The 144,179-nt window shown below is 42.4% G+C and overlaps 1 protein-coding gene across 1 annotated transcript; it reads left to right on the top strand.

Moving 5' to 3' along the window:
- Nucleotides 1-54,224: 54,224 nt before the first annotated feature.
- On the top strand, nt 54,225-116,332 carry LOC124796218 (dehydrogenase/reductase SDR family member 11-like). The gene is made up of 7 exons (XM_047260308.1): nt 54,225-54,356; nt 56,320-56,325; nt 76,867-77,029; nt 88,011-88,140; nt 93,296-93,425; nt 101,952-102,104; nt 116,288-116,332. Exons 1-7 carry the CDS (start codon nt 54,225-54,227, stop codon nt 116,330-116,332), a joined length of 759 nt encoding a protein of 252 aa, XP_047116264.1.
- The last annotated feature ends 27,847 nt before the right edge of the window (nt 116,333-144,179 follow it).

Here is a 144,179-nt window from a genome sequence, read left to right as displayed (position 1 = left end):
CTCGGCTGCGCACAAGAGGACCAGGAGGAGAAGGTGCTCTGCCTCTCCACTTCGAGGGCATGGAATGATGTGGCCGTGAGTCGCGACGCCTGTAAGCTAGACTTCCATCAAACAGCGCGAGCTGCGCAGTACGACTGAGTCGCCAGGCGAAACGGGTTTGCCAGAAAACTCTCGCGGAACTACCTTCCGATTTGAATCACGTTGAAGAAGTATTTCCGAGCTCAGTATGCCTGCAGGCCACGATATAAGTCGTGAACTGCTGCTTACCCAGCTGCGTACTCCAGAATACGTTTGAGATCGCGCTCCTGCCAGAGTTCCAGTGAGAGCTCACCTGAGCTGCTGTTCCAGCTGGCGCCGCCGCCACTACCGCTCCATTTCATCGAAGCTCGCGTGTCTGGAGGAGGATCTGCTGCTCTTCGACGAAGTACGACACCGGCACAGCGCTGTATGCACCGCATGGAAGAATGTACTGCGCAGCACTTGGAGGTAATTTCAGAGCAGCACTATCATAGGCTGGAAATATTTTACGACGATCTCTTGAAGTGGATATTGGTGTGACACTGACTAAATGAGCATTTTGGAAATAGGATTACAGTCGGTTCAATAGTTGTGTTTCTACGTTTCCATGCCTGATGCTCGGATGGGCGTGGCGCCCCTGCTTTCAGTGACTTACGTGGCACATCGGTGTTTAGTTGCCAATATTCACGTTGTTTGGTTGATTTGGAGGTCATCCATCCCACCGGATAAGGGGAGGATGGGAAGAAAATCGGCCGTGCCCTTTCAAAGGAACCATCCCAGCATTTGCCTGTAGCGATTTAGAGAAATCACGGATGGCCAGACGCTGGTTTGAACCGTGATACTCCCGAATGCGAGTCCAATGTTCTAACCACTGCGCCACCTCGCTGGATCATTCACGTTTGTCACAACATGTAGGTATAACAGTATCTGTATCACAAACCAAAAAGATGTCCCAAAAACGTCGGCCCTGCTGCATTTGATGTTAGGCACGGCATGACTCGGATATTGTTCATGTGTTTACTATTGTGACTTTCAAATCAAGTGTTCAAAGTGTGACTTTAAACAGCAATATATGCTTTAAAGAGACTCGGACAGACAATGCTGCTTGTTTAATTGCATCTGGACCTTTCGCAGCATAAGTCCATATTACATGACTTTTCATGTCCTTGAAGTCAGTTTTTCCTTGTATATGTATTATTTTATTTTTTTCCTTGGATAAAGTCTACAAGTGTTAAATCTGATGATCATGTAGGTCATTTGTGCTTGTCAAACGACCAATCCAACAATCTCTAAATATTTGCCCACAGCTTGGAAACTGTGGTCCATCGACAAAACAAAGTCTCCTGTAAAAACGGTGCATCACTTTGTAGTTTTCTTGCATACTGTTCGTGGAATTGTAACAGATTTTCAAAGTTATAGCCATGAAAGTGTTAACGAAGCGTATTGGGAAAAGGAAGAGAGGTATTTATAAGCAGTATTAGCAGAACACTCCTTCGGCAGATGGCACTTGCACATTCATGTTGCCTCACAGTGACATGTGGACGCTGGGCCGTTGCTGCGAAAATTTTGGTTGTTTTCCACTCACCAACTGTTGTTCTTTCTGGTTTGGCGTGTTCCATTCTCCACATTTCGTAGTTCACAGCCACAGCTGAGATCAAGTGAGCGTGGCTCTATCAGGATGGCTTTGAGAGTATAACAGTGCCACTTCTGCAACAGTTTGGAGACACTCTTCGGAAACGAAATTTATATCCGCTTTTCCGACTATTGTATACCCTGTGAAGGTATGGGTAGCTTCACGACAAGATGTCCGATTCGCACAGACTGCTGAGGTTCAAGCGCACAGGCGAAGATACGAACTGTATGTAAGTTACCTGTTTCCTTACTTTTGGTACAGGTTGGAAGACATTTCTACCACCCCTTCTCGTAACAGAGGAGCAGTAGTTTGAACCGATGTTGCCTTGTTACTATTTGATGAAAGACAAGTTCCACTGACACAGGAAACAACAATGAGGACATAGAAAAAAAAGTTCACCCTTCGGCAGTTATAAACGTTAAAAATAACTTGTGCAAGCCAAAAATTTGCCACATTGTCACCATAACTTAGAAAAAAACGAGAAAACCTCAATATGTTGTGACATCGCTTTGGCGCCATTCGTTGCAGCTTCTGTGACTTCAGTACGCTGTAAGGTGTCGGGATTTTGAACATCTTACATGTCGGGTGCCTCAGTTTTACGTGTGGTTTATAGTGTTGCAAGACACTGGTTTTGCAACTTGGGCCGGCTCTTTGTGTGTATATTTCACTTGTTTGAGATACAGTATACGTGGCATCGAGAGTGACGAGAATAACTCTCTTATGCAAATTTGCATGCTCAAGATATGTTCAAATGTGTCTGAAATCTCTTGGGACTTAACTGCTAACGTCATCAGTCCCTAAGCTTACACACTACTTAACCTAAACTATCCTAAGGACAAACACACACACACACCCATGCCCGAGGGAGGTCTCGAACGTCCGCGGGACCAGCCGCACAGTCTATGACTGTACCGCCTCAGACCGCTCGGCTAATCAGGCGCGGCTTGCATGTTTAAGTTAGGTAGACAGAGCGTGGAATCATCACAGGAGGAGAAGCCAGTTTTAGTCACTCACGCTGTGACACAATGGCCTGCAGAGCCGCAGCCTAGTCAAGGTCAATGGCAGGTAATGGGCTCGGCAGAGAACTGGGGGAAGAACAGTATAACAAGTGAGCGGCGCGTGAGGACGTAACTTACCACTCTTGTGGATGATGGATTGTTAATAAAGGGTAACAGACGTGACTGTTCACTTGAAAGCCAGCCAGTTATTCTACACTGTACTTATTAAGCCATCTGGTGATTGGGCAGCCGTGGCTACTAGAAGCGAAAGAGCGACTGCCATTGGCTGTTGCACCCAGTATCCAACACGACCGTAGAGGGAGAGGAAGCGAGGCTGAGGAGACGCGCAACTGCCCAGTGCAACAGGCACTTTCCCTTGAGACGTCGCCGAGTGTAGTGCAGGACATCCCTCTCTAACATGACGACAGGGAAAGGACTGGTGTCAACACTTTGTTCCCCCGGCTCCTAAATTAAGTCAACAGCCGGCTCAATTATTTTCGTAAATCGCCTGAGAGGGGAACGGATACAGCCAATTTAGCTAAACTCTTGAGAGAACAGCGAGGGCAGAGTAACAAACGGCGCACCAACCTTGCGCGTGTGCTTAGCCATTAAAATCAGACTAGGGGAAAGTTAGCCTTTTTCGGTTTAGCGTTTTTCGGTTCGCGGAAACGTAGGGCAAGTATTCTAATACAGAACCAGCCAGGCTCAGTGTATGATTTTGATAGATTTACAGATCCTATGACACGCGACAGCAGCCAATCCGACGACGCTGTGCAACACAAGGTTAGAACGCAGCACGCTATTTAATGTAAATGTCGTGTCACATGCCAATTTTTACTCCAGTGATACTAAGCTCAAAGTAGGAAGACCTTTCCTCCTTGTGGTATTTCGAGAGGTTAACGCATTTTCTTCGTGACCTCGACGACCACGTTTGGTTAACATTTGTGGGGAAAGAATAAAATTTCTTAAAACTGATTACATTGTTCGACTGGACATTAGGATAGTCTTCCACCAGAGCGTCTTCCTCTCAGTTTAAATAATTAACTACCCTGAATTTTGTGATAGTATTGATCTTTTATATTTCATGTTATTTTAGAAATTTGATACCAGGATCGCCTTGTCTGAACAGGCGACTTCTGAGATTGCTCTTGTGCGTTGTAATGACCCAACATGTGCACATGTGATTCCAGTAAAATACAATTACAGGGAATAGTTGTTGTCTGTTCTCAGATAGAGATCTTCTTTCTACTCCACTGGAATATTTTAGGAACATTTGGGGCAGCTATACTTTTGAAGTCCAAACAATTGGTGAATAATAGCACATTTCCTTACAGGTCGGGTTCAAACTGCGTTATGCGTGATAAGTGGAATCTTGCACGCAATGCATACATAGCATTCACTTATTACCGAACAGAGGCACGTTTAGAACGTTGACACCAATCTAAGAGTTGCTTATGACACATCTGTACGAACAGGGATGCTTCTCGCAACAAACAGTGTCAGGTACGCATGCACAGACGTATTAGAACTACTGAACTAAGTACAAATGTCTGTGTCCAAAAGATTGATTTATTCAGTAGCACAGATATTTAACTTCCATGTAATTCTTGTAGAAATAGTCCTAGCCTGTGGCCACGTCCTGTTTAGAGATTAACCTCCAATTGGTGAATACAACTGTCTTCTTCCCGACACACACACTGCTCTGCGGCGCCTTTTTGCGTTGTCGTGGCATACATACTGATTTGTTTGGCAAGCAAGTAGAGGCTCCTCAGCAGGTGAGCCGCTATAGAACTGCTTGTTGAGACGTGGAATGCGCAGTCGTGTGAAACCGTGCACTGCTGGTCCCTGATGTGCAGCACGGTTCTTTTCATACTGGCGACCTCTGCTGCAGGCTGCCCGAACAGCTGGCAGTCTCACTGCGATTAGCGTGTAAGCTGCCCCGCTCAACTCGCGTTGGTAGAGGGAAGGCTAAATCTGCATGGGATTGCGATCAGGCAACTCGGAATCACAACACTGGATATATTTGGAGTGGCCTAATTCAGCTGGCCCATTTTGCAAGGCAAATTGTGATTCGGTACAGATGTCCTCGTCGATGCACCGTCATCGTGCGTGATCAGAGTTTTCTTGGCTATTATGTATGCCGGGAGTAAAATCAAGAAAGGTGTAAGGCAGGGCTGCTCATTATCAGCGGTGATATTTAATTTATATTCAGAAGAGACAATAAGGGATATAAAGGAGTATCGTAGTGTGGGAACTCCTTGTGATGGATGGTAAATTGGCGTGATGTGTGTCGCTAATCAAATAACCTTAGTCGCCTAAAGAGGACATCAATGAAGCCAAGTGCTCAATGAAATGAAACGTGTGCTACTTGATTACTGCGATATGCACAAAAATAATGAAGGCAGTAGTGAGTGCAACGTGTGGCCCAGCTGAATAACTTGGTTCAGAGTCTTGAAGATGATGAATTTCGCTACACAGGGTATAGAAAATTGTGTCATGAAATTTTAAACCTGGATATCTGATGCCAGTAGGAAACAAAATTACTAATGTTGTGTAGGTCAACAATGCACAATTCTTAAACTACGGAAACTTGTCGCCACGCGTTCTGATTGGCCACGGAATTGTCCTGTTCCCGGATGCTCTGGACAACGCATGGCAGTGAATGCTTTGCCTGCCGGAGATCGCGACGTATCCGTGGTAGCGCACCAGCCCTCCACTCCGGGGGCCTTGGGTCGAATCCGCCAGGGTTTCGACACATCCATTGTATTTTTATGGTGAGACGTGCAGGGAACAAACCGGTCAACAGTTATTAGTTCACGTACAGAAAGTCTTTTACAAATTGTGTTGGTCCTGATAAGAGCCTTCTTTGTAGCTGGAACATTGTTTACTTAAATCAGGTGCTCGAACTGGCGACCCTCTGACGCGACACAAGCTTGGAAACGCCGAACGGTGTTTTGCCGAACTCTTTCAAAGATTCCTGGCATTGCCCTGATGTGATTGGGGGCTTGTTGAAAGCGATCCATTAATTCCTCCTCGTTTCAAGGTGTTTCGCATTCTGGTGGGTGAACTACAACCTTGAAGTATCCTCACAGGAAAAAGTCCGGTGACGTTAGATCTGGTGATCGCGGAGGCCAACTCCTATGAGCATCTCCGCCAATTACACGGCCGTTAATCAGTTCATTTAAATACCTGAGCACAGCACGACTGTTATGTGCGGGCGCTCCATCACGCTGCAACCACATGCGTAGCCGTATAAACAGGGGAACATCTTCCAGGAGGCCGGGTAGAGTTTCTTGGAAAAACTGAAGGTAATTTTTCCCGGTATGTCTAGGAGGTAGACGGACCAGCCCAATCAGATGGTTACACGCAATTCCTGCCCAAATGTTGAGCGAAAATCGTTTCTGGTGTCCGTGGACGTACGTGACGTGAGGATTTCCCCATGCCCAGCATTGAACGTTGCGAGCGATGTAATGGCCATCCCAATGGAAGGTGCTCCCGTCGGTAAACAACACCATGGCAGCGAAGTTGGAATCTCGTGGAACATGTCGCAGAAACCACCGGTAAAACCCTAGCCTGTGTTCATAGTCAGCCACAGGACTTAGGTCTTGGAGAGGGTGGAAACTAGATGAATTCTCGCCGTCATCCCTCAAAACATCCCAGATTAATCGATGAGTGAACCTCACGTCATGTCCAAGCGCTCGAGTACTTGTCATAGGTGATTCCTCGAAGCACTTGAAAACAGTCTCTTCAAATGCAGCATAGCACCCTGTTCGAGGTCTTACAGCATCACCATTATATGCCGCCAACGAGCTGTTTCGCGGAGTCGCCGGTGAATTGCTGTAAACGTTTGCTTGTGTGGGTGGCGTCTTGCTGGGTACCATTCCTCGTACAACCGTCGAGCTTCATGCGCATTAACGTCGGCTAGTCAGTAAGCTAAAACCATATCTCGTTGCTCTTCAAACGAATACTGTGCCGCCATGCTTACTGTGTGATTAAATCGCACGTGACGTGTGTGCTCTGAAGCGAAGCTTACATGTGAATGATTCTGATGTGAGGTGGAGACAAACAGCAAGACCTATTCGACACGTGTGCTTATTACGTTGGGGCAGTGACGGGGCGAGGGATGTTTGTATGTGTGAACCGACAACAATAGCGGTGCCCATCAACTGACGAACGGCAACAGGGCAATCGCATGGCCAAACAGAGCACGTGGCGCCTAGTTTCCGTAGTTTAAAAATGGTTCGTTGTCGACCTACACAACACTAGTAATTGTGGATCCTACTGGCATCGGCTATTCAGAGTTAAAATTTCGTGACACAATTTTTCTCCGAGTCTTTACTCTTTATGGCATACATGAAGGGCATATTTCAATAGTGGTAAAAGTCAAATTTTGTTCATTTTGAGATACAGAATCCTAAAGTTAAATGAGCGCTGAAACATCTGCAGTTGAGGTATCAGAATTATTCAAACATATGGCTTCTTGCTAGAGATGAACCTTTCTTTGTTTGTTTGGATCATTAATTTCAGAAGCTTTATAGACAGAAAAGTGGAGGTAATGGACTTGTACCACACAAGAAAAGAAATGTTGAAATGTGTGTGAAACATTATGGAACTTAAGTTCGAAGTTCATCAGTCCCTAAGCTTACATACTACCTAACCTAAATTATACACACACACACACACACACACACCCCCATGGCCGAGGGAGGACTCGAACCTTCGCCGGGAGCAGCCGCACAGTCCATGACTGCAGCGCCTTTAGCGCCCTTTTTTTATCGAACGCGGAACACTGTTATCCAGAGGCAGCAACACTACTCACTTTTTTTAACAGGATCGAACCCTCGCCCTCCTGCAGACTAACTCAAAACTCCATTTTTTTTATAAATATATATACCACGAAACAGAGAAAATTTTTAATAAAGTGAAAAAAGAGAAATAATATTGGCACCAGAGAGGGTTTTTTTATTTTATTTTATTCTTTTTTTTTATGAACCAGCCAACCATGAAATGCAATAATTTATCAATCTATCACGCTACCGATTCCGCTTTTTTCTTTTCTTTTTTTTTTTCACACACAGGAAACATACCGTAATATACACTCAAATGGCAGTATATTCCTTCACAAAACGAAAACATTATCTTTTCCTCCAAAACAGTTATTGAAGGCAATCAATTAAAATAAAACAAAAGAAGCCATTTCGACAAATACAAAAGGGTGAAATCAGAAAAACGTATAGGAAGGAATGGGCGTCAGTTTTAACGTTCCCACACATTCTTTCTTCCGCCACTTCTACATTGTGGAACATCTAAATCTATAGAAGTCTCCACAAAAAATAAAAAAATAAAAATAAAAAAGGGGGCCATGGCAACTCATCCAACGCCTTGGCGATGAAAAACAAGATACAAAATATTAGAAAAAAATTCACGATTATGGGGCATCCAGAGTCACGTCCGATGTGCGGTTGCCATATAGTGGGAAAAGGCACACGGATCTGCGTCATATTCACCATCACGTAGTGGACATGATGGCCAACAAGCCACATGACGGTATTGTTCTCCGATCGAGGAAAGAGAGTGGAATCGGGATGCACGAGAATCTCCCTCGAGATAGCCGCCTCCGACGTCCTGAGGAGAAAAGACAGTTGTCGGCGAAGCCATCTCCAATGGTCATGACCGCAGGAAATCAGCCGATGAGATAATGTATCAGTTTCATGGCAACGATTGCAGCGATCCGTTACACTGGGGCCAATACGAAAAAGTCGCACGTTGGTAGGTACAATATCATGAACAACTTGGTACCACGAGGACGCCACTTCCATCGGCAAAGTCGGGAGGCTGATGTTAGACCAAACAATCTTCCAGTTCGCGTCTGGAGACAGGGCTTCCACAGAGGGAAGACTATAAGGAGCTGGCCAGCGGCTTAACAGCATTTTTAGGGAGAGATTCGCTTGGGAAAGGATATTTACTCCTAAACAACTGACCTCAAGAAAAAATTTCCTGACGTGCCGTAATTTATAACTAATCGTACCAATATCTACTGGAGGTGTTAAACTCTCCGGTCGGATGCAGTCATATAGGCGAGCTTTAAGTGACTGGGGGAGGGGGGGGGGCGTTGACACGTTAACACGGTGCGACGGATGAATGAGGCAGACGCCTTAACCCGAATGTCAGGTGTTGTGAATTGGCAGGAGCCGGAAGCTGAAAGGCTCGCGTTTAACTCACGCAGGCTGGCGTGAGGTCTGGAACAAAAGTAATTATACTATCAAGAAAAGTACGTAGCTGCTGGAAAACTTAACTTTAATCCATAATTGGTGAACATCGGTCTGACGGTACATGCATCACAAGATTAATAGCTAATGATAATGGCGCCTTACTAGGTAGTAGCAAATGACGTAGCTGAAGGCTATGCTAACTATTGTCTCGGCAAATGAGAGCGTAATTTGTCAGTGAACCATCTCTAGCAAAGTCGGCTGTACAACTGGGGCGAGTGCTAGGAAGTCTCTCTAGACCTGCCGTGTGGCGGCGCTCGGTCTGCAATCACTGATAGTGGCGACACGCGCGTCCGACGTATACTAACGGACCGCGGCCGATTTAAAGGCTACCACCTAGCAAGTGTGGTGTCTGGCGGTGACACCACATCAGGGATGACCAAACCTCCCTGCAAACGGGGCCGCGATATGGCCACATAACGCACGCGAAATACAGAGTGGCGCCAGATAAACCTGCCAGTTAAACTTTGTAACTTGCGGGACACCATCGCAGGAAGTGGAAATATTTGTGCAATAAACATACCTTTCCATGACCCGAACCTTATGAAGAAGTGAGAGGGAGCGACGCTCGTGTTCAATGATTGCACCCTGAATCTTATCCGTGACAAACTTGTAGTTTATCGTAGCCATCTTTAGCGGACAGCTGTCAATTACAACACCCAACGATCGATATGGGGTGACCTTCGAAGCCCATGGAATTTCAACAGCGTTAAATCCTCGCTAACTGAGTAAACGACATTTCTGGTCATTAACCCGCGCTCCCGTAAGACGACAAAAGGCATCCAAAACTTCCTTCAGCGGTGGTATATCATCATGGGTACGGAGAAGAACCATAACATCATCAGCATATGCATGAACGGTAAACCTTTCTCCCAGCAGCGACCATCCACTCAAACGAGCAGCTATAGTTCGCAATAATGGTTCCAGATACAGCACGTAGAGCGACATTGATAATGGACTCCCTTGAAGGACGCCCTGACACACTGCGATGGTGGAAATAAGACGGCCATTTACGTCAATGGATGCCCGAATACCAGTGATTAGAGAGCTAAACAGCCGTCGTGCATCATTGTTAAAACCAACAGTCGTCAATACTCGCATAAGGAATCCATGATTCACGCGGTCTAACGCGTGAAAATCTATGAAAATCAATGAAAAGCAAAGCGCTTGGCACAGGAACGGTGGAAGCAATCGAAATTAAGTCTCGACATTCAGCAACGGGAGTCAAGAGAGTACGACCCGGAAGACAACTTTGATGACTCGCGATGATGGTAGTCAACAATACAGATATTCGGCTATTGACCGCTCGCGCCACTATTTTATAATCATAGTTGAAGAGGATTATTGGGCGGACCTGATCCACATGCGAACGTCCCGGCTTTTTGGGAATCAGGACGATTTTAGCAAACTTAAACCTGGGCGGGAGAAGGCCTCCCTGAAACACTTCATCCTCCGTGGAAGTTATCGTATTTCCTATTAAGGGCCAAAATCGAATATGATATTCTTTGGGAAGGACATCGGGGCGTGGTGATTTGTGGGATGGAGAACGAGCCACAATATCAAGTATATCATCGAGATGGAAAACAGAGAAAAACTCTTCCAGGAGAGCTGGTGTAACAACACGATCAAGGAGGGAGGTGAAATCAACAGACGCTGGACCATCTGAATCCACTTCAGCATAAAGCTCGGAATAGTACTGGTAAAGTTCACGCATGATATCAGATTGGGAGGACCTCTCACGCCCATCTGGAGAACGAATGGTAGAAAGACACGTCCTTTGAGATCGCTTGTGAAGCCGGAGAAGATGATAGAGAGAGGTCAACTCATCCTGTACGATTGAGCGAGGCTGGGAACGCAGTCGCACCCCGTCCACTTGCCTGCGTTTGAGTTGGAGAAGTTTTGCCTTCACACGGTGGACGTCGACGACTCTCAAGGGGGCATCACGAGCATTATCGTAAAGATCACGAAGGACTGCATAATAAAATTCCCTAGTGCGCCTTATTTCAGCCGGCTTTTCAGCGCTAAAATACTTGAGTGTATTTCGAATCCGGGGTTTAGCAAAGGTAACCCACCATTCGAGAAGTGAGGAATGACGCGTCTTGGACTGGGTTGTCCACTGCCATATGCCTGCGATGATGTCTTCCAGTAGTAGTAGTAGGAGAGGGGTTTTTGGGCGCACGACAGCAAGGTCTTCAGCGCCCGTTCAGTAACATAGGGAGACGGGTGTCAAGAAAAATCCCCGAACAGGAATATAATACGGAACATAAAAGACGGGTAACAATCGTTGAAAAATATGTGCTCATCCACACCGAAGCGTGGGATGAAGCAAGGTGTCAACAGTAAAACATGGACAACACAGGAAGAAAATGGTAGAGGGACCGAAAACAATGTAGCAGATGGAAGTGGCTGGCTGACCGCAAGGAAAAAGGAGAGGAGTCAGCCACTCTGCAACACACTAAAACCTCCAGCCTAAAAGTTTAGGCCAGAGTCCAGACACATCACAAAATTTAAAAACCCTAGACACACACGTCTCATCGTTAGCTAAAACACAAGGCAGATCCCATTCAACTTGTGCTTCCGGCCTTGCGTCACGGTATAAAATGCAGTCTGTTAAAATGTGCCGGACAGAGGTGTGCACACCACAAGCATCACAAAACGGAGGATCCTCCCGCCGTAATAAATAGCTATGCGTCAGAGGACAGTGCCCAATCCGAAGACGTGTGAGGGCCACCTCTTCCCGCCTGAGCAACCGGCAGGAGGAACGCCACGGCTGCGTGGTTGACTTGACCGACCGCAGTTTATTGGTCGTCACCGCCAGCCATTCGTCCTCCCACAACTCCATGCACTTCCTGTGGAGTGCAGCGATGACCGACTGCAAGGGGATAGGACACTGGACCACATCCTGCTCCCTGCAGGCCTCCTTGACAGCCCGATCAGCCTGTACATTGCCCCATATGCCGACATGACCAGGCACCCAGCAGAAGGATACCTCTTTACCCCGCTGTTGGAGCAAGTACAGTTGGTCATGTGTCAGCTGGACCATCTCGTCAGCCGGGTATAGGTTCTGCAGTGATTGTAAGGCACTAAGAGAATCGGAGCAGAGAAGAAATTGATCGCCCCGAACACGATGCATCTGCTCCAGTGCCTTCAGGATCGCGTGGAGCTCCGCTGCGAAAACAGTATATTCAGCAGGGAGGCGAATCCGGGTAACATGATCAGGGAACACCACAGAACAGCCAAGGAAAGTCTCCTGTTTGGAGCCATCAGTATAAACGACAGTGAAACCGTGATGCACATCTAAAATGTTAAAAAACAGGGATTGGAACGTAAAATATGGTGTGCCATCATTCTTAAAATTAGTCAAATCTAAAATAAGTTTGGGTCTCCGGAGGAGCCAAGGTGGAGATCTGCTCCAACCGCGACGTAAAACACGAAGACCAGCCATAGGCATCGCACCGAGGCAACCATGTGTGCGAATCCCATAGGGCTGCGTCGCACGTTGCCGGTTATGAAACAATCGTGCCAGAGGAGGCTGAGCAACGGTATGGTATGCAGGGGTGTATGATGTGGACAAGGTTTTGTACGCCTGGCGCACTGTAAGTAGCCGTCGCCGCATATGAAGTGGCGGTTCACCAGCCTCTGCACAGAAGCTTGGTATGGGTCTAGTTCGGAATGCCCAGTGGCCAACCGAAGCCCTTCATGGTGGACAACGTCCAAAATCTTTAAGTAAGAAGGCCTCGCAGACCCATACACCGTGCACCCATAATCGAGCCGAGATCGCACAAACGCCCTGTAAAACTGGAGCAGACAAGTCCTGTCAGCTCCCCATGTACTGTGGCTAAGACATTTTAAAATACTTAAAGCCTGAAGCGACCGCCGTTTCAAGTCTTTAAGATGAGGTAACCACGTGAGCCTCGAGTCAAAAATGAGCCCCAGAAATCTCACCGTGTCTTTAAAAGTAAGAATAGTGTCCCTCAACCGCAACTCAGGAAAGGTTAAAATCAAACGAGAACGGTTAAAAAGAACACATACAGACTTCTCGGTGGAAAACTTAAAACCACTCTTCCGCGCCCATTCATCCAAACGCCTAATCGTAAGTTGCAACTGACGAGTTGTTTCAAGGCTTGAAGAAGAGCAGAACAAAGAGAAATCATCCACAAACAAAGAACACTGGACGGGACTTTTCACTATGGACGTAATGCTATTAACAGCGATGGCAAAGAGAGTCACACTTAAAACGCTACCCTGAGGGACACCATTCTCCTGCTCAAAGCGATCAGACAGGACGTCACCAATTCGGTATCTAAAATATCGTGGCGAGAGGAAAGACTGAATAAAAAGAGGAAGACAACAACGAAAACCCCATTCGTGAAGCTGCTCCTGGATGAGGCGCCTCCAAGTGGTATCGTAGGCCTTCTCGATGTCGAAAAATACACCTAGAAGGTGATGACGGCGGAGGAAAGTTTGTTGTATAGCCGCCTCCAGGAGGGCAAGGTTATCGAAAGTGGAACGAAACCTCCTGAACCCACACTGAAAGCGACTAAGGAGTTGCCGGGATTCTAACATCCAGACAAGGCGGCGGTTGACCATCCGCTCCAAGGTCTTCCCTATGTAACTAGTGAGGGCAATACTACGGTAGCTACTTGGGCTCGTGCGGTCTTTCCCAGGTTTCAAAAAAGGGATTAAAACTGCCTCACGCCACGCGTCAGGAAAGTGACCCGACGCCCAAATTGCATTAAAAAGTGCGAGGTGGAGTTCTCTGTTGCGCATTGTGAGGCGCCATAGCATACTGTAATGGATCCGGTCGGGACCAGGGGATGTGTCACGAGCTCCAGACAATGCAGAATCCAGCTCCCACATAGAGGATGGGCAGTTGTAAACTTCATGAGAGAGGGACTGGAAGTTCAGACTACATCTCTCAGCAACCGCTCTATGGCGCTGGAAACCTGGATCCTGACTGGTTGTTGCAGTAACTGTGGCAAAATATGCTGCCATAGTCAGGGCAATGTCTCGCGGATCCGTGTGGAGAGTGCCGTTAGTCATTACAGCAGCTATGGGGCACCTCCCTCCTCTGCCAGAAATTCTCCTGATGGTCTCCCACACAATAGAACTTTTGTTGGAACGATTAATGGTGTTCAGGAACGTTTGCCACGACCTCTTCTTGCTCTCACGAATAATGCGGCGACATCTTGCCCTCGCCACCCGAAAGGCTGCAAGATTCTCAGCAGCTGGCCGACACTTGAACCGACGCAGAGCTGCACGCCTGGTCCTGATTGCAGAGCGGCATTCGGCACTCCACCAAGGCACAGGTGGCCTCTTCCGGTGGCCTGTGGTCTGTGAAATGGATGCTGCAGTGGCGTGGTGGACCGTTTTGGTAATATGAGCCGCCCACACCTCAACATTCGCACAGTGTTCGAATTGGACCAACTGGCTATAAAGTGTCCAGTCAGCTCCACTGAGCACCCATCGTGGTGGTCTCCTTTCGGGCCCCACGCCATCTGGAAGGTAAATCCAGATTGGGAAATGATCACTGCCATGCAAGTCAGCAACCACTTCCCAGTGAGCACTGGCGGCAAGAGCTGGAGAGCAAAGCGAGACATCAGTGGCAGAGAACGACCCAGTCGCCGTGCAGAAATGAGTACTCTGTCCTCCATCGAGCAAGTAGGCACAGGATGACAGGAGAAGCCTCTCAATCGCTCTACCCCTGGGGCAGGTAATTGCAGAGCCCCAAAGCACATTGTGGCCATTAAAATCACCACAAATAATGAAGGCTGGGGGAGCTGTGTAAGAAGGTCAGTGAGGGCCGCTTCATCAAGAGCATCATGTGGGGGCAAGTAAAGTGAACAGACAGTCAATGGATGACGCACGTGCACGGACACAGCGACGGCCTGTAAAGTCGTCGTAAGTGAGAGAGGCGAGGAGTGGTAGTCCGTCCTGACGAAAATACCTACGCCTCCTCTAGCTCTCTCTCCACGCAGGTCGTCCTTTTTGTGGAGTGTATAGCCTCGTATCTCAGGGGAATATGATGGATGGAAATACGTCTCCTGGAGACAGAGACACAGTGGTCTACCCTGAGAGAGTAGACGAAGTTACTCCACATGCGTCCTGAACCCTTGCAAGTTCCACTGGAGTGTGGGAGCCATCTATGATGGGGGTAGCACCTTCATCCTGTCTCTCCGACGGGGCGGGGAGACTGCAGCAGGTGGAGGGGCAGGCGTGGGGCGAGATGATTGCCCCACACATACATCGGAGTCCATCAACTCTGGGGAAGAGTCAGAGGAAGCCTCACGGAAAACCACATCTGCATGGTCAGACGGTTTACTACGGGATTTGACCCGCTGTTGCTGCTGTATGGGAGCTTTCTGCGGTTTGGTGGGCTTTGGGGGAGCCGATGTGGGAGTGGTAATGGCTGTACTGGGCTTCGGAACATCCTCAGCTGTTGGAGGCGTCAGGGGCTGGCCCAAGTTCGCCACTGTACCTTTGTCTGCCATTCGAATAGGGGCTACTGGCTCTGAAACACTGGCTGGGTTGCAAGTGCACTGACAGCTGCATGTATTAGTGCCAACACTCACCACCTCTGTCTGCGTGGAGGCATCGACTTTTGGAGTAGGCTTCTGAACCAGGGCGGCAAAAGATGTAGCAAATGTGGGAGGTTGCATCGACTGAAAGATCTTCTTGGCCTCACCATAGGGGATACGCTTAGTTGTTTTGATTTCCTGGACTTTGCGTTCCTCTAGAAATATTCGGCAGTCCCTACTCCAAACGGGGTGGTTCCCAGAGCAATTGATACATTTGGCTGGAGAGGAGCAACCAACTCCGTCATGAGGAGCTTTACCATAGTTGCCACAAGTCGCATCGCCTTTGCATCCTACGGTGATATGCCCAAAACGCTGGCATTTGAAACAGCTCATTGGGGTCGGGAAATAAGGCCTCACACTAAGGCGAAGAAAGCCAGCTTTCACATGTTCAGGAAGTTTCGTGCTACTGAAGGTTAGAATAAAGGAGTCGGATTTGACAAGATTGCCATCAACCCTCCTCATGATATGTTGAACATCAACAATACCTGCTGGAGCCCACTCACGTTGCAGTTCTTCCTTGGGAATGTCAACTAGATCATGGCACGTCACAACACCTTTGCTGTAGTTCAAGGTGCTGTGCAGTTCAGTGTCTATGGCATACTCTCCAAGGCATTTAGCAGACTGAAGTTTAGTCGCTTGCTGGGAAGTGGAAGTTTCAACTAGCAAGGTCCCATTACGTAAGCGCTTCACCGATTTTAAGGAGCCACAGATTCCCTCCAATCCCTTTTGTATATAGAAGGGCGAAACCTTCTCGAAACTACCCTCCTTCCGTTTCACAATGAGAAACACATTCGGATCACCAGAATGCATTCTGTTACCTAAGACTGGACTTGTCAAAGAAGGGCCGGAGTCAGGGGGACTGACTGCACGAGCCCTCTTAAGAGACTGGGTGTTAGAACCTTCCAGCGGCCCACCCTTTCCGCTGGGAGAAGAAAAGAGGATTTCGAAGGATCCATCTCGGTCCCACGAGCAGCTAGGGAACTAAAAGTCCACCTAGACAGAGCCCCGCGTGCCTAGGTAAGCCTTATACAACTGAGGTGTGGCAGGTTCCCCAGAGGTTACCCGCTGTCGACTGTTCCACCTCAACAGCCATGCATCTCATCAGCGCGCAGCACACCTTGAGATTGAGGGGTTGTTTATAGAGGTTTATTCCATCCTCGCGATCCGGGCGGTTAAGCCAAGATCCCCACTCCCTGAGACAGACAACATTCCACCGCCGCGCCGCACGGTGGTCGTTGAAGTATGCCCAGTGCTTACGGTGACAGAGGACAGGCGGCGCTTACCAGTCCCCAGCTCAGGAACCCCGGGGTCGCCAAGCCCGTACCCAGCAAATGAATGCTGAGCCCCTGGGGGCGATGCCTTCCAGAGAGAGGTCCGTGAGATGTAGAGTGTTTAGCTTCCATAAAGGGCGAGAGAGATGGACCCGCTGCGGGACTTGGTTAAAAGTCATTTAAACAGCACAGTGATCGGTGAAACTGGCAGGAATTACATCAATCCATAGAAGCTGACCACATATGGGGGCAGATAAATAAGAACGGTCCAATCGGCTACGTGAAGTAGCTGTAAGAAATGTAAACCGCACCAGTGTAGGATATCTGCAAACCCAAGCATCCTGGGGATGCAAGGACGTCACCATATCATTACTTTCACGACAAAATGTATAATTGGGGGTCTGATCAACACGGCGTAAGAAGCAGTTAAAATCGCCCCCTAACAAAACCTTGCGCAGGTTCCGTCGGAGTAAATATACAACTTCTTCCTTATAGAACCGCGTGCTATCGGATGAAAGACCAGATCCAGACAGAGCGTAAAGAAAAATTAAGGCGAGGTCATAAAAACTACAGCCTATACCTTGACCATCGTCTAGCGTTTCGAAGTCCGTCAGCGGGATTCCATCTCGATAAAGTAAAGCCATAAAAACATCGAATATCCAGGAAGACAAAACACATCAATTAATACCTCTTGTAAACACACGATATCAGCTTGGGAATCGTAAATAAACTGGCGTAACGCAGCAAGCCGTAATTGGGAACGTAACCTATTAACATTGAGAATTAAAAATTTATACGCCTCCATCCGTTAACACATGCAAGGTCAATAAAACAACATTAAGGAAAAAGCACTATCACGTCCATCTCTCCCCAACGTCCGGAGGCGGGGAAAAGAAGGTATAATGCTAGTCCTCCCCACCTGACGCCGAGGAATCCTCGCTTTCCTTTTTACGACGCGCCGCGGCACGGGCAGGTTGAAAACGCTGTTTCACACCACTCCGTGAAAATATACACTCTTTATGTGGAGAGGTTGGGGGCACGTCAAGCTCCGATTTGACAGAGGAGCCATCGTCACCGCACTTATCGGAAATCGGGAAACACAACTCAGAACGACCAACAGCAACATGAGGTACAGAAGAGACAGGTAATGCAGTGCCGGTGTCGGGTGGCATCTCCTGAACATCAGAAAGTGAACCCGTAGAATCTTGTTGCTCAAACGTCTCAGCGTGAAGGAGGGGTGGTACTGCACTAGAACACTGTAAAGGCTGGCCAGCAAGCGACGTCTCTGCGGGAACAACGGAACCCACGAGAACCGTCACGTCGACGGGTGAAGTGGGGGACGCAGATTGAACGCTCATTTCAACATCAACAGAAGCAGCCACATCCTCTCGTGTAATAATGGAACCACAATTAACATCAGTAGACAACGCATTGCCGCCAGATCACCAGAGGTTGTTCAACAGTGCATTCCACTCCACTTCGCTTACATTGCTTTACGGGGAGAAACATGCCGATAACAGGGTGAATAATACAAAACGTAATTTTATCTGTGCTACTGGTATCTGCAGTCTTATATTAGGGGAACTGATCTTTCGTTCCGAAAAAGTGTCTTCTTAACACAGCAGGACAGGGACACCGCCTTTGGTTTAAATGGCTCTGAGCACTACGGGACCTAACTGCTGAGGTCATCAATACCCCAGAACTTAGAACTACTTAAACCGAACATCACACACAACCATGCCCGAGGCAGGATTCGAACCTGCGACCGTAGCGGTCGCGCGGTTCCAGACTGTAGCGCCTAGAACCGCTCGGCCATTGCGGCCGGCGACACCGTCTTTCCAGTCTGGTCTGCTCGACCTGATAATACAGAACTCTCTAGAAATGATACGTCTGTCTTGTGCCAAAAAGGTTTCGGAATTGCAAGCTGCAGATATAATTGGATATGAAATCTCTCGGAAGACTTTCTTAACTTTCTTTGGCTGACCGAACGCTCCACTGAACGACCCCGAAAACCGTGATAGGTGATAGCACATACAATTCCATTTCTTAAATGTCTCATGTGTACCTCTACTTTGGTGGGGAAGAGTACCTCGGTTGTTAATGTGATACTGCTGGTGTTACGCGTGTACTGATAGTGGCTGCCATTCTTCGTGAACGTCGTGATGCTTACTTGCGTGCCTGCCTCGTGACATGTCGTTCATTCCTGGGATAGAGGAGGCAGGGGGATAGTCTGTGAGTTTCCGGCACTCTTCATAGATATTTTGTAGTCTTAGGGTATTTTTCAAACAAATTAAGGAAAGGGTCAAGTCCATGTGAAAGGTAGTCCACAAATATTCGTAACTTACTGACTGCTCTACAGCAAGAGTATGAGGCGGTGTCATTTTGCTGTCTGAATACATAAACTCTGAATCACATGTGTTCTAATGTTCTTTTGTCTTCGCAGGTGCTTTACAGCATTTTGTGCTGTCTGTGTCTTCCCTGCAGGAAGAAGACACGTGATTTGGGGCAGAAATCAAAGAAAGCACGTTCGACGGAAGTCTATGATTACAGTAAAGTGGACATGGAGATGGTGAGCACTGAGTAACTCCAAGGTGTATGAACAATCCCACAATGAAGCCAACGACCAGTTACATTACAGTTAATATAATCACTGGTACAGCACCATACAGAATCTCACTGTATCAGCTTCTGGACTCGGCTGAACTCTCTCAACTACTCGTCATAAACAAGCCATCACCAAACGACATCTCCTCCTACAGTGCACACTGACCCCATCGTTTTATAAGTGCATTTACAGCGATAGTGAAATAAGTGTGGATCGAGCCACGTAACCCAATTGCAGCCTCACGTCTTCGTATCCATCACCCCCGTAACACAAGCAGCTCACTTTCCTATGATCTTCGGATCAGCGTAATAGCTATACCTGCTTACAAAAGGACTCATAATAACTCAAATGGCTCTGAGCACTATGAGACTTAACATCTATGGTCATCAGTCCCCTAGAACTTAGAACTACTTAAACCTAACTAACCAAAGAACAGCACACAACACCCAGTCATCACGAGGCAGAGAAAATCCCTGGCCACGCCGGGAATCGAACCCGGCCACCCGGACGTGGGAAGCGAGAACGCTACCGCACGACCACGAGATGCGGACTCGTAATAACTGGTGACTACGGTAACAACTCTAATGGTTGGAATTAAGCTAGTAAACTGAACTGAAGAAAACATTTCGGCTATACACGTACGCATCCCGGACCGACCAAAACTTCTATATGTCACATATTGCCCATAATTTCTATGTTTGCATTTTGTTGTGCATGCGGAGGAAGAGACTAATTATTACAACCATCACACAGTCTGTGTTTATACAATATCTGTATATTACATTACAATTTCATTCAGTCAAGGATGCAGTCATTAACGGTTTGAGAAAAGAAGACCGCGTACCTATGTTCTTCCTACTAGGAGGCAATTTCTGTACATAATGTGGCAATCAGTCGCAACGCTGCGAACAGCAGCATTCTGTCTTTAGTAAATAGTAAAGTGAAGTACGCATGAAGGCAACCGAAAATTACATTCTGTCGATATTGTTACAGATTTGTGGGTCAAACCGTAAAAACATGCCTGGTAGGATTAAACATCGTTCCGTTTGAGAATATTCAGGAGTAGCAATTGATGAATGGTTCAAACATTTAGGAAAACTTTATATCTTTTAATGGATAAGTTCATTTCCCTTTGTAGATGTAACCCAGACATGTGACACCATGGCAGACCACGCGGTATTAAAATAGGTGCACAGTAGATTGTAATACGTCTACAATTATTTACGTTATCAATGCTCTTCTCAGCAGCATCGGTGAGGAATGTCTGACATCATGACCTTAACCAGAGCTATATGACATAGCATTATTTTCATGACGCCATCAATAAGGATATGCGTTTAGTGTACGCAGATGTGTGTTGCTTAAGTGATATTTAATGTAGCAGGCTTTCTGAAACCTAGAGTGGCTTGCAATGCTTATGTTCCGAGTCTTCAGATGACATGTCATTCGTCAGTAGTATAGAGATCACAGTGGGACGATGGCAGCAGAATGAATTTGCCTTTTGCGGGCACGCGCTCCATCGACTATACTAACCAAGAACGACACACGACCTGTCCTCACAAGTGTACTTCCACCAGTGCCTCATTTCCCGACTTCCAAACTTCACAGAAAGGCAAAGGTCTTGTACTCGAGCTTCAGTCCTGCATATTCCGGCCGTCATATTTCACTACGTGTTTACTGAATATATCTATCCACATTTGCTTCACATATTCTAAACCATTATACATACAATTTTTCTCCTTTCAAGCGCCAGGTTAACTATTACAGGATGCCTTAGCAGTAGCCATATTACCGTGCCACAGTTTTGTCTAGTGTTTTCCGTTAAAATCTTACCTCACGTTTTCATTCTTGTAGCTCTTCGTTCTCTGCCTTATTTGATTTCTTAATTTATAACCGCCGTCTCTAGCACCGTACTTCATATCTCTTAAACGATACAGTTATGGACTGCATATGTTGTATAAAATCTGTTTCAGTATTGTAAGTCAAGTGTTTAGAATGTTCGCATCTGTTAGAAAAATATGCAACCCACTCTTCCAGGTTTATGGCCGCTTGAAAAAGAGGAGTGTGTCACAAGTGCCTTCTGTCTTTGAGATATTTCCCTGCCAATGGAGCCCAGAATCAGCTAGTCGCATCAAGTATAGAGATAACGGTGTGGACTGTACGCTGAAGGACGGCTATGCAGAGGTAAGTCAATTTCAATACAACCATGTGAAGTAATCCCGAAGAAAGGGTAAGAAAGAACGAGAGAGAAGAATGACCAAATAAAGGAGCAAACTGTACGCTTTGCAGAATCTGTTACTCTGTCGGATCACTCTTTCATTTGTACATGAAGAACTAAATAAGAATTGCATTTTATTACAATCCAGTAATAGTATCGTGCACTGGTTACAAGAACCTAAGGTAAACCAAAGGTGAAAAGCAGCAGTAGTACTCGTGCACTAAGCTTCCTCTGTAAAACTGCCGGGGGTTCGGAATATATCACTCGTTTCATACGCAATAGTGTTCTTCGGCGGTCCACCTTCACGAAATGAAAAACGATGGTTAACAGTGACTTAGTGCACCAAAACTGTCAAAAGCTTTCGACGTGCTACCTCAGTCTCCAGTAGACAGGTTACGGCCATAGGGAGTGTTAGTTCGGATATCCTTGCATAAAGCTAAGCACTTCCATAAACTGGTAAAAGCGTATGCCTTCAGTTTAAAAGGAAGACGAAAGATGACTTTAATTTGAGTGCAATAATTTGAGGAAGTAGTACGAATCCACCGTATAAAAATGCACACAATGGCAGAACGATATAACGTGTGTTTCAGTTCCAGTCCATGTGACGCTTACCTAGAGCCGATGCAGGAGGAAGTTTAGAAACTTTAAGAATAGTTGATAAGAAAATAAATAACCGGAACAGAGACCACAGAGGTGTTAGAGAGGGTATTAGAGGGCGGGGATGCTTAAACAAAAGATAACAGTGCTGCCGTAGAGACCCAATGTAATGTTCCAGAATCGGAATTCGAGGTTGATTAGGCGGTGAGAAGGAAGAGAAAACATAAATTGAAATGACGATGGGAAGAATAAGCTAAGAGAAATTAGTGTGATAACAAAGACAATTATAAACATAAATTTACATTTTCGTTAGTAAGCACTGTCACTTGCAATTCCCTACGTATTTAATTGTGTACTGGCACTTCAAATTTATTTGCTGTAGTGACGTAAGTTAACTGTTTGTTGATGCCTTAGCACTAGTAGTGACGGTCTGGGGCGCCATTCTTTTTCACAACTGGAACCACTTGGATTCCATTCGCGGCACCTTTACAGCACAGCTGTATGTCGACGATATTCCACGCAACGCTTTGTTGCTATCCAGGGCTTATATTTGAGCAAGACGAGAGTTTATACTGCCTCCCTTCTTGCTTGGCAGATTCTACCATGACCGTCAAGTTCGTCGGATCTCTCCCCAATTCAGAACGTTCGTAGTGTTATCCGTGTTGTCCTCCGTCCAGTTCGAGATTTTGATGCAGTAGACACTGATATTGGCAGAATATGCCACGATGCCGGGAGCACATCCAGTAACAGCAGTAATCTGTGCCGCGTCGAAAAACTGCTGGTATAAAGCCCAGAGGAGGAACAGCGCATTGTTGACTCCCTCAATTTGTGAAGCCCTTTCTCTTACATAAATAATTCAGTTTAACTGAAACTGTAGTAATTTGTTAGTCTATATATGTACATCACTTGGTTATTTAGAGTGTACTCACGTCCTTCAATTACTAGACACTAAACTGAATCCAAGGTCTAACGCGATGCTATCACTAGAGATTATAAGCTTCCACTGCAAAATTGTCTCGGGTTCGGTATGGTTACGTGGCACGCTCCAACGACTTGAGTCGTGCCAGTTGTAGACCATAGTTCTTGCGAGTCACAAGTGACAGTATGTCACTGCTGGTTGGAGTCACATCCTTCCGTCTACACGGCAGGTTCGAGGTAGTGGTGTAAGATAAGAAGTTGACTTTTATTTCGCGACAAAGACGTTATTTACGTAGCGTGATTTCTGATTGGGAAATGACGAATACTCAAATCGATTGACTCTCTTTCAACGCATCTATGACGATCAATGTTTTACGTAATTTATGGAAATGTGAACAATCTAAATCTGGATTGTCGGTGAACATTTAAAAGGGCACGTACTGATTTCGAGTACTGTGTCTTAGCCAACTCAAAACTTCTCGACGTTGTAGTTCTCTTTGGAATATCGTCTCTATCTGGCTTGTTTCTTCCGGAGATGTAAGACTTCGCCGAAGTCGACTCCTTCAGAGATGAACTGTTCTATTAGTTTCTAGTGATCTCAGGTACCTCTTGCTTCAACGAGATTGCATCCTTAGCTACTTGCTGGAAAGAACAGAGGAAATTACCAACCTGCTGGACAGTAATGTAAACATTGACCGCAGTAGCATCGGTTCATCTGCTCGATTACGCACCAAACAGAAATATTAAAGCGAAGGCGTATCTTTATCAAAGGAAAAGATTGCGATGTACTCACATGTCTAAGCGACGTAAGAAAACCTATTACCTGAACTGGACGCCATAGTAGGGTGTGTTAGTGTAATAGGATATGAAACCGGGAGGCAGAATGAGATGTCGCCTGAATACCACAGATGACCATGTTATGAAGTAGAATAAAGCAGTCAAAAACAATTACATCACTACAGTGACTGATACCCATGAGAATTTGACGTCCCATGTAACGCAGATTTTCGAAACCGACGGAATTATGACATTAACGCAGTAAGCTTGGTAACGAGGACTTTCGTTTCATCCAAAGTTACACCTAGGGACATGTCGGGAACAGATGGAAGATTCATTGAAATATTTATGACGAACAATGATACTGAGCCTTTCTGCTGTGACGGAGTGATAATTCACTGAATGTTACACCAAAGAATGCGGATAACCTAACACACAAAATAACGGTGAACGTTTTATCATGTGATATGACAATAAGAATTAACAGCGACGAGTTTAAAGGAGAATGGTATGATGAAGTGTGTTGAATGTCAGAAGATTAATAAAGCTACTGCATGCGAGGGTACAAGGACATCTCCTATGTTACATAAGTTCAGTCGCCACTGCTACCAGAATATACCATGACAGAATATTTTTCGTGTAAGGATCCGTCTGTTTAGCCTCATCCACTATTTTGCTGTGAATAGCATCAGTACAGCTATAACGCTTGGTACGCACGGAACAGGCAACTGTTAGAATATCAACCCGAGGCACAACCGTTGCTCTTGTTGTCTCCGGTCTGAAGAATGGCATTATGCAGCTCGCCACAGTAGACCATCGAGTGAGAGCCTCTTGGTTTCTTCATAACTATGGCAAGCGTCATTCATGTGAGTCCACTTTACATGTTCAAGTCTTCATCTATCAGCAGAATTGTACAAACATCCCACGTTCCACGATCACACACACTCCCTCAGTCCTTTTTCACCAACTTGATAACCCCCTGAGGCTTCATGATGCATTCTATCAACAGATTCCACCTTTTATTCACTTTCTGTCATAAAAGTATTTTTCTCCCCAGCTCGATTGAGTTGCCCCATGTAAGCCACGCCCTAGGTCGACTTCGTCTTCAGCGCTCTCCTGGAACACTTCCCTTCAAAACCATCTGCTCTTTTCTGACCTGAGCTGCTTACAGTTCACGTTTCATTCATGTACAAGGCTAGACTGCAGACAAATACCTTCAGAAAAGACCATGTGACATTGAATTTAGCTATTGGCGTTCTCAGTTTTACATCTGCTACACTTCAGCATCCATCTGAAATTTTCCACCCAAGTAGCGAAACTCTTTTGATACTTTCAATGTCATTTCCTAATCCATTTCCCTCCGTAGCTCACAATTTCGATTTTATTCTACTGCATTTTACTACCTTACTTTCGCTTTTCTAACATTCAGCTAACAACATATTTTCAATAGGTTACCCATTTCTTTCAGCTGATAATTCAAGTAAAGTACCGTCTCTGATATAATTGCATTGTCATCGACTAAACAAAAGTTTTATTTTTTTTTCTTCCAGAACTAAAATATTCATTCCAAGTTTCGGTTTCCTTTCCGTATTGCTTGCTGAATGTCGACACTGAATAGCATGTGGAATAGGCTAAAAGCCTGTCTAATTCATGACTCGCATTTCATCCTTGTTACCTTCAGAAATGCAGCAGGTATGAATGTCCGTTTGCTTTGCTTCAGTGGATCTCCCAAGTTGTAGAGTTGAGACAGTAATGGTTCGTGCATCTCTACATCCCTCTTGAACCTAACCTCATCTTTTGCCAGTATAATCATAATTTCGTGTTTCCAACCATTCCATTAACATTCACACTCCTTTGGAATTTTTCCACTTTCGAAGTGGGATCATTACATATTTTTGAAGACTGAGAGTATGTATCCAACCTTGCTCGTGTTACATGTCTGGTGAACTCTTTTTTTTTTTCTTGCTTCTCACAATGATCCCAATAACAGTAAAGAAGTTTTGTCTACTCTAGGTGCAATTCTTCGACATATGTCTTTCAGTGGTCTGTGAAATTCCTTTCACAGTATAATGTTTTCCTTCATACCCTCGTCTAATTCTTCTTTCCTTTCGATAATAATTACTTCAAGCTGGTACTCTTTGTTGAATCTGTCCGTACACTGTATCCCAGTTTCAGTAATTCCTTTCTTGCTTCATACTGTCTTGCTATCTGAGCCCTAGGTATTGATTTATGTGGTTGAGTTTTCTCCAAAGTTTTCTTAAATAATTCCTGTGTGGGGCGTCTATTATTCCCCCAGTAAAGTTAAGAGTTTCTTCTCCATTATTTTTAAACCTGTGTATTCACATCTGCTGGCTTAATTTTCTGTATTTAGGTATTTTCTTCTTTCGTGAATAAAATTCTTTGCTGATGAGTTATCTTTTCCTCCATTTGATCCTATGCAGCTCTCATGATCACATCTCTCGAAACCAACCGTTCGTCATCTTTTGCAATACATCTCCCTTTCTGAATCAGTGGTTGCCTAAAGCTCCCTTTGAGACACTCGATAGTCTTCTGAAGTCTTCTGGTATCTCCAGGTTTCTAAAAGATACATAGCTTCCTTTCACTTAAAAAAAAAACAAAAACAAATTAAATTGATTTTTGTGCACATTTCTCCAGGCTCCTTTCTTTATTATTACTTGCCCATAGCTCATGGTGCTCTGTTACATTTTATATTGTCCTGCTCTCGAATTCCTGCCTTGCATCACAATTACTTGTTTTCTCCTTACATGCAATGAATATGTTTTTCTATTTAAACTTTATTTATTTCCACCTTATAATGATGTACAAGCTAGCAGCCTATCGTACTAACATCATGTGGGTGTAGGACTGATGTTTATCTGGCTACTCATGTTCATCTGGCTACTAAGTTGTTCGGCCGCATTCCTATTTTCTTGTTCATAAATAAATCATCTCCTGAGAAATTTCCCTTTGATTTCAGCTGTAGGAAGTACCCAAACAACAAACCCCACCACACTAACCAAATTAGCTCCCATTAGCAGGAATACGTGTTTCAGAGGGAAGTGCCTAATCAGGACGCCAACGAGCACCTTACTTCGTCCCGCTGGCTGGAATGAGGCACGCCTCAGCCAGGTAGCAGGCTTCACCAGTGAGGCAGCTGCATACAGTGGCACTTTACACTATACGCCGGCAGGCAGTGAGTTGTCTTTTCGCTCGCTATTCCATCAGTTCATTGCAACAGATTCCCTCATACCCTGACGCCCAGTGCAATATCACATATTTCCGTATTTACTTTAAGTTATGCTGGGTGTCCAGAAAACGCAAAATGCACTGAATAAGCAAATGTGCACTAGGGAAGGAGAGGAAATGGGTAATTTTGGAGGACTCGTAACAGCTGAAATCAAACGATGCTTATAACTGACACACAGTTCTTCATTGAATAAAAGTAAACCACCGAGTTGGGTAATTCCCAGTTACAAGACTGCTCGCAAGCAGTGGAACTATCCGTTTTAGATTAACATGAATAAATTCAGAACAGATAATTCGATAACAGTAACAACACCCACATCAGACTGACTTACAAGCAAAAAATTACATTGAAAGGGCAACTTAATTAATAACCAGCCAGAAATCGTATCAGTGTGTATCTAGTTAAAGTCCCGTTGTTAATAGAGAGATCTTCAGCGGTATCCCATTGCACATTGTGCGATAGACGAAGACTCTTGTTTGTAAACAATTTACTTCTCTTTTATATTTTTTAACGGTTAGTAGCCGTACGGTATTCTCTGAAGGCTGGACTTCTTAGTATCATTTTAGCACTTCTCTGACGTTAACAGGACGTTGTGCTCCTGTCCTGGATTTGATTATACTCTGCTGCTACAACTCGAAATCTTCTATCATTGCTCGTGGAACTCGTACATGAGGCCATCTTTGGCAATTGACTGTGCTCGTATATTACAAATGTTGTGAGGCTGGTCTAAGATTTTCAATTTTCTCAAGCAGTTTAATGCTGTTTTGTTCAACCAACTAACCTATCATGACTTCATTAAGTTCAATATGTAGGTCTCTGGCTCTAGACCATCGGAGTTATTTGAAAATGTGTCTTAAGCATCTCTTTCATATGACTTGAGTATATTTGTCAGGAGTACTGTGCCCCAAAACGAACTTCTGTATGTCTTGGCCTTAATCGTGAGTGCCTTATAACGTCTTATTTTTTATTTGACTTTCAGGTTTTCGCTGTCTAGTAAGGGATGTAGGGCATCAATTAGTCTGATCGTCTTCTCTTTCTTAACTTGTGTGTGTAAGTTGAATATAAATTTATTGTCTAATAATACACCTAGGTATTTGACGTGGTTGGTCCCCTGTATCTGTCTGTTACTGATTTGTTGTCTGCCCCTCAGGTCTGGTCTTCTTGTGGAGAACAGGACTAAGCGTTTCTTACCAGCACTTAGACGCACCATGTTATATTTTGTCCGGTGCTCTGTGACAGTTAGATTGCCTCTAAAGGCTGCCTATGGCTCCATTCACTCTGCCACAACATCGTTTGCTAAATACCCCAGCTTACTAGTTTATAAATTGTGACAGACCGGAGGCGACATGTAAAAGTGTATCATTTATTTGCTATCAGCTGTTATAGATATCGTTAAATCTTCTTTTTGTCTCTTCTCTTCTTTGCACTACACGCGTAATAACAAGAATGGTATTCCGTATTAACTGTTTGTTCGTCACAGTGTCTGGATATACAATGCTACTATTATTTTATTATGTAAGTCCTAGGTGAAGACTGATTTTGTCACAACTGTAGCTATGCTGTTTGCCTAGGTAGACGCTGCTGATAATGAAAAAGCTCGTAAAGAAGTGGAGGAGGGGGCAACCGAGGATCTCAGCAGCCATGCTTCGGTTGCTGCATCCAGAAACTGAGGAAAAGATTTATTTGTTCCAATAGTTCTTGTTTGTTTCGAGTTTTTTCTTCTCTTCGAGTTATTTGCACAGTTTTGTTCTTTGTTCTTGTGTTCGAGTTTATTTTTGTTCAGTTTTGAACTTTCATTACCAATCTTTTTCTCATTTATATACAAAAAATAAATCTTTTGTTTTTCGTCAACTGTTGTCTAGTTCTTTAAGTGTGTTATTGTAAAATGATAGTTCACGAACACACTTTCTAAGAAGTTCATTTTCCTGTATTTAATAGCAATCAATAATATACGCTTTGCATTGTGGAAACTAATCAAAGATAGCTATTTAAAATAAAACAACACAGCCTGCTGTCAACCGAATGCCAAACACGTAAGCCCCTCGTCCACAGCACCAAATACATTGTCACCTCACGGCTGGGCCATTTTATGTAGTCTTATAGACGTGGGTATAGTACACTTCTCATTTCGTAGACAGCCTCAGTGAAATTATATTCAGAGAAAGAATATACAACATCGATTCGATTTGTACTTCAGGCGATTGTGAAGATGGGACTAGTACCCCAAAAATCGATCATGGAAAGGTGTATATATATATATATATATATATATATATCCTTGCTGCCACAGGATACATTATTTGTAATTGATCACCATATGCAGCTGTATTACCACCAACCACTACGATGTTCGTTCAAGATACTCTGAGGCACTTGAAAAACTCAGTACAGTGCCATAAATAGGATAAACACGTACCTCCGACAGTGGCGCATATTTTAGCTTAGTTTACTATACCACGTTCACTTCACAATGACAGACTTCATAAGATGATGAGAAGCTCAATTTAATTTTATATTTTTTAGAGTGTGTTCGATAAATGTGTGTAATGAGGTGTAACACCATATCTCCAATGACTATGGGTAAAATCATGGGCTGGAAATTTGTCCACACTTGTGAACAACTTATATGGGGGTATATATCAGCCATAAGATGTTTGGGACTCCATTGGATAAAACATTGATGGAAGTTTGCGAAGAACTCTCATAATCCACTTTCTCATACGAAGCTTACTTCCATGTAGCAGATGAGTACATATCTGAAGATTTCGCGTTCGTACCGATATAAATCTGCGCCTTCAGTCTGATGATTGGGAGATTTGTAATATATTCTCTGTGATTCTCCTTACGCCTTCCAAGAGTACCCTACCTTTCTACTCGTAGTTTCTTTAGGAATATATTAGCTTTTAAATAGTTTTTCTGGGAAAACCTAGCGTAGTTTTCGCGACTCGTATTTCAGTGAGTGTTTCTTGATTATCAGAGTAGCTCATAAGAAGATTATCTTGGGAATTTGTCACCGTATAGAGTAGGGTAAACATAGTCATGTGTAGGGACTGTGGTTGTTGTGAGCGGACGCAAGGAGAATTGGCCACTCTTCGGGGGCAGGTGGAGGCTTTGTCTGTTAGGCTCATCGAGCTCGAGGCGCAGGCGTCGGCTCGTAGTGGCGTTGGGGCAACTGTGGTGAGACCTATGCCTACTTCGGTGGCCTTGGAGTCACATGGAACCCCTGATGTCGCTGCGTCTTCCGGCAGTGAGCATCTTACCGGTCAGCCATCACTCCAGGGTGAATGGCGGACAGTGGTGGGCTCGCGCGTGCCTGGCCGAAAGGCGAAGGTGGGATCTGGCCGCGTGGCAGCTGCCTTACCCCTTTCCAACAGGTACGGGGTGCTTCCTAGTGGTGATGACATCGTTTCCGAGCCACCACAGGATGCCTCGCCTGTTGGGCCAGTGGCCGATTCTCCGGCAAGGTCCCGACAGTCACAGAGGGCGGGCCTATTAGTTATAGGGAGCTCCAACGTTAGGCGGGTTATGGAGCCCCTTAGGAAAATAGCGGGTAGGTCGGGGAAGAATGCCAGTGTGCACTCGGTGTGCTTGCCGGGGGGTCTCGTCCGTAATGTGGAGGAGGCCCTTCCGGCAGCTATTGAACGCACTGGGTGTGACCGGCTGCAGATAGTAGCACATGTCGGAACGAATGACGCCTGCCGCTTGGGTTCTGAGGCCATCCTTGGTTCCTTCCGGCGGCTGGCTGATTTGGTGAAGACAACCAGCATCGCACGCGGAGTGCAAGCTGAGCTTAATATCTGCAGCATAGTGCCCAGAGTCGATCGCGGTCCTCTGGTTTGGAGCCGTGTGGAGGGTCTAAACCAGAGGCTCAGACGACTCTGCGACTATAATGGTTGCAAATTCATCGACCTCCGTTATTGGGTGGAGAACTGTAGGGCCCCCCTAGACAGGTCAGGCGTGCACTACACACCGGAAGCAGCTACTAGGGTAGCAGAGTACGTGTGGCGTGCACACGGGGGTTTTTTAGGTTAGAGGGACCCCCCTTTGGCGAAACGATAAAATACCTGACGGCTTACCAGAGAGGACATTATCATCGTTGATAAAGAACGTCCGTCCTCAGAGACCAAAAACAGGAAAAGTTAACGTAATATTGGTAAACTGCAGGAGTATCCAGGGCAAGGTTCCTGAATTAGTATCTCTTATTGAAGGAAATAGTGCGCATATAGTATTAGGAACGGAAAGTTGGTTAAAACCGGAAGTGAACAGTAACGAAATCCTAGACACAGAATGGAATATATACCGCAAGGATAGGATAAACGCCAATGGTGGAGGAGTATTTATAGCAGTAAAGAATTCAATAATATCCAGTGAAGTTATTAGCGAATGCAAATGTGAAATAATCTGGGTTAAGTTAAGTATCAAAGGTGGGTCAGATATGAGAGTCGGATGCTTCTATAGACCACCTGCATCAGCAACCGTAGTAGTTGAGCGCCTCAGAGAGAACCTGCAGAACGTCGTGAAGAAGTTTCGTGATCATACTATTGTAATAGGGGGTGACTTCAATCTACCAGGTATAGAATGGGATAGTCACACAATCAGAACTGGAGCCAGGGACAGAGACTCTTGTGACATTATCCTGACTGCCTTGTCCGAGAATTGCTTCGAGCAGATAGTTAGAGAACCAATTCGTGAAGCTAACGTTTTAGACCTCGTAGCAACAAATAGACCGGAACTTTTCGACTCCGTGAATGTAGAAGAGGGTATCAGTGATCATAAGTCAGTGGTTGCATCAATGACTACAAGTGTAATAAGAAATGCCAAGAAAGGAAGGAAAATATATTTGCTTAACAAGAGTGATAGGGCACAAATCGCAGAATATCTGAGTGACCACCATCAAACGTTCATTTCTGAGGAAGAGGATGTGGAACAAAAATGGAAAAAATTCAGGAACATCGTCCAGTACGCCTTAGATAAGTTCGTACCGACTAAGGTCCAAAGCGAGGGGAAAGATCCACCGTGGTATAACAATCATGTACGAAAGGTACTACGGAAACAAAGAAAGCTTCATCATAGGTTTAAGAGTAGTCGAATCATAGCTGATAAGGAAAAGCTGAACGAAGCGAAAAAGAGCGTAAAGAGAGCAATGAGAGAAGCATTCAACGAATTCGAACATAAAACATTGTAAAACAATCTAAACAAGAACCCTAAAAAGTTTTGGTCATATGTAAAATCGGTAAGCGGATCTAAATCCCCTATTCAGTCACTCGTTGACCACGATGGCACCGAAACAGAGGACGACCGAAGAAAGGCAGAAATACTGAATTCAGTGTTCCGAAACTGTTTCACTGCGGAAAATCGTAACACGGTCCCTGACTTCAGCCGTCGCACGGACGCCAAAATGGAAAATATTGAAATAAACGATATCGGAATTGAAAAACAACTATCACTTAGTAGCGGAAAAGCATCCGGACCAGACGAGATACCCTTAAGATTCTACAGTGATTATGCTAATGAACTTGCCCCCTTTCTATCAGCAATTTATCGTAGATCGCTGGAAGAACGTAAAGTACCTAGCGACTGGAAGAAAGCGCAGGTCGTTCCCATTTTCAAGAAGGGTCATAAATCAGATGCGAATAATTATAGGCCTATTTCGCTTACGTCAATCTGTTGTAGAATAATGGAACATGTTTTGTGTTCTCGTATTATGACGTTCTTAGATAATACAAATCTCCTTCATCATAACCAACATGGATTCCGCAAACAGAGATCATGTGAAACTCAGCTCGCCCTATTTGCCCAAGAAATTCACAGTGCCGTAGACACTGGCGAGCAGATTGATGCCGTATTCCTGGACTTCAGGAAGGCATTTGATACGGTTCCGCACTTACGTTTAGTGAAAAAAATACGAGCTTACGGAATATCGGACCAGGTTTGTGATTGGATTCAGGATTTCCTAGAAGAAAGAACACAACATGTCATTCTTAACGGTTCAAAATCTGCAGATGTAGAGGTAATTTCGGGAGTACCGCAGGGAAGCGTGATAGGACCTTTATTGTTTACAATATACATAAATGACTTAGTTGACAACATCGGTAGCTCCGTGAGGCTATTTGCAGATGACACGGCTGTCTACAAGAAAGTAGCAACATCAGAAGACTCGTACGTACTCCAGGAGGACCTGCAGAGGATTAATGCATGGTGCGACAGCTGGCAGCTTTCCCTAAACGTAGATAAATGTAATATAATGCGCATACATAGGGGCAGAAATCCATTCCAGTACGATTATGCCATAGGTGGTAAATCATTGGAAGCGGTAACGACCGTAAAATACTTAGGAGTTACTATCCGGAGCGATCTGAAGTGGAATGATCACATAAAACAAATAGTGGGAAAAGCAGGCGCCAGGTTGAGATTCATAGGAAGAATTCTAAGAAAATGTGACTCATCGACGAAAGAAGTCGCTTACAAAACGCTTGTTCGTCCGATTCTTGAGTATTGCTCATCAGTATGGGACCCTTACCAGGTTGGATTAATAGAAGAGATAGACATGATCCAGCGAAAAGCAGCGCGATTCGTCATGGGGACATTTAGTCAGCGCGAGAGCGTTACGGAGATGCTGAACAAGCTCCAGTGGCGGACACTTCAAGAAAGGCGTTACGCAATTCGGAGAGGTTTATTATCGAAATTACGAGAGAGCACATTCCGGGAAGAGATGGGCAACATATTACTACCGCCCACATATATCTCGCGTAATGATTACAACGAAAAGATCCGAGAAATTAGAGCAAATACGGAGACTTACAAGCAGTCGTTCTTCCCACGCACAATTCGTGAATGGAACAGGGAAGGGGGGATCAGATAGTGGTACAATAAGTACCCTCCGCCACACACCGTAAGGTGGCTCGCGGAGTATAGATGTAGATGTATACATGCTCTATACGAATTTCTCACTTCCATCTTCCGTTGATACACGGGGTAGCTACTTCAAGAAAGGCAGTTATAACACTTTAAACTGTCAGTAAATGGCAAGCTCTCAGGGAAGAGGTTTGTCTCCCATTATTTTCAGGTATGGATTGCTGTATGGTTCAGTGTGCATAATACGTACGCGTTAATGTAAGAGTACAAATTTTATTCCCTATAGACATGGAAAGTGTTGGCTCTTTAACGTCAGTTTAATTAATTGTACTGCATCTTGCCAAGATCATACCAAAATGGCGATTTTATCCTGTGTATGCAGCCATGAATATCCCCTAGTGCAGAACTGGGTCATAGGTCGGCACAAAATGATTTTAGCTCTGTTAATTCTGGCTCTGCTTGATCTTTGTTATTCGTTGTGTACGCCAGCTGCACTGATCTCACCATATTCATAACTTTGAGTGAGGTCATTTTCGTAAACCTGTTCTGCTATCCTCACCCTACAGATACAGCATCAATTGAATGCGATCAGAACCTTCGGAGGAGAGGTAATGTAGCTTTTCATATATGACTTCCGAACTGGCAACCTAATAGAGAGATGAAAAGGTCAACGCCTCTTGAGCCGATATGTTGCGTCCGAACAGCGGTGGAACGTATGAATGGACCATAGCACGGCGTAAAGTTCACAAAAGTGTCTCTGTCGCTGAAATAAAAATAGAAAAAATTTGGAGGAAGACTGCGATGAACGTTCTTTGAACTATTGGTTTGTTGGTACACACGTCTCACTTGTGCTACTCGAAATACACGGAATGCATACAGTGAATGTAAAAACTATTTCGGTACCAACATATTCCTGATGCGAAACTAATCCAGCAGACAAACTACTAAGCTATCAAAACACAGACTACATAGCTATGTGGTGTAAGAATAATTTTCCTGGTGGAATAGAAGACAGAAACAAATACGCTACATAAGATAAAATTGTAACGAGTCGTCCGTTTCGTCGGTCCGCAAGTGTTTGAAAGCACAAGAAAAAGTACGGTAGTTAAATGCTTTCTTAAACTATTCGTCGATTCAATTTGAATGCCATTCACGAGTAACTCAACGAATAACAAGCGCTTCTGACACTTCGCAATGTATAAGTAACCGCAGTAAATAAAAAAAAGAAGAAATATCACAAGAAATCAGTCTCTATCTCACAGTAAATATTAATGCCCTACTTCAGAAAAAAAACCAATAGCTCCAATTATGTCATGAGACTGACTATATGTCTTACAGTGAAATGTGCTTCAGCAACCAACTAAAGAAAAAGTGCCTGCAATTAGCCAATATATTGGAACCGAAATAAAGGCTTCTGTTATGGATCATAATAAAACAGCCTATGTTCAGACAACCACGCAAAGAGAATGACATACATTACAAGCAAATCATGGTTGCTGTATGTGCGAAATTTTAATGAAACGCAATGCATCAAAAAATCAATAGATTCCAATACTTGGTGATGGGTATGATGTTTACAGGAACAAACTGAAACAGGCATTTGAAACTCTGGCAGTGAATGTGAGTATAGTGAGGTAGCAAACAGTTATCGTGTCAGTCATCCCTTACAGAAATCATCAAATAGATTCTTCTTGTGTAAAAGGCATTCAAGAAGCAAGGCAGTGCGTAAAGAAATATTTGCGAGTCAGTTGGGTATGTATGTTTCTTCTGTTTGCTTTATATCTCCTCTGTTAAGTACAAATGCCTGCTGATCGCTTCTTTCCTCATTCCATGGTGATACTGTAATGGACATTTTCTCCGCCAACAAACGAAGTGCATTTTCAGTGGTTCATTAAATATGTAACGAAAATGTGATATAAGTTATACCACTAGTTCTTTTGTTATTCTGTATTTAAGTGTAAATTAAATTGAAGTATTTTAGATATTCTAATGTTACAAGCCCTTTGGACTGTATGTAGTTTACAAAGTATAGAGATCGCCTTCGTCTAGCAGGAAAATTATCTGTGCAAAATTTTGATAAGGAGGAATCGAAAAATGGTTGGGGTCAGTCGCTGATGGGGCTCGGTAACCTAATGACGAACAGACAGGACAAGAAATTCAACCAGTGAGAAATAGTGATAGTTTCGAGGAAAGTGAGGGAGTTTCTTTGTGACGAAAGTCACAAGATTTTATGTAGAGCATAGAATTATCGTAACGAGTAGAAGAATGCTGTTTGAACATGCAGAGACGAACAGAGTTTTAAGAATAGACACCGATGTTAACGTTATAAACGAAGAAGAGGATATGCAAGACAAGAAGATTTCAAGCAAAAAGATAGAAAGAAAAAATATCAAAATAGGCGATTCAAGACTGTAAAATTTGACAGTGAATAAATGCATGAGAAATGAAAAATCAAGCCATCAGAAGTATGAGAAGAACTAGCAGTCATCACAGAATGCTAGCGTACAGTGAATTTGCAGAGGCTGAGTACACTGAATAGTTATCAGCTTTATTTTGATTGAGGGAAAACTATGAACGTCAATAGTAATGTGGATGGTGTTGTGAAAAGTGAATGTTTAGCAGGGTACCATGTTTATAGAATTTGGTCTGAGAATTGACTGTCTATTAAAAAATTACCTGTAATGAGGACCAAAGCAAACATTATTTGAAAAGTGTTCCTCAACACAAATTTTGTGCAGACGTTAATTATAGTTAGAGACATTTAAAAGACTTTGAAGCTTAGGGAATGTTATCCAAAAGAACAATTGTTGAGCTGATATATTTTTATATTCACTGAAACAAAGATCTGTCTTGCAATTAAATGTTTTCATGTTATTAGAGACTGTATGATTTCTGTATAGCCAATATTTCTCTTGTACTTTAAATTGCAACAGTTGGTGTTGGTTAAGTCCTGCATAAATTTTGCCCTCATGCGAAAATGAATATTTCTCAATTATTATACTGAGGTCGGGCTACTCTCAATGGCGATTCTCAGACCCCGACACTAAAAACGAACAGTGTACTTTATATTTGATGTTTGAAATAGTCAGTTTGTCAGAAAAGCTTCAGGACAGGGTTTTTAAAGAATAGAAAACTGCGCTTGGCAAGTCATGATCCTAGCTCCGAACTAAGTAGTCCCCGTGGCTACCTACCAGCGGTTACTAACGTTGCTGGAGGTCTTGGAAGCAAGCGGGGAAATTTTCAGTTGTGGTGCTTCTAAGTTCATTTCTCAAAGCTTATAGGATGTCTGCGATATCTTGATGCAACTTTCCATTCAGTCACCTCTTCATTCGCGGAAACAAGGAAAAAATTTGAAGGCGAGAGATCGGGCGAATATGTTGGATGTTGGATGTCAATAATAGAATGACAGAACAGATACTCGATAACAGATGAAGCAGTGAGGTGTCTTGCGTTGTCATGCAGTAAGAAGTAATGTTGTGAATGCCGCAAATTACGGCAGCGATGTCGAATTGCTTGTCGCAAACCTTTCAAGACTTCGATGTAACCAGTTTTGTTCACTGTTTGACCTGGAGGAACATACTAGAGGCGAACTAATCCTTTAGTATCAAAGAATGTGTTCAACATTGTCTTTGTTCTCGAAGATTGTCGTTTGCTACCGGTATCACCAAACTTAATCACTAACAATAATTTTTGACAGAAATGTGGAATGACTCCATCCAGTACTTCAGCAGAATCTCTTCGTCTTCCCTCTTTCTGTTCGTCTGTTAGTGTTTGAGTTACGAGTTTGCAGTAATTTTCCGTTTGCCTAAATCTTCGCATAAAATCTCAAGACACATCAAGATTCAAATTGAGTTCTCCTGATGTCCCACGCACAGCTGCAAGTCGCTTGGAATAAAAGCCTTACACGCTCCTCGTTTGCATCGCTATGTGCTGTAGACGGGCGACCAGATCGTGTTCGTCTTGATTCGAAACTCTGTCTTCACGAAACCCTTTATGTTCTTGAAAGTGCCTCGCCTGCATTTATTGCCCAGTTTCACTAGAGGTTTTCCAGAGCTTGATGCAGAACTTTACACTCACTCTTTGCTCATGATCAGTATCCATTGTGTTAGCGTAAATAATGCGCCAAAAACCCAAACAGTGTGTTGCTAAGCACACCACTGTCACATCGTTAGTTTGTACGGTAGCATGGCCGAGATCATTTCAGGAATGGACACATGCCAGGTAACATAAAAACAACATTTGTCCTTTTTAGTATTGCAAACTCAGAAACAAAAAACCTTGCCCTAGAATTTTTCTGACAAAGGGAGCGATTTAAAATATTTACTGCTGTTTAACTTTTCCTTTTACTGAAACAGATTGAATGTTTCTAGGATCTAGCTTTCCTCTGATTAGTAAGATATGAGTAGTAGTTGTGCGTTAATAGATAATATGATTAACTAACTGTGGCGAGCTTGTAATACCACAAAACGTGTAATCAGATTGATGCAGCTGCCCTCTCAATAAAGTAGCTTAATAAAACAGAAAGTATTGTATTTCTGAATATTCATAATGGGCAACTAGTTCTGAATGAAATATAAATTGAATTGACCACGAGAGTATTTAACTTGTTACTTCCACTCAAGGCTTCGAAGAAAGCTTGTTTAGCAACACATGTTGACTCACAAAAACTGTGCTTTATTTAACATTGGTATGGATTTGAAATAAAACGTATAAGATTTATTACTTTGAATATTATCGTGCATCATATACACAAAATTCCCCATAGTGACGTCACCTAAAGTAACATGTATCACATGTTGTCCTTAGCACACCCCTACAAAAATCAGATTTTCGACGGATATTTGAAGTGATGTCAGGTACAGCTTATACGGTGAATGAAATACCGACTTGCTGAAGCCAACCGCAAGATAAAGCCGTTTCATAAACAGAACGCAAGCTATTTCAAAGAATCGTATTCATTGAGAGTCACTCTGCCCTGAGGCAGACAAATTTGCACCAACCAACATGGCCTGCACACTGCCAGCATTTTGTAGTGCATAATGGTTAGATATGGCCAGGAGAGATTTGTTCTTAATAAAATGTCTGACACCTACCAACTATTGCTGATTCACACACACACACACACACACACACACACACACAAATATATATACTATTGACCATTAAAATTTCTACACCACAAAGATGACGTGCTACAGACGTGAAAGTTAGCCGACAGGAAGAAGATGCTGTGATATGCAAATGACTAGCTTTTCAGAGCATTCTCACAAGAGTGGCGCCGGTGGCGATACCTACAACGTGCTGACATGAGGAAAGTTTCCAACCGATTTCTCATACACAAACAGCAGTTGACAGTCGTTGCCTGGTGAAACGTTGTTGTGATGCCTCGTGTTAGGACGAAGAATGCGTACCATCATGTCTCCGACTTTGATAAAGGTCGGATTGTAGTATATCGCGATTGCGGTTTATGGTATCGCGACATTGCTGCTCGCATTGGTCGAGATCCAATGTCTGTTAGCAGAATATGGAATCGGTGGGTTCAGGGAGGTAATACGGAACGCCGTGCTGGATCCCTACGGCCTCGAATCATTAGCAGTCGAGATGACAGGCATCTTATCCACATGGCTGTACCGGATTGGGCAGGCACGTCTCGATCTATGAGTCAACAGATGGGGGCGTTTGAAAAACAACAACCATCTGCACGAACAGTTCGACGACGTTTGCAGCAGCATGGACTATCAGCTCGGAGACCATGGCTGCGGTTACCCTTGACGCTGCATCACAGACAAGAGCGCCGGCGATGGTGTACTCAACGACGAATGGCAAAACGTCATTTTTTTCGGATTAATCCAGGTTCTGTTTACAGCATCATGATGGTCTCATCAGTGCTTGGCGACATCGCGGTGAACGCACATTGGAAGAGTGTATTCGTCATCGCCAAACTGGCGGATCACCCGGCGTGATGATATGGGGTGCCATTGGTTACACGTCTCTGTCACCTCTTGTTCGCATTGACGGCACTTTGAACAGTGGACGTTACATTTCAGATGTGTTACGACCCGTGGCTCTACTCTTCATTCGATCCCTGCGGTACCCTACATTTCAGCAGGATAATACACGACCGCATGTTGCAGGTCCTGTACGGGCCTTTCTGTATACAGAGAATGTTCGACTGCTGCCCTAGCCAGCCCATTCTCCAGATCTCTTACCAATTGGAAACGTCTGGTCAATGGTGGCCGAGCAGCTGGCCCGTCACAATACGCCAGTCACTACTCTTGATGAATTGTGGTATCGTGTTGAAGCTGCATGGGCAGCTGTACCTCTACACGCCATCCAAGCTCTGTTTGACTCAATGCCAAGGCGTATCAAGGTTGTTATTACGGGCAGAGGTGGCTATTCTGGGTACTGATTTCTCAGGATCTATGCACCCACATTGCGTGTAAATGTAATCACATGTCAGTTCTAGTATAATATATTTGTCCAATGAATACCCGATTATCATAGGGGGTGTGTGTGTGTGTGTGTAAAGACACACACCTGTTTGTGTGTGGATGTGAAAGCAGCAATAGTTTCAATGTGTCATATATATTCTCAGCATGTGTAAATGCAGGCACTTTCAACAACACATTATTTCACGCTATAAGACAGAACATCCTATCCCTACCATAGTCATGGGAAGATGAATAAGAAGACTTCATTGATGTTCTGCTTTTATATGTCCAATGACTTTGGACCTGATTACCTCGTTGGCTGTTGCTTTCTTGCTCTTATTAACCTTATCATGGACACTATTACAGCAGATCACATAACGAAAGACAATCAGTGGGTCCAAAGGTGAGAGAAATAATCCCTTGCAGATAACTGAGATGAAACAAACCTAATCTATAGAATTTGGCAAATATCCAAGTATAATGGACAACTTTCATCAGACACTCTTAAAAAGGGAGAGCAGGCTTCAAACTTTTTTATGAACTAAACAGAAGATCACATTCCAAGCTGATCGCTTTTCGCAACCTCTACTGCTAGGAAGTCGTACTTATTCGCAAGTACAATCAGAATTAAAATATTTCGCTATCCACTAAATAGCAGAAAATTTCTTTAATAAATAGTCTTGATAAATTTCAACATGTTCCTCCTGAAATTATCAGTGTCTGTGAGGGTAATTGTATTCTATGGTATTGATTAACAACATTAGTAATACGTTTAACACTGATCTAGTAAAATGTAAGATGTTCCCAGGAATGATACTTGAAAGATGTTACCCATTCGAAGTCATGATTGTAATATGATTTAAATTATGTACAATTAACAGCAGAAGTTGTGGAAAATACTTAGGCTGAAAAAGCTCTTGCATAATAGGCAAATGTAAATCCTCACAAGGATGAAAATGCACATGACTTAGTCAAAGCTATGGCCTCACTGTTGTCGTGATGTAAGTGAACGTCAACAGCTAATATGTGAAAGTAATACAAAATACAAAAACGTGATATTAAATGGTGTGTGGATGCGATGTAAATGAAACACACACAGCTAACATTTCAATAGAATTACTCTAAGAAGGTGAAGCTTAAGGATACTCTCAATAGCTAACTTACAGGTATGTACTTTACGTGTACTATCTTAACTATTTTATAAATCTGAGCACCCATCTCATGCTCTTCTTTGGGGTAGAATTGTATATACCAAAAAACAGAAGATTATTCTTTTGGCAACTTCATCATGGTCGCATGAAGGACGCATTAAACGTGTAAAATCACTAAGTCGATGGAGATAATCTATATAGACAAGATCAAACAAATCTTAATACTCGAGATCCGATTATTTATCACACCAACGATATTATTGCAAAGGATTATGAAGTGGTTTCCAGTATAGCCTAGTGATCCACAAAAATTTTCTCCAGGTGGCATGTGCAGTTACTTAGCTAATGTTGTAATTACCAAGGCTCAGTACGTGACAGCATTAATGAATCAAGATGGTCCACAATGATAGAGAATTGGTCGTTGTCCTGTTTAATTAACGTAGATGAAGTTACAAGTGTCATGCAACACACAACATTTCGCCATCTGTGAAACATAGAATGATAAGAAATGAGCTTGTATTTATAAACTACAAGAAGCCGACACACACATTATTCGTTCGTGTAACAAGGAATGGCTGATCTTTTAGTGGCAGCGGAAATACCTTCCATGCCGTTTTGTGGCTTGAGGAGTATGATGTAGATGTATGACGCGTGCTCAAAGACAGGACGCTAATCGTTATCTTTGGTGCATCAAGTATACGAAAAAAGTATATACTACAATGACAATATTTTGTTTCATTACTATCGGGAGTGTTCACTTCTGCTTAACTACAAAATTTGTACTTAATTTAATTGATGAAAGGTGCGTATCAGAGATAACCATTTTAGATTTCCCTTGACCTTTATAATTATTGTTGTATCTCGGGAAGACAAATGTTTTACGTAAGAAGGGTGCAGTAACTTTGTTATGTTCTGCAGACTGTCTCTTTTCTGCTTGCATTTTCTTAGATTTTTTTATCATACCAGGAGAAGAATTCACACTGGGGACGGATATGACTTTTATTCTCTGTTTTATTACGCTCGAAATTCAACATATTTCGTACCCTTACCCACCTTTCCTAAACATGGATGATTGCTTCGTTGTGAGAATGTCTGTGTAAATACGAACGTACGCACATCGATAAATTTAGATTGTCCTCTTCGGTCCCGTCTTGGACCTTGGAATGGCCGTAGGATCTTTTCCCGGAGGCTACGTCGTGTCGGCAGTCTAGCGGGTGCGAGCAGAGGGGGGAAGCTCGGTCTGCTTGTTCATTCTTAACGATTGGCTTCACGGTTGGTTTCTTAAAGATCGCTGTGCAAGAAAAACGATTGCTTCAATTTTTTATGCTTAGGAAATACTGAAATGAGAAACCAGGTGCTGTGTCTGCTGTCTCCTGATTGGAGGAGACGCTCGGCACCACTGCAGAGTCGCTTTGTCGACTGGTCAGTTCGCCACCTCCCAGGTTTTATCTGTCTCTATCCTCGGAGTTGCTACAGGCTGAAAGTTGTTCAGAGTCAGCAGACGCTGTTCGGGGTCTGTTTAGTGTGACTGCCACTACTGTGCTCACTAGAAATGTGATTTTACTTGTGAGATAGTAAGTATTTCCACGTTAGGAAGTATCTGAGATTTTTAATTCATTTGTCGGAAGCACTTTTTGGACACTTCGTGAGTGATAAATATCTGGTCCTTTAACTAGATTCAGTAAGGGAAGGCCTTGTTCCTCATCCAGTCATGATTTACTTCTTGCATCGCGATCCTTATTAAGTTTCTAGATGTCTTTCCATTGTCGGCTTCAAGCCAGTTTTCGCAGATCGTCTGCCCTAGAGATGGTGAACTTGTCGTCTGCTCTCTTTAAGTGTCTGGATTTTTGTTTCATTTGAGTGTCCAGTTTGAATTTTTCACTTGACCTAATCCTTCTGGAATACTGTTGACTAAAATAGTTAAAGCAGACACCCCTCACTGATCGATAGTGAAAGGACTTTCTACATTATAAGTGTTTACAGGAGTAGAGTATTTCATTCTGTTTCATGAATAAATGTAGCCTGGAGTCAACTACTAAGCTAAACTTCTCCCTAACGTGCATTCCAGCACACCATCCAATAGTCCTCCGCTCATTAACCCCAACTACCCTGTAATTAAAATCTATGAGAAGACATATATTTAAAATTTATCCCTCATCGGCCATTCTCAAGTTTGCGTTAGAATTTCCTTTGCACACAAAAAAGAAATTACGACCAAATTAAATTAAGATATCGTGTGACTTCAGCCAGTTTGGCGCAGTGGGTGTCCGAGAATGATAGACATTTGTGGGGTCCTGCCCATTCGTCTCGCATAGAATGCCTAAAGGATGGTGCGTTCTCGGAATGTTGTACAACAATTCAAGCAAAATCACATTAATAGTTATTATTACAAATAAGAAGAATGACAAAACTTAACTTGTATTTACAATAAGTGGTCGCAAGCGAGGGGCGATATGCAAATAAGTGACCTTTGCTATATACAGTGTTAATGCGAGCAGTTGATATGGATCACACTTCACTGGTATCATAACAGTCTCTGCTGGGCCGTGCTGATGCTGTCCGAATACTGAGCGGCCAAGGTTGGCAGGAACGGCGCTTATGGTCTCCTCCTGTAGAGGCCGCTGCTGTCGTGGTGCGGTCCTAATCAGCGCACCACTGGCTGACGTTGTTTCACCGCCTTCTCTTCTCTTGCGTTCTTCAGCTCCGTTCTGGCGCTTGTGATTACGCCAGAACAACATTGTGCAGAAGGAAACATGGAACTTCGAAAATGTTCACGTTACATGCCGAAAGCTCGGCCCGCAGAATACTCAGTTATGAAAATTTAGACAATATCAGTATTTTTTTTTTTCAGCAATGGGCACGTTTTAACCTAGAAGATTCTAATTAAGGTTAGTTGAAACAATTCCTCGTCTCAGCACAGCATAGAAAGACCAGTTATTTCACAAAGTTTTGAAAGGAATAGACGATGCAGAACGTATGTGGTGGATGAAATACCGACTTGCTTATCCTGATGGCCAATTAAACGCAGTTTATAAACGAAAAGTGGAAAAGTGAACTATAACCGCAGAAAGGCACTCTCCCATGGCATTCTGTAGAATGCGATCCTTTGTACCTGATCAGAAAACTTAACATTTATATATGATGAGAATTAAAATGAAATAAAATTCCAACCAAAGAAGATTTATTCTGGTGACACTTAAACTCTATTTATCACGTCGACAGCCCAACATTTCTCGCCAAATAGTTAGTAAAGAAAACAATGGTCATCTCTGATGCAGAATAGTCGTATAAGAGGATCTCTAATATCACACAAGGGCTTCACACACACAAACCCACTGCTGCTTTCATATATTGCTTACTCTGTGATTTGACTGCGTGTTGTACAATTTCAGCAAGATTGCAATAAAACTAGTTACTTATTATTAATGTAACATGAGGTTTTATTCAATAACTGCTTTTCTCGGTTAGTGATGGTTATTTTGTTAAGCAAATCTCCACCTGGGAATGTGTAGCAATGTTGTCTGCCAAGCATTGTAAATGGCACTAAGTTCACGCACAAAAGTAATCATATACATTCCAGCAAACAAGCCAAATGTATGATGTGTAATCTGAACTAAACAAGAGTAATGATTTTTAGTAATTTTGAGTGCTATTGCGTAATACTCTTTTTACTAGTTACAGATCGTTTATCGAATTTAACGCTACTGTTATTCGAGGCGGCAACACTTTCCCTAAGCAAAATGATCAGTTTTGTCGCACAAAACCTCACGCACACAACACTAATGTGTTTTTTCGTGTAAAAATATTTCATTAAAGTTTTTAAGAAATAATCAAGCTTCATACATCAGCTTATACGAATTTGTATCACATAAGATGCTGTTTCCTTTCATGGAAGTTCACTATATTTAGAGATTATTCACAGTCTAATTGGAATTTATTACCTCAGATTAGGTTCTGGGCCACCAATATAGATATATTATCGCTATTATGAGCAACAACATTTATGTCTGTATATAAAGTCAATTAAAAACTATCGCTGCAGTATGGCGGCTGACGTAAGGCAATGAGTTATCAATTCTGCTCCAACCCCTGTTTTAATACTAAAAAATAATATATATTAAACCTTTTTGTACCTTCACTATATGCATTAACATTTGAAAATATTTCTTACAAGGGAACCTCCCCATCGCACCCCCCTCAGATTTAGTTATAAGTTGGCACAGTGGATAGGCCTTGAAAAACTGAACACAGATCAATCGAGAAAACAGGAAGAAGTTGTGTAGAACTCTGAAAAATTAAACAAATTATACAAACTGAGTAATCCATGCGCATGATATGCAACATCTGGGACAGACTGAAGTCAGGAGCGCCGTGGTCCCGTGGTTAGCGTGAGCAGCTGGGGGGCTTGAGATCCTTGGTTCAAGGCTTCCTTCGAGCGAAAATTTTAATTTTTTATTTTCAGACAATTATCAAAGTTCAGGCACTCACACATAATCAACTTCGCTCTCCAAAATTCCAGGACATGTTCAGATTTGCTTGGACATATGCAGTATTTGTCAGTCTACACACGGAAAAATTTGAAAACGTTAAAAACATATGTTTTGACAGAGCACAAGGAAATGAGCGACTGTGAAACTGTTGGATTCATTTGTTGCAGTTTATGTGACAAACTCTTATGTTTTCATCACTATTTTGGGAGTAATTATCATATCCACAAGAAAACCTAAATCGGGCAACGTAAGAGAATGTTTTTACCCATTCGCCAAGTGTACAAGTTATGTGGGTGGACAACATATTACTGTCATGTGACGCACATGCCGTGACCTGTGTCGTATAGAATATATCAGACGTGTTTTCCTGTGGAGGAATCGGTTGACCTATGACCTTGCGATCAAATGTTTTCGGTTCTCATTGAAGAGTCACGTCCTTTCGTCTACTAATCGCACGGTTTTGCGGTGCGGTCGAAAAACACAAACACTAAACTTATTACAGTGAACAGAGACGTCAATGAACAAATGGATAGATCATAACTTTGCGAAAATAAAGAAAAATTTTTCGCTCTAGGGAGATTTGAACCAAGAACCTCTCCTTCCGCTGTTGCTCATGCTAACCACGGGACCACGGCGCTCCTGAGGTCAGAACTGTGCTTGTTGTTGGCTATCTTCGCTTGGACTACTCAGTTTGTATATTTTGCTTATTTTTTCATAGTTCCACACAACTTCTTCCTGTTTTCTCGATTGATCTGTGTTCAGTTTTTCAAGGCCTATCCACTGTGCCAACATATAACGAAATCTGAGGGGGGGGGGGGGGGGGGATGCGATGGGGAGGTTCCCTTGTTAGTGTTAATCGCTTATTATTCAGCGTTTACCAATAAACCACGCAGTAGATCAATAGCTCCAATGGTTGCGCTGCTTTGTAGATGATCAGAAAACTTAACATTTGCATATGACGAGAATCAAACTGAAGTAAAACTCTAATCACAGAAGATTTATTTCAGTGACACATAAACTGTTTTTACCAAATATTGAATTAGCAGCATAATCCGGTTTTTACAGACCTCTGTGTTACCAGACATCAGTCACATCCTATCAGTACAACACTTCGGACAAGAAGAAGGATTATTCTAGAAGAGTCATAGATAACAAAGAGTTTTCCTTTATGTTTTTCTATAAGTATTGTCTAAGATAAAGTTTTTACAAAATATTAAATTATGCTATTGACAATAATTATTTATTATTTTATTAACGACGAAGTCCTTTTTATTAATATCACGAGCATGTTCATTCACTTTCTACACACAGTGTTGTCGTGAATGTTATTCTGCATAAAATATAGGCGTGGATATTACAACTCTCACAGTCTTCTCGTCATATACGAGGGGCAGTCAATAAGTAATGAAAAGCATTTTTTGTTTTTTTTTGCTCCACCATTTTTGTTAAAAGATGCATATTTTATTGTGAGGCATCGTGATATATTCCTGCTTCACGCCCTCCAGTTTCATGGAATTCCGACAGGCGGCGGTGCTATACGTAACCTTCGAAATGGCGCCTGTAACGGATGACAAGCAGTGAGCTGTCACTGAGTTTCTTCTGGCGGAAAACTGGAGTATCACAGATATTCAGGCCGCTTGCAGAATGTCTACGGAGATCTTGCAGTGAACAAAATCACGGTGGGTCACTGGGCGATGTGTCTGTCATCGTCGCAACGAGGTCGCGTAAATCTGCCTGACAGCCAGCCTGCCGGCCGGCCGCACACAGTTGTCACTCCTGCAGTGTTGCAATGTGTGGACTCTCTGTTTCTAAGTGACCGATGAGTCACAATCAGACGCCAGGCTGCACAGCTGTGTGTCTCTTTTGGTAGTGCTGACTTACTCAAAGTCATGTGCTAACATTTCGCACCTTCAGCCTTCCATCTGTTTGTCCAGTGAAGGATGCAGTCTCCGGGAAGCTGTACGTGGGTGATGGTGAGCTTACTGTTACAGCTAGACGGTGGCTCAGACGTTGGCCAGTAGAATGGTACCATGCGAGACTACAGGCCCTCCCAGTAGGGTGGCATAAGGCTGTCACACTGAACGGAGGTAATGTTGAAAAATAGGATATTTTAGGCAATGGCTGTGGGGAATAGTATGGCGTATTTGAATCCATAATACGCTCTAAGGAAAAAAAAATGGTTGCTTTACATACTGAACGCCCCTCACGTATATACAGTCGGCCTCAAATGTTCAAATGTGTGTGTAATCTTATGGGACTTAACTGCTAAGGTCATCAGTTCCAAAGCTTACACACTACTTAACCTAAATTATCTTAAGGACAAACACACACACACCCATGCCCGAGGGAGGACTCGAACCTCGGCCGGGACCAGCCGCACAGTTGTCGGTCTCAACGGTACACCATTTTACACCGTAAGAAAGGACATCTTTCTCTGTCACAGCCTCGAACAGAAAAGAAGGAAAACGCAGGCTCTGTTTTCCTTCGGAATTTGTAAAAGAATGCCTAACGTCTCAGCTTTCTTTCCCTTGGTTGGCTTAGGTTATTCACGTCCTAAATAACTCAAGCAGAGAAACTACCGTAACAGACGCTGCAGTGAAAGTTTGTCAGTGGGTTCTGCGATAACAACAAAAGTTCGTCGCGAATAAGCGACACGTAAGTAACTGAAGGTTGGCAATGTGCAAATATAACAAGCAAATTTCATTTTGATAAGACACGCCAAAAGGAATCGAGGAATGACAGTTTCGAAATGGAGGAAGTGTGGAGAGTTAAAAGTACAGTAGAAGACCAGGGCTAGAGTACAGTAATCAGGTTCAAATTTATGTAAATTTCGGTAGTTACGTTGAGCTGAAGAGCTTTACACAGAACAGACTAGTGCAGAGGACTGCACGAAGCAGTCTTCGACTGATCTCCACAACGACACACACATGTGTAACGCTAAATTATTTACAGATGGTACTCAGCTAGGAAAGCCGATAATTGAGAAAAGTATTCTTCGCAAAATCTAGCAAAACAAAGGCTGAGTTCTTTGTTTTCTCTGTTGTCCTCAGTACTTGATGCAAATTTTTTGATAACCGTCACACCCAATTTGATATTTTGGTTTACTTCCTGTTGCACTGAATTTCAATGCAAGACCATCCACGAATGTGGATCTCAACCTCATCTGATCTGTACGACCTAAAATTTCTTGGCATATCTTTCGATATGTTCTCTAATTGAAAGATGTTGTATTATTTTCGTCACCGATACATGAAATGTGATAGTTTTCATCTTTCTCCATAGATTGTGTTATGTTGTGAGGATGTAACTTCGCAGGTCTTTCTTGAGACAGGATGACAGTGACTGTTTTCTATTTTGGACAAATACGAATACTCTCGATGGTTTTTTAACGAGTTTCTGTCTTTTTGATCAGTTTGTGGATGTGGCTTCCATAGCCGAAAACATCACACTTGTTAAAATATTCTGGGTTATTACTGGGATTGTTAGCTGAATTTTTGTGAAGCAACCCAACTTTAAAGTGGAGAAACAGGCATATATGAGCTGTTCCGAAACATTTTCTGTGATCAGGAGAGCATCACATTCTGTTTGGTGAAACTCTTGGCCTGGAAGTCACGCGCCTGTATTATCATACGATATTCAGGCACACGATAGAGGTTATTAAACATACTTATAGTTTAATGGGATGAAGCTGATTGTGAAACTGAAGGGCATCTTTATTCCGCTGCTATAGAAGATGAGTACTGTTCTGCTATCATGGGGCGATATCATAGCGAATGCAGTAATCGACAATGGCCAATAACGCTTGAACTTTGCAATAAAAGTTCGTTTCTGCGTGCTCTCCTGCAGAGATGTGCTGCCACATGTTTTCAGTCAGTAATGAGCCAGCAGCTTGCATGCTGGAACGCATGTCGATTTCTTCGAACTGTACACAGAAGAGATAATTAATGTAGAAGTATCTTGAAGGACGTCTGCAGCGACTGGATACAATGTTGTGGAATTGATCGGTCCGCGTAACTGCTACAATCACCAGTGAGTATTCGACGAGTATAACCAAAAGAAATGTGTACAACTGACACACACAGTCTGTTAGATATACTATTACGCGCAACAGCCGCGGAAAACGCTTAAGTCCGACATAATGCTGTCACAACCAAGCAGAAAACTCTTTTGTCTACAACTGACATTTTCAACGTAATGTGATCGTTGCACAGATGGCGTTCGTGGCGAAATAGAACGGCGCACACTGCCGCCTTCGCTAGGATCTGAATTTATGTTCACGCCTGCATTTTTTGCGGTGTTTCCTTGTTTTTACTCAACTCCCATACAACAGCACACACACACACTAATATCCCTCCCGTATTGAGATAGGTTTCAAAGACTTGCAGTTAAGGCAAATGCAAATTGCACTTGAAGATGACAGTCTCCATTTTACTGGAGTGTGTAAAACATAAAAAAGAGAAAACAAAAGGAAAAAAGGAAGATTGGATTTAACGCCCCGTCCATATCGAGGTCATTAGAGATGGAGCAAAAGCTCGTATTCTGTTAAGGGTGGGGAACGAAATCGGCCGTGCCCTTTCGAAGGAACTACCCCGACATTTCTCTGGAGCGATTTCGGGAAATCACTGAAACCTAAATCTCGATGGAATGTATTACTTCTCACTCCATTAAGTTCTAATTTCTCTGAATCATCGAATCTGTAAGTTAGTTATCGCCAAAGGTATCTTTCACGATAATATATGTTTATACTTATCACCTTTTTCTTTCATTTTATAACTTTATTGTAAAGCCTAACTCTGAATGACACAAATATCATACTGTTCACTATATACGATCCAGTCACATTTATGTGAACACGTGTCAGAAGGCTCAACAACCACCATCTGTAACGCAGACTTGCAGGTAGCCAGTCGGTGAGCTCTGGAAGGTACGGACAAGGACGTGGAGCCGTGTCTAGTCCAGTGGCGTGGCCAGCTGTCCTGTGTACTTTCCATGAGGATCAACGGCGCGAACAGCCCGATCGAGGTGGCCCCACAGAACTTGACTGATCTCAAATAGGAAGAGACCATGGGAGAAAGAAAACCTCATGCAGGTGCTCCTCGAATTTCACGTGTACACTCCGAGCTGTGTGATGCTTTGCATTGTCTTGCTGGTAGATGCAGTCGTGCCGAGTAAAATCCAGACTGCATATAGGAGTGGTCATTGGCTCAGCGATAGATGCATACTTGTGTTGATCTATTTTACGTTCGCGAATAATGTCATCCACGGAATGCCACGAAAACGTTGCCCAGACCATGACGCTCGCACATCCAGCTTCGAAGCTGCTGGCGAACGTTGCAGGGCCGTACGCGTCAACGGCAATCTGTACGATGAAGCAGAAAACGTGATTCACCTGGGAAGGCCACCTGTCGGCGCTCAGCGGACGTTCAGTTGCGATTCTGGCGTGCGAATCCCATCCTCCGTCGCCTATGAACGGCAGTCAGCATGGGTGCAGGAAGGAGGCGCCTGTTGCGGAGGCGCATAGAGCAGCGACATCCGCTGAACGGCCGTTGAGGAGACACACGTTTATAGGCTAACGAAGGAGACGTGGGTAAGTTTTCTGCAAACGTGAACACTAAAAACAGTGTGCATATGATTTGAAAGTTGAAAATGTGCCGAGTAAGAATCAGTAGCAGAGGTTCTAGCTTCATCAGCTATCGACGCAAATACAGTAAAGGAGGATTTAATTAGCTTACAAAAGCATATTTTTATATCATAGGCATCTATTCTTGGGTTGGGGTTGATTTGTTTGGGAGAAGAGACCAAACAGCAAGGTCATTGGTCTCATCGGATTAGGGAAGGCGGGGAAGGAAGTCGGCCGTTCCCTTTCAAAGGAACCATCCCGGCATTTGCCTGGAGCGATTTAGGGAAATCACGGAAAACCTAAATCAGCATCTACTCTACGTAATCTTAAATGAAGAAACAAAGGGAAAGTTATATTTAAGACGGCAAATCAAGTGCGCATTTAAGGAAAACGAAAGGTTTGAAAATGCCTCCCTGACGCGATGTTCCTAGCGTAAGAACTATAATATTTACTATTTAAAACAACTGTCACGAGTACGTGACAGGAATGACGAACAAAAAGCAACGTTGCCTAAACCTGCATTACAGAGAAATAGGAAACGACTAAGATGAAGAAGAAGTAGAAGACGAAACAGAAGAAGTAAAGTACGTACAGATTAGTTTTACAAGAACCACTTTTTAGTGTCCCATAGGAAATGGTAAAGATTCAAGTATATTGGGAATTGTCTTTGTTTATGGTGTTAGATGAAATGTGGGGTGTAGAAACGAAACGTGAATACGACAGATGAACTGCTTGGTGTAATCACTGAAGCTGCTGCTCTCATTAGGGAACGTACAGAAGCACTCGCACAACCAACAGTACATGTCCTCCAAAGATTCCGCATACGCAATGAAGCTGCGGTGGGATACTCTAGAATTTATTGGCAACTATAAAACACTTGTAATGTGACATGCATAAGGGGGCTTAAAGTGAATCTGTTACAAAAAATGATATTTTTCAATTGACACTTTGTAAAATATGTTGTAACATTTACTACCTGTTATATATCTGTACATGTGTAAACCCGATATTTTACTGAACAGCACTGAAGCTGAATATGAAACTATACTATCTCGGAAACTATTCGAGAATATGTCCATATGAATATTTCGCCTTCAAATGATCGTTCTTCTGATATCCCTGAAAAGTCAACATACCTGTCGAGAAAACCTGTACCCAAGGGGTTTGCAGTTTAATTTTTTTCGTGTTTACACATTTAGTACTTGGTTGTGTGGACCAATGCCTGAAGCTATTTGAAGAAATAATAATATGAGGGACGTTCAGTGTGTAATGCAACAGATATTTCTGAAGGCAGTTTGGTTTGATTTGCCATTCCAGTGCAGGATATTGTTTCCCTCTCTTTTGGATACGGAACTCTATTTTTCAGCATAATCTCCGTCCGATGAGAGGGCCTTACGCCTCCCTACCACGCTGACTTGTATGCCCGCATGGTACCACCTGCTGGTCCACGTCGGAGCCAACGTCTTGTAGCATCATCCACGTACTGATTCCTGCGGAGTCTATTCTTCTTTCGACCAGAGACATGGAACTCGGAAAGGGCGAGATCCAGGCTGTAGGGTGAAAGAGGAAGCCCATTCCAGCGAAGTGTTGTGAGATCCTCTTGGATACGCAGACATGTGTGGGGTGTTGTGTTGTTATGGAGAAGGAGACAGTCGTTCACATTTTCGTGGCAACGAACACGCTGAAGTCGATCATTCAGTTTCATGATGGCAGCAGGGAGAACTTCAGAGTGTCCACACTACGAACAGAGATGTCCAGCTCTGGAGCGAGGTGTCTGTTTGTGATCCGTCAGTCACCTCGAATGAAAGTGTTCACACGTTCCAACACTGCAAGATTCACAGCCCTGTGCAACGAACCGGCACGAGGGAGATCGGTCAGGTTAGCGCGACTCTGTTGCAGTGATGACACACGCCCTCCCAGCCCTCGGTAGACATTCTGCAAGCACTTATGAATATCTGCGATACTCTGGATTTCCACCAAATGAAACTTAATGACAGCGCTGTGCTTTGAACGCACCTGCATTACAGATGTCATTTGGAAGGCGACATTTAGCGCCGGCACATATCGAAACTTTTTATAACTACAGAAGCTGAAGCGTGATATTCCAGATTCTTGATGTTTTCGACAGAAAGGGACAGAGAAAAAACTATGTTACATTACTTGTTGAACGCCCCTCGTAGAACGTTGCCTTCATTTCGAATGTGTACTTTACTCCGTCGACGTTGTGTAGCTTTACAGACCTGTCGTCAGCAAAGAAATTGTTTGGAACAAATGCTGCTACGTATTTATTTATTTACATACATTTGCGGTCAAACCGAATGTCGATTTGAATAAGGCAGAAACTGCTCTTGTACCTGTTACAGGTTCTAGAAGCTACTCGTTGAAGCGTTCCACTGAAGTCGTCCATCGGACAGACAGATCTGTTTGCGCGCCGGCAGAGAGGGATATGGACTGCGATCGGGCGATAACGAGCTGCCCTGCCGGACCTACGCGGGCCGCCTGTCCTCTGGAGGCGAACAGCCGCTGAGGCGCGCCACTTGCTGTCAGGATGGAGCGGTACGCAGGTCGCGTCGCCCTGGTGACGGGCGCCAACTCCGGCATCGGCGCCGCCACCGCACTATCGCTGCTCAGGAGAGGGCTCAAGGTCGTCGGCCTCGACAAGAGGATCGACAGGGTCCAGGTAATTAATTAACCAGCAGCCTCGGTACAGCATCTCAAAACTGGACAGGTTCAAAATCTGTCCCAGAAATTCTGAAACAGAAATAGCGTTGGTTTCAGTGCCATATAGAAATGAATGTGATGTATTAAGAGTAAGGTATTACTTTTTTCTATTTTTAACTCCATCACTTTTTTATGACACCATCGTAACTGGTTTTCAGCCTTCATAGGTCATCCTCAAACGCTACTTTTTATGAGTCATCAGTCTTCTGACTGGTTTGATGCCGAGTGCCACGAATTCCTCTCCTGTGCCAAACTCATCATCTCAGAGTAGCACTTGCAACCGACGTCCTCAGTTATTTCCTGAATGTATTCCAATCTCTGTCCTCCTCTGCAGTTTGTCTCCTCTACATCTCCATCTAGTATTATGGAAGTCATTCCCTGATGTTTTAGATGTCCTATCGTCCTGTCCCTTCACCATGTGAATGTTTTCCACATATCCATTTGCTCTCCGATTCTGTGCAGAAATTCGTCTTCATTGCCTTATCATTTAACTTAATTTTCAACATTCGTCCGCAGCTCCACATCTCAAATGTTTCGATTCTCTTCGTTTCCGTTTTTCCCACAGCCCATGCTTCACAACCACACGATGTTGCGCACGAAATGTACCCTCTCAGAAATTCCTTCCACAAATTGAGCTGAGGCCCTTATTGCCAGTGATAGTCTGCTTTTGATGTCCATCTTGCCCCGTCCGACACTGGATATATTGTTGCCCAGGAAGCAGAATCCATTAACTTCATCTACTTCATGACCATCGGTCCTGATTTTAGGTTGCTCGCTGTTCTCATTTCTGCTTCTTCTCATTACTTTCGTCTTTCTTAGATTTACTATCAATCCATATTCTGTACTCACTAGACTATTAATTCAGTTCAGCAGATCAAGTAGTTCTTCTTCACTTCCACTCAAGATAGCAATGTCATCAGCAAATCTTATCATTGATATCCCTTCACCTTGAATTTTAATCCATCTCCTGAACATTTCTTTTATTTCCATCATTGCTTCTTCGATGGTACAGTAGAGGCGAAAGGCTGCATCCCTGACTTACACCCTTCTTATTCCGAGCACTTCGTTCTTGGTCGTCCAGTCTTATTATTCCCTCCTGGCTCTTGTACGCATTGTATATTAACCATCCCTCCCTATAGCTTACCCCTATTTTTCTCAGAATTTCGAACATCTTGCACCATTTTACATTCTCTAAAGCTTCTTCCAGGTCTACAAATCCTATGAATGTAGCTTGATTTTTCTTTAGTCTTGGTTCCATTTTCAAGCAACATGTCAGCATTGCCTCTCTGGTGACTTTATCTTTTCTTAAGCCATGAGCTGTTAAGCTGAATGTGCGATAATTCTAGCGCTTGTCAGCTCTTGCAGTCTTCGGAACCATGTGGACGATATTCTTCCGAAAGTAAGATGGTATATCACCAGACTACTCATAAATCCTACACACCAACCTGAATAGTCGTTTTGTTCCCACTTCCGCCAAGGATTTTGGAAATTCTCCTGGAATGTTATCTATCCGTTCCTCCAAAGCTGTCTTGAATTCTGACTTCAATACTGGATTTCTTATCTCTTCTAAATCCACTACTGTTTCTTTTTCTATCACAACAGATACATCTTCCCCTTCATAGTGGCCTTCAATGTACTCTTTCCAACTATCTGCTCTCTCCTCTGCATTTGGCAGTGGAACTCCTGTTGCACTCTTAATGTTACCACCCTTGCCATTTATTTCACCGTAGGCTGTTACGATTTTCCTATATGTTGAGTCAGTCCTACCGACCTTCATTTTTTTTCGATTTCTTCACATTTTTCATCCGGCCATTTTGTCTTAGCTTCCCTGCGCTTCCTATTTATTTCATTCCTCATCAACTTGTATTTCTGTATTCCTGAATTTCCCTGAACCCTGGACTTTCTATTATTTCATTCCTCAGCAACTTGTATTTCTGTATTCCTGAATTTCCCTGAACACTTCTATACTTCCTTCTTTCACCGATCAACAGAAGTATGGTTACTTCGGAGCTATTTTCTTTGTACCAATGTTTCCTTTCCAACTTCTCTGATGCCCCTTTTTGGAAATGTCCATACCTCTTCAACTGTACTGCCTACTGAGCTATTCCTTATTGCTATATCTACAGCCTTAGAGAACTTCGAGCGTATCTTGTCGTTCCTTAGTACTTGCGTATCCCACTTCTTTGCGTATTGGTTCTTCGTGACTAAAATCTTACACGTCAGCCTACTCTTCATCACTACTACATTCTGATCTGACTTTATATCTGCTCCTGGTTACGCCTCACAAACGAGTATCTGATTTCGGAATCTCTGTATGTGTATGACGTTATCTAACTGAAATATTCCCTTATCACACAGACTTTTGCAAGTATACCTCGTCCTCTTGCGATTCTTGTACAGAATATTCACTATTACTAGCTTAAATTTGTTACAGAACTGAATCAGTCTGTCCCCTCCCTCATTCCTTTTCTCAAGCCCATATTCTCCTTCCCTTAAAACTGTATTCTAGTCCCTGATTACTGTTACATGTTTATCTCCCTATTCGTACTGTATTACCCGCTCAATATCCTCATTTACTTCCTCCATCTCATAATACTCAGTTTGCGAAGTCGGCGTTTACACATGAACTATCGTTGGTGTTGGTTTGCTGCCGATTCGGATAGAAACAACCCTGTCAGAGAACTGTTCACAGTAACACATTCTCCGTCCTACCTTCTATTCGTAATGAATCCTACTCCCGCTAAGCCATTTGATGCCGTGCGATGTTACCCTATACTCATCTGACAATAAATCCGTTTCTTCTATCCATTTCACTTCACTGGCCTCTACTATGTCTATAACGAGCCTTAGAATTTATCTTTTTAGATTTTCTAGTTCGCCGACCACGTTCAAGCTCCTGACAGACCCATGTCCCGACTCGTAGAACGTTATCCTTTCGTTGGTTATCTAACCGCCTTCTCATGGTCACCTCCCCTTTGGCCGTCCCCTCCCAGAGATCCGAATGGTGGACTATTCCGGAATCTTTTTCCAATGGAGAGATCATCATGAAACTTTTTCAGTTACAGGCTATATATCTTGTGGATACACGTTATGTGTGTTTATTGCAGTGATTTCCGTTGCCTTCTGCATTGTTGATTGCGTTTACGTAAGCTTAAGGACTGACTTTTTTCTGGTTCATAAACATTTGATCTTTATCTGTTATTACTTTTCTGTTGTAGTTTCATCTACTGGCACGTTCCATGAACTTGGATATTTGATATTGTTGATTCTTTCGCCCTTAGGAGCAGTTTCCTAACCCGAGGTCAAGGGAGTGCCCTGAAGCTCCGTCCGCTGCACCGCCCTCTTTGACAATACCGTTGCCAGAATGAGGGTGATTCTTATGCCGGAAGTCCTCGGCCGCCAATGCTGGTTATTAATCAATATTTAAACAGTTTCGTGTTTAGTAACGAAAACGTCTTCGGTCCCAAGTTCGAATCAAAGACGATACCCCTCGACCACTTGTGCATCACCAGTCCTGCTATGGACAATACTAACGGTTATAGTAAAACCTGAAACAAGTGCTATATTTTCACTTGGTTTACTTGTGTGCTTAGTAATGTTGGTTTCATACCTATGAGCGGTATTTGATGAACAAGTGCTCATCACCGTTTCCACAAACGGTACGTTGTTTTTTGCAAAATGTATTAACAGTTCTTGCTGCTAACAAGTGACTCCGACTGTAGGACTGTAATACTGTAAACGCTATTGTCTGAACTTGTCATGTTCACAGAGATTCAAAACACGTTATCTAATGTCGGCAAGCAAACAGAATAAGACTTTACTGAAGGATTTCACTAATGTGAATATAGAAGCCAAACGCAACATTAAGGTAAGTCCAGGTTTTCTCAGTAGTGTTTACGGAAATGAAAGCGTCATCCCTCCGCGGATTCCCATTTATTTTCACGAAGCATCTTTGCTATATTTGAGTGTTTCTCGAGTCTATAGTAACAAATCAAACAGACCGTCTCTGAGTTGCTTCGATATCTTCCTTTAATCCGAACTTCTGGAGATCCAAAGCACTGGAGTACTACTCAAGAATGGGTCGCACAATTGTTCTATTCGCGGTCTCCTTCATATCTGAGCAAACTTTTCATCAGAATTCTTCCAATAAATTTAAATCGATAAATCGCCTTCGCTACTGCCGACACTACTTGCTCGTTTCATTTCATATAGCTTTGCAATGTTACACGTAGACTTACAGAGCGTAACGGGTGAAATTTATTTTATATTTATTTACACATCAAGTTCCGTAGGACCAAACTGAGGAGCTAATGTCCAAGGTCATGGAATATGTCAGTATATGAAATTACAACATAAAGGTAATAACAGACAAAAATCAAACGTTTATGAATCAGAAAAGTCGGTCCATAAGTTTAAGTAAACGCGATCAACAAAACAACAAGAATCACCTTAATTTTTCAAGGAATTCCTCGACAGAATGGAAGGAGTGACCCATGAGGAAACTCTTCAGTTTCGATTTGAATGCGCGTGTATTACTGCTAAGATGTTTTAATTCGAGTGGTAGCTTATTGAAAATGGATGCAGCAGTGTACTGCACACCTATCTGCACAAGAGTCAGGCAAGTCCGATCCAAACGCAGGTTTGATTTCTGCCGAGTATTAACTGAGTGAATGCTGCTTATTCCTTGGAATAAGCTAATACTGTTAACAAGAAATGACAGTAAGGAATATATAAGCCCGACCGGTTGGCCGTGCGGTCTAACGCATGGCTTTCCGGGTGGGAAGGAGCGCCGGTGTGTGTGTGTGTGTGTGTGTGTGTGTGTGTGTGTGTGTGTGTGAAATCTTATGAGACATAACTGCTAAGGTCATCAGTCCCTAAGCTTACACACTACTTAACCTAAATTATCCTTAGGACAAACACACACATCCATGCCGGAGGGAGGACTCGAACCTCCGCCAGGACCAGCCGCACAGTCCATGACTGCAGCGCCTGAGACCGCTCGGCTAATCAGGCGCGGTGGAGCTCCGGTCCCCGGCACGAATCCGCCCAGCGGATTTGTCTCGAGGTCCGGTGAGCCGGCCAGTCTGTGGATGGTTTTTAGGCAGTTTTCCATCTGCCTCGGCAAATGCGTTCTGGTTCCCCTTATTCCGCCTCAGCTACACCGTCGGCGACTGCTGCTCAAACAAGTTCTCTACGTACGTGTACACCACCATTACTCTACCACGCAAACGTAAGGGCTACACTCGTCTGGTGTGAGACGTTCCCTGGGGGGTCCACCAGGGTCCGACCCGCACAATAACCCTGGGTTCGGTGTGGGGCGGCGGAGGGGTGAAGTGGATTGCGGTAGTCGTCGTGGGGTTGTGGACCACTGCGGCTGCGGTGGGGACGGAGCCTCTCCGTCGTTTCTAGGTCCTCGATTAACATAACAGAGAGAGAGAAAGAGAGAGAGAGAGAGAGAGAGAGAGAGAGAGAGGCCAATTTTAAAATACCCAGACTCGTGAACAGGGGTCGACAAGAAGTTCGTGAACTTACACCACTTACTGCCCGAACCACTCGTTTCAGAGCCAAAAATATCCTTTTAAGATGGGAAGAGTTACACCAAAATGTAATACCATACGACATAAGCGAATGAATATAAGCAAAGTACACTAATTTTCGTGTCGAACGATCACTCACTTCAGATATCGTTCGAATGGTAAAAATGGCAGCTTTAAGTCTCTGAACAAGATCTTGAACGTGGGGTTTCCATCACAGTTTACTAACTATCTGAACACCTAGCAATTTGAAGTGCTCCGTTTCAGTAATCATATGCCCATTTTGTAAAATTAAAACGTCGGGTTTTGTTGAATTGTGTGTCAGAAACATTAAAAACTGGGTCTTCCTGTGATTTAGCATTAGTTTATTTTCTACAAACCATGAACTTAGGTCATAAACTGCACTATGTGAAACCGTTCCAGTGTTGCACACAACATCCTTTACTACCAAGCTAGAGTCATCAGCAAACAGAAATGTTTTGAGCTACCCGTTTTACTAGATGGCATGTCATTTATATAAATAAGGAACAGGAGTTGCCCCAACACTCATAAGTGGGGCACCCCCCCACCTGAGCGTACCCCGCTAAAACCCCACATCACAGCCATTCTCAACATTGTGAATAATAACCTTTTCCTGTTTGTTGCTAAAGAAAGAGGTGAACCAAGTGTGAGCTTCTCCCCATATTCCGTAATGGTCCAAATTCTGCAGCAATATTTTGTGATCAACACAATCAAACGCCTTAGTTAAATAAAATAATGTGCCTAGCGTTCGAAAGCTTGTGTTGAACCCATCCAGTACGTCACAGAGAAATGAGAATTAGCATTTTCAGTTGTTAAACGACTTCTAAAGCCTAACTGTACATTTGATAGCAAATCAATAACTTTTACAAACACTGATGGCATAGAAATAAGTCTAAAATTATCTACATTATCCCTTCCTCCCTTTATCTAAAGTGGCTTTACTACTCAGTGCTTTTGTGACTCAGGAAACTATCCATTCCTAAAGGAAAAATTACAAATATGGCTAAATACAGGGCTAACATGTACAGCACGGTTCTGTAATATTCTGCTAGACACTCCATCATAACCATGAAAGACCTTAGTCTTCAGCGATTCAATTATTGACTCAATATCCCTCTTGTCTATATCACATAGGAGTGTTTCAGACACCAATCTCGGAAAGACATTTGTCAAGAAAATTACATGATTTTTATTTAATTCATCAGCAATTCTCAGAAAATGATTGTTAAATGCTGTACATATATCTGATTTATCAGTAACAGAAATATTTTTACTACGAAATGACTTTACATCGTCGACCTTGTGCTGCTGACCAGGCACTTGCTTCATAACCGACCATATGGTTTTAATTTTATCCTGTGAATTAGCTATTCTATTTGCATACCACATAGTTTTTGCCTTCCTAATGACATTTTTAACCACTGTTTGTACTGTTTGTAATGGGCTACTGAAGCTTGATAGTGACTGCTTCTATCATTTTGATACGAATCCCGCTTTGTTCTACATGATATCCTTATCATACCAGTCAGCCACCCGGGCAGCCTTTTACTGCTAGTACCACGTTTAGGACGTTCCAATGGAAAACAGCTCTCAAAGAGCATGAGAAATCTGTTAAGGAAAGCATCACATTTGTGATCTATTTTATCGGCACAATAAACATCCTGCCTCTCTTGTTCCTTAACGAGGTTTAAGAAACTGTCTATTGCTGTTGGATTATCTTTCCCACATTGTTTGTAAGTATACGTGACTTTTGTTTGAGTACAAAAGCCCTTTAGTGTTAAAATTTGTGCATCATCGTCTGAAAGGCCATTCACCCTTTTACTAACAGAATGCCCATCTAGTTATGAAGAATGAATAAAAATATTGCCTATGGCTGTGCTACTGTTCCCCTGCAACGTAGTTGAAAAAAAAAACACCGCCTGCATCAGAATATACGAATTTAGGAGACTATCAACATCCTTTTTCTTGCACCATCATACACAAAATTTATATTGAAGTCACCACATGTAATTAATTTCTGGTACTTCCTACAAAGTTAACCAAAAACCCTGTCTAGCTTGAGCAGAAATAATCTGAAGCCAGAGTTAGGGGACCTAAAAACAACCACAATTTGCAGTATATTGTCACTAAATTCAACTGCCCCTGCACAACATTCAAATATGTGTTCAGTGTAGTGCTGTGATACGTCTATGGACTCACATGGAATACTGTTTTTTACATACATAGCCACTCCTCTACCCCGCAGGGAACTCCTTGAAAAACATCCAGCCAATCTGTGTCCTGGTAAATGAAGCCTCTGAAGTGTTAAATTATTTAAGTGGTGCTCCGATATACCAATAATCTACAAGCAGTTCTCTAATTTTGTCTCTAATACCTCTTATATTTTGAAGAAATATTCTAATTCCTTCTCTACTTGGAAAAATGACATCCTTTGAACGTAAGCCCTTAGTTAGAGGGACTTGCTTTTTGTAAGTGCAGGTATTTCTACTGGTGGCTGAGGACAGCGTACGGAAGAATGTTACATCTTTATTTATGTCACTGCAGTCTAAAAGTCGTAGTCATTACAAGTCATATCTTTTAGTTGGTTAGTATCTCTAAGTAGATGTTGCAAGAGAAAACAGTGAATGACCGTCTTCCTCCTGGGCAATAAGTCGGGTGTGAAGTGCGGACGTGTGGTCGCAAAACGCTTAGTGTATACTGACAGGCATAATCCTCCTAGTGGTGCAGTATGATCATGCAGAAAGCCTCAGGTCCTAAAGTTTCTGATGTGTTTGTAGGAAGACCGTTCCACGCAGACAAACAACAACCAGCACGCTGATGTGTGTACACATAAAGGTCTCATGTATAAGAATGTCCGCACTTACAGATGTTACAGCCTGGATAATCGCCATGTCTTTGTCCTTCAGCACAACACTACTAATGTATCCATCAATACAGGAGTGTTTTTCGTACTCATCCGAATTAACAGACACTTTTTGACATTTGTAGGAAGCTGTCATTCATCATACCAAATTGAAATGATCTCCGACTCATCCTGTAGCCTCCAACACACTCTACGAAAACACTGTCCCTTACACTGCAGTGTAGTTAGCAAACAGTTGCCTTATCCATCACATCGTTTAGCCATATATATAGAATAAGACAGGTCCCATCACTCGTCCCTGGCATACTCCATATAATAACCTCGTCACATTTGCCCTCTGGAGCAACGTACTAGGTACTGGTCCATACCGTCGGACCTTCATTAAATCACAACACAGCGCTGTGTGGCAATGTTTGGAATGCATTCTGGAAATATAAAAAAATTGAATTTGCCTGTTGCCTTTCATCAATGGTTCGCAGGTTATCATACAAGAAAAGGACAAGTTGAATTTTTCACGAGCGGTGCATTCTACATATGCGCTGATTTGCGGACAGGAACTTTTCTGTCCAAAGGAGATTTATTATTTCGCTCGATAGCGTTACGGATCCGTTCTTTCACTCTTCTTATACACAGGGGTCACCTGCCCTTTTTTCCTCTCAGTTGAGACTTCGCTCTGGGCGACAGATTATGCAAGCTAGGTAACGGACCAGTGACAAAGAATACTCTCCGTAACACCAAATACTGCATTCCAATCCCTAAGTTGGTTCTCTCAGCTACACCGGCACGAAGAAGTAGGAGACACGGTCTACCACTGGACGTTACTGAGGAGCAGTATATATCACATAGTTGAACCACGTTCCACTTCATAGTGGCAGTTGTCACGGTTAGATGTCGGAGATCGCTGAAACAAGCGTTAAGCCGGCGCGCCCTCATGTTCGGATGTCCACACGCAGTGCCCCAGCAGGCCAGAGACTCAACGCAGCACTGGCTACCGCCGTGTACGCGCGTCTCAGCGATCGCTCCAGGTCTGCAGCCAGACTTGGCATACCAGACAGGAATGTTCAGGTGTGGAGGCGTCTAGGGACGACTGAAATGGCAGGAATTTGGACTTTATCAATGTCTCTAGTGGCCACACTTGTCTTTGATTGATACTGAATTTTCTCAAATATGATCACGAAGGCTGCCCAGCACATACTGAGTATTAGTTCGCTGTTCACCCTCCGAGAGTGCGGCATGATTTTATCTCGCTGGACTGGCTTGTGAGGCTTAGCGACGGCTTGCGCCTTAAACCAGAAATGTCAGTTAGTTCCTGTCACTGGCTACCTCTGCCAAACAACTGGACAGCTAGCAGACTCGTCCTAGCCACATATTTATCAGTGTAATTACAATTAAATATTACGATCATCGTACCAGTCTGATAATATTTGCCAATGAACAAAGTATTGGGAATGGCTCCTGTTGACGGCTTCGGCTCTGGAAATTTCAATATCTATACGGTGGTGTCACCGTCAGACACCACACTTGCTAGGTGGTAGCCTTTAAATCGGCCCCGGTCCGTTAGTATACATCGGACCCGCGTGTCGCCACTATAAGTGACTGCAGACCGAGCGCCGCCACACGGCAGGTCTAGAGAGACTTCCTAGCACTCGCCCCAGCTGTACAGCCGACTTTGCTAGCGATGGTTCACTGACAAATTACGCTCTCATTTGCCGAGACGATAGTTAGCATAGCCTTCAGCTACGTCATTTGCTACGACCTAGCAAGGCGCCATTATCAATTGCTATTTATCTTGTGATGCATGTACCGTCAGGCCGATGTTCACCAATTATGGATTAAAGTTAAGTATTCCAGAAGCTACGTACCGTTTTTGCTAGTCTCAATTCCTTATCATTTTTCAGACCTCACGCCAGCCTGCGTGAGTTTAAACGCGTGCCCTTCGGCCTCCCGTCCTAGTGGATTGGCTGTCTTGCCAGTCCACAAAATATACCACTGTCATGAGTGGACATAATTTTCCTCATAAAACCTTTCCTGTCCCTTACAGCAATCGGTGAAATGAAACATTTTGTCCACACACACACACACACAGACTAGGTGTCCCGATTCTCCTCATTTCTAAAAAATTATTTGATTTGAAGTCTCCTAGCCAGTCAGATTCGGGAATAGATTGTAGGTATTTTGAGTCAGCGTTTCTGGGAAGTGCTGCATCCCCTCCAAGACTCTCTCAAACAGGTGTTGTAAAACACAGGCCTCCGGCAATATGTGATGATCAACAGTGCTCCCAGTGATGAAATGATTAGAAAGTCATCACCGATATGTGTTGGTGTACTGTAATATACGACGCTGTCGATAGTGCCACAAAGAACATGCCAGAATCTGCTTAGGGGAGCCAATGAGAGGACGTTCTGTGATCCATTTTGTTGCAGCCTTATTGCCCGCCCTGTTTGTACACTATATCAGATCCAGTTGAACCCCTGCATTTGCTGTATTATGTAACTGTTTACGAGTTGAGTCTATCACCTCCCTATGTCGGCTATACTCTCTTCCGTGAATTGAAATTACAATTACCGATGTCAAATCAATCATGCCTTTACAATTGCACATATGTAATTTTCTTACGTGCATAGTAGTCTGAGCACTTCCCACTAAAGTCTGGTGACATGTTGAAATATAAGCCACAGTAACTTTACGTTCAAGCAGCAGCACTATCATTTATAGTTGTATAGCGACAGAAAAAATTATATGTCCACGCTCGCACCAGTTGGGCGTCGTTGTGCCAAATAGCAGACTCCCTCTCCCCTCCCCCCATCCCACGCCACATTGTCATTATCACATCTTTGTTGAGGAATAAAGGATGTAATTACAATTAAAAAGCTTCCGCAACTTTTTTATTTTCTAGATTTCGCCACTTCCACGAAATCCTTTCGTATTTTTTATACTTGTATATCCAGCTATCACAGTGGCGTCTTACACGTTCGGACCCCCATGTTGGAGTTTGTGTTAGCGGATTTCAGCGTTATATCATGTTTACACGCATAACTATCGTACACCTAACACCCAGATCATACAAATTTCTTGCCCAAGACATCATTGTGAGTCCAATATACTATAGTACCTCTATTCGGCGTTAATTTCCAAGAGCCGAGTAAACGGGTAGAGACACGTTTGCACACCATAATGTTATCGTGAAACTGTTCGATATTTAATTTTCTATTGCAAAAAACTGCACCAGTTTAACACTTTCGAGGCGGAACACCTCGAGACGGAACTGATTTTGCTGGCAAAAATAAGTTTTGGTTCAAATGGCTCTGAGAACTACGGGACTTAAAATCTTAGGTCATCAGTCGCCTAGAATTTAGAACTACTTAAACCTAACTAACTTAAGGACATCACACACATCCATGCCCGAGGCAGGATTCGAACCTGCGACCGCAGCAGTCGCGCGGATCCGGACTGAAGCGCCTAGAACCGCTCGGCCACCACGGGCAGCAATAAGTTTTGTTTCGGAAAAAGAAGAACCTGTTACAGCGTCATATAAAGATTTTGTTTGTTACATGTGCGAGAATACAATTACTTCGATCAATATTGAAATTATACGAAGCATACTGTACGCTGGGTTCTTTTTTTTTTTTCATAACAAACTAATTTTTGCCAGCTGCATCAGATCTGTCTCGGCGTGTATCTCCTCCAAAGTGTTAAACAGGTGCAGTGTTTTGCAAGGGAAAGTGTGCTTAGAGCCGATACCAAACACTTTTGCGATAACATTATTGTATGCAAACATCTTTCTACCGGTTTACTTGGCCCTTGAAAATTAACCCCGATTGGACGCACTGTAGTATACAGCACTTGCAATGATGTCTTAGTCGAGAAATTTGTGTGATCTGGGTGTTGGGTCTACGATTGTTATGCGTTTAAACATGATATAAGGTTCAAATGCACTAACACGAACTTCAGCATGGCGGTCCGAATACATAACACGCCACTGTGTTGGTTTGATTTACAAGTATCAAAAGTACGAAACGGTTTCATGGAAGTGGCGAAGACGAGGAAATATGAGGTTTATTCAAATGAAACCTGGTCAGTGCGTCTGCCTTTCTCTTACACGTGATGTGGCACCGTATAACTGCGGGTATGGTGGTGCCATCTATTGGTAGAGAGACTGACGCGTGGTCACCGTTTGATGTTGCATAGTGCCAGCGTGGGTACTCGCCAAAGAGAAGGGGGTCACAAACATTATCGTCCACTACCGAAATGTATCGACAAATGGAGGTTGTGTAAGATGAGTCGTTCAAGTGTCGTGGAACGGCGCAAACGATTCGTTGAGTGGCGCGAGTCACTGGAAGACGACGTTCGTCTTGGACAGGCTCACCGTGTCATCACACCGGAAACGGTTACGGAAGTGAATGCTTTGTTGTTGGACAACTGCAGAATCACCGTGGACGAGCTCTATCGGTCACTGGGTATTAGCGTGGGCACCGCCCACAGCGTAATGCATCAACACTTGAACTTTCCAAAAATCTGTGCGCAATGGGTTCCCCACCAAGAGACCGCCGAACAGCGCAGTACTGGAATGGCGCTGTCTTTGAGTCATCTGTAACGTTATCAATATACGAAATACGGCTTTCTTTCGCGTGTTGTCACAGGTGACGAAACATGGTGTCACCATTTTGAACCGGAAAGCGTCAGAGCAAGCACCTCCAAGGAAATCAAAGGCCGTGAACAACAGTTCTGGTAAGGTCATGATGTCCTTATGTGACCACAAGGGCTTACTGCTTGTCTAGTTCCTGGAACAGCGAATCACCATCAATGCCCAGCATTATCAAGCCACGTTATAGAACCTTAGACGAAACATTTAGTCGAAATGCCGAGGCATGTTTTCCAATGGCGTTTATCCTCCAGTATGATAATGCCCGCCCACACACGGCCAATGCGGTGAAGACGACATTGCAGCAGTTTCGGTGGGAAACGCTGGATCCTCCTCCTTACAGTCCCGACCTTTCACGGTGTGGCTTTCATGTGTCTGGACCTCTAAAAAAAGCTATTCGCGGACATCGATTCGCAACGGACGACGAAATACGTGACTGGGTCCAGGCCTGGATCCGACAGCTTCTTCAAGGATGTAATCGAATGGGATAAATGTGCCAATAGTTTGGCGACTATTTTTGAGTGTGTTTGCTGTGTATAACTACATTTTTGAGTTAATAAAATCGTTACCGTTTCTTTACACAAGTAACCGGGTTTCATTTGAATGCCCTTTATAAAAAAGGTACGAGGACTTATTTAATTGTAACTAGACCCTTTATTCCACAAAAGGTATGTGATAACGATGATGTGGCGAAGGGATGGGGAGGGGGGGAAGAGGTGGGGAAGGGGGGGCGCTTGCTACTCTGCAGTGCGAAATGACAGCCGACTGGTGCGAGTGTGTACATCAAATAATTTTTTCTGCTGTCCACATTCGCACCACACATGTACACATGTAAACTACAATCACAGATGTGTATGTTTTACGGTGTAAGATTACTGTGGTCAGTGTTCCGACATGTCCAACGAAAGAAACTAAGTCTGGTTTTAAGGGAGGTATAGAACTGATTCGGAAAATTTCAATTTAAAGGCTTTGATTGCCATAAGGGGATGAAACGTTTTATGTGGAAAATCATTTCGACTCATAAGAATTGTATAGACACTGATATTTCCAGAGCCAAAGCCGACAACAGCAGCCATTTCCAATACTTTGTTCATTGTCAAATGTCATTGTAATATTTAATTGTAATTACACTGATAAATATGTGACTGGTCTCTTAGGACGACTCTGCCTGAATTCTGGGTGTTTGGCAGAGGTAGCCAGTGGTCAAAATGAATTGACATTTCTGGATTCAGCTGCAAATCATCGCTAAGCCTCATGAACCAGTCATCTGGGGTAAACCGTGTCACCCTCTAGGTGGGTGGATAACCAACTAGTACTCAGTATGTGTTGGGCAGCCTTCATGATCGTATTCATTCTATTATCCCATTTTTATGTTCATATTTGAGAAGATTCAATATCAATCACTAACAAGTGGCGCTGGAGGTATTGATAAATTCCAAATTACTGCCTTTCCAATCCTCGCCAGACGCCTCCACAGCTGGGCATTCCTGTCTGGTGGGCCGAGTCAGGCTGCTGACATGGCGCGGTAGCTGAGATGTACGTACACAGCGGCAACAAGTGCTGCGCGGTTTCTGGCCTGGGGCGCTGCGTGTGGACTTCCCGACGTGAGAGCGTCGGATTTGCTACTGTTCCAGCGATCTCCGAGACCTAACTGTGGTAACTGCTACTGCAGATAGGAACACGGTTTAACTATGTGATATATATACTGCTCCTCAGTAGCGTCCAGTGGACTCTGTCTTGCAGCGGAAAGATGGTATTCGTTGTTGTTACTGTCCTGCCACATGGTAGACCATTCCTTCTCCTTCTTCATTTCGCTGTGGGCTGAGAAAACCAACTTAGGGATTATATAGTGCACCAAAAACCCAACCACATTATCAAATTCCCGACTGAAAAATTTATTGTTCCTGATAGTGGTATTATGCGCATACATACCGATTGAACTCCTCCACACATTGTTTAAGGTCGTAGCACGCAATTCAGCAGAAATTTGAAATTTTCAGCTACCTCCAGAGTAGTGGATTTCCTACCAAATGACCCAACTGTCCCAGTATCCACCAACAGGAGGTAAGGGAAGAAAACTCCAGGAGAGTTTGGAAACCGGGCACTTATGTGGTCGAATCGCACCAAATGTAGCATTCCTAGTATCCACCAATCCGGTACAAGGTAAAACTGGCAGCACATGAATGGTATTGATTTAATTAATTAGTAAATCAATCCCGTAGAGTAAGGGAATACTTCCAAGAAATCCACAGCTGGGTGTTTTCCGGGTATCCACTAGTCTTTTCAGGAGAAAGAAGGGATTAGTGTGGCACACAACACACACTAACAACTCCGTCTCAAATGCTTTTGTTCCATCTGTTACCGGTTTCCCTAGCTATGGAAGTGTCAGGACAAGTAGATATAGCGGCCACCAGCGCCAGGTAGGTGTGGGGGCCATCGAGGGATGGATGAGATGGGGTCGGGGGAGGACATCTTGGTCTGCGTGTGCTTGCATATTTTAGTTCACATAAACAGAAAGTAATACTTGAAACAAACGCTGTGGGAGAGAGGGGGGGGGGGAGGAGGGAGAGAGAGGCAAGAAATGAGTCTGGTATCAATTTTGAAAGGGATGCCACTGTCTGATCCTTTGTTTGCAGAGGATTAGTGCGGTCTCACAGTTGCGACGGTTCCTGACTTGTGGCACGCACTGTGCAGTGAGATTGGTCCCACATTCAGTGACGTGTTCGAGAGCTTTTTCGCCATAAATCTTCAGGACAATCTGCCCCTATGTGTGATGAGTGTTTCATGACAGTATTCAATGTATGACCACAATAAAATAGCGCCATAAATGTTTAAAAATTCCATACTGCCTTGTCATCCAGAAACTGTTTAAAGAACCAGTATTACATACACTACAGTAAATTTCCCGACAGATTCTTTAAAGGAATAAATAACTATGTCACACATACTCCCTTGCCTGCCATAAATTATTTAAAAATATTCGATACGCCCCAATCGATTCCTGTCAAGTGGACAATCAACTAAGTCTATTTCTCCTAATTCCAGATGGGGAGGCGAAGGGATCTGGGGGAGGGAAAGGCAGCTGGTAGTTTTCCCAGAGGAGGAGAGGTTAATTAATTGTTCAATTTAATTTATTAATCCCTTAGTTAGATATCGAAAGTGTTTGTATCCTGAGGGGATTTCCTGGAGGGGTGGAGGACGAGGATGGGGAGGTGTGAGAGATTTCTCAGAAGGATGAATTACCCTCAGGGAGTCATAAATCAGCCCCCATAAAGCAATTAACAGAACAATAGGGAGAGGGTGGGGAAGGGGGAGAGATTACATGAAAAACCACCTAGCAGAACAATAGGCTTATATCATAAATAAGTGAACTGTCACGACTTAATTTGCATATCAATTTGATATCAGTTAATGTGCTCCAGAACGAAGGTTGTCCTACCACTGAAGTTCTATACTGAATTCCCCCAAGAATGTGGAGCCGAGGAGATGCCGGCACACACACTGGAAGATGTAGTATGCATTACTAAAAGTATAATGGAAAAAATAAGAGGAATAATTAAAATCTTCGAATCTTCTCGCCTAGAGGAACTGCAGAAAGAAACGGAGCTAATAGTTGAAACCACAAAATTAGTATTTTACAGGAAGAAAATTTTGTGTGTATTAGAATTCCAGAAAGTATTTCTCTGTATTTGTCAAGTTACATGCTGGAGAAAGAAATAGATGATGAAGATGCAGGTCTATGTTATAAGCTAAAAATTAAATTGGGAATTATTAAAAGTACACCTATAAAAAATAAGGAATGAGTTATTTTCTTGGTGTGAACGTATATGCAAAAGGTACTTCAGATTTAGTACAAAAACATTTAGTAATCGCTAACCTACCAAAAATCCTAAGACATTTCCTATATACAATGATCCATGTGTTTGTATTTCGGATGGGGGAAGCGGGTGGTTGGATGATCTTGAAAAGTAGTTGTAATTACGGAGGTGAAAGTGTAGCGACCCCCTTTTCTTACCTATATGGAATATGTAAAATTGCGAAATCTAGAAATATTACGAAATATTACGAATGAATACCATGAAACGTGCAGAGACCGAAATCAATGAAACTGTGTGTTCTGGAGGGAAGTAGACTGATGCTACATATGAACACCTTAATAGTGGAAAGAGGTGGTCTCAAGGTGAAACGGTCATAGCATCCTGCACATGAGCAGTACAACCTAACATTGATTGGACCATGACTTCAGTTTGCAAGAAGAACGTTACAAGGAGCAGTGATAAGCTGCGATAAGACTGTTACACCTCCTCTGGCTACTGATAGTGGTGTTTATTTCTTCGTGAGATGTCGCTGTTTCTTCGTATGCATTTTCAGCTGCCGACGATCATTTTATAGGACTGTTAGGAATATACTACAATTTCCAAACCGTAATCGGGCTTGAACTTCGTAAAAAGCACGCGTCATACATCTCTGGTAAGCTATGTAATATTTGTATTACAAAGAACCGATGTTTTGTTTTATGACCTTACAGTTTAACTACGGTAGTTTATCGGAGAGAAATTTGGAGGGACAATGTATGTCATGCGCTGGAAATAACATTTCTTACTTGGAATATTAACAGCGGTACATTCCACGCGACTAATAGGTTGGAAACATGAACTATAAGAATAACTGACCATGGAGTTCTGTTAAATTTTCAGCAATTACGTCAAGAGCCCCTGCATGATGTGAAAACAAGAGTGAGCTGTGCAGTTACTGCAAACTGAATTACTGAATCGATCATTTCCCTCCAAACCGAAACATCTTGTCGGTAGAGTCTACGTGATCAGTATACTGTAAACTTTGACGGGAACTGACAACGAATGAGAAGACCTACGACTGTATCATGCAAAACAGTGCAAGAGCATGGAGAGCCAATAAGTCAGAGACTGTATTAAGTGATACTGTATTTGTTCCTTAGCAAGGGTGTAACAAAATTCAATTTGCAGCAATTTCAAAATGTAAGCTTACTATTTAACCAAAACAGGGCATCATCGTATTTTTATTAGCTACGTAGAGATCTATAGTGAGTTTGAACATCAGCCACAACTCGTCTATGATTCTGGAATGTTTTCTCTTGGTGACCAACATCGCTAACCATGTTCGCCAATCACTGTCTCTATGTCGGCGGACTCAGGATGATCTACTTTACTTGTTGTCAGCAGCGCTAAACTGTATCTCTCACGTGATTGTTGCGAAACTAATTTTTCGGAGCAGTTATCTGATGAGCGGTTTAACATTACTTTACAAGAATGCTTGTTCTCACAGTCGATAATGTAAGTGAACATTTCCTGGTTTGTACTAGCTGTATGAAAGTAGCCCCTTTCTGCTAAGGTATAGTTGAGCTGCATCCGTGTAATTCTATTTAGGCTATGCTGAATGACTTTAAGAACGGCGCGTCTAATGCTGACACCTTGTGCAAGCATGCAGTTATCAGGCTAACTGGACCACCGTTAGTTACTTTCGTCTGCGTGTACTAGCAGTTACGTTTTATTTGCATTTCACCTAACCTAATAATTTTGCGCACCCAACAACGAGGAGAGTTTCTGTCCCAACTTTGCCATATACATTCCCTTTACTGTTGAACGGAGATTCTAGTGTTATGTGAAAGTTATTTGAAGCTCTCGCTCCGGCAGATGACAACTAACACTTCAGGAACCTCACGTCCCATATTTGATATTACATCGGTTTCAGTTATTGGGTTTTCAGATTACGAATTTTTATCTGGAGATCTTGGGGAATTTCGAGTCACACTCAACAAAATGTGTTCCACATGCCCTCTCTTCCCTCTTGGCCGCTTCTGGTCTTTGGTGGACACTGGGATAACTGTACGAGTCTCCGTAGCTCGTGGATTCTTCAGGTAAGCCCTGCACCGAACTGGCGAAGATCCTGCTTTAGACAGTCCACTTGGCTCCAGTTCATAGCAACATGCTCGGGCTGTACATAGTCTTTTCCTGTACGTTCGTGGTATACATATATCCAATATGAATATACCCTGAACTGGGGTAATTTGATGTCAAGCAATAGATATCCCAGTTCGCGTTCGTTATTCAGTACAAGATAATGAAGTTAGCAAAGCGGCGATATATACAAGCGACTTGAGACTCAACCATGTCCAAATGATACTGATTTTGGAAAGCCTGGCAAATAGTTGTTCGCAGGGGGCTCGACGACATGAGGCATCCTTGTAGAAGCTGTGTACTTTGCAAAGATAAATATGTGCCGCTTCTGTCTGGGACCCACAGAAAAATTCGGGCTAACACCTATGTTACCTCCTTTCTGACAGATCATACAATATGAAACAAGTCGGCAGACTCTTGATATGTACCGATTCCATAATTACTCTCTTGCCCGTTGCCAGGTCTGTTTGGAGAAAAAACTGCGAACTATTTAGCGCAGGACCTCCTAAGATATCTTGCTACATCGCAAGAACTCCATAAATCGAAGACTCAGTGAATATCGCGCTGCTCTGATTGCCCGACAGGAGCAACAACTGCTACAGACTTTAATATTTCATCTTCACTATGACAAATACCAACTGCAGTTAGCTGAGACAACGGCAGAATGGTGAACGTTATGTTGCTACATCAGCTTCAACGAATCTGGGTACAGAACCATCTATTAGCACGTATCACAACAGCCCTGCTTCCCCAAGATTCTAGTCTGAAGGGGAAGAAAATTTTCACCATTAATGGGTTAAGAGCACCCACTTAGATTCCAATAAAACGGATATAATTAAAATCCTATTCAAATTGCGATTATTACTCAGATGAAGAGGTGGTCCTATACACTGACGGAAATCTCAACACCAAGGAGTTTTGCGACGTAAACGAAAGATGGTAAGCGTGTGTCTTCATATTAAAGATGATGTCGATTCACAATTCGCCCTTGTCACTTAAGATTTGCGCTAGTAGTACCATTATGAGAAGCCAAAATGGGTTGGCTTCAAATACGTGCGGTCGTAATGGTTAGTTATCTTTGAGATTATACGCGGTGAGTTGATGTTAGTCAACGTTGCCCTTACAGGGACAAAGACGCCATTATCAACACCTCACTGGGTTTGAACGAGGTCCTGTAATAGGGCTACGAGGAGCTGGAGGTTCTTTCTGCAATACTGCAGAAGGACTTGCAGGGATATAACCACAGCACATGACTGCTGGGAGCGGTGGTTACGGGAATGTACGGTCGCAAGAAGACCGGGCTCTGGACGATCACGGGGCACTACCGAGAGGGAACACCATCTGTTTGGGAGTATGGCTCCGACACATCGCACTGCATCTTCAGCAGTCATTTGAGCAGCATTTTGAACCACGGTGACACAACAGACCGTTACAAATGGATCACCCCAAGGACAGCTCCGAGCCAGACATTTTGTAGCGTGAATTCCACTGACCCTAAACTACGGCCGTTTGCGAATTCAGTGGTATCAAGCGAGAGCTCGTTGGAGGGCTGAGTGGAGGTCTGTTGTGTTTTCTGATGAATGTTGGTTCTGCCTTAGTGTGTTGGTAAGAAGGAATCCAGCTGAAGGCCTGCAACCATCCTGTCTGCATGCTTGACACATGGACCTATACTTGGAATTATGGTGTGGGGTGATATTTCGTACGACAGCAAGAGCTCTCTCGTGAACAGCCCACGCATCCTGGGTGCAAATTTGTTCGTCAGTCTGGCGATTCGACTTGTTGTGCCGCCATTCGTGAATAACGGACCAGGGTTGTTTTCCAACAGGATAATATTCGCCCACATACCGCTGTTTTACTCTTACGTGCTCTGCAAAGACTCGACATGTTGCCTTGTCCAATTCGAGCAGCGAATCTGTCTCCAATCGAGCACATATGGGACGTCATCGAACAAAAACTCCAGAGTCATCCACCAACAGCATTAACCGCCCCTTATTGACCGACCAAGTGCAATAGGCATGGAACTCCTTCCCACAAACTGACGTCCAGCACCTGTGTAACACAATGGATGCGCGTTTGCATGCTTGCATTCGACAGTCTGGTGGCTACACGGGTTATCAGTGTACAAAAATTTCACATTTAGAATGGTTTATCTCGCGCTTACATTAACCTATGACCTCTTAATGTTAATCAATTAAATATGTTAACTAGACAAATGTATTCCGTAAATTTCATTACTCTACATTAATCACTTTTTGATATTGCGATTTTTCCCATCAGTGTAGTTGTAAACAGTAGATGTAGCTAGATTGGGGTAACCAGTTTTCATTGTTCGACAGAGAAAGTGATAGTGTCATGAAATTTAGTCCATATTTATTAGCGGTGTCCCTCAGTGAAGAACCCACTATTACTTCCGTTGCTACTTCGCTTTATGTCTGTTTTTGTGTTATGGCTGTGTCTGTCTTTCTTTTATAATGCATTCACAATGAACAGAACAAAATCAAGAACTGCACGTGATACTGATATGTTGCTACGTTGTTATATTTTGTAATAAGTTGTCCATACGTCTTCCTTTTATGGAAGGTTATGAATAGATTCCTGAAAGAGAGTCGTTATGTTGCGCCATCAACTTCAGACTACCTGGGGCCGAAGTATCTAACAGCACATACAACATCACCCTTGTTTCCCCACAATTCTAGTCTAAAGCGGAAGATTTCCACCATCAATAGATTAAGAGCAGGGCATGTGGCTTCCAGTAGAGCGGCACACCTGACATAGTCGATATCCTATTTGAAAAATGGTTCAAAAGGCTCTGAGGACTATGGCACTTAACATTTGAGTTCATCAGGCCCCTAGAACTTAGAACTGCTTAAACCTAACTAACCTAAGGACATCACACACATCCATGGCCGATGCAGGATTCGAACCTGCGACGATAGCGGTCACGCGGATCCTGAATGAAGCGCCTAGAACCGTTCGGTCACAGCTGCCGGCGAGATATCCTATCTGAATTGTGGTTACTGTTCAGGTGAAGAGCTGGTCTTTTAGTCTCTGGTGCACTAAGTACAACAGTGAACACATAACCAACTGAAGTCCTAAAAATTGTTTATTTCTCATACTGATTTGCTTTAAGTTCTTTGAAGAATTATGAAAATGTAAGTTTTTGGTTGTTACCTGTTTGGTGCTTTAATTCGATTAGTCAGTGGTAAAAGCTTAACATTGAATGACTATGGTAAGTTTCTTTACACATATGATCAAGTTAAGTGAGGCTACCTGTCTTCGCGAATTCCGAGGGTCTGGGGAGAGAAACAAAAATATTATCATCCTTCTTGGCAACAGCACCTTTGTTCATGTAGTTACGACACTCACTTGTGTAGATTGGAATTTTGTTAAATGATACACTTGATCTATCTCCTAATGATTTTTTTTCTTCTGTCTCGTGCAGATTCGACAAATCTGTCGTTTATTTCTTGCAGGCTCGAGAACTGAAGGACGCTCCGGGTACGCTCTATCCGTTGCAATGTGACGTCACCTGCGAGGAGAATGTTCTATGCGCCTTCAAATGGATCAAAGAGAATTTAGGAGGGGTCGATGTTCTTATCAACAGCGCCGGCGTTTGCAGAGAAAACCTTCCCACAAGTAAGTGAGCCACAGTTCGTCTCCATTCAAGTAAGAATCTTGAGACGTCATGATGCTGCAAAGAATCTGGAAAGAGATTTACGGTTTATATGGACAGGTGGTATATTACGCACAGAACCGGTGCTGAAAAGGATTCTTGTACGCTTACTGTTTCTCTTGTTTCTCTCTGGCCCACGGCTGGATGTCTTGTTCATGTCGTGTGATATGTTTGAGACTCAGAGCAAGGATCGGGATTAACTTAAGGAAAACATGTGCAAGGGTGGGCCAACCCCGTGCGTCATTTATCATTCACCTCAAGAAAAAAAATAAATAAATAAAAATAAAAAATTAATAGCAATTCTCTCATAAGCCAACCAACAGTTACCAAGAATCTCGTTAAATTAATACAGATAATTTAGGTTTTTAAAGTAATATCGCAATGCATAATGAGATTTGCAGTATACGTAAAATCACAAGTGGTAGTTTAAGAACATGTGAACGGTGCAACACGGTGATGGCCCGATTACAAAGGCGCGTGGAGTGGCCGCGCGGTTTGAGGCGTCACGTCACGGAGTGCGCGGCCCCTCCCGCCGGAGGTTCGAGTCCTCCCTCGGGCATGGGTGTGTGTGTTGTTCTTAGCGTAAGTTAGTTTAAGTAGAGTTTAAGTCTAGGGGCCGATGACCTAAGCAGTTTGGTTCCTTAGGAATTCACACGCACCGATTACGAACAATCGATGAAATAAACGGGCGGCGGGGCTGCGTCTGCGCGTCTAACAGCACAACTTTGGACTAACCCCACAGCAGGACTTGAATTTAAGTTCTACAAACATCAAATAAAGGGCGTTAAAATGCGTACATCTCCACTGCAGCCGGCCGGGGTGGCAGAGCGGCTGTAGGCGCTACAGTCAGGAGCCGCGCGACAGCTACGGTAGCAGGTTCGAATTCTGTCTCGGGCATGGATGTGTGTGATGTACATAGTTAGGTTTAAGTAGTTCTAAGTTCTAGGGAAGTGAAGACCTCAGCAGTTAAGTCCTATAATGCTCAGAGCTATTTGAACCATTTCTCCACTGCAACAGTAGGCTCAAGACCTGCTCCGAGGCAAACGTTGGACACAAGTACATATAATGTTGGTTGAGTCGCATAGTGCTCAGAGCCATTTGAACCATGTGAATTACAATGATCTCACAATAACAGAAACACTGACCAAATTACTTTCTCAAAATGACCAAAGTCATGATACCAAAAGAATGGCAATAAACTGCTCAGCTTGAGGTGGAAATGAGAAATCCGCAGAAGCGTGTGTGACCTGCCAACACCTAGGCCTTGTGCGTTGACGGGAAAGCCGCCGAAGCAGATGGAAGACGCGTTCCTGCATCGGACCAGCACAACAGCAATGCGTCAACAGCTGCCTATACAAAGCTGTCGACATGTACCAAACGACAAACAGCAGACACGTTTGACAGAAATTAATATACACAGTAGTATTTAAACGGACAATTAAAATTATTCGCAAGTATACCAACTATTAAAACTTTAGCACAGGAGCGCCCCGCTCATAAACATAGCAAGTTAACCTTCCTAGAAATAACAAGGAAAAATGTACAAAGTCATTTGAAAGAAAGCCATAACGTCTACAACAAAGAAAAATCACACTCAGTAGTATCGAATAATGATAACAGTGATTTCAGGAACCAGATTACCATTGCAAAATACTAGCTTGGCACTTACAGAAACCTCCAGACTGACACGCACAGGTCCAAAAGGTGTTACTGAAAGGCATAAAAGAACTGGATACCTGGCCAGCTAGCACCGCACGAGAATTAACAGTCTTTAAGTAGAGCAGTTACTGAATAGTCTTCGTACATGATTTCACATAAATGCGAAGGAGGACAATAGCTTCAGGACTCCAAGTAGGGACTGGATAATACTGCCCTCCTGCTGGTAGCTGCTAACAAGAGGTTCAGTACACCTCGGCGTATTTAGGCCACCACAATTAACTGATGTATTTCGTAACCACGATACATGCGACGAGAGCCGCTTTTTGCCCTCTCAGCTCACCCGAAGCAACGGTAAACGCTGCAGGTAAAGGAGGGCACCTACAGACTAACGGTCAACGGTTTCAACTCTCTGCATCGGTCATTACGCAGGGTAATCAGGCACACCCGTCCAGATCCGTCTTCCATACACCACTCCTTACTACACAGCCCCAAAGGTAACACTCAACCAAGCAAAGATGATACGACGAGGGCTAGAATCGATGGAACGCGCGCAGAAGTGGCGCCAGTACGATCGCGTGCGAGCGCGCCCTCACAGAAGCAACCACTACTCATTTTTGTTGTACAAACTGCGTGTAGCATAAGAAGCAAAGTTGTCACATATTATTGATACAATTTTCGATAAAGCATCGTTCAGTTCACTAAGTTTGATACGCTTAGTCAATGAAAGAGGAAAAGAGGCAGCAGGTACAACAAAGAAAAGAATCATAAGCTACTCTGGGAAAATGCCGAAAGCAAACCAGCCGTCTACGACGTTCCAAGATGGCAGATGAAGCAGTTCCATGATTAAATAGCAAAGGCAGTGTGTGGTGGTAAGCCATATCACGAGCCCAGCTATAGACCACGTAGCCAAAGAAAACTAATAGCATTAGGCGTTCACAGGCGGGCAGATAAGGCAATGTCATGTTGAAACGGCAAACACACTGCGAGATAAACCAGTTGTTGAGACTAGCGATAGGAGACGTAGCTGTTGTTCACGGCTCATGGAATTTGAACGAAAAATAAGCAGGAGGAATCTCTTAGCACACACACACACACACACACACACACACGAGGGAGGCCTAATTTCGTCCTATATACGTATAAGCAGGAACTACCTCGAGCTGGGACACAGGCTGACAGTTGCAGTAACTGTAGTGCTGCGGTATGAGGGGGACACCAGCGCATTACAGTATTCGAACCTGTGGAATTAGCTTCAGATAATGGCCACCTGCTAGTCTGCTTTGTTCTGATCTGTAGTAATTTCCGTACAACGACAATTACAATCATTCCATTATACAGCTGATGGTTGCCCATAATCGCTGCTGCGAATACATTTCATGTTACTGAAGGCGGTCGTCCGTTGATTAACAGCGGCAGTAGCGGCGCAACATTGGGCTGACCTGTCTGGGGTTTGAATGAGTCTCCAAGACGTGTGCTGTACAGGCCTAGACAGTTATCCTGGTAGGCGACACAGATTAATAATGCGTTACTATAGCCAGAATAAACTGCCATTCAACAATTGGTAAAATCTTTTACACACTTATGAGAAAAAACATAATGATCAATTGCTTAAAAGCCTGTTGGTCCACATTTGGAAAGCAATACAGCGGCGACTCTGCGTGCAATGGATTCTAGAAGCTCGTGATAGGTTTTCAGATGTTTTCCCCGGTCAAATATTATTTTTAAGCATACGTGAGGGACGATGTTAATTCCAAATGGTTAATGTGTGATTGGAAATCTTCACAAGTCAAGAAAAATCCTTTTTACTAATAATTTGTGGAAAAATTTGTTTTATGTTCTCGGCAATTAAGAACTTCCGAGCCGTCATTGAGATTCGAATTTTGGAACGTGGATTACCCGGAAGACCAACGAGTGATCACAAAGTCGCATTACCCCCTATGGTGTGTCCGTATATACTTAGATGTTGACACTGTGTTCATATGGCAACATGACAGAGGACATCTTTGAGGTTGTGTGACTGTTCTTAATTATTTATTCCGGAGTGTCTGGGTACGCCACCGTTCTCACAACACAGTGTGATTCTCTTACATGTAAGATGCGAAATTCTCCTCCAAATTTCTGGCATGATGGCAGTAAACGTTCGCCGAACAAAATTCTTAAGTACATCTGTCTCGCAACGAGTGACAGAAACCTTCCATTTTATGAACCCCTTAAAATGCATTGCTCACAGGATGACAGATCACAACTTCGAAGCGGCCACTCCAAAGGTACAAGCGAGTGGACAGAACAACATCCAGTCCGTTTATAATAAAATATCTCATTGAAGCATTCTCTAACGGCGATAACAGAATGGACTGGTGCCCTATCCTGCTGAAACCACATACGCCCGAGCAGTTCCCGATCTTACAGATGCGGAATAAACCAATCGCGTTGCATGGTGACATAAGCAGTGTGGTTCACAGAAGAGTTGAAGAAATATAGAGCTACCAAGTGGGTTGCAGACATTGCAGCCAACGTCAGGACATGTGTTGGGTTGTGTTCTAGTTCGTCATAAAAATATGGGTTTTCTTTACTCCAGAAACCTTTCTGTCTCTTGCACTGCGATATATTGCACACTTGTCAAAGAAAAACAATCTGTCACTTGAAGGAAGAGTTGCTAAGACATCAAGAATTCACCCACACATGCCTAATGATTTTTCGGATGTTGTTACCATGCAGTTCGTTTGCAAACGAAGGTTTAAATGCCTTTAGCTTGTAATCATTCCTGATATGATTTTGTAATGTAGAGTTTAGAACTCCCAATTCCGCCGACCGTTTACGAATGGACTTCTTTTGGCGAACGTTCGACAGACACTGCATCCTCCACAAACGTTTGCATAAGCGTTTATGATCTTCCTGGGCTCATCAAATGTTTTACACATTCAGCTTCGGTTAATCCCGGGCGGCCTCAGGCGGCTGGACCCGGCGGAGGTTCGAGTCCTCCCTCGGGCATGGGTGTGTGTGTTTGTACTTGGGATAATTTAGGTTACGCAGCGTGTAGGGCACGCAGCTTTACTGTATGGTTAAATGATGATGGCGTCCTCTTGGGTAAAATATTCAGGAGGTAGAATAGTCACCCATTCGGATCTCCGGGCGGGGACTACTCAAGAGGACGTCGTTATCAGGAGAAAGAAAACTGGCGTTCTACGGATCGGAGCGTGGAATGTCAGATCCCTTAATCGGGCAGGTAGGTTAGAAAATTTAAAAAGGGAAATGGATAGGTTAAAGTTAGATATAGTGGAAATTAGTGAAGTTCGGTGGCAGGAGGAACAAGACTTCTGGTCAGGTGACTACACGGTTATAAACACAAAATCAAATAGGGGTAATGCAGGAGTAGGTTTAATACTGAATAAAAAAATAGGATTGCGGGTAAGCTACTACAAACAGCATAGTGAACGCATTATTGTGGCCAAGATAGACACGAAGCCCACGCCTACTACAGTAGTACAAGTTTATATGCCAACTAGCTCTGCAGATGAAGAAGAAATTGATGAAATGTATGATGAGATAAAAGAAATTATTCAGGTAGTGAAGGCAGACGAAAAATTTAATAGTCATGGGTGATTGGAATTCGAGAGTAGGAAAAGGGAGAGAAGGAAACACAGTAGGTGAGTATGGATTGGGGGTAAGAAATGAAAGAGGAAGCCGTCTGGTAGAATGTTGCACAGAGCATAACTTAATCATACTAACACTTGGTTCAAGAATCATGAAAGAAAGTTGTGCACATGGAAGAATCCTGGAGATACTAGAAGGTATCATATAGATTATATAACGGTAAGACAGAGATTTAGGAAGCAGGTTTAAAATTGTAAGACATTACCAGGGGCAGATGTGGACTCTGACCACAATCTGTTGGTTATGAAGTGTAGATTAAAACTGAAGAAACTGCAAAAAGGTGGGAATTTAAGGAGATGGGACCTGGATAAACTGACTAAACCACAGGTTGTACAGAGTTTCAGGGAGAGCATAAGGGAACGATTGTCACGAATGGGGGAAAGAAATACAGTAGACGAAGAATGGGTAGCTCTGAGGGATGAAATAGTGAAGGCAGAAGAGGATCAAGTAGGTAAAAAGACGAGGGCTAGTAGAAATCCTTGGGTAACAGAAGACATATTGAATTTAATTGATGAAGAGAAAATATAAAAATGCAGTAAATGAACCACGCAAAAAGGAATACAAACGTCTCAAAAATGAGATCGACACGAAGTGCAAAATGGCTAAGCACGGATGGCTAGAGGACAAATGTAAGGCTGTAGAGGCTTATCTCACTGGGGGTAAGATATATACTGCCTACAGGAAAATTAAAGAGACCTTTGGAGAAAAGAGAACTACTTGTATGAATATCAAGAGCTCAGATGGAAACCCAGTTCTAAGCAAAGAAGGGAAAGCAGAGATGTGGAAGGAGTATATAGAGGGTCTATACAAGGGCGATGTACTTGAGGACAATATTATGGAAATGGAAGAAGATGTAGATGAAGATGAAATGGGAGATACGATACTGCGTGAAGAATTTGACAGAGCACTGAAACACCTGTGTAGAAATAAGGCCCCGGGATTAGACAACATTCCATTAGAACTACTGACGGCTTTGCGAGAGCCAGTCCTGACAAAACTTTACCATCTGGTGAGCAAGACGTATGAGACAGGCGAAATACCCTCAGACCTCAAGAAGAATATAATAACTCCAATCCCAAAGAAAGCAGGTGTTGACAGATGAGAAAATTACCGAACTATCAGTTTAATAAGTCACAGCTGCAAAATACTAACGCGAATTCTTTACAGACGAATGGAAAAACTGGTAGAAGCCGACCTCGGGGAAGATGAGTTCGGATTCCGTAGAAATGTTGGAACACGTGAGGGAATACTGACGCTACGACTTATCTTAGAAAATAAATTAACGACAGGCAAACCTACGTTTCTAGCATTTGCAGACTTAGAGAGGGCTTTTAACAATGTTGACTGGAGTATTCCCTTTCAAATTCTGAAGGTGGCAGGGGTAAAATACAGGGAGCGAAAGGCTATTTACAATTTGTACAGAAACCGGATGGCAGTTATAAGAGTCGAGGGGCATGAAAGCGAAGAAGCTGTTGGGAAAGGAGTGGCACAGGGGTGTAGCCTCTCCCCGATGTTATTCAATCTGTATATTGAGCAAGCAGTAAAGGAAACAAAAGAAAAATTCGGAGTAGGTATTAAAATCCATGAAGAAGAAATAAAAACTTTGAGGTCCGCTGATGACATTGTATTTCTGTCAGAGACCGCAAAAGACTCGGAATAGCAGCTGAACGAAACGGACAGTGTCTTGAAAGGAGGATATAAAATGAACATCAACAAAAGCAAAACGAGGATAATGGAATGTAGTCGAATTAAGTCGGATGATGCTGAGGGAATTAGATTAGGAAATGAGACACTTAAAGTATTAAAGGATTTTTGCTATTTGGGGAGCAAAATAACTGATGATGGTCGAAGTAGGGAGGATATAAATTGTAGATTGGCAATGGCAAGGAAAGCGTTTCTGAAGGAGAGAAATTTGTTAACATCGAGTATAAATTTAAGTGTCAGGAAGTCGTTTCTGAAAGTATTTGTATGGAGTGTAGCCTTGCATGGAAGTGAAACATGGACGATAAATAGTTTGGACAAGAAGAGAATAGCTACTTTCGAAATGTGTTGCTACAGAAGAATGCTGTAGATTAGATGGATAGATCACATTACTAATGAGGAGGTATTGAATAGAATTGGGGAGGAGTTCGTGGCACAACTTGATTATAAGAAGGGTCTGGTTGGTAGGACATGTACTGAGGCATCAAGGGATCACAAATTTAACGTTGGAGGTCAGCGTGGAGGGTAAAAATCGTAGAGGGAGACCAAGAGATGAATACACCAAGTAGATTCAGAAGGATTTAGGTTGGAGTAAGTACTGGGAGATGAAGAAGTTTGCACAAGGTAGAGTAGCGTGGAGAGCTGCATCAAACCAGTCTCAGGACTAAAGACAACAACAACAACAACAACAACATGTAGTGTACAAGCTTAGGGACTGATGACATTAGCAGTTAAGTCCCATAAGATTTCATACACATCTGAACACTTTTTTTGAAGAATAATTAAAATGTCATGTAAGATTTTAGTTATTTTGGTCAATTGCTTGTGTACAGGGTGGATGGTGCTTATTCATACTGCCGGCCTTTAATGTTATCTTGTTAAGACGCACCTTCGTCAGGAGTGGGTCAGTATAAATCTTGGTCCCATCTTCGTTGGTAACCCCCCCCCCCCCCACAACCGTAGAATGATTCTCTTCCATTGTTCCCTGCTCCACCTCTACACCCTCTTCCCCCCCCCCCCCCCCTCCCCTACAATGACACATGCCTGCAACGCTACCAATGGGAGTTCAACCTTGCGACAGGAAAGGATGAAAGTCAGTTGGCTCAACAGTGGACACTATGAGGAATGCTGGGCATGATGAAGAATAAACTGGAATTCAATTAGCTGAGATTGATATAAGTAATCTTACATATGTAGATGACACCATACTGGTTGCAGAAGGTGAAAGAGAGTTAAACATTCTGCTGGTCCGAGGGAGAACGTCAAGGAAACGAAAATTGTGCAACTGCATGTATCACTGCATGGCATACAGGAGGAGAAAAAACGGAGGTATTTTCTGTGTTGGTGAATGCAGCCACCAAAACAAGAAACCGTTGTTGCTTTGAGGATGGGGGAGGTACAACTTCGACAGTGTTTTAAGGAGTAGAGACGTAAGTTTAAAACAAAAAACCTTATAGTAAATTGTGATATACGGATGTAAGACCTGAGTCGCAAGAAGGCTGGACGGCGTGGAATATATACCTCTGAATTGTGGTATTGGAAGGAAATTCTTAAGAGTTTCATGGACTGCAAAGAGTACGAATACAGAAGATAAAACCAGACTGTTGCTTCGACGGTATAATTCTCAAACAAACAAACAAACAAGCAAAAAAAAACAGTCCTACTTTGGGGTCATTGCTAGAAGACACCATTCGATGGAAAAGGCGGTAATACTGGGCAAGATCGGAGGCAGAAGAAATGGGCGGCCAAGGATGAGATGGATCGACGGGGTCATCGCAGTAATGGATTCGAAACTGGAACGCCTGCAGGAGAAAATGCAGCACAGAAGACATTAGCGTGCCTTAGTTCATGGGGTCATGGTTAGTGGGAATCGACTAAACAAATAGAGAGAGTGAGTGAGTGAGTGAGTGAGTGAGAGAGTGAGAGAGAGAGAGAGAGAGAGAGAGAGACTACATACCAGGTTAACATCGTTTTACTCGTTGGATTGATCCGAGAGGGCGAGCTAACGCTTGTCCATCTACCCTCTTACCTTTATCCATTTTTAACCAGTGTTACACGATGGAATGATTCCCTGCCGCATCATTAGTGTAAGTTTGGCACAACCACTTTGATTTTGTAACACAAAGTTACGCATATCTTTGGTATTATAGATATTTCTAACCTACAGAACTCGTTTCAATGATTTTTAAGTTGAGTCGTTTTTCAATTAGGCAACAGATTCCATCTGCACAGTACGATTGATTTATTTTACGAACTTCTCACTACAGGCGACTTGTTTTGTTTTACCTGTGTTCTTTGTAGTTTAAATTCATAAATTTAATGCATGTTGGTTTTGAGGCACCTTTCTGATAAAACATCAGTTACAAATGATTTATGATGATTCCTTCAAAACATTTAAGCAATACTGAAATTGAAAAGTAAAATATGAGATTCATGAAATATAATGAAATAAATTTTTTTGTTAGTAAAGGAATTACAGTGTTACGTACTGTTTCAAGGTGTCAAAAGTGGGACACTTTAAACTAAAATCATGGACACAAATCCTCAGCGAGGCGAAAGTCTATTTATGCAGAGAATTGTTTAAAAAACTGAGAGCTTTCAAAGAACATGGTTTGCGTTCCAAAAGCATTACGCAGAATGGAAGAAAATTTGTACTATCAGAATGTGTGAATCTATTGGATTGCGACTGATAAAGAGAAGTTTGCAAGTATTGGAAGCCAACAAAGATATCGTTGCATCCCATCTACTGGCCGGTGATGAAACGTGAATGTACAGAGTTGCCAGAAACAGTCTGAATAGCACTTAATGTTGTTGCAGGGTAAGTTGCGCTGAGAAATAATTCAGTACTTTGCGCCGTGTCCGAATAAAAGGCAATGGAAGTCAGGCCGTTGCAACTTGAGCGCGCAAATTCAAGACGACCGCCAGAGACAGTGTCGCCAAACATGTTCGTTTGTTTCCCGAATACCGAGCAAGAGATCGCCAGAATAAATAATCATGGGACGGTAGTAAGGATCGAAACAGAGCCGAAGGCTGAACAGTCTCGAAAGTTGGCATCCATGTTATAACAACTGATACTAATTGAATCTGGCGGGCCGCTTGAATTTGCGCACTCAAGGACATTCAGTGCTTACTATTTCGGAAACGGAGCAACGTATCGAGTTCTTTTCTTAACAACTATTTCTCAACTCAGCCTACTCTCCAACACCCTCAAAAGCTTTTCAGATTGTTTCCGACCACACTGTATATAATCCAGAATAATAAAGGTCCAGGTACAAGCGACGTATCTTCTGCCGAATGCTAAACAAATGTAAGAGGCAACCAGCAGCAAAAAAATTCATTATTTCTATTTTTGGAATAATAAGGACGCGGTTCTTGATTTTCTGTAATGCCGCTGTTCATAAATAGCGAGAGACTCGTTCACCTTTCGCATGCATAAAGGCGTCATTACCCGGAAGACATTACACAAGAATAAGAAAGCGAACCAAATTCACAATAGTAATGCCAAACCGCACGAATCTTTGGCAGCTAATCTGGCACCTTCTTACACTGGACCAACATCCCTTACCCATTGCACAGTTCAGAAGTGACACCCTCCGACTTTTACAGGTTGGACCCTGTGGAGGACAGTCTTCACAGTCTCAAATTGATAGTACTTGTGACATAAAGTGGCTGTGAAGACGTAGATACAACAGTATGCACTCGACTTCTTGTGACGAGGATTACAGAATCGGCTTAAACGACGATGCCCTGTCACTACACATAAAATTGTTCTGAGTAGCTTCATTGTATACAGGGTCAGTAACTTTAATAGCGTAAGCAATTCGAATGATGCTTTTTTTTTCGAATGATGTGACGGTACACACGATTTCACTGCAGGCCTCGTCCTTCGCTTTATTGCTGACTGATGATGGCGGCATGCTGTGTTCCCAGCTGGACAGACAGCCGAGTGGCAGCACACACTGGACGTCAACGTCCTGGGGCTGTCCGTCTGCACGAGGGAGGCCGTCCACAGCATGCTGGACAGGGGAGTCGACGACGGCTTCGTCATCCACATATGCAGGTAGACCTCAAAGCGTCTATAGTGATACTTTTTCGTCTTGTGAGTCTGTATAGAGGTATTCTTAAAAATACAGCCATTCGGCATGTGACTGTCAGGGAAGATGCTTTATTGGGCTTCTTAGCTTCCAATAAACGTCGACATCAGCTACCGTGTGAGAAACATTGTCTCGGGTACCTCAAAAACGCCCTATGCTCGAATTCTGCACTGACGCCTGCGATAGCTCTGACATGAAGATCATTTCATGAGATACCTTAGGGAGGAGGTAATAAGTTTCTTGACAGTTCTTGGATTACAGTACTCCTCTTCATCATGTAGCAAATGTATGTACCAATGTACAATGAGATTGGTTCAGAATTCTCCAGTGCCGTGCTGTTTATTGCGAGTCTCAAGGAATAATCCTCATTGATTAGCTGGGAAAACGTAGAACCGAACCTGAACCTTATTATGCTTCATTGCTGGATCATTTTACACTGTGTTGGCTGAAGGAAAACCTAGGCTGGCACACAAAAAAGTGCTCTTTCACCAGTATAATTCTCCATCCCACACATCAGTGATAATGGTGTAACTGGGCTTTGAACTGCTTCCTCATTCGCTTTGCACACGAAGCTCAGCTCCAAGTTACTTTTTTCGGTACCCTAACCAGAAATTTTAGTTTGCTGGGGAGGAATTTTCAACAAATGAAAACGTTACAGCCGCAGTCAACGAGTATTTCGAAGAGTATGACAGAACCTATTTCTATTGATGGGATGAAAATGCTGGAAGATCGCTGGACCACGTGTGTTTCCCTCATGGGAGACAACGTCCAGAAGTAAGGTGAGTTGTTTATCGAGCAACTTTTTCCCTTGATTTTTCACTACACTTAGTAAACCAACTTCGTATTACCACACAGCTTAAAATAAATTGTTGCATTACGCCTCATTTGACGCTAGCTGTTAGGTTGCATATTTTTGTAAACTTGTACTCTGTTTTTTTTTTTTTTTTTTCTTTGAGACCTATCATAACTATTTCGGTTTTTACGCTCACCAAATTCCCAGAGCAGAAAATTGTAGATCTTTAAATATACTTTTTTCAGGATATGTAGATTATCTACCCAGCTATATAACTAGAAATGATTTTTCGTGGTATAAAAATTGAATATTGCTTTGAAAAACCACAAGCAATGTCATCTCGTAAGTACACTCTTGCAAATTTTCGTGCAGCGTTATAAGCGTGCGTGATACTTTTCCTGTTAGGTTTAGCTTTACACCTCATTTACCTTTCATTATTAGAAGACTAGCTACTTTCTTTACAATTCGGACAGTAGAATTACAGGTGATGATATCACTGTGTACTGTCGTTGAAAAATAATAAAATGATTTCCGTTTTCCGAATACTCTTTTCTCGAAGTATTGGTTCATATTTATAGCTGCCAAAACAACAAACACTACCTCACTTGTTACAAACGGTGTAGTGTTTACCCAGTTTAAGATAACTCTTGAAGATTTGCAGTTGGTTTTTTATTTTTAGAGTTTATGGTCTTCGTTTTCACTTAACTGTTGACACCACTGTGAATCATTACTGTTAATCTGGTGCTGTTACTGTTGGTGGTAGTGTTGATGTGACGATGGTGATGGTGGTGGTGGTGGTGATGGTAGTGGTGGTGGTGGCTCGGGCGGCGGCATATATATATATATATATATATATATATATATATATGTGTGTGTGTGTGTGTGTGTGTGTGTGTGTGTGTGTGTGTGTGTGTGTGTGTGTGTGTGTGTGACGGTCGGTAATGTCCTGTCTATGACAGCCGACCTCGTCTGAACTTTAGTTTTATCTGCACTCGATGAAAAATTTAACAACTGCGCAAGTTGCAAAATATCCATTACGATTATGTTTTGTTGTTGTTGGGCGTTTTCGTTGCCGAATTTCCAATCAACGTCTCACGTTTCGAGAATGGCTAGAAGTTCTTATATTTTTGCGTGTTTATTAACGAACATGAAAGCTGACTCTTATCTCCACAGTCTGCACTGGTGTCCAAAATTAAACCACTATTCCCCCGTTGTCTGTATAATTCACGATATAATCATAGCAAATGTCAACAGACGTCCATACAATCGTGATCTGCATGAACGATGACATTCGGGTAACGCCAACGATGACGTCAGAGCACCCATCAAACGAGGCAGTATTTGTCGAGTAGTCCGACAACCGCGGTCGTGGTGTACACAGTCACAGACGGTGCCGTGTGGCACAGAGGAGTCGCCTATCAGACTCTCTGCAGTGAAGAGAATGGAAGCGGGACTGTCACATTAACCAGTTGTCGGAATGTGTGTGAAAATGCGTTAAGCTGAAAAAAAACGAAGAAAAAATGGTGCAGTTGTTTACGTTCTGTATTTTTTACATTGTTTCTACTTTACTGTCTTCTGTTTATATTGTTCTGCTGCAAAATTAACGCAACCTTGCATGATTTCTGTTTGTTGCCTGGATTTTTGACACCAGAGTAGATAAGACGTTTGATTGTCAGAAAAAAATATTTGCATTATACACGGTTTTCTCGAATGAAGGAGTCGTTACAACGGATCTACTTTCGCTTCCCCTTAAAAGACAGCGTCTGTGAAAGTAATGTAGCATTCTGCTACCATGTAGAATTCTCATGCATCTAAGGAAACAGGAAAATTAGAATTGCGCGAGACGGTATGGTACATAAAAAAGGTGGAGGTGTGGATTTTTGACCCCCGTCCAGCGATCCCCATGAAAATTTCCTGTGGTTTCCTTGTTCATTTTAAGGCGTAAGCCAGAATAATTCTTTCAAGGCCACCATTGATTTCTTAACGTGATCATTTTAAACAGGACTAGTGTTTGTCCCTAGTAACCCCGATGTCGACGGGACATTAAAACTTCTTCGCGTAGACCTGACGAAGTGCAGTGTGCTTTTTTTTGTGTTCACTTGAACTATAGAAACGAAGGCATACAATTATTGTAACCTACAGATCTTCATAACCTACTCTCTGTAGAGCTGCAGGCATTTTGCTATATCTGTGTACTAACTCATCATGTGCCTAAACCACTGCCCAGTAGTGCTAAATACTGTCACTTGCTCACTGTTACGACCAACAACATGCTGCAGAGTTGATACTAACATTAGTAATACTCATCAACGAAAAATTCCGCGGAGGAACTAAATGTACAGCACATCTGGTGTATCAGTTCCTGCACCTGTCGAATCTATCAAACACACTCCTCACACCTAATCCTCTGTTTCGCTCCCATGGTTGGTAGGGAGGAATCTGCAACTTCTTCAGTATCACACTGAAGTTTATGTATTTTAAGAAAAGAACACAATGAGAAATACAGACGTATTCATAAGAGTGCTGTCACTTCAGTGCCAATACTACCCCTTCTAATTGCGTGTGATTATGTGTATGGCAGTAAATGATGTGATGGCAGTGGCATGATCACGCTTAATAAGTGAATTAAATTAACCTTACCACTGACAGTCTCCAACTGGGAGTACCGTCTGGGTTAGTCCCCAAGTTGTGACAAATCTCCACTCTGACTTGATCAAGATCGGTGTTTGGAGTCTAATTCTAGCAAGAGTAGATCATCCGGGTACTGACAATACTTTTATTATAAAAACAACTCTCGAAGAAACAATGCGAAATGATCATTCATTGGCATAGGACGTTAGCTGCTACTCATTGATATTAATTTGAGATTTTATTCGACAGAAACATTTAAGTGGTTGACACTGTTTAACATCTAAGTTAAGAAAGCCCCTACACTTCCTGGCACTGGCAGTAAAAGGCACTGAGATCAAAGAAATGGAACGCTCGTATTCTGAAAGAGTGCCTATCTGCCGAGCCGTGGTGCGTGTATCGCCGAATTGAATTCTGTGAAGAACAGTTCTGGAGCGATTATCTGTAAACTGCTGCCAGTAGTCGTAGAGACAAAGTGCTTTGCGTAGCTGAAAATTCTGACTACACAGAGGACGTCAAACGGCGTCTGCAACCTCCTGGGGTCGAGGCCACTTCCGTGAAATGACGAATTAAGAATTCTACTTCCTTATAAGCCAGGAGCAGAGACATTTCATAAATGTAACGTCGTAAAGTACCACTCTGTAATGACTTCGTCTCCCCGAAGAAGCACAGGTACATACCTCTGTTCATAGAGAGACGAATGATGCAGTTCCTAGTGGCAACATCAGCACAATCGAATCTAATGCTGAGACAGTTCTCTGACACCTCGCCAGCCATGTCTCAAAACGGTATCCACCTAAGTTTTTCACTCACCGACACTCACCAGAGAGCTCTCAAAATCGCTTTGTAGTCAAATATATCCTACCGACACCACCAAGAGACGCCCCCCCGGCAGAAGCGTCCAGTTAGTAAACCTCCCGTCGTTAGTGTGTATTCTCCTTACAGCCAATCGCAGCCCCGACTACAAATTGAGTACCTTCCACTCTACACATCAAGAAGCTATCGGTCAACTTCTTACAGCTCATGTTCAGCCCAATAGAAGTTTCTAGAACAAATTATGACCTCTCCTCCATCTGCAATTGAACTAACCGAATACGTTTCTGTGTCTTTTGCCAGAAATGCGGGATGGCACTTCGCGTAAGTACTTCTTTCGGCCGTTAACACGCATTTGCGGCAGGCATCCCACGTCCATTCCTTATGCTGAAAAACGCTGTTCGTGGCACTTGTAAGATTCTATGTCTACAATCTCATGCTTTCTGCGTCATCTCGCCTAAGCCTCCGTAGCGACCACAGGTCAATCAAGAGAAGTCCTTTCCACCGGCCTCACGATGAGGCGACTGTCTTGGGCTGTAAACTATCAGCATTCTCCTTTTAGATCCATGAAACGGGCTTCCCAGCAGCATCCATGTCGATCACAGGTACCGTGAAGTCCCACTTTCGCCTTTCTGTCAGAAAATTACACTCTCAGTTTGCATCTCCACAGAAATGTTAGTATAAGGCTACCCAGCACCAACCAAGGAACGATTAATAATTCGATAGCTCCCGCCCCCCTAAAAACTGCGATCCCCTACTAAGTAAATGAAATACGAATTGTCAAAATTATTCATGTTTGGTGGTTAAATCCTGCCAAGTTACACAGTATATAAGCTTAATCCACATAGTACAGGCAGTACAAGTTTGTTTCTTTTTCTTGTTTTCAGTATAGCTGGTCACATCATGCCATTCGATCCATTGTACTCGATGTACTACGCCAGCAAGCATGCTGTCAAGGCTCTGCTTGAAGGACTGAGGAAGGATCTGGTTGCCAGGAAGAGCAACATACGGTGTGGGGTGAGTTTCAAATGCATTATGTTGTTTCGTTTCGAAGCCTCCGAGCGGGACTGGTGTTTCTTAATTTTGTGGTTACGTAAATACACTTTTCAATCATACAGAATTTTACAGTCTGGTAAATAGACAGTTGAAACAAGTGTACATAAATTGCAGGAAAGGAAACGGAGTAAACAGAAACTTAAAAAGCTCATTATAAGCATCCAGGCTTCGTTATAGACATAGGAAGTTAATTAAATAAACCATTGCTAACACAATCTCACAGACGAATCTGCCACTATGGAGCAGACTGTGTGCCAATCTAAAACTTGCTGTCTGTCTGATCCAATGCTCCGAGTTTTTGACTCCAACCTTCGGTAGCATGACTCCTACTGGCTGACTTACCCACACAGAATCCGTCTCCTTACTTCCGCAGTCCCACTGCCTTCCTCCACTCCCTCCTGCGCTCCAACCATCATAGAAGCTCTCCATGGGCACCTTGGTCCACTGGCCTTGCTGAAAGAATGAATAAGGGAACAAATGCAATGAAGTAATCCCCTGTTGTCGCATTTATCTAGTAAATACGGCTATCAAATATTAAAGTCATGTAACAGTAATTGTTTATTCCGTGCTTGGATTCAACAAATAATCGGAATTCTCAGGCCTAGTACGAAGAAGACACTGCTCAGCAATTAGACTTGCAGCAAGGAGTTGACCATTTTATCTGCCATGCTGAAATCAGTGGTGGAAGAAGGCGAAGGTGGGCCCGCATGACTTGTCAGTTTGCAGTTGAGACTGCGTGGTGCCGCGTGGCTGTTGACAGACAGCCGGTGGCTTTTATCTTCGCATTTCTCTGTAGCCGGCCGCGGCTTTACAAGCGACACTGAGAGCAGTTCAATACGCATCATGTGCAATGTTTTCTCAGTAATCGTTCCGCAGGAGAAACGGTCACTCGACATTGGCACAGAGCTGCTTTCCCTTGCAAATCGATTGTTTGCTGTCTCCCAGAGTACACGTGATGAATTTTATCTGCAGTAATTTACCTGCAAGGGTGACATCCAAGCTATATTTTTGCAGTTGTAGGTCAGGTAACAAGAACACAATCGGAAAAGTGGACTGAAAGAAGAACCGTCCGACAACGAACGGAAGCTGTGGATGTCACAAAATGACAGTAGATCTTTGGATGAATGCAAGGCTCAATCAGTCTGGAAACTGAATACGAGACAGGTTGAAATGTCGCATGAATGGCAAGTCAGAGTGCCCACTCCGAAACGCTGTCACCTCTTCACATAGAGTGCGCTCAAATCAACCAATTCCATCCCCTCGAAGGACCGTGCTCAAGAGTTTTCTTCTTCTTCCCCCCTAATCCTGTTTTTGATGGCGCTGAATTTCCCATAGTGTCACCATGTTAATGGTGGTCTCAGTTTCCACTGTAGCACAACAAAGGGCAGAAATTAGGTAGCTCCACCCTATCATTCGACGTTACAGGCTGCCAACCACTTCGATCCCACTCCAGAGAATCACTCCACGGCGACCAGTATTGAGACAAGATGTTCCCACGGCAGTCTCACAAGACTCGATGCACCAGTCACTGTCTGCATCAAGTTCCCTACATACTCACACGGCAGCTTTTCGTGAATGGGTTCTGGTTTCTGTTCTGTGCATTGCAGAGTCGCCAAGATGGCACCAGCTCAACAGAAGGTCCGTTAGTTTCTACTGGGAAGGCCTTTGAGGTTCCTACTCAGGTATATCAGGTACTTGGAAACTCGGTGTCGTCCATTAGCTGTCTCAGCCTTTTAATGGGACTCTCATTTCAGAGTGAAGTGAAACACAGTCACCAATTTTCAGAGGCTGCCGGGATAGTCCTAATAATAAAGTGTGGCTTAACGGGAACCCTATTGCTCAGAGCGTTGCACACTTCTTAGTACACACAAGAGGTCGTCACTTCATCGCTATTCAAATGTACTTCTCTGTAATCACATCCGCAATATCTTACATGGAATAAAAGGAACCACATTGTTGTCAATATTTTATCAACTTATCTTCAAAGCTATATGCTTCGTCGGATGATAATCATTGAACACTTTTAGTAAATGAAGTCTGGTATGTTGCGTTCTTTCTATTCCACATCACGTTGTGTCTAATTGTAAACAGCATAGATTCGCGTATTTTACATCCCACTTCGCTGTGTTTCAAGGCCCTTTTCCCTCTCTGCTCCCGTCTATTCTCTACAATTGGTGTTTTAAATGCTTTTGTTTCGTAATTGGCAAACTGCTCTGTATGTGTGTGTGAGTGAATCTCTCGCTAACTATCTGAAAGAAAGGTTCTAATATTCTGGTTACCATCTCTGATATGGAATCGTCTATTGCTTCCCTACTCCTGAACGCAAATAGATCCTTGCAAATAACTTTTCTTATGTATGAGATTCCGATTAATCTACAACACACCTGACCGTCTGTAAATTAGAATCTATGTCAATAATGGTTCACAGGAATACTCAGGGTGGCTTTATCATGAACAATCTGTCTTACACAATGGTTAACCGTTACGTAATGTAAATGTGCCCCTATCAGAAAAATGCAGCTTCTGAATTTATGTGAAACTCTGTAAATCAAAACTGATCTTAATTTCTCTCAAAATAGGTATACTTGAAAAAAGAGACAGCATTGGTTGTATATTTTTTACTATTGCAAAATCGATTTTCTGTCACTGAGTGACCATCTTCAGTGCTATATTGTATAACTTAAATTGGGATGCACTGTTGTCACTAAGCTTACGGCAATCACATGAGTCTATGTGATTGCCGTAAGCTTAGTGACAACAGTGCATCCCAATTTAAGTTATACAATATAGCACTGAAGATGGTCACTCAGCGACAGAAAATCGATTTGGCAATAGTAAAAAATATACGACCAATGCTGTCTCTTTTTTCAAGTATACCTGTTACCTGGTCGTAGTGCACAAGACAACATGGAGTCGCCAATCAATTCTCTCAAAATGTTCGTTTATGCCCTACAATTGTTCCTTATTTGGCAACAGGTAACTCGGCTTTGCTCGGACTGCACTGCAAAAATGATGGGCTGAAATAAATCACTGCGCAGCAGTTTGTCTGTTCATTTTACTTGTCAGACTGATTTTTGCTAATTAAACTGTTTTTCCTTTTTTTAAAATACAGGATTCGCTGTCCATGCAACAGTGAAAGGCATGACGGTGCTGATCTTCTATCAATCACATAATACTGAGGCTTCACTATTAATAACTATTAACCAAAGGGTTCGTCAGCTGGTCTCGTACTCCTCCATAATAATCCTTAGATGTTAAGCAATTTGGTGGAATCCGTAATGTAAATTTGTAATTGTTTTCTTCTTAGTGTCAGTAGGTGAACCAACTGCGGCGTCATAACGTTGAGATGATAGAAACAGTAAATTTCTTTAAGATCTTTCATGGGGAATATAAGAAACGATTGGAATATTTCCAGTACTAGTATCACTGAAAGCAAATTCACTAGAATGTAATTCTCGTCATGAGATATCTTTCAGTTCTTGAGGTATATGCTTCTTATTAGCTTGTAATGTTCCCAAGAGAGTTTGCTTGTGATTCCTCCATAGATCTTCGGCCAAATCAATTGAATCGTAATATCTGTCTGTGGTGACATGTCACCCTGATTTATGTAGAGGAACCACCAGGCGTTTGACCACAGCTGCAGCGGAATTTTGTTGTTTTGCACCATCATTTCTTTTCCCAGCATAAGGCTCCATGCTGAGAACATATCTGGTTTTAGCGTCTGTGAGCATGCGTATAAGTAAACCGTATTTACCAGGTTTTCCCTTCATGAAGGTCTTGAAGGGACGCTTGCCGTGGAACAATGAAAAAATTTCATCAGTAACAATGTGCATCCCAACAAAATAATATTTTCGCAGTCATTAATTTATTTTATGAAAAATTACTCCTATTGCAGCAAAGTTATCAGGTTTCCTGGGATCGCTTCTCGACTCCCTACTATCAGCTACTGGAAAGTGATTCGGCTCATGGTAACAGTATAAACAAACCTTCCTGAAGTGTAGGACCATTAATCCGTAACAGATGACTTACTGTCATTCGCCTTCCCCATAATAAAAATAAGTCCTATATACGCCATGAGTTCAATACTGTCTGTCTTGGGTATTTTCTGCCTCAGTGCCTCTTCAGTGGTACGCTTTATTATGATGTTGACAATTTCTGGAGATAAAAAATTTCGAATGATTCTCTTGTTGTTCCTACCTTACCTTCACCTTTATGCCTTCTCATTCTGACTATGTTTTGTGCCACTAGTCTTCTAATGTGAGGAGGTTTGGTGCTAAAAAATTTTCCAGTGCTTGTAATGTACTTGTCATTAACTGGCAGCTGCCTCGTCATCAGTTTTAGGTTCCCAGTGATAGGTTCTCTGTCACTGTCCATATCCTCGAGCACAACACATACTTCTTCAGGTTCACTAACTAGTCGTCAGTTTCATGAAATTCAACTTGAGAATCTGTAGATTCTTCCAGGATCTATGGTATTCCTCTGTAACTAAGTGACTGTCGCTACATTTTCAATCACAGTTGTATCTAACACTGAACTAAGTGCCCTTGAACAGGAAACAATAAAGACCCAAACGGAAATGAATCATTGTTGAGACCATTGTTGTTGTCAACCCAGAGACACATACTTTCCCCGCGTTCTAAGATCACACCATGTTATTATTTGTGGAGTAAGACGACTGTCGTGGGAAGTCGCATTACTATCAAGAGCGGAAGACTTTATGAACATCTCACTTAAACTTAAATTTTCGGATTAAACTTAAACGAGAAATGTGGAAGATTCATAGAATCTGGGGGAAGACTTCATTAAAGACAATAAATATTTTTTTACAAAATTTTAAGAAATAAAACACCTGACTAGATTTCAATATTTCCAAAAGGAATGCATAAAGTAACGTATCCCCCCAACCCTTTGGTATTGAGAGGGTTAATATCGGTCAAATACAGTCTATAAAGCTTTTACAGGGCCTTCTGACTGCAAGCTGCAGTTATTTACGTGCTGTGCTATTTGTAATAATAGTAATAATTGCCACTGGAAAGCTTCGTTTATGTTTTTTATATTGAACAACACGACGTATCATCGATGTCCCTCCTAAATTGGTGCTTCACACTATTTAAACACTTTGAAATACATACTTTGAAGGTGTGTTGTGAATAATTAGATCCAGTGTCTCTATTTGAATGCCAACGTAGACATATTTTTCTGCAGCTATAGGCCTGGATAGGGTAGTTTTACGACATAGAATTTTCAGGCCTAATTTCTAAAATGACGACTGTTGACCTTTGCCTTGGGGTGCATATTTCAGACTTTGGTCACTAATTTAACGTCTGTATATATATGGAAATTAACTCACACTTTCTTTTACACTGCAGTGTTGCAATGTTGCAACATCAGACAGCGTTTTAACCTCTAATAGAAATGTAAATTATGCATTTTTCGTGCTGCTGCTGTTTTTTAATTGACACTGGAGCCATCTATTGTCGTGGTACAAAGATCTAACTATGGACTCGACGTTACAGTGCAGTATTCTGCTGGTGATAGGAGGAATTGGGATTTGCAATTATTTCGCGTTTTCTGGGTTTGTGGAGTCGCATTTAAGCGACAGATCACTTTCAACAAATACGAATTTTTAATTTTTTATTTACATTTTCGAAGCAAATGCTGATTTTTAATTATTTACAGAGAAATATCGATTTTTCATGCAACCATCTGGTAAGTAACAGGAGTAAGATGTGAAAATGGACTTGCTCTTATTTATGTTTTCAGACGTTGTGGGATAGTATTTAAGATAAAAATCTCATTTCCAATGAATAAGAATTCCTTATTTACTACTTATATTTTAGATCAAATGTCGGTTTTTATTTGTGAATTAAGAAGTATGCAATTTACTCGTTCCAGTATTCCACAGCGAATGATACTTAGGTACCAACGTGAGGACAGGCATAGGCAGTCCTTAAACGAATTTTTGGAAGTTAGTAATGCATGTGAACAGCAGTCGAATCTCGCTCCCACGAATGCGGGGGTGCTCAACGTGTGTGTGTGTGTGTGTGTGTGTGTGTGTGTGTGTGTGTGTGTGTGTGTATGCGGGGACGGGGGGTGCTTAATGCAAAATTTCCACAGTGGCATTAGGTGTGCACAGGCCCTCTCCTCCTTGACCTTGGGACGAGCAGCGTGAGATGCTTCCTCGAGTGACTGGAGATAAGGAAATACTGATGTTGACATCAGTAAAATATGAAAAGCTCAACTGCGTGATATTTCCCAGAATGACTTCTAGGTTGGGCTCAAGGTTGTCTCTTTCTCTCCTTGCCCTACTACTTCTAGAATGGACCAACTTTGTGTTACAAGATATTTGCACTTAAATTTTACTAACTCAAATGGAAATGAGATTGAAATGAGGAAAGCAGTGGTGTAAGTGGCTATGATACTGAGAATTTTGAAAAGTAAATAATAAAATTATTTAGACGAGATGAAAATACAGCTGGATAAATACAGTGGTCAATAATATAATTATGCTGTATCTATGAATGGCAAATACACAGGTTTGCAATCAGGAAGTAAAGCATTTTACCTAGATACTGAGTTTACATGTTGTTCATTACGCAACAAAATTTGCTACGAAATGATTCCGTCATGAATATGTAGGAACTGCAACAGTTTTACGACAAAGGGCCATGAATGTATGTGTTCTTCAGTGATTACGTGTTTCAGAGATGACAAATAAAAGAAACTGATGAACTAACAGACGTGTTAGGCTCTGATGAAACTGTGCCCAACTAGATGGACTTCCAAATTTGATTCATTCCTGCTAAACAGAATTTCATACACATTTGCAATGCCTATCCAGTACAATTTCGTGGAGCAACGAAAGAAGAGATAGAAGTAACTTTTAATTTGTTAATGGATGGAGACATTTGAGTTTGTCCTGCCTCTTGTATTCCACATTAGGATTTTGGAAAATACTGACTTAGTGTCTAAACTACCGCATTCTTCTACTACTGATCTTTCTGAGCGCGGGTTGCTATTCTAGATTTGTTCCTCCAGACACATTCAACAACCCCCGCCCACGAAAGTTGGTTGCAGTATTCCTGGGATACTGTGTGTGTGTGTGTGTGTGTGTGTGTGTGTGTGTGTGTGTACCCACGAGCATAAAGCTCTGGCCCTATACTTCCGTTTCACTCTCTCGCCAGATCAGCTACCTAAAGACGCACATAGAAATAATTTTACCCATGTTTCAGAAAGAGTGCCTAAAAGTAGTGCAACGAGTCTTTATACAATTTTACTTACGTAACATAACTTACTAACAGCTATGGATTTCTCAAGACATTTGGCCGAGTAATGCATGTATAAGTTCTTTCATTAGCTAAGAACACACACCATTCTGTGGATGCACTAAACACTTACTCGAAAGCATCTGTCTCACAATACTTATATACGATTGGAAAAATAGTAGCTCGTTAATCAGACTGAGTAAGATCAGGCTTGAACTTTAGTGTACATAAGCCAAACATACGCATCTTACTAATTAAATTATGTAATTGAAATTATTCTCTGTTTATGAGTTTAACACCTCGTGAAAAGTCAATCTGACCTAACAACCCTTCTTTACGTTTTCTAGACTGAACAAGTCATGTAATTTATTGGTGAAACCTGTTGTAAAACCTTTATTTCACAATGTATGAGGGCTAATTTGGACAGTAAGGAATGATTGGTCGCGAACTGGAAACCACAGTGAAAATCCGATCAGACTTTCCACAAATATGTTGGACAGTGTCTCTAGTATGCCAGTAGATAGTGTAAAGTTGCTCTTTCTAGTTCTGAGCGCACAATGAGTGCATAACGATGCCCAGAGAATGGTGACTTCCACAAAATATGATGCGTGCCGGGAGTTTTTGGCTTCGTTTCATGCAACTCCACGTGACGTAACTGTCATGCATTATCTTGTTTATGAAAGTTTCCGACCGCACACTTCACTTCAAGGACAGTGAGGACGCTCCTGCAGCGTTTTCCATGGGAAGTGTTTGATCACCCACCCTACAGCCCGCAATTTGCTCCCAAAGATTTTCGTCCCTGCTCAGATGAACTGCCGGCTATGAAGACAACACTTTGACACAGACAACGAGCTGCAGACCGGAGTAGAAAATTGTCGGAAAACACAGTAAGCTGCCTTCCTGATGAGTGTATTCTAAAGTTGGTACAATGCTAGAACGGACGTCTAAGTCGGAGCGGCGACTATGTACAGAAGGAGGTGGAAGTTGTAACTAACTGTTCCAAAACAAACATTTTTGATTTTCACTGCGGTTTCCACTTTGTGACCGATTGTTTCTTACTTGCCCAATAACCGTCGTACGTTTAATATACTTGAACTAGGATAATAAGTTTGAGAAATATATAAATGATCCTTAAATAAATAATAAATTTCAAGGGCAAATAAAACAGTTTTTTAAAACTAAGTAATGTCTTCTGTTTGTTAACCTTTGATTTTTGTTTTAGGAAATATCGCCTGGAATTGTGAAAACAGCTATATATAATAACTTAAAAAAGTATTCGCTTGAAGCACTAGAAAATATGCATACGCCTATGATGGAACCTAAAGACATAGCGGATGCAGTTATCTATATGTTATCGCAACCTCCACATGTTCAAGTACGTACTGACAATGGTCATAAAAGATGCAGATAACCTTTTCTGTGTATAAAATATTTATTTAATTAGGCATTTCTTCTTCCTACGAAAATTACAGACTATCATAGGTAATCCAACATCTTGCACAGGTTTCTTACACTAAAAAGATAGGTGTTCGAAGTTTGATAAAAGTTTCATTAAGTTTTATAATGTTAATAAATACACTCCTGGAAATTGAAATAAGAACACCGTGAATTCATTGTCCCAGGAAGGGGAAACTTTATTGACACATTCCTGGGGTCAGATACATCACATGATCACACTGACAGAACCACAGGCACATAGACACGGGCAACAGAGCATGCACAATGTCGGCACTAGTACAGTGTATATCCACCTTTCGCAGCAATGCAGGCTGCTATTCTCCCATGGAGACGATCGTAGAGATGCTGGATGTAGTCCTGTGGAACGGCTTGCCATGCCATTTCCACCTGGCGCCTCAGTTGGACCAGCGTTCGTGCTGGACGTGCAGACCGCGTGAGACGACGCTTCATCCAGTCCCAAACATGCTCAATGGGGGACAGATCCGGAGATCTTGCTCGCCAGGGTAGTTGACTTACACCTTCTAGAGCACGTTGGGTGGCACGGGATACATGCGGACGTGCATTGTCCTGTTGGAACAGCAAGTTCCCTTGCCGGTGTAGGAATGGTAGAACGATGGGTTCGATGACGGTTTGGATGTACCGTGCACTATTCAGTGTCCCCTCGACAATCACCAGTGGTGTACGGCCAGTGTAGGAGATCGCTCCCCACACCATGATGCCGGGTGTTGGCCCTGTGTGCCTCGGTCGTATGCAGTCCTGATTTTGGCGCTCATCTGCACGGCGCCAAACACGCATACGACCATCATTGGCACCAAGGCAGAAGCGACTCTCATCGCTGAAGACGACACGTCTCCATTCGTCCCTCCATTCACGCCTGTCGCGACACCACTGGAGGCGGGCTGCACGATGTTGGGGCGTGAGCGGAAGACGGCCTAACGGTGAGCGGGACCGTAGCCCAGTTTCATGGAGACGGTTGCGAATGGTCCTCGCCGATACCCCAGGAGCAACAGTGTCCCTAATTTGCTGGGAAGTGGCGGTGCGGTCCCCTACGGCACTGCGTAGGATCCTACGGTCTTGGCGTGCATCTGTGCGTCGCTGCGGTCCGGTCCCAGGTCGACGGGCACGTGCACCTTCCGCCGACCACTGGCGACAACATCGATGTACTGTGGAGACCTCACGCCCCACGTGTTGAGCAATTCGGCGGTACGTCCACCCGGCCTCCCGCATACCCACTATACGCCCTCGCTCAAAGTCCGTCAACTGCACATACGGTTCACGTCCACGCTGTCGCGGCATGCTACCAGTGTTAAAGACTGCGATGGAGCTCCGTATGCCACGGCAAACTGGCTGACACTGACGGCGGCGGTGCACAAATGCTGCGCAGCTAGCGCCATTCGACGGCCAACACCGCGGTTCCTGGTGTGTCCGCTGTGCTGTGCGTGTGATCATTGCTTGTACAGCCCTCTCGCAGTGTCCGGAGCAAGTATGGTGGGTCTGACACACCGGTGTCAATGTGTTCTTTTTTCCATTTCCAGGAGTGTAAAACACTGGTTGCTACAAACGCACACAGCCCATTACAGATAAATATTAAATTTACATCAAGGGCCAATAATAATAATAATTGAAGATCCACCTCGAGATACGATAACAGGATGTAGAATATTGACAGTGTAATAGCGCTTATGAGGAATTTATGTGACACAGATGAAACTGACGTAAGTGGAAACAAGTTATTGGGTAAGAAACAAAGTAGCATATTTAGTTCTGCTGATTCAAAAGGAAATAAAGGAGTGTATGAAAAGGATGAGAACAATAGGACAGAATTTTCTTCTGTTTACCAGTCAAAATGAAAAGAAACTTTGGTCGGCAACATTACTACGATCACTTAGGAAACCCTGCGAGTTATTGTTAAATGTAGCAGTATATACCAGCAGTAAAATACCACTATTTGAGCACAAAGAATGCAAATGGACTGCTCTATAAAAGACTTTAACTGAAAAGTGGATAACCAACTGTGTCAGTCCTCATTTCGACGACCTCACCAATGATTTTGGCATGTGAAATATTCGCACTGTTTTAATACACAACATTCTATTTCCTTTTACCCAGTCCCTCTTATGGTTCAAATGGCTCTGAGCACTATGGGACTTAACTACTGTGGTCATCAGTCCCCTAGAACTTAGAACTTCTTAAACCTAACTAACCTAAGGACATCACACACATCCATGCCCGAGGCAGGATTCGAACCTGCGACCGTAGCAGTCGCGCGGAGTCCCTCTTAGTACCGATGTCATTGTATTCATCATCTCCCTCACACTGCTACGTCCCCTTCCCATGTCTACTTCTTCTCTCATTGGACATTCTCCTGTCTGTCTCTCTCCGATTGTCATTGTCATCATACTCTTCTCTCGCTCTTCCTTACGACTGTCTCCTCCTTTCACTTTCATTGTCTCTCTGTGTCACACTGCCATTGTTATCTTTTTATCAGCCTCTATTGTCTCCTCTCCACTTGTGTCCTTGGGGGTGGTTTCCCTGAGGCTTTGGTCTCTAGACTAGGAAACTTAAAAGCGTGGGTGATGTGGGAGAAAGTGGGCAGTCTTTTCTTGTTAACTTTATTGATTGGGAGGGAGGATGGGAACGTTCCAGACCTCTAAGCCTATGTGTGGTTCCACTCATCTCTCTTTCTGTTTTCCATTGTCTCCTCTCTCTTTAGTTCCCACTATTATAACATTCATTCATCTCTTACTCTTTCGCTGCCACGTCCCCCAACTCCTCTCCCTCTCTCTATCTCTTTTCTAATGTCAGTGTCTCTCTGCTACTGTCTTGCAGCACAAGAAAGGATGAATATGTTCTCATGCCGAAAACTTTTGGTGGCGAAGGCGGAAAATGGACTGAGGGAGCTGGTTCCCCACTTCTCTCTGAACCTTTTACAGAGTAAGCGTATTTGTCTTTTCTGTGCTCCGACAGAAGAATTGTTCAACTAATTCCCTTCTTTGCCCTGTTACAGCAGGGTGTGCTGCTTGTATAAGATGAAGTCTGTATCTCAGTAAAGTCTTGACATTTTACTTATATACTTCGACGTATTTTTATACTACCACACATATACACGAAAAATAAATACATATATTGTAACGTTAAAACAGAATTGTTTTCCGTCCAATATACGTTCACTTTACAGTCCTTTACAGAGAAGAGCTCAATATCTTTAGGCTACGCCTACAGTATACCAAATCATGCGGTGTTTGAAAGTACAAAAAAATTCGTACAATTTTTTGTAAGGTGCTTATGGAGTTAAGAAGCACCAACGAATACTTTCCAGCTCAAGATAGTGACGTCAGAACCCTTGCCATGCGGTCTCTACGTCAGTTAAAACTACATTTACGCCTCAGTTCAGATGTTTTACTTATGTACGGTGAATTTAAACCTCTGGATCCCTGTAAGACAAGTTAAAATCGAAGAAAGGTTTAGAAATTCGCGGAGAACATCATGTTAAGGACATACGGTAAAATTTTCAGCGATTTACCATTACAGAAGCGGCCAGCAGCACAACTAGTAGCATACTTTTGGTGCCCAAAAACACAGTGTTTAGGGGTTTTCCCAAGTACAGCCATTGAACAAAGACTAAAGTAATAAATTCCACACTAGACTACACCTGATTCTAAAGAACCATACAATTTACTCAATAATGTGAACATTTTAATTATTATCAACAAAATAGCCTGTGCCATAGCTAAATTTAACCATAGATCATAAAGCAAATAACCATAAAAGGAAATCTTAAGGTAAACAAATTTTCAACATCAATCCAAATTAAAGAGATAATACAGACATCAACAGAAACTTTTCTGGGTATGGTGCCATTCTAAAAAAAGCGGATAATAGCAACACAGCAGTTATTGTGTATCGAAGTGACTACAATTCCAACCCAATCGAATTTTTTGTGTCTAACATTATCACTGAACTAAAAAGAGACCACACCCCTAAATTATAACGGTCAGCTGAAAAAATTCTTAAATTTTAAATTTTTTACTAACCATTAATGAAGCCCAGTACCGTGTTGTAATGAATAAACAGTCCACGAGGCTAAGGTCTCAACCTAGGATTCACAAAAGTGGTTATCCTATATGTCCAATTGTAAATGTTATAAACAAGCTACAACACAAAATACCACAAATCTTAATAATACACTGAAGCAATATTAATCTATCAAAAACATCTTTTCAATTAAAAATATTTTTGTGTTAATCAGCAACATTAAGTATCTAATAACGCTAGACACTGCGGTATTTGCCTCCATTGACATAGTAAACGTCTACAGAAATATATTCTTCAAATACAACCTGTCAGTAATACAAAAGATTTTTATCAGGTACAGAAAAGCTAATCAATGGACAAATTTCTGAACTCAGGATATCGCTTGAATTAATGTTGTAACATATATTTTTATTCAATGGTAAGTATTATACACGAGATACTAGTCTGGCAATGTATAGTAACCTGGTGTGTTTGCTTGCAGGCTTATTTGTACATAACCCACAACAAAAACTATTAACTCATCCACAATATCCCGCCAAAATTATGTGGTGTAAAAGATACGTGAGTTACACAATGGCACATTTCACTGGTCCAAAAGAAGAAGTAAATAATTTAGTTGATGACATGAATGAAATGTACTTAAATATCAGTATCATAGTAGAATATCAGGGACATGAAGGAATTAATTCGATTCATATGACTATTTTCAGTCTTTGTAGTCACAAGAACAAGCATACCCCCCAACATATAGAAAATCCACCACTGCTGATGTTACAATTACCAATAACGCATACCATCCTGACCAACACAAAATCTATTCGGGTCATCTTGTAAGTGCACGCTATGCAACACCATCAGTGAAGCAGATGAATGTAAATCAATGAACATACTTAAATCTATAGCCAAAAATATATAACAGTTCCCTCATAAACAACCTAGTTGAAAAATCGAAAGTCAACTTAGGCAACTACCACCACCATCAGAAGCCAAGAAATAAACGCCAAAATTTGCCCACCTTACATTTCTTGACAAAGTGTCATACAAACTTACAAATCTTTTCAGACCACATATTATAACAAATACCGTTCCACACAGTCATTAAACTACAGAATAAGAGTTGTTCACATTAATACAATGGAGAGTGGCATCGAAAGCGTGACATGCTCCTGTTCTTGCTTCTGTACAGGACAAACAGGAAAATTTTTGCAACGTGCTACAAAGAATATAAAGAGGCCTTTGGATGCAAAAACTTAAGTAAGCCCCAATTTGCATCGCATATTGCTCATCGTGAACACTCTATTGGTAATATCAATAACAATTTGTGCCCCACATATTATAAACAAAGGGTTATAGGAGAGATTTACATTCACGAGCTAAAATCATCTCAAAGAATCCTTAACGAACAATGTGAATTAATGTAGAACTTTTTCTTTCAGTATTTTGAAGACATCCCAGACCAAAACAGAAAAGGACTAGAATGAGAAAAGGCTTAAAATTTGGAATGAGGATATAATGAAAGCTGTCAAAGAAAAACAGGATGCATATATAAAATACTTAAGCAACCCCACTATTGAGAAGAAACAATACTATACGGAGAAACGAAATAATGCTAAACATGTAGTAAAGAAAGTACATCAGGAACAGTGGGATAGCTTTATTTCTAATATCGAACATGATATCCATGGAAGACCACAAATGCCAAATAAGGTTTTAAAAGCATGAAACACACCAGAAAGAGATAAAATACAAATAAATTGTGTTGAAGAAGAAGAGTGGATAAATCTGTACAGCGAATTGTGGTATGATCATAAAGCACAAGAAACAGAAATTGAACAACTAGAATAGAAAGGATTAGATGAAATCAGTCTGACGAATTAACATCTGCACTAACATCACTTAAGAACAGAAAGGCAACAGGAAAGGACGGCATTAAAGCTGAATTATTACAATATGGAGGAATGATGCTACCAACGACTGCTACATCTCTTCAACCAATGTTGGAAGAAGAAGAGTATTCCCAACGACTGGACAACAGCTACAGTGATATCAATTTTTAAAAAAGGAGATAAAAGCCTATGCGATAATTACAGAGGAATAAGTTTACAGGACTCAGCATACAAGATGTATGCTAAGATTTTAAATACAAGATGTAAAAACATAGCAGAATCAGTACTGACTGCATGAGGAACAAATGGGTTTTAGAAAAGGACACTCCTCAATAGATGCGGCTTTTATTCTACAACAAATAACAGAAAAACGAAGAGATTGTAATAAGTCAAAATACATTGCTTTTATTGACTTTAAAAAAATTTTTGTCAATATCAATTGACAGAAACTTTGGGAAATAATGATGAATCGCAGATATCCAAAGCATCTTGTAAATGTGATAAAAAGTTTATATCAAGACACAAATATCAGCCTAGATCTCAATGGTGAAACAACTAAGGAGATACCAACTAACAAAGGGGTACAACAAAGTTCTGCATCTTTCAAACTTTGTCCAACACCAACATTAATGAAATAATACATATATGGAAATCAATATTTCATAAAGGCTTCTACCTAGACAGAAACATTCTTTTAAATAATTTACTAAAGTGCTGATGAGGCAGTGATCCTAGAAGATAAGGAAGATGACCGTCAGAAAGGAATCTACTCGCTAAAACAAATAAGTGAAAAATTTACCATGGAACTTTAAAAAGAAAAAAACTAAGACAATGGCCTTCATGGGGAAAGAACCAATCGGGACCAAAATACTGATAGATCAGAAGATTTTACCACAAGTGAACCATTTCAGTTGCCTTGGATGTAAAATGACACATGGCTACAGCAGAGATATTGAAATGAAGCTAAATAAATTCAATTGGGTATGTGGAACAGTTAAGAGGTACCTAAAAAACAAAACCAGGAAAGACACTCAAATTAAATTTTACAAAACTGTTGCAGTTTCCACACTGCTCTATAGAAGTGAGACCTGGATGATTACCAAGAAGCAAGAAAGCCGGGTTGAGGCACAAGAAATGAAATTCCTTATAGGTGTTAAAGTTTGAACAAGAGAAGGCAGGCTAAGAAATTAAGTTATTAGAGAAGAACTGCAAATCTTTAGACTCAATGATAAAATTCGAGGTTACAGAAGAAAATTTAACGAACATCAACAAAGAATGGAGAGTGAGAGACTTCCCTAAAAGACAAGAAATTATAAGTGCCATGGGAGAAGAGAGCAAGGAATACCTCGACAGAGATGGGTGCCATAACAGGCAATTCCTGCCTAATACAGAAAGAGAAATGAAGGTGATAAGAAATATTCATCCTCTTGCATAAATTATATTCTCATAGTCACGTAACAAATATGGCGTACTGTAACCCATTTGCCCTTTAATTACATACTTAATATTTCACTTTGTTTGTTTGTCTCTTGTGTGACTTTTAATCCATATTAGATGTACATTGCCAATATAAGAACATACCTGCAGCTAGGAAAACTGCCTTAAATATGTTATCTGTGCTTGTATTCTCTCATGAAGAGCCCTTTGCGCCGAAGATCATGAGTAGGAAAGACAGACATCTACCGATTTCATATTCTTTGTAATTACATCCAGTGTTTCCCTTCTGTGAATAAGTATCAAACCAGCCGTAGTTAACTATTGTGTATAATCGATAATGAGCATTGTGGGAACGTGTTTACTCTGGATATCACCATGCAGTGCCCTGTAAGTACCCATAAAATAACAACCTTTCCGTTTTGTTACTAATTACAAAATTTTCGTTATCTCTGCCAGCACTATCACCACGTCGTCTACATACATTTGGTGTACGACATAATGTTGATGTAATATGTACATTACGTTATGAACCTGCAGTGGTTCGAAAACTAGTTGATAGTACAATAAGTCGTATCAAAACTCCAAAAAAGCAACTGACTGCATATTTATATCCAAAAAAATCGAAAACTCATTGATTAAAGGAGAACATGTGCCCGCCTCTGATGTTTTCGCTGTCGACTTGTCCATCCGATCAAAGCGTAAACTGACTATGTATCCCACTTGATACAGTCTTTCTTTTGCCCGATGTACTTGTAGCCACACTCACTCTGCTTAGTTGACAGTTAGTCGGGATATAATACATGGTGACAACTGTTGAACTATATGAAATACCGTTCCACATAGACATTAAACTACAAAATAAAAATTTTTCACATTAATCCAGTGAAGAGTGGCATTGAAAGCCTGGCAGATGCAAATTAACATGCTCCTCTTCTTGCTTCCGTACAGGACGCAAAAACTTAAACAAGACCAGATTTGCATCGTATATTGCTCATCATGAATACTCTTTTGGTAATATCAATAACAATTTGTGGCCCACATATTATAAACAAAGGGTTACAGGAGGGATTTACATTCACAAGCTAAAATCACCTCAATGAATCCTTAACCGACAGTGTGAATCAATGTAGAACTTTTTCTTTCATGATTTTGAAGACATCCCAGACCCAAACAGGAGAAAGCCTGTAGTAAGAAAAGGCCTAACAATTTGGAATGAGGATATAATTAAAGCTGTCAAAGAAAAACAGGGTGCATATATAAAATACTTAAGCAACCCAGCTATTGAGAAGAAACAATACTATACGGAGAATGCTGATGCATAGCAGGGATAATCCTGTAAATGCGAATACGGCATTAGTAATGTGTTGCTTAACACAGTCACATCAATAAAATATCTTGGCGTAACAGTGCAGTTGGAGCTGAAATGGATTCAGTAGCTCAGACAGGTAGTAGGAAAGACGAATAATCGACTTCATTTCATTTGGAGAATTCTGAGAATAGTTGTTCATCTGTAAAGCAGACGGCGTACAGAATGCTAGTGTGATCCATTCTTGACTACTGCTCAAGTGTTTGGGATGCCCAACAGGCCGGATTAAAATAAGACATGGTACCAGTTCGGAGCGTGCTGCTAGATTTGGGACCCTTAGGTTTGATCAGCACGCAGCTATTACGGAACTGAAATGGGAATAGCTGGAGGGACGACGACCCTGTTTTCGTCTACTGCAGATCAAGTCTACTGTCACCAACGTACATTTTGCTTAAGGGCCACGAAGATAAAATGAGAGAAATTCGGGGCCGTAACGAGGCTTATAGGCAGTTGTTGTTCCCCCACCCTTTATGCGAGTGGAAGGAGAGAGGAAATAAGTAGGATAGGAAATGTATATTACGGTAGTTTACTGAGAACATACATACATGCAGAATGTGGTAGAACGACGGTGAACCACGAATGGGCCGCAACGTGGTGGACCTCACGCCTCATCACAGAATGGTGAAGCCCGAGGCTCGCCCACTTCGTGAAGCAGGCTAGGCGCGATTTGTGGCAGATGCGACGACAGAGCACAATGCTGGTGCACGCACAAGTGTTTGCATCCCTCAACAAGAGCCTCAACAGCGGGCAACTCCCAGGCATTCCCTCATTAACCGAAGCAATCACGACTGCAGCGGGCACTGGATCGTCGTGACTGGACCTTGGATCAATGGAGAAGTGTAGCCTAGTCGGATGAATCAAAATTTTTTGCGTCACCAGGTTATTGGTCGTGACGACCTCTTCGCTATGGATAGAGGCCGGTTGGGGTAGTATTGTTCTGTGAGGGACATTTATCTCGGCTTCCATGGGACTGTGGAAGTTATTGAAGGCACCTTCACAGCTGTGAACCTCCTCGACGGCGGTGACATCTGGCAGGGCAGTAGGATAGCTGTCCGTGTCACAAATCCAGAACCGTGCTAAAGTTGTCTGAGGGGTGTTACAGTGCATTCACATGACTCTCCTGTCTTGATCATCAGTTTCAACTGATCTGAAACATATAGGTCATTGGGCCCAGATTCGTTCCCAGAAACAGTAGGTTTGTAATTTGTGGCAATTGCCTGACCTGTGCGTTGCTATCTAGCGCCACATACCTGCAGAAACCTACCAAGAACTTCAAAATTCCATGGAACGCTGAATGGCTTCTGCATTGCGCTTCAAAGGTGGACCAATACGCAGCTAAGCAGCTGGTCCTAATATTACGTCTCATCAGTGTAGGTGTTTCTATGAACGCTGCTGGGGATTTACGGGAATTACATAAATGATTGAGCCGTTCTCAGCCCACGCTCGATTATCCCCGTTCTCCTTTCATCTCACCTGCCAAGACTTAGAAGAGCGTGAAGAGAACAGATGGAGATACAGTTCTGTCTCACTCTCAATAAAGGAAAGTGCTGTGACATTGAAATGCATTACTTGCCCCAGCTTTATTACAATTGTTATATTTGTTAAAAATAAAGTTATTGTGATTTGGATTCTGGACATTGAGTTGACTCTGAGCAAGGCAGGGTTGAAGTTACGTCCGAGCCGTACTTGTTTCACATCAAAGACATCGCACATATTCTCAGCAGCTGCCGGGCGGGTGGCCAGAATGTGGGAGCGAATGGGCATCAGTGAGCAGCAGGGACACCCAGCGTTGCTCTCTAGATGACTAACCGCGAGTGTGGGCCATATACTGCCCCAGAAAATCAGCACGGACACTTAGTCAGACAGCAACAATTTTAATTAAAATGAGAAATTGTAGCTTGAGTATGGGGCTGACTGAAATAAGAAAACAGAATTTTAACACTAACTAATACTGTAAAATAATATCAAAGGTACGCAGCCTAGGAGGATGGCTGTCTAAAATATCTTTTCATATACACGCTGGTGGACTCTTGTTGCTAAATAAACAATCTTGAAGGAAAGTGATAGTAACAACGTTAAATGATATTCCCGAATGTGGACCGGCAGGTGGTGGTTACTATTGTTCTTTCAGTTAAAATGCTTCCTACGTCAAGTCAGTTCTGTTGAATGAACAGTAAATAACTTCCTCACAGCTGTACTATGGAAAAGCAAAGTCTTGTAGAACGAATATCTTTCACACGTTCATGTTACAACAGTCTTTATTCTTTTGAGAGTTGTTCTTCCTGTGAAGTCTTCTCACTTCGAGTAGAGAGGAGGTAAGGCTAACTTTGCAAGCGTCCATGGCTGGAATAATGAAAGCAAACACCTTTGCTGCTGGTACTATTTCATAGTCTGTTCCCTACTCGACTGTCAATACAGCTTTGATAGCCCTCAGACAAGTTTTTTAACGACCGCAACTTATTTCACCTACCTGAAGCTTCAGTAAGATCTGTTGCTTACTCCGTGGCATTGTCGTTTGCAGAAATGCTAGAATGCCTCATAACAATGCAAACATTGGACACAGAGAGATTGGTTACTGGCCAGCCAGAGTGGCCGAGCGGTTCTAGCCGCTACAGTCTGGAACCGCACGACCGCTACGGTCGCAGGTTCGAATCCTGCCGCGGGCATGGATGTGTGTGATGTCCTTAGGTTAGTTAGGTTTAAGTAGTTCTAAGTTCTAGGGGACTGATGACCTCAGAAGTTAAGTCCTATAATGCTCAGAGCCATTTTTAGATTGGTTACTACTACGTCAGTTACGGTGACACAGTTCTGGTAATATGATCTCTATTCTGAAAGCCGTTTCTTCACAGACCTGCACTGTTCACATGCTATTGGAGAACATAAACAGGAATCAGTTTCACGACCAAACCACTCAACTCTACCGATCGCTATTTCGCGAGCATTTTTAGTTTCTTCCTTTTTTTATAATCATTTGTACTTCCTGAGAAAGTATGTGAAGCACTCAGAACACATGACCGGATATCACTATAACTTCGCAATCGGTGGGTATGTAAATGATCCGACTTCCAAATTTGTGACTGGTAGAACGGGGACCGCGGTGCGTCAGTGTCGTTCGTGTCGAGCGCTGTTACCAGTCCTCATAGGATTTACGAGGGGCGTGAAGAACGCCAAGTGTTCAGTGATCACTGTAAAAGCCACATAGATACCACGTACTCGAATGACACAGCGGTATCAGCGCATGACAAAAATACGAAATGCCTCCATTAGGCCGGTAGAGCGAATAGTGCAGCGTCCAGATTTGCGATGTTGCCTTTCATTGGACGGCGTGGGAAATGAGGCCACGCATTCTTGTTATCAAGGTTCCGGGCCTCTACAACAGACCACGGAAAGGGAGAATCGCCGAATCGTGCACACATCCGCACCTGTCATCCGAGAGAGGGTACTGAACATTCCGTCTAATCTCGCACCGTGGTCAGAGACCAGCAGCAGGCAGACTAGGGAATTACCGTCCCCTGCGTAGAGTAAAGTTACCAACACCACACAGGTGGATGCGTTTGGAGTGGTGCCGTGACTAGAAAGCAGTTCTGGACGCCCCCTGATGATAATCGCCGGTGAATATGGCGGCGAACTGGGAAGAGGTCCCTTTCCCCCAGTGTTTCGAAGAGGCATGTATAGTGGTTTTACTGCTAAGTCTTCGTGTGAGGATCCATCAGCTGTGAGTTCAGTCAAGGCTGGGAGTTGGAGAAACTCTAACAGCAGAGCGGTACATAGCAGACATCGTGGGTCCTCAAGTGTTATCACTTATGCAACAAAATCTTGTTGTCATTTTTTTAACGGGACACTGTACTTCCACACATGGTAGTGATTCTGTGAACTAAAAAGTGGCTCTGAGCACTATGGGAATTAAAATCTGAGGTCATCAGTCCCCTAGAACTTAGAACTACATAAACCTAACTAACCTAAGGACATCACACACATCCATGCCCGAGGCAGGATTCGCACCTGCGACCGTAGCGGTCGCGCGGTTCCAGAATGAAGCGCCTAGAACCGCTCGGCCACTAGGGCCGGCGATTCTGTGAACTGTCTGGGGTATGTTGAGTTACTCCTGTGGCCAGAAAATCCACTAGATCTCTCCTGGTAAAAGAATGCGCATGCGCAGCTCGGTCGTAAACTCCGTTCAGTAAGAGTTTCCAGGGTATCAAGGAGCCGCTACTGAGGGCCAGCATGCCTCAGGAGAGGACACAACGTCCTTATGGCACACTTCCTAACCTAATCTGCGCATGCATCCATGTCTAGGAAAGTGAGGCTGTTATTGAGGCCGTAGGAAGCGTTACTCGGTATAAACTTCACCATGTCTTCTGGGGGCGTCCAATTATTTTCTTGTCCAATGTGTTATAACTGCCGCTGGAAGGCAAAACTGATGTTTCAGCCAAGGTTTCTGCGACCTTCCCCTGCGAACGCATCGGGTTTAGTCATCTAATGACAATCAACGACTATGAGTGCTCGGAAGCCTGAAAACTTGTTTGTCAGTTGACATAACAGATAGCACCTTAAAGCAGTTGTTCGCAAAACTGGAAGTGCTTTTGGGAATTTGTGTTCGTACGATAATACATATTTGCTACTAATGCAGCATTTTAAAGCTCTGTGTCTTGTTTTCTTACTGCCTGTGACAGACATATTTGACAATTACAGTATATACTATATTTATGTATTTACTAACTTGCTTAATATGTGTACACTCCACAGACTTCCACAGAATTAAAATTTATAAACGACAGTAATCTTTCTAATACTGTCTGCAGATTTTTCGTGCTGTGTACAGTTGTAGCAATCAACGCCAGAAACAGATTTTATTACTCTCATATATTAAAAAAATTATTACATAATATACTGCTACAACGATATTAACGTCATCGATATTAACATCGGGCGTGACATGACATGATCTGCCATGTTATAACTGATTCAGGCCAAGGCCTAATTAGGAGTAATCTCATTCTAAGAGTTTAACTTTCCCAAACACAAAATATACAAAACCCGTAACTGACAGACAACAAGGTAGAGTGACGAAATACTGAATCATAGGCTAAAGACGAAGCAACATTATCTACTGATGATGGACTCACCGTATCCGAAACGCAATGCGACTTAATAAAATACCTGTCACGAATTTAGATGTATATCTTTGCAACTGGACTCAATGAGTCTAATATACACACTGCTACTATAGTTGGTGAATATCATACTGTAAAATGACTTTAACAAAATGTGTTATGTCTTTGCTTTGGTGCATTTAGATTTCTCAATTGTTTACGTGTGTATCTTCTCTTCTGTGTGCTTGTATAACAGAGAATAATTTTCCTTTTTCTGTTGCAGGTCTACGATATTATCATTCGTCCAACAGGAGATTTATATTGCTGACGAAATATTAAAGTGCTTCATAAAATTCGCCAAAGACGCTGCGTATCCTATTACAGCAGCAGTACTCGAGTATACGACGCAAAATGCAATAGAAACTCTGAATGCATAATATAAGTGTAAACAACCAAGGAAACAGTTTCTCTGTACAGTATTTGGCAACGAAATTCTTCAGAATATAGCTTGCTGTTAAACCTTCAGCTTTCATGAATAGCGATGTTCAAATTGGAAACAGCTCAGAGAGCCTCCGACCGGAAGATTACATCTGTGGCATCATCAGTAATACAGTAAAAAAATACACAGTGGAAAATAAACGTGACACACGCTACAACAGAGACAAACTGAATCAATCTATGCATGTGAAGCAGCCCTGTCAATTTTCTGAAGATCATGGGTTAATAACTCGTATATTAACAAACTTCATTAACATCAGTCTTTTGGTATGTGTCTATGATCGCAAGGTTCTTCTGTTACAGTGGAAGATTAAACATTAAAATATGTATGAAACGTCAGTGCCATCAAATGTGAGTGACTGATTACTTACGAAACAAGTCACATAAATGGATGTGATTCCCAATTTCAGAGGTATTCAAGACTAGAGAAATCATGACAAGAAATATATGAAGAGGGGAAAATGTCAACGTTCTAAACATATTTTGTTTTCAAAATGCGTTTTCAGAGCTCTTGTGATTTTAGTACTTCGTTTCATGGCATTGGACTTGTTCCAATGTCAAATCACGGAATAAATCTTTGCAACATCATTACCAGAAGCTACATGGTCTTTGTGAGAAGCAGTGCATACCTCAGCAGTTCCATCAGCTGAAATTATGAACTCGTCCAGCGAATCAGATGCATACAACTGACTACTGTGAACTTAAAGACGCTGCTGAAACATTGTCAGTGCAGGCGGTAAGATCTCCAAATGCCCTCTCTTCAAGGTGTATGATCCTCACACATATCAAACAGCTATTAAAAATTTTTACTCTGACACAGCAGAATGGGAAACTGTCACTGTTTTCAAAAGAGGAAAGACCACTGCAGGACCAAGCAGAAGTCGATACCGAGGGACTTTTTCATGAATTAAATTTTGACACTTCCTTGCAAAGAAAGAAGAAAACCTTTCATGTGATGGTTCATGTTCAAACTAAATGTAACTTACCAGTATGGAAGGAATAAGTAATATCTAACAAACCTATAGTTGCATCCGTTATCCTGCGTATTTTATCAATGTAGGTAAAACATTAATATTAGTGTATTTACAAATACGTGGTGGAAGCTGTTTAAGAGATCAGATGGGGAATAAAAAATTTATACACGCTTAAGTTTCATTTAAAGTTTTTATCCCTGACAACAAGAAGAGTGTGGCCGAAAATATTGTTCTTCAGGTTGCCGGAGCTATCGAAAAATACCTCCGTTTTTCATTGTTCCACTCCACAAACATTTCACTGCCCTTCCTAAATCAAAATCGGCAGCGAGTTGCCTCAATGCAGCTCTTCTTTGCCAGGACCTAGTTACAAATATCGTAACACACTTACAGAAGTATCACAAGCTCATAAAGTAACTATCCCAACTACTACGAGCAATACAGTTAGAGTTACTGATCTGTTATTACCCTGAGAAATACAGAAATATTCTCAAAATTGTTTCTGTATGTTTCTTGCACAGGACTGTTGCTATCAATCCAGTTCAGAGTTGGATGCTTATCAATGCTGTTCGCCTAATTATTCGTAATGCTTAAACGACTTTTATGCGCTGCAGAAGGAATATAATAACCAAACTTACACATAAATACAACAATTAAAAACTCATTTTGCATGAAATTATCGTAACTGCGCATATCAAGTTAGTCTAGTCTGACCTCAAGGTGTCTTAGATGCAGTCCTCTCATAAAGTGTAACTCCTTTTTGACTGGAAACAGGAAATCTGTTGTGCGAAGTTAAATGAGCTTGGGGCTACATTAGACAACAGTGACACACGTTTTGTAAATTGCGGAGATGTGCAGTGTTCTCAGGCACTGACTGTCGACGTTGTCAGCGACACTTGAGTTGACTTATAGAACATGTCAAAGTGGTAAACCTACCTTGTCACTCATACCGTTTTGGCATTAAACAATGTTTTACTTAGGAGAAACAAGGAAACACACGCTGCCACAATCATAGGCTACAGATAATTGTCTTTGAATCTCTTTTCAAATGACTTCATTTCAGCCTGAAATCATCAACGTCAATATACTTGAACGAAGTACCTCAGTCGTAGCGTCACCGATGGCACCATCGGATATCCACCCCCCTCTCCCTCCACCCACCCATGTGACAAAGTCTAGCTGCCTTTTGTATAAAATGGCTGGATATTCTAGAATTGTAAGGTTTTCGTATGTTTTGTGCCATTGAAAATAATTCACCTTTGTTATTCTGTGATGACGCTGAATAAGCGCACTGCACGAGCAGTGAATAATATCCTTGACTGTGTTTATCTGTGGTTCGCTTGCTCGCCTGTCAGTTGAGCAGCGCTAGGGCGTTCTTACTTGAAGTATAATAGTGAGCAGTTGAGTTTTGTAGAGAAGGTTATTTGGTAATTGTGAATCTGAAAGCAATTATCTGAAATATTTTTTATGAAGATAAAAGTTGTTTGTAAACATGTCATTGACCCTGCTCATAAAGAAGATCTTTGGTGGAATATTTCAAGACTGTCAGTGCACTGTAGGAAGGAAATGTTTGTTTGGCAGAACTGTTAACTGAGGATATTTTTGTCACTTAAACGACGAATAAGATTCATGAGTACCGTTAATTTGATCTTTTTGTTTTTATTGTACCTCAAATAACACTATTAACTGTATGTCTGTAATTTTTGTAATTGGAGGATTTCGTAATTTTTAGTCATCTTATGTTATATAGTCCCTTTTTGTCAATAATCAATGGTTAATTTTTGAAGAACGATTTTCTTTAAAGTATAAGTCATGTCCATTATTCTTAGTGAAGTTTTGAATGTTGTGTCCAGTGTGCATTGCACCTTACTCCACATGAAGATACAGATTATTTTTGACGAGCAAAAATCAATTTTGTAATTATTGGCTTATTTTTTCTTTAGCTGTTGCTTCTGCTGATTTCAGTTTGCTTTCCAGAACGCCATTACATCAGACATACAAAAGCATGGTGAGCAAGAGGTAGGTTAATTTTTTTCAGGACAGATCTCACTTCGCACAGTTCATAGTCAGATTTCTCAAGTGTTGAGCCAAGCAAGGAGATTAATTTTCAGAATTTTTTTTCTGAGTAGAACAACATTTTATTTTTTTTGGGTATTTCAAATCAGAAATTGCACCTGATGTCATGCAACTATCATAATGTAGTTCAGTATTGAGTTTCAGTTAAATATTACGCTCTGAAAGCACAGTATGTTACGTTTGGCATTTAATTAGATTAGTTTTAATTATTTCAGTTTCAGTATTCCAGAGATTCTAAAGTTTTGTTACATAACACTTTTCACATGCGCATCGCAGGGCCAATCAACAGTCAGTATTCCTCAGTAGTTGAATACAATATGTGCTTGCACATCCCACAAGGGGAGAGAGTTTATTTACAGATAAATTTTTATAAAAAAGCTGAAATTAGGAAGAAAATCAGGAAAATGGATGAACTGCCTCACCCCGCTGACGTCATGGTGGAAGCAGAGAAGTCATCCAAGCATGAAGTGGCAGGAAATTCAAAAATCTGGCATGTCACATTGTCATAGTGACAGAAATAGGCCACTTTAACTAAATACAGAATTCACGATGCCACTTTGTTTTCCCCTCATGTCACTGCGGAATAAGGGCTTTCGTCCTAAGTAGATAATCCTCTAGAAGACTGATGTAATCGAGACCTGCGAGAAAGACAGGCCGCTGCACATACGCCACGAAGGTAGGCCGAGCTCGCTTGCCAACTCGCTCAGCTCAGGAACAAACTACGTTTCTACACCTGTTAACTCGTAACTGGGTGTGCATCTACAAACGAGAATTGCACCTTCTACTGGAATCCACTATCACGTAGTTTTATTGTTTAGTAGTCTTATAACGATAAGTCCATAGACCTATTAATAATTTGCTACCGCTGTACTGGGGTACAATGAAATAAAAATCATGCCAAATGACTACCAGTTGCATAAGGTACCACATCTTGTATGAAATGAGGACTGTTACGCAGAAAAGACTAACTGCTATAAAAAAGCCGTTATACCATTTATGTCAAGAATTGATCGTAAATTTTATTTCAGGGCTAGTAATCAGTCAGACTTCATAACAGCAGATTCCAGTAGAAGATGCAATTCTCCCTAGTACATACACCCCTAGTTATGAATTAACGGATTTGGAAACGCATTTTGTCTGCTGAGTTGAACGATCGATAGAGTTCAGACCTACAATCGTGACGTACGCGCCGCGGCCTGTCTTTTCTATCTGCAATCTCTATGGCGTCAGAATCCACGATGCTAGGACAGAGGGAGCTAACGCGGCTGGCCAATTGTTCTAAGGGTGGAATTCCACATCACCCGCGAAAATTCAGCCACAGCCCGCTAGTAAGCTCTGCTAGCCTCGACACTTCTTACAGGAGCTTGTCAGGTTGTGAAGTTCAACCTGTTGCGGCGAGGCGCTGACAGCCGATTGTTTCGAACTGCTACTGAGTGGAGAGCCTCATGTTAAACAAGCAGCATCTTCTGATTCAGCGGACTTGAAAATCTTCTGTTTTTCTTATGCTTATGGAGCATAGGAAGCTATATGCTTAAGCACAGCTGGAGATAAATATTCATGCCTAAGTTCAATTATCAGTGTTGAATTGTTTTCCCCACTGTTATAACAAAAATGTGCCGGATTTCTATTTCTGACACTATATACATTTCCAACTCTCACACCAAAGGCTTACAAGTACGAAAGAAACCTTCCCATAAAGTCCGACACTGCATTTAGGAACATCACGAATGACACTGATGGATAGTACCCGCTGCCTCCAGTACTGTTACAGGAGAACGTCAAGTCCATTAATGAATATTTAAGTGCACTATTGAAATGATAACTTGACAAGCTGAAAGGGGTATTTCGCTTAGACCTTTCATTGGACAAAGATGAGAGATTGGCAGCAATGAGATGTGTTTAAGGGAAAAAAGTGCAAAAATGTTTATGAGCATACTTACTTCACAATTTTAAAATTTCGAGTTTCTTGTCAATATTACGATTGTTATTAGCGAATGTTCCAATTGGAGAACGATAATCGGGTGATTTTCGATATTTCTTAGGGTTCTTATTTTCCCAATATTTCTTCATTTTCTCCCTGAAGACTTTCTTTCGTTCTTCAGCCCACTTTGCTCGGTATCGTCTTGGTTCCATTTCTGGAATAAACTTCCACTAGTCAATTTTGCTTCTGAATGTATCCCTGGTTGATGTGTTTGTTACCTCTATTTTTGCTTTTATCAAATCCTTCTTAACTGTAGTTGATCCTTTAAGGGATGTCACATAGTTCAATAGACTTGTGGTTAGTCTGTTTCCAGGTAAACTGTGTAGGTGTCCATAGAACCTTATTCGCCTCTTTCTGACGTCAATTTCGATGTTTGATACTTTTTCTGTTGTCTCGATGGTTTGCAGTCTGTATCCATCTTGTGTGTATCATGGTGTCAAAATTTTTCTAATAAACTTTCTCTCTACTTTCTGAATTTCTTGTAAATCTAGTTTTCGATTCAATGAGTGTGTTTCACTTGCATATGCGACTGTCGGTTTGATTACTGTGTTGTAGTGTCTGGCCACTTACTTGATTTCCTGCAATCTGATTTTTCTGCTATTTTTAAAACCCTATTGGTTTAATAATTCCACCGAGGTAGTTAAAGTGTTTGACTCTGTTGATCTCACCTAATTTTTTTTAAAGTTTCGGAATATCTAACTTGGAACACATGAATTCAGTCTTGTAAAAGTAGGTTTCCAAGCCAACCTTCTCTGCACATTCTTCGAAGGTCTCGATTTGTTTTATTGCTGTTTTGTTGGTTACAATCGCCAAGTCATCTGCAATCGCGAAGCATGGGAAGTTCAGTTTTCCTTGCCCTCTTCCTAGTTCGATTGGATTCCAAAAGTTTTGTTTTCTTAGTTCTATTTCCCATTCTCTCATTACTTTGTCTAAAACTATGTTGAATAATAGTGGCGGGATCCCATCTCCTTGTCTTACCCCTGTTTTAACTAAGAATGGTTACGACATTTCATACATCAATTAAATTTTTGATTTGGTTTCTCACAGTGTTTGTTCGAACAGTTTTCGAGTTTTCGTATCTAGTCCGCGTTCTTCTAGAATATTGCATAGAGATGGTCTGTCTATAGAATCGTAAGCTTTTTTTAAAACATCAACAAATGTGCAGAGCAATGGTTTCGTATTTATTGATTTAATTTTTAAAATAGTTTTAAGATTAAAGATCTGTTCCGGGAACGACCTATTAGGTCTAAAGCCTAATTAAATTTAATCTGTATGTTCTAGCTGTTTTTGTGCTCACTTTAGAAGACACGAGGATAAAATTTTGTGAGTGACCGCAGAAGTAAAATGTCTCTGTGCTGGTTTGCATCTGATCAGTCACCCTTTTTGTGCAATAGATGAATTAAAGCACATTTACAATTCTCTGTAATTTTTTCTGTCTGCCAAATTTCTTGGATGACTTGATTAATCCCTTTTTCAGGAATTTGGACCACTGTTCTTCAGTAGTTCATCTACAGTTCCACCTTCTCTCAATGACTTATTATTATTGAGCTTTTTAATGTGACTACAAATTGCTTTTTCAGTTGGCGGTACTGAAGCTTCTTTCGTATGTGCTGCTTGTAATCTGGGGAATCTCGTACATCGTTGTGAGCAGTTTTGAAGTCATGAGACATATTTGGCTAATTATTGACAATTTTCTTTGTTAGCTAGAGCCAATTTTCCGTTTTGTTTCTTGAAACAGAAGTTTAGTGGAGTGTATCTTTTGATCTGATTTGCAAGCGTTCTGTAAAAGTCGTCTGGTTTGTGGTTCCTAAAGTCTTCTTCAATTGAGTTTAGTTGTTCATTAAAAGATTTCTTTTAGCTCGTCTAAGTATTTTAGCTGTTTGTTTTCTCACTTCAAAAAAATTTTCTTGTGTGATTTCCTACTTAGCACAGTTATAGTTTAGGAGGCTCGTTATCTCCCTTCCATTGCATTATCAAAATCTGAATTCCACCCTGGGTGGTTGGACTTTCTCGTTAATGGGATCAGTTCTCTTGCTTCCTCTATAATTTTTGTTTGGAAATCTTTTCAGTTGTTTGTAGGTTGTTTTTCCATTCCTCTGTAACTTTTGATTTCTTTTTTTTTTAATCAAATTTAGGAGTTAGTGGTGTTTTCCTTTGGTATTTCCTTTTGGATTTGAATTTAATTTTGATTCTGGTAAGATAGTGGTTAGAATCTATATTTGCTTCTCTTCGGATTTCAATGTCGTGCATTTCTTTTCGGAAACCCTAGTAGACCGCAACATGGTCTACTTCAAATTCACCTAGCTTAAAGATCAGGGATCGCAAAGTTTTTTGCTTCTTAGGGTACTTTCGAAGTGATGTTGACATTATTTTTAGATTGTTTTGTTGGCACAACTCTATGAGCCAGACGCCATTCTTGTTCGTGAATTTGTGTGCTGCGTAATTGCAACTATTTTTTTTATACTTCCTCTCTTTACCATTTTGTGCGTTGAAATCACGGAGAAGAATTATTATGTACTCCTTTCCAATTTTGATCATCTGAGTTTCAACTTCGTCCCAAAAATTTTCTGTCTTGCCTCGTTATTTTTTGCTGTCAATGCTAGTCGGCGCGAAGAACATTAATAATTGTATATGTCTTGTTTGTGCGCTTAATTCGCATGATCATTAGTCTGTTGCTAATTGGATTTATTTATGTAACAGGTTCAAGGTTGTCCTTATTCACAATAAAGGCCATAACAAATTATGTCTGTTTTGCTTTTAAAGATACGGTTGTTGTTGTAGTCTCGTTTCGAATCAGTGAATCTAGTCTCTTGAAGTGCAAGGACTTGGATTTTCTCTCTGTTGAGTTCTGTAGTAAGGGTCTGTAGTTTGCTCGTCTGAATAAATGTTCCGAAGTTAAAGTATCAATATATGGGTAAGACTTTCGTGGAAGTTTACCAGAAAACTCCGACTTTCTTCCGCGTACTAGCCCAAGCTACCCACAATCCGATAGCTTGATTGTCGCCACAGGAGTAACTTCAGTGTTACTTGTACGAATTATTGTGCTTGTAGTCGGGTTCCAGCTAATGCTGGTTGGACGGAACCAGGAACTGTTAGTTCCTGAGGCTCAGTGTTGAGCCGCACCTCACATGGTGAACAGACGCTGGCCAGGTTATCGATGTTTGCCACACAGACGTGTCTGGACTTTTAGATATGCTTTATCTTCTTTACAAAACTTGCCTCTTCTGCCATTTCCACTGTTTCGATGATCTGCTGCTCCGCTTGAACTGCTGTTGAGGTGTTCGCCGTTATACTGGCAAGGAACCCTTACAAGGTACTATCACCCAGGTCAAGTGAACCAAGGTTTTTTAACGAGGCGTTACTCTTCTCACTCCTCTTTTTTCAACGGGACTTGGGACGGCTTAGGTAGAGTTGTTTGTTCTCAGTTGTTATTAAAAGTGAATAATTTGGAGAAAATTATATTAATCTACTTTTATGAGACAGTAGTATTAAATTATTTTAATACTGGTAGGAGCATAAGTCAATTATTATGTTGCATTTCGCGCATGGCAGTTAGGATGTTGACAATGTGAGCAGATAGCTGTATTGGTCGACCACAATATTGTTGCACTTTGTGTTGACGACGCTACGGTCATCTTATCGTGAATGAGGGTGTAACGGGGTTGATAGTATATGCACAACCGACCTGACATCACTGAATATGTGATGCATTTTGCTCTGTAGACACTGTATTTGTTTAACATCACCGCGTGTTTTCGATAACGGCCAAGTGCAATTATATCGTTGTTGAGTAGCACTTTCTCATTGTTTTCCCCGTCAATGTGAAGTGGTGATGGTTACGTAAACGAAATTTTCTATACTGAAACTGCTGTTTTGCCCGTATCTGTATTGATACCTGAAGGACCGATAATTAACCAGTTTTGATAATTCTTTTCAGTATGCAGCTTTCTTGTATAGGGCACGCACTTATGTCTGAAACGCACCAGATATTGCTACTACTGATTTTTGTGGAGAGGATAATTTAGCTGGGAGTGATACCTTTTCTCAGATTGTTCCTTTTCGAGCCACGATTATTGTCTGACTCGGTAAAATGTTAACAACAATTTACTAATGAATTAGCTAACGTATTTGTCGTGAAGTTTTGTAGAAAAATCTCTCGTAACCGCCTATTTATTAGATCATTATCAACCAGAAATACGTGGTAACTTATTACATTCGTTTTTCCGCTTTCTTCCTTACAGAACGATCACAGCAGTAAGGCATATGTAACGAATAATGAGTGTATGTCAGACATTTATACATGACAAATATTCAATAGTATCAACACTACATCACTGTAGTACGATTGGAAACACTACGACAGTATTTTCAAATATATGCTTTCTCTATTGCATACCTACGTTAAAAGGTGACTGCAGTTTTAGGGAAGACTTCAAACATGGTAAGTTCAGTATATCGTATATGGTGAAACTTTTATAGAACAATATTCATGGCACCAAGAAAATGATATTGTTAGAGGAGTGTCATTTTTGAGATGATGATTTCTTAATAATGACTGCTACAGTACTGCAACTTAAAAGGCGGCATATGCAGTAACTGTAGCACTTTTTCGAAGAGAAATAACATTAAAAACAAATAACAAAACACAATTTGTTCACTCCACTTATCATTAGAGTACCTTACGCTCGTGTACAGAAGAATTCGCTTATTTTTCTTTGCTCCTTTTTCCTTAAAGATTTTGTTGTAAATATTGTCTTTATCTCCTCTCCCGGAATCAATTGTTCAGCTGAAACACTGGCGACTGAATATCATACTTGCTGAACATTTTCCAATTGACCTATTAGTTACATCAGACGAAAAGGATTCTCACTTATTACATCACTGTCATCATCAGTATACTCAGCAGGTAAAATTACCCTTTAACTCTTAGATGACAGATTTTAGAATCATGTCACAAGCTTGCTTTGCATTTGCTACACTAGGGACTGTCCACCATTCTTTCAATATCTGAAATCACGTCTTGAACTAGAGGTGAACGGTATTTCGTCATGAAGCTCTTAATTATTCCCATGTCTAGTGACTGAAGGATCGGAGTACATTTCGGGGAGAAGTAGCATTATTCTACATTTTTCAACGCTGGCACTTTGTTACGTGCACTACAATTATCCACCAGAAATGCAGCATACTTATTTCTCCTTTTATCTCTTTATCAAGAAAAAGCAGTCACCCACTAAAGAAAGCAGACGTCTTCCATGCTTTTCAATATGCCTTGTAATTGAATGGATTAAAATAAATGACATTTATAATAAGGGAAATACATAAAATTACTCTAGTATAGTACTGTACTGTATGTAGTCTTCATGCACACGCGTAACATCACAGATGAAGGTCCCGAATCAATTTTAAAATTAAAGGAAAATAAGATAAAATATATGTAGTCCTACGTGCTGGGTTTCTAATATTTTTTAATCATCAGGTATTAATTGATCGTCCGATCGCGAGAGGTGTCAACTTCCGTCTCAGCGACTCGTTGTTTCCAGAGAGGGACCCTAAGGAGTACTTTAAATTGCTTCCCTCTTCTACACTTTTCTCCTTTAAAGGCCATCGATTTCTCTGGCATCAGCTGGTAGAACAGCCCGCTCTCATATGCACTGTATTTCTTTTTGGGACTGTATTATTCCACCAGTCTACACGTGCCACCATTCTGCATCACATAAAGCAGCTAATTTTTCTTCTCCTGAAATCACTTTAAAAATGATCTCATGTCTTTCTCCAAATCTCTGCAATCATCCGTAAACAGCCTTAAAATTGGAATCGCCAAGCAAATCATAGGAATCTAAGCCTTTTTGACGTTCCAATGGGCCATTTATTGCTTTTGTGCTCGCAATTCATTATTAAATAGCAGTGAAGCACTGTCCACATCGTCCACCGTTTCGCTTTCATTCTTTTTCTTGAAATGTTAAACTTGCCACATAGAGAACTTTCTTCAATTTCTTTTTGACTATCGAGGAATGCAGATAACGTTGACTGAGCAGGTCTATACTTCGTCGCGACATCTAGCTGTTTCGTTCCGTTATCGATCTCTTTGAAAATCTCCTTTTCAATCTCTAGCCTTATCTGTTTCCGAGTTGCAGCCATTGTCCAAATATTATTAGTCAAGGCCATGCCGTATTTGCAACAAGATAGAAACATTCAAAAATCGCTTAAGTCACGGAAATGAACTTCGTTTGAGCCCCACACAACATTGAAGAATGCAACTCAAGTTCGACAATGTACATATTCAAACATATAACAATGGTTCAAAGGCAGGAGGTCTATGACTCTGTAACTGACGCTGAGAAGGGGTCGCCCGCGGCTATAAGGATTTCGGTACTTGCTTACCGCTGTACGAAGCGAAGCTTCCGAAAATATAACGCTGAACGTCCTGAGGTTTTAGAAACCATACGTACCCTTATGGTAAATCCTTAGAAGCTGAAAATAGATACGTCCACGAAAGTTTGTCTTCGTTATTACAGGGTATTGCTAAAACTACCCCGTCCTTATAATGAGCTGTATACAGAATAGCCGGCCGCGGTGGTCTCGCGGTTCTAGGCGCTCAGTCCGGAACCGCGCGACTGCTACGGTCGCAGGTTCGAATCCTGCCTCGGGCATGGATGTGTGTGGTGTCCTTAGGTTAGTTAGGTTTAAGTAGTTCTAAGTTCTAGGGGACTGATGACCATAGATGTTAAGTCCCATAGTGCTCAGAGCCATTATACAGAATAGTACATATAGGGAAGCAGCTGGGACTCTACACAATTATCGCTGCACCCGGGTTCGTCAGGGTATCGGTAATCGTTGTACGGGGTTTCGACTGTACTACATATTCACTATTCACAGAAGACACAAGCAAATATGATTTTGACATAAGCAATACGACAACCCAGGAAAGCCTTGCAAACGGACGCTGTGTGGCGCCATGTGCAGGAAAAATTGTAAACTCAACCTACACTCTCAGCCTCAATCGCCTACGAGAAGTTCCAACGTTGTTACAGCGTACCAGTGGCTTGTGTGTAGTCAATACCCCTCTGTCATTAAACTTCAAAGAACCCACCCTTCTGGCTCCCCACAATGACATTACAGGTTAAACGATTCAACACTCCGCTCACTAGCAACCTTCAGTTTCAAAATTCACAAAATTCTCTTAACGCAGGTTTAAAGGAGACATGAAAATCAGAATCTTCTCGTTCTAAGTTCAGAGACATGGGAAGCTCTCGGATTGTTATGGAGCAGTACTTGACGGAACTCCAGCGGATGTCGGAGCCGTGAATAACGCACTCACTGGGTCTATATGGTTGCCAAACACACGCCGCTGTAGTGTGTAGTGGAGGGAAAGCAACAGGACAGGCACTTACTAGGGAATTTATTTAACCACCACAGCTGCCGTGAGGTGCAGCACCGTCCCGGATGATGGCAGGCGCTGGCCGCACCAACACCGCAGCCACAGCCGCCTCTTGCCGTAAGCCTACGTGAGCTACACAGCTCACGCCGTATTCGCAACTGGCCTGCTGGACGCTCCAGCGGGTGGTTAGGTCTCGTGTAACGAGCTGCTTTCACCTGTCCAATATAAGTGTGGATCAGCCTGCGCCACGTCATTTTGGATTGCAGGCAGATGTTCACCCGTCACCTACTGATGGATACATGCTGGATTCTTCAACACAGTCTTCTTCATTATTTCGCACTTGCGAACTGTACAGCGTCTTAAGATTCTTCACGAATATTACGAGCCACACGCTACGACTATGACTGCCTTTAGTGCTTTGTGTTTCCGTCTCCTTTCGTATTTACAAACAATTGTGCCGTCAAAATATATTTATTTCTTACATGTTGGGAGATGCAGTTCATTCCAGTTGAGTACATCACTTAGTAGGTACTTAAACAGAGGCTACCGTGAGATCTTAAACACTTCTCAGTTTAGAAATTTTACAGTAGCTGACTATGTCGAAGAACTTCCAGTGATAATATTGTTTATGGCTGGTGCTTTAATGTGTTAACCTTTGAAAAGGCTGGGGGTCACTGAAGTAGCATCGCAAATGTGTAATTTAAGTTTCATGATTCTCTGCCAGATTTGCAGACAGTTTTATTGTGGAAAATATTAAAAGCATCTCTGACTGAAATCTGTGCTAAATTTTGAGATTCTGTAAAACTTCACCATTATTTTGGATATGGTGCTCCTTTAAATTTTTTAGTGTCTTCTCACAGCTTCTGCAACAGTGTTCTGACCTGTTTTGTGTACAATGGAGGGTCTGTGGTATCTCCTATTAATTTATTTGGTATAAATCTTTGATGTCAATACTATTTCTCTGACTTTTGCACCTGGTCTAAACTTACGTTATTGGATGTGACTTGAGTAGCCTCCACTCCTTCCAAATTAATGACTATTACACACTCACTGTCATGGGGTTCACTGATTGACCCATTCTGCTGTTATTGCTTCTTTCCTGACAACACAATACAACCCATTTCCTTCTATGTAGGTATGCTGGTGGGCCCACCTCTCTGGAAGTCTTGTGGTCAATTCCATCTTACTTAGGGGTGTCCAGACTCTTTTCTAAGATATTTACAATTTGTGCTTATACAATTATTGTGATCCCATATTCATTCTGCCAGACTCAAACAAACTGGGACCCACAAATTGTAATATATTTTATTATATATTCTCTGATAATATGAATTTAGTCTCGTGGCAGATAGATACAAATTTTCAATGCATAAGCCGTTAAAAAGGCTGAGGGACACTTCAGTAGTATCACAAATGTGTACTGGAAATTGCCAAGAGAGATAGGGAAATATGTAAACGACTCAGTGAGGAAACTGGAGTGGGAGATAAATGGAAATTAAGTGGAGGTGTGTGGGTGGGTCATGAGACCCAGAGAATGTGTGTAAGATGGGCTGAGGGAGTTCTCTGCTGGAGTCTCTACAGAGAGGTGAAACAGGGAAGCACTGAGGCTGACAATGGGAGGTGGAGAGGTGACTTCAGCAGATGGGCGGCAGATGTAGGGATGTTAGTAGCTTGTGACTGTAATGGCTGGAGAAGTCTGGATGGAAACTTCACCCAGCAGTGGAACTCTAATGTCTGATGATGTTAGTATTCAGAAAGATCTTAACTGCAAAATTCAGCATTCACCTGCAACACATTAAGGAAGCAACTGAAGAGAAATATTCATATGAGAGCATCTATATAATTACCAGTTACTGATAAATTCAAATTTGTAAAACTTTAGAAACAAACACTTACTTTGGCAAAGGCTCACTTAACGGTTTTCTGACCATCCAGATGTACAGATTTCAAAAACACATTTGAGTCCCCACAGCTACCAGAATGGTCCCATTTATGTGGAGGCACTGTAACCCGTTGCCTAGTTTGCATACTATTTGAATCCTACAGTACTGTAAATGGTGCTAGAAAAGTGGGCTTTGCTTTGTTGGTACAGTGGTGTAGAGTACAATGTGTTGTGGCAGCTTGCAGTATATTGTTTCAGTGTTAGTGGGTTGTGGTCAGTGGACACATTTCCCTTTTCTACATTACTTTCTATATATACAGGGTGAGTCACTAACTATTGCCACCAAAAATAACTCTTAAAGTATGACAGGAGCTGAGAAGTTTGTGGGACAAAAGTTGCATGGGACAAAGGGGGCCATAATATGATGTTGGTTTTTGCGGTCACGTCAGAGATATGAAGGTCAACTTTTTTTTTTTTAATGGATTGCTGTAGTTTGGTACTTATTTTCTGATAGCGGCTATAGAGACAAATCCACTAATGTGTAATAGTACGGTCTTTGAAGGTCAATGAAGGTCACAAATATGGCACAAACGTCCATTTACAGAAGGTGTTCGAAGTGATGAACATTGGTGTCAATGCAGCACTGCGATCTTATCATAGATTGAGTTGTATTCCTTATCACATCTGCACTCATCAAAGCACATGCTCTGACAATTCTCTCTTGCATATCTTCAGGAGTAGTTGGAACATGTTTATAAATAACGCCTCTGGATTTTTTCTTGTGGGGATTCTCAAGAGACATTAAATCCGGCAAATGAGCCCGCCATGACACATCTCCTCTGTGTCCAATCCAATGACTTGGAAATTGTCTCTGCAACTAATTTATAGCCATCAGCGAAAAATGTGCTGGACACCCATCGTGTTGATAACACATTCTGTTCCTTGTTCATATAGAGATTTCTTCCTATAACAGACCTAATGTTTCTTGTAGAAATGTGGTTTACTTCCTACCATTAAGATTACGTTTGATAGAATAAGGGCGTATAATCCTGTCCGCCAGAATCCCACACCATACATTCACCAAACACACTTTTTGGCGTGCAACTTGCTGCAGCTGCCCAATAATACATGTTATTAAGATTAACACTTCCATGGATAGTGAATGTAGCCTCATCAGTAAATAAAGTCAAATTAATAAATGTGCTGTCCCTCTGAATGTAAAGTTGAGCCCATCAGCAGAATCCAATGTGATGTATACAATCTGTACCAGTTAATTCTTGGTGGAGACTGATATGGTAAGAATTATATTTATGATGATACAGAACATGACCAACACTACTCTGGCTCATGCCAGATTCCCTTGAAATTTGACACAAACTAACACAAGGACACCGAACGACAGTGGCAAGAGTGCCACTTTCTGTTTCCACGTTAGTAACTTCCCTTTGCCGGATATGTTTCTAGTGCATTAAAGATTCAGTTGTTCTCAATGTACATTTAAATGTATGATGTGTAGGGTGAGTATGTTGAGGACATCTTTCAGTGTCCAAGTCTCTAGCTCTCACTGAATGTCGCTGCCATTCTCCACAAATGAGAAACATATCGACTTGTTCTTTGAGCGAATACCACGTTCAGCAGCAGGAGCCCCACTTCCAGCGGCAGGAGCCCCACGTTCAGCGGCAGGAGGCAGAGTGATTCTCCTCAAGTAAGTTTACTTGGTGGTTATGGCAGTGAAGCAGTAGCCACAGATTTATTATTTTGTGCCATCAGAAAAGTTTTATTATTTGAACAATGTTTTCTCCCCACCCTCCCCCATACCCCATGTTATGTGCACACAGGTCACCAGCCTTTGTAGTACTCATGTGCCACTATCCCTATGTCTGGCAACTGATTTTTGTAGAACTCAATGTCCCTCTGCAGAAATGTTACTTCTGGTCACACTACCTGTTAATTTCTTCAAATAACCAATCTCGACCATTCTCCAAGTTTTATAGAAATGAAAGCTGTGTTCGTGGGACATTTTTAGCAGTTAGAACTTACTCCATTGGCTTAAGGCTGCATTAACATTAGTGCCAGCCACCTATCACTTTGTGTAACACATTCTGTGGGTATTTGGAGGGTGGATGGTTGGGTTATCATGTACTGTAGCAGATACAGCCACTCGACAACTCTAGCACTGCACTAGGTGTGGTTATTTGGGTTTCCTGCACAAAACTTAATCAGTTGGGCCTACCTGCTGTGACAGCTGTGGAAAAACCCTCCTCATGATCACCACAGTTAAATCACATCTGGAGGCTAATTTTGTTGCTGCCAAATAAAATGGAGAAATACTGTTCTGCCTGTGGAGAAACTGTAAGCACTAACTTCAGCCACCTGGGGTGTTGCCAAATTGTTTGAATTCTTTATGATGTTGCTGACATAACTGCTGGAAAAGTTAGAGCAGGAACACACTATTACGTGAAGCTGGGAACAATGTCGTCAACTAACTGGACTCCTGGTTTCTAAGGGCCAGGGATTTTTCCTTTCAATCCTCAGACAATTCCTGGATACCCATTTACAGCTTCAGATTTGATATAACAACCTTTCAAGACAAAATAAAAAAATACTGTACTATAGAAATGCACAAAAATTTCCTGTAAGTTGACAAAGTTTTTTCTGAACCCTTTTTCTAACTCATTTTTTGTATCAAGTGACAAAATTCATACATTTCTATACTGTCATGCAGCATTCTCTTTAAATTGTCATATATCATGCTGTATGCAGTCTAAGGGGATTTGTATCAGAATAACAGTCAAAAAATTGATTTTTTTAGTTATTGTCTTGAAAAATTCTCTGTGGTTTTCTGAACAAGGAAAAGTTAACATCCAGGAAAATGGACCACAAAAAGTACCAAACTTGGAGGAATTTAGAAGTGGCTGCAAACACCATGACATCCTAATTGCACACAGTCAGCTCCATTAAAAATAAACTTTTGCTCTCATTTGTTTCGTTTTGATGACTTTTTAGTCCCTGAAGTTTGCTAACGTAAGAGAGCTTTACAGTTGCTTATCTTTTATTTATACAGACAGTTTAGTCATTGTTACCTGTTTTTGGCGTGATTATTTTGTTTACAGTGAATAAATGTGTGCATGAGTTTCCTATTCCACTTGAAAGCAGTGGGAAGAATTAAGAAATTCGGTGTTGAACAATGTAAATTTTATAGAAAGTGGTTCACCAAACATATTTACTCTGCTAATACTGAAATACAAAGTGATTAAACATTTGAATCGGCTTCAACTTCTCAAAGTGCTTCAAAGCTAAAACTGAAATATTTGGACAATGGACTTTACAATATTAATGCTGGTAATATACACTCCTGGAAATTGAAATAAGAACACCGTGAATTCATTGTCCCAGGAAGGGGAAACTTTATTGACACATTCCTGGGGTCAGATACATCACATGATCACACTGACAGAACCACAGGCACATAGACACGGGCAACAGAGCATGCACAATGTCGGCACTAGTACAGTGTATATCCACCTTTCGCAGCAATGCAGGCTGCTATTCTCCCATGGAGACGATCGTAGAGATGCTGGATGTAGTCCTGTGGAACGAATTGCCATGCCATTTCCACCTGGCGCCTCAGTTGGACCAGTGTTCGTGCTGGACGTGCAGACCGCGTGAGACGACGCTTCATCCAGTCCCAAACATGCTCAATGGGGGACAGATCCGGAGATCTTGCTGGCCAGGGTAGTTGACTTACACCTTCTAGAGCACGTTGGGTGGCACGGGATACATGCGGACGTGCATTGTCCTGTTGGAACAGCAAGTTCCCTTGCCGGTCTAGGAATGGTAGAACGATGGGTTCGATGACGGTTTGGATGTACCGTGCACTATTCAGTGTCCCCTCGACGATCACCAGTGGTGTATGGCCAGTGTAGGAGATCGCTCCCCACACCATGATGCCGGGTGTTGGCCCTGTGTGCCTCGGTCGTATGCAGTCCTGATTGTGGCGCTCACCTGCACGGCGCCAAACACGCATACGACCATCATTGGCACCAAGGCAGAAGCGACTCTCATCGCTGAAGACGACACGTCTCCATTCGTCCCTCCATTCACGCCTGTCGCGACACCACTGGAGGCGGGCTGCACGATGTTGGGGCGTGAGCGGAGGACGGCCTAACGGTGTGCGGGACCGTAGCCCAGCTTCATGGAGACGGTTGCGAATGGTCCTCGCCGATACCCCAGGAGCAACAGTGTCCCTAATTTGCTGGGAAGTGGCCGTGCGGTCCCCTACGGCACTGCGTAGGATCCTACGGTCTTGGCGTGCATCCGTGCGTCGCTGCGGTCCGGTCCCAGGTCGACGGGCACGTGCACCTTCCGCCGACCACTGGCGACAACATCGATGTACTGTGGAGACCTCACGCCCCACGTGTTGAGCAATTCGGCGGTACGTCCACCCGGCCTCCCGCATGCCCACTATACGCCCTCGCTCAAAGTCTGTCAACTGCACATACGGTTCACATCCACGCTGTCGCGGCATGCTACCAGTGTTAAAGACTGCGATGGAGCTCCGTATGCCACGGCAAACTGGCTGACACTGACGGCGGCGGTGCACAAATGCTGCGGAGCTAGCGCCATTCGACGGCCAACACCGCGGTTCCTGGTGTGTCCGCTGTGCCGTGCATGTGATCATTGCTTGTACAGCCCTCTCGCAGTGTCCGGAGCAAGTATGGTGGGTCTGACACACCGGTGTCAATGTGTTCTTTTTTCCATTTCCAGGAGTGTAGATATGTCAACTATTGATTCAGATAGCGTCATTGTTGAACACTCTGCTTTATCTGAACTAATAAAGCTTTGCAGTATAAGGAATGTGGTAATGGTGGTGTGAAGGTAGTTGATGTGTTAGAAGAGCTTGTGCATAAAGATTAAGAATTGTTTGTAATATTTGTAATTTAAGTGAATGTGGTTACACTTTTGGCTGACTAAACACAGTGTGCATAACACAAATATTAAACTTGCTTATGCATGAAGTATATAGACAAAGAGTACAGAAGTGCACAAATGTTCTGTGTTCTTATGGACTTACCTACCCCTACAGGGTTTGACAAGTACAATAAAGTTTTTCTACAGGCTGTAGAAGACGTAGCAAGTGATAGTATGAAAAATGCTGTTCAGGTAAGTGTAGATGTGAATGACAGCAGTACTTGTTTGTCTACAGCCCTGGATGCATCCTGGCAATGGTGAGGCCATAGTTCCCTAAATGGTGTAGTAACAGCTACCTCCTTGGACATCGGGAAAGTCATTGACGTGGAATGTATTATCAAGTACTGTCATGGCTGTGCTTGTGGGACTGAAAATAATAAATGTTTGATTAATTTTAGTGTTTGTAGTGGAGGGATGGAATCTGAATGTGCTATGCAGATATTTCAGAGGACAGTGAAGAAATATGGTGTGATGTATACATCTTACATAGGAGATTGAGACTCAAAAGGGTACCACAAAGTTATGCTGACACACAGATAGAAAAAAATGGAATGTGCTGGATATGTTCAGGAAAGATTAGGTACAAGACTGAGGAATGTGAAGGGAAAGAAATTAGCTGATGATAAGGCCATTAGTGGAAGTGGTTGGCTTACAGGCAAAGAAATATATGGTTGCAGTATTATTATGGCTACGCCATAAGGCAAAATTAAAATGACCTTGAGGAAATGAAAAATGCAGTATGGGCTACCTTCTTTCATAAATTCTCCACAGACAAAACTGAGGAGCAAATCTCCAATGTCATGAAACGTGTCAGTACATAAAATTAGTACATAAAAGTAATAAAAGATAAACATAAAAGTTTCTGCAAGCCATGAACTTAGGTCATGAACTGCACTATTTGAAACCAAGCCAATGTTGCACACAACATGCTTTACTACGAAGCTAGTGTCATCAGCAAACAGCAATATTGTAGAGTTAACCCATAATACTACAGGGCATGTATTTATATAAATAAGGAATGTGAGTGGCCCCAGCACTGATCCCCGGGGCACCCGCTACTTGACTGTGAGCCACTAGGACCCCACATCACAGCCATTCTTAACGTTGTGAATAATGACCTTTTGCTGTCTGTTGCTGAAGTAAGAGGTGAACCAATTGTGAGCTACTCCCCATATTCCTTAATGGCCCAACTTCTGGAGAAATATCTTAGTTAAATCAAAAAATATGCTTAGCATTGAAAAACTTTTGTTTATCCCATCCAGTACCTCACAGAGAGAAGAGAATATAGCATTTTCAGTTGTCAAGAGACTTCCAAAGCTGAACTGTACATTTGATAGCAAATCGTGTGATATAAAATGATCAATTATCCTTACATATGCAGCCTTTTCAATAACTTCAACACACACTGATGGCATACAAACAGATCTAAAATTATCTACATTACCCCTTTCTAATTTTTACAGCTTAACTTTACTACTAAGTACTTTAATCATTCAGGAAACTGACAATTCTGAAAGGAAAAATTACAAAATGGCTAAATACAAAGATAACATATGCAGCACAGTACTTTAATATCCCCCTCGGCACTCCATCATAACCATGAGTCCTTAGTCTGCAGTGATTTAAGTACTGACTATCTCCCCCTTGTCTGTATCACAGAGGAGTACATCAAACATCAATCTCGGGAAGGCATTTGCCAGGAAAGTTATTTGATTCTTCGTAGAAACTAAATTTTAATTTAGTTCACCAGCAATGCTCAGAAAATGATAGTTAAATGCTTTACATATATCTGATTTATCAGTAAGAGAAATATTTTTACTACGAACTGACTTCATATCGCCGATCTTGTGCTGCTGAACACGCACTTCCTTCACAACTGACCATATGCTTTTAATATTATCCTGTGAATTAGCTATTCTGTTTGCATACCATATACTCTTTGCCTTCCTAATAACATTTTTAAACACATTACAATACGGTTTGTAATGGGCTGATGCAGTTTGATTGTGACTACTTCTAACATATTGATATAATTCTCGCTTTGTTCTACATGATATCCTTATTCCACTAGTCAGCCACCTGGGTTGACTATTACTGCTAGTACCCTGCTTTGAACATTATAATGGAAAGCAACTCTCAAAGAGCATGAGAAATATGTTAAGGAAAGCATTGTATTTATCATTTATGTTATCAGCACTAAACATCCTGCCACTCTTGCTACTTGAGAAAGTTTAAAAAACTCTCTATGGCTGTTGGATTAACTTTAGTACATAGTTTGTAATTACATGTGACATTTGTTTGAGTGCAAAAGCCTTTTAGTGTTAAAATTTATGCATCATGACCTGGAAGGCCATTCGTTCTTTTACTAACAGAATGCCCATCTAGTAATGAAGAATGAATAAAAATATTGTCTATGACAGTGCTACTATTCTCCTCCACCCTAGCTGGAAAAAATACAAAATGCACATATGAATTTAGGAGATCTACCAACATACTTTCTCTTGCGCTATCATATACAAAATTTTTGTTGATGTCACCACATATAACTAATTTCTGGTACTTCCTACAAAGTGAATCAAGAGCCCTCTCTAGCTTCAGCAGAAATGCTCGGAAGTCAGAGTTCGGGGACCTATAAACAAGAACAATTAGAAGTTTAGTTTCACTAACTTCAGCTGCCACTGCACAACATTCAAATGTTTGTTCAGCGTACTGCTGTGACAAGTCTATGGACTCAAATTGAATACTGTTTTTTTATGTACATAGCCACTCCCCCATCCCACAAGGAACTGCTTAACATCTATAAGAACTAACTATCTCTAATACCTCATATCCTGATGAAATATGCTAATTCCTTCTCTACTTGGAAACATGACATCCTCTGAAGGTGCGCCCTTCGAGGGACTTGCTTCAAGCAGGTAGGCGTGTCAGCTGACTTCAGTCTATAAAAGGTGCGGCTCTAACACCATTTCGCCATGAGTGATCCCACCACCATCACCCACTACACTGTCATCTATAAGGTTTGGCAGCCTCCCCATCCCATGCCTATTGAGGTGTAGGCCATGCCTAGCTAAACCTGACCTCCTGATATACCCAACTGACATCATTGGAATGCAACCCATGCCTTTCGCCATCAGAACCTTCTCCAGCCCCTTGTTAATGCACCTAGCAGTTGCATTAAGATGAGGTCAATCATGATGCTGAAACAGTTTAATGAAATGCACATTGGTGCCACCAGTTTAATTAGCTATCTTTACCCGGTCACCATCTACACCATATCCCCCATCCCTGTCAAGACCGTTCCCTTCTTCACCCACTATCACTACCTGATCCTCCTCTGTAAAATTCCTACATAACTCCCCTATTCTGTCAGCCACCTGAGCCAACCCGGCACTGGACTTCACAATGCTGGTGACGTGGCACTCACTCCCCAACACTTCCTGCAACTGCCTGCCCACACCTCTACCATGCAAACTGCCTAGCAGCAGAACATTCTTCTTTCTGTTAGACTTTGCAACTAACCTAGGCTGCCTAACTGCTGTGGACTGCTGCATTTTCCCTACATCTACAGCTATAGGAGGCTCCTCTCTGCTCAAATCTGACAGTTCATCAGATTGCATATATGCAAAGTATAACTGCCTGAATACCTCCTCATCCCAGCTGCCTTGTTGCCAACATGTCTCTCAGTTCTTTCAGATTCTCTATGTAACTTGTTTATGTATCTCAAAAACTGATCTACAGATTCGTCTGGTCTGCATATCACTTCCCACTGTACTCTCTTCAGTTACTTTCTTTTCAACGCATCCATCTGTGTTAATTTATTGAACAGTTTGTCTAAATGAAAGAAGTTCCTTAATTGTTTCTCACAAAAAAATTCATGGTGCCATCACTTTCTGTATAAATTCATCCATTTAAAAAATCACTCTTCATCCTAGCTTTCTCAGATTTTGACCAGAACTTATTTAGATACTTCCTTTCAGTCATTGAAAGTCATTTTAAGATTGGCCCACAAAACTGCTTTTCTGTCCAAAAATTGCTTAACAAATTTAATTTTACAGAACTTGTAATGACATTACTAAAATTATCCTTGCAGTACTGCAAAAAGTCTGTAGGATGCAATTTCCCATCTCCTGGAAAGCATTTCAAAGGTATGCCACACCCTCTTGAACTTCTACAAATTTCTGACTTAAATCTACAACATTGTTTTTACACAAAGCTGTGTTCATTACATTTCAATTCTACATTAATCATTTTACTGTCAGTTTCAGGAATTTCTGATTCAGAATTACTTTTGTAAAACTCTACCTTTTCTTCCACAAATCTTCTAGTTTCAATAATTTGTACCCTAAGTTTAGAGTTTTCTACATCCACATATTTCTGTAATTTTCTGCACCTCACTGTTTTCGGACAACGCTTGCGTGAAATTAGTTTCAAAAGTTTCTACTCTTTCTTGTACTGCTCCCGCAAGAGTATTGAGTTCACTCTGCCCTGTCTTGCCAGTAATTTTTACTGCTGCCAGTCTCTCTTGAACTACTCTGATTTGCTCAGTATTTTTGGTAACTGTTGCTCTCAATTCTGAAATTTGCTGAGCAATATAATTTTTCACCTGAGTTAATTGCTGACTCTGCTGACCAATATAATTTTTCACCCGAGTTAACTGCTGATTTTGCTGACCAATATCCTTCCTTATTTGTCCCATCTGCAGTTTTGCTTCTTTCCTATGCTGAACCAATAAAATTAATAAGTTATCTCCACTTTTCCCTGTGCAACTGGGGTACTAGTAATAACATTTTCACTGGGAGCCCTCCCACTGAAGCCTTGACCTACTTCTGGATTACTGGTAGTGCTTACCTTTGAAGATTGTTCACTGATACTATAGCCTAGGTTTGCAGTACTTTCTATTTGCTCACTGCCTAAAAGTTTTTGCTCACTCGTTTTTACATTCTCGTTATCAACCATGGTAAATTGCAAAATAGAAAAACTTCCACACAGATGTTCTGTCACTGTCACAAAACACTAAACAAATAAACTGGTACTCATCTGATTGTCAACAGTGCTGTCTGAGAATTTGGTCCTTTTTAACCACACCAGATTATAGTCTACAGTTTATCAACTCCATGTGGAAACATCCATTTGTTCTGTGTGTTCATAGTATAAATTTTCCAAACAAATTATGTTTGGCAGTCATATTACATACACCTGAAACAGTCACTTGTACCTCTTAAACATAGTTACACACACACACACACACACACACACACACACACACACACACACACACACACACACACACAAAACTCGATCCCTACTGCCCTACTGTCCTCCACCACATGTAACTCTACCACCTTCTCTACAATAATAAATATCCAAATGTCAAAATGATACAGGAGATGAGTGGAAGCAGCATTGAATTAATACATAACCTGTAGTTTTTGTTGCTGCTTCCCCTTGTCGAATTCTTCTTTTGAAATATGCCTGTATCTGGATTTGCATGTGGAAAGTATGTAAATGAAAGGTTCAGGAGTACTTCCAATTTTGTTGTAGTTTAGACTTTAGGACATGTAGAACTACACTCCTGGAAATGGAAAAAAGAACACATTGACACCGGTGTGTCAGACCCACCATACCTGCTCCGGACACTGCGAGAGGGCTGTACAAGCAATGATCACACGCACGGCACAGCGGACACACCAGGAACCGCGGTGTTGGCCGTCGAATGGCGCTAGCTCCGCAGCATTTGTGCACCGCCGCCGTCAGTGTCAGCCAGTTTGCCGTGGCATACGGAGCTCCATCGCAGTCTTTAACACTGGTAGCATGCCGCGACAGCGTGGACGTGAACCGTATGTGCAGTTGACGGACTTTGAGCGAGGGCGTATAGTGGGCATGCGGGAGGCCGGGTGGACGTACCGCCGAATTGCTCAACACGTGGGGCGTGAGGTCTCCACAGTACATCGATGTTGTCGCCAGTGGTCGGCGGAAGGTGCACGTGCCCGTCGACCTGGGACCGGACCGCAGCGACGCACGGATGCACGCCAAGACCGTAGGATCCTACGCAGTGCCGTAGGGGACCGCACCGCCACTTCCCAGCAAATTAGGGACACTGTTGCTCCTGGGGTATCGGCGAGGACCATTCGCAACCGTCTCCATGAAGCTGGGCTACGGTCCCGCACACCGTTAGGCCGTCTTCAGCTCACGCCCCAACATCGTGCAGCCCGCCTCCAGTGGTGTCGCGACAGGCGTGAATGGAGGGACGAATGGAGACGTGTCGTCTTCAGCGATGAGAGTCGCTTCTGCCTTGGTGCCAATGATGGTCGTATGCGTGTTTGGCGCCGTGCAGGTGAGCGCCACAATCAGGACTGCATACGACCGAGGCACACAGGGCCAACACCCGGCATCATAGTGTGGGGAGCGATCTCCTACACTGGCCATACACCACTGGTGATCGTCGAGGGGACACTGAATAGTGCACGGTACATCCAAACCGTCATCGAACCCATCGTTCTACCATTCCTAGACCGGCAAGGGAACTTGCTGTTCCAACAGGACAATGCACATCCGCATGTATCCCGTGCCACCCAACGTGCTCTAGAAGGTGTAAGTCAACTACCCTGGCCAGCAAGATCTCCGGATCTGTCCCCCATTGAGCATGTTTGGGACTGGATGATGCGTCGTCTCACGCGGTCTGCACGTCCAGCACGAGCACTGGTCCAACTGAGGCGCCAGGTGGAAATGGCATGGCAAGCCGTTCCACAGGACTACATCCAGCATCTCTACGATCGTCTCCATGGGAGAATAGCAGCCTGCATTGCTGCGAAAGATGGATATACACTGTACTAGTGCCGACATTGTGCATGCTCTGTTGCCTGTGTCTATGTGCCTGTGGTTCTGTCAGTGTGATCATGTGATGTATCTGACCCCAGGAATGGGTCAATACAGTTTCCCCTTCCTGGGACAATGAATTCACGGTTTTCTTATTTCTATTTCCAGGAGTATATGATACAGACTTAACTATACAGACAGTATCATAATGCTGATGTCAAATTTTGGGAAGCAGTACTATTACAACCATTAAAGCCCAAAGAAGTGAAACAGAGGCAAAACGTCTTTTTCCTTTTCCAGATTGAATATCGTCTTAGAGTGTGTCACTACGTGATACCCTTGCCTGGGTGATCTCCCTGCCACCAGAGTGCAACACCAATGGCTTCCCCACCCTCGTCTCCACAGGCTGAAAACAGGAAACTGCCAACACATCTGTAGATCTCAGGGAGGAGGATCCTTGTGCCCTGTAGCTGCGAGTCATCAAAGTCAGGCACTTGGCACCCGACGAGGTGACACCCTTCCTTGTCCTGACTCTCCTCCAACAGAACGCTTGAAGGCTTCAATTTCTTGAGGATTTATTGCTGCTCCTAGAATCAGTGTCCACTTGTTCTCCGCCTTCAGGAAACAAAATTGCATCCTCATGACTGCTTTGAGCTCTTGCATTGCTCCCCAGTCTGTTTCGACCCCCCTCCAGACGTCGTCATTCATCCCATGGGAGAGTCTTGCTGCTTATATAGGATGATGTTCCTAGGCAATCCACCTCCCTGATTACCCACCTTCAAGCTGTTGCATTTCTCCTTTTCCATTCTCACTTGAGCTTTTGCCTTTGTACCGTTTACATTCCCCTGTCATAAAATATCAGGGCAGACTTCCTCCAGCTTATTGAGCAGCTAACTCATCCCTTTCTGCTGCTTAGTGCCTTTAATACACACCATCCTCTTTGCGGATCTCCCAGAACCTGTCAAAGACGAGTCCTCTTGGCTGTCCTCCTCAATCAATATAACCTCCTCTGACTTAACACAGGATCAGCCACATGCTTTTCAGACTCATCACACACCTATTCGCATTTCGACCTATCATTCTGCACTGCCCAGCTTACCAGTCATCTGAAGTGGTCTGTTCTCTCAGGTACATACTCGAGTGCCTGTTTCATGTGTGCTAATCACTTCCCGACTCTTACCGCATGCGCGTGCACACCCAAATCCCATTGTACTAAGGTCACCTGGAGGCTTTACTCCCCCCTGGCGACCTTATTGAACAACATTTCCCCAGTTTTCTTTATGTGGTTTTAGGGCGCCCAACTACAATGGTTATCAGCGCCCAGATTAAGTTAGGAATGCACTGTGAGGCACAAGGTTAAAACAGCAACTAAAAGGGACAACACTATAGAAGACATTAACTGGCATAGGATTAAAAAGACAACATAATCAAATGTCCTTAGACAGGTTTGTCAAGTGGATAAAGCGAAGAACGTGAGCAGCTGCTCCTGGGTCATCCGCTAAAGTGGCACCCAAAGTACATGGCACGCCAAGATCAACGCGCAGTGTATTAAAATTCAGACAGGACGTTAAAATGTGGTGTACCGTCAGCAATTGCTCACAT

This window comes from Schistocerca piceifrons, chromosome 4 (assembly GCF_021461385.2).
Source record: "Schistocerca piceifrons isolate TAMUIC-IGC-003096 chromosome 4, iqSchPice1.1, whole genome shotgun sequence".
In the NCBI taxonomy this organism is placed as follows: Eukaryota; Metazoa; Arthropoda; class Insecta; order Orthoptera; family Acrididae; genus Schistocerca; species Schistocerca piceifrons.
Note: the sequence above shows the minus strand (reverse complement) of the source record. Positions and strands in the feature narration are given on the sequence as shown.

What these genes read in the sequence shown, in the direction of transcription:
- LOC124796218 (XM_047260308.1), top strand. Translation starts at nt 54,225, where the DNA reads ATGGAGCGGTACGCAGGTCGCGTCGCCCTGGTGACGGGCGCCAACTCC. An exon ending in TTCGTCATCCACATATGCAG is followed by an intron (nt 88,141 to 93,295) that starts GTAGACCTCAAA and finishes TCTTGTTTTCAG; the next exon opens with TATAGCTGGTCACATCATGC. An exon ending in CGCAACCTCCACATGTTCAA is followed by an intron (nt 102,105 to 116,287) that starts GTACGTACTGAC and finishes TTTCTGTTGCAG; the next exon opens with GTCTACGATATTATCATTCG.